Here is a 139,590-nt window from a genome sequence, read left to right on the forward strand (position 1 = left end):
GGGGTTGGTTGTATGGTAACAGGAGGCTCCTCCTGAAAGACCACCCTACATTATTAAAAACAATAGTCTGCACTACAAGGATACAGACGCATAGCGATAGCACTTTCCAATGCAAATTAGCGGCGTCGTTATTTGCGTAGCAATAGCGACGGTACTCAGGCGAGAAAACGCGGGCCGGAACCCGAGTGCGTCATTCTGTGCGAACAAACAAAAGATAGAGCGAAAGGCAGAGTGAACTCCATTTTGCATTTGAGAGGGAGAGGGAGAGAAAGAGAAAAAGAGGGAGAGGGAAAGCTTCTCACCGTTTCTGCCACCGTTTGCGAAGAAGAGAAGGAAGTGTACGAAGGGCGAAGAGGAGCCGCCGAATCCATCCTCGGGGCTTTGCGGTGTTCCCTCTTGCTTTGTTTTTGGTTTTTCTCCTTTTCTTTTACTTGTTTTTGTTAAAAATCATGTGTTTTCAAAGAGAAAGAGAGGAAATGAGAGAGGGAGAGGAAGAGAGAAAAGGAAAGAATAAACGAGAGAGAGAGGGAGAAAACATTAAACATAATAGGGAAAGAGAGAAAGAGAGGGAGAGGGAGGAAGGGAGGGAGAGAGAGAGGGAGGAAGGAAGGGAGAGAGAGAGAGGGAGGGAGAGGTTGTTGTTATTGTTGTTGTTGTTTTATTTCTTCTTTTATTTTTTTCCTGTTTGTTGTTATTGTGATAGTCGTAGTCGTAGTAGTAGTAGTAATAGTAGTGGTGGTAGTGGTAGTGCTAGTGGTAGTGGTAGTGGTAGCGGTAGTGATAGTTGTTATTGTTTAATTTCTTATTTTCTTGTTTGTTGTTGTTGTGGTAGTCATAGTAGTAGTAGTGGTGGTGGTAGTGATAGTAGTAGTTGTTGTTGTTTAATATCTTCTTTTCTTGTTTGTTTTTATTGTAGTCATAGTTGTCGTAGTCGTGGTTGTAGTAGTAGTAGTAGTAGTAGTTTTCTTGTTTGTTGTTGTTATAGTAGTAGTAGTTGTTGTTGTTGTTGTTGCTTTTTCTTCTTTTCTTATTTATTGTAGTGGTAGTGGTAGTGGTAATGGTTTGTCGTTGTGGTAGTTGTAGTCGTAGTCGTAGTCGTCGTCATCATAGTCGTAGTCGTAGTTGTTGTTGTTGTTGTTGTTTTTTCTTTTCTTTTCTTTTCTTTTCTTTTCTTTTCTTTTCTTTTCTTGTTTATTATTGTTTAGTTTTCTTGTTTGTTGTAGTTGTTGTTATAGTAGTAGTAGTAGTAGTTTTTTCTTCTTTTCTTGTTTGTTGTTGTTGTTGTTATTGTTGTTATTGTTGTTGTTGTTGCTTTTTCTTCTTTTCTTGTTTAGTGGTAGTGGTAGAGAGAGAGAGATGTTTTTTTAAAGGAACGAGAGAAAGAAAGAAGGAACGAGAGAGAGACTTTATACTGACAATCATGTTTCTAACAGTTGTATTTTGTTTTCTTTGCAGCACTCCATTACAAACCGCGATCCCATCGGCCTTGATACTCGATATGCAGAGAGGCCTTGAGACTCGACAAATAAATACTTAAGATCTACAAAAACTAATGAAAAGCCTTATATTTATTTTTTCTTTAAGTTACATTTTTCAACGTGTAGCTCAAACCATGTCCTAAGAAGAAATCCTATTTACATTATGAGTATCCACTCATTACCTTGATCATCCTGACACACATAAGTGTTTCTCTTTATCTTTCATCTTGCATTATACAAATATCAAGAGCTCATTTTTTTAATTCAAGTATAAGTAGCAAGACAATATCCTTAGGTTTTATTTGCATCATGAAGCTTCACACTTAAATTCTTGATCAATCAGAACCTTCATTCCATGATATTGGAGAGTTGCTACCAAGGAAAAATATTAATGTGGACATATACAAAGGGTAAAGAGTGCCTTGATGGGTTTTTGAGACTCACTCTCTTCATTTTCTCATGCTTCCTTTGAGTTGATTCATTTATTGATTTACCGAGACTATAGTCATTGATGACAACTAGTGCGTAGAGATCAGATGATGTATGTGTGCGTAGTGAATGCTGGAAGGTCCCCAAGAAAGAAGAACTTACAAACCTTCATAATTTCAAGTACAAAGCAAAAGAAAATTTGCACGACATGAGACAAGTTGGATGCAATCTCCTCCCATGCCTTGTGTGAGCGCTTCACAAGGCATGTATTTATAGATTTATTTATCTTCAACGCTCAAAAATAGCCCACTTTACAAATAGCATACTTTTACTTTTGCGTTTGCGTTTGCCCAAATATAAAGTAAGGCGTTTGGGCATCCAAAAGTTGGGTTATACCCAAATAAAAATATCAAATAATGAAATATTTAACCGAGTGCCTATCTGCATACAAGATAATAAATGTTTTGTCAAGTATTTCAATAAATAAGCGAGCTTAAATAAATATTGGTGCCATACCAAGGCGTGCACCATCAAAAATAGTAATTCTTCTAGGCATTTGGATTTATGTCATCGCCTGGTGCTACCCAACGTCACTGCTGCCTACTCTACACATCAACTCAAACATTCAAAATTGTTAGAAAATAATTAAATAAAACCCAACAAAAGTGAATGCCTAGCAGTCTTCAGCTACAAAATAATTAAATAGGTTGGAACTCTATTCTAACCTTAATTTCATTCAAGTGCACACTCTAAACTCGTAAACATCTAATAATTTAAAATGTATTTTATGAAATCACCCATTGTGGAATCACCCATGTGCACATTAAATTAATCTGACGCCCAAAAAGCACAGGCATCCCTGTCAACTTCTCGCACAAGGAATCCTCCTTATATAGGAATCTCGATAAATAAATAGTTTTATGGAATCCACCATGGAATATGTCTTCTAGCATCATACCCCCGGGGTGGGATAGCAATTATCCTCAATTGCTATTAGCTCAATGTGGAGTCACCAGTGAGGGGTAAGAACATAGGTCACGGGCGTGCATCCATTGGGCCTCTTCAAAAGGATGATTTTTAAACTTAACCAAATATCTAGAATATCTAGGCCAGTTCTAGTGGTCATAAAGTCAATGTCTAGATTAGTTTCAGGTTCAAGGATTTCAGTTTCTTATTCTAACAAAGGAGGGTTTTCATAGACATGGTGGATAGGTAATTGGCCTCTAAAAGATCGTAACAAACTGATATGAAAAGTATTATGGATCTTCCAATGTTTGGATAGTTCTAATTTAAATGCATTGTCATTGATCCTGTGAATTATTTTGAAAGGTCCATAAAACCTAGGTGCTTATTTAACAACAAGGTATTCTCCACACTTTTCAATCTTCTATTTTCAATGAGTAACCAAACATAATCACCAACATTGAAACTCATGGCTTGTCTTTTCTTATTAGCTTGTTTAGTGTATGATTGTTGGGCTTTTGCAATCATATCTTTAACTTAAGCAAAAATAGTAGCATGCATATTGACAATATCATCAGCAATTTTAACTTTATTCGACAATGATGTGACAGGTGTAGGCATTCTATGTCCATAAATGATTTCAAAATGTGCTTTATGAGCAGTTATGTGTGGTGTATTATTGTATGCAAATTGAAGTAGATGCAAATGTGTCTCCCATGTTTGTGGATTTGAAATTGTGTATGCACGTAAAAGATCTAGAATTGTACTATTAGTAGCTTCTGTTTGCCCATTAGTTTCAAGATGGAATGCAAATGAGAAATCAATCTTAGTACCTAAATTAAAAAACAATGTAGTCCAAAAATTATTACAAAATCAAGAATCACGATCAAAAATAATAACTTTTGGCAAACCATGATTAGTGAAAACAAGCTTCAAAAACAATTGTGCAGCTTGAGATATAGTTATTGTTTTCTTACATGGTAGAAAATATGCTTGTTTACTAAATCGATCTACTATTGTCCAAATCATATCATGATTAGCTTGTGTATTAAGCAAACAAGTTATAAAATCCATTGAAATATATTCCCATGGATGGTCAGAAATTGATAAAGGCATTAACAAACCATATTGCTTACCATGGTGTTGCTTGACTCTTTGGCAAATTAAACACTCAAAAAAGTTAGAAATATTAGATTCCATTTGTGACTAGTAAAAATCTTCAACCAATGTTCTTAAAGTGGAAATAATACCTCCATGACCTTGGCATAGAGAACAATGAATTTTATGCAACACAAATAATCTAAATTGAACAATGACATACACAATCTTTTCTTATAAAACATAAACCCATCATAATAAGGCAAAGAATCAATTGGAATCCAATTATTAGCAACTAATTTATTCCAATAAGCTTGAAAATTGGGATCATGGTTATAGGTATCCTTCATAGGAGTAAGGGAATCAAAGGATAGAATGAAAATATTATGGTGTAGAGCCAATCAACTACCAAGACCCATAGACCGCTTATTGTTTCAAGTGTTCCAAGCCGAGCACTAATGGCTACCTCTCACATAGCCGACATGCTATTCATCTCTACAAGTGCAGTGAGCTTACCGCCATGCCAGATCGAGTTGCCTCCTCTCTCGAGCACTCCGGTAGCTCCATGATCCAAGTGCAAGCTTCAAGAAAGCTCCATCCTCAAGCTCCCTGCTTCAACCTCCATTGCCACGAGCAAGAGAAGAGAAGAGAAGATAAGAGAATAAGAGAGGAGAAGATGGAGAGATTTTCCACCACGGTCCCTTGCCCTCACACACTCACTCCCTCACACTCTCACACTCTCTCTCTCAAGCACAAGCTCAAGCAAGCAAGAAGAAGAAGAAGAAGAAGAGAGCTACTTTTGGCCACACACAAGAATGAGCTTCTCATTCACTTTTCAACTTTCTATACAAAACCCTAAATCCCTTTTGGGCAGTCATCCCCTTATCCCCTTTTTTACATGGTCAGCCCTTTTTCTCATTGTCCTCCTATCTTCCTAGCTTCCTTCCTACTGCCCATCTACCTTTACAAATTGCACGGCCGATACTCTTGAAATAAATCATGGTGCGTCTTGTGCTCTTTTACAAGAGTGTTGATATGTGCTTTTTTATGTGCACCTTTTTCCTTGGTTTACGACTTTTCTGCACTTTTTATGTTTCCAAATTCTTCTTGGCATGCCTTCATCTTCCATTTCACTTTTGCCTTGGCCTTGTCTTTTACTTTAGATTTTTTGGATTTTCTACCTTGTTTGTCTAAGGGTTAACATTACCCCCCTCCTAGATGAGTGTCAGTCCCATAGCACTCTCCGTTGTAGGTAGCAGGCTTTGGCATGCACCGAAGACGTGGGTGGAAGGAACGGTTGTGGTTGCCTTCAAAGAGCTCTAGTGGTAGTGCATGAAGGTCATTGAGGCCACATTGTTGGCGTGGGTGGTTGGTGGTAGGATTGTTGGATTTGGGGATAGGGATGTTCATTGTTGGGAATTGGATTGGTGGCTGGCACATGTAGGGGTTATACACAGGACGATTCTTTGGTGGGCTTGCATGATGGAAATGGACAAGAGTTCAAAGTTGAGTGTTGATAAAGAGCTGACGATGCTTTCATTGGAGTCTTCAATACCTGCAATTAAAAACCTTGCAGATGTGGTCTCTCCTTGGGGTAGTGCTAGTCTTATTATCATCCATGAGACATAGTTTGATTAGTTTGGGAGGCAGGTCAAACTCTAGGCAAAACTCTAGGCAAGCCGAGAGTAATGTCCTGCACTTGAGGACCCAAACTATATATAGATTGTGGTGTAGATATTATGTGAGTGCACATGTATACTTAGATATTATGTAGTTAAAAAAGTGATGTTCTGGTTCCTCGTAGCAATGTGTGGATGAAGCAAGGGTTCAATGGCATGGAAAAAGTTGTCAATATTAAGGAGAAGTACACACAAAGGCTTCTTGGGACATCATTTGTGATTTTGACAACACCATGTAGCATAATTGAGCTCATTGACACTAAGCTTTTGGTAGCTAGTGGCTACATGTATTGTTTGAATAGTACAGTGTACTTTCCATGGTCTTTCGTGCCTTGCTTACCACTATTGATTGCAATGGTGTTGAGATGGAGTGCAAAAAAGGATTGTGCAAATGGTTCAGGGTGACAGGTCTAATCATAGGCGAGACAAGCTCCCTAGGTATGTCCTGCCCTTGATATGCCCTGAACAACTGTGGGGGATGTGTAAAGGGTTAGGGGACTAGGGACGGAGCCAGCCGACCAAGGTCACTAGACGTACCTAATTTGAAGACCCCTAAGTGATGTGATGTGATCGTGAGTGCTCTTTTTTTTTCTTTTTTTTTCTTTTCTTTTCTCTCTTTTTTTTAGATCCTCTTCTCTCTCTCTCTCTCTCTCTCTCTCTCTCTCTCTCTCTCTCTCTCTCTCTCTCTCTCTCTCTCTCTCTCTCTCTCTCTCTCTCTCTCTCTCTCTCTCTCTCTCTCTCTCTCTCTCTCGGGATAAAATAAATACAACCAATGCAATATATTGAGGCTATTAGCCTTTCATTTGGATTGAGAAATGTCGAGATCCAAAGGCTATGAAAAATGGATATGACAAAGATAATTGTGCTACTAGCCTCGATGCTAGAGGAACAATTGTTGAGATGGAGAGATACACTTGAGATTTTGCAAACCTCTTTGTAACATGAGAAACATCGATACAATTGAGGTAGCAACTGGAGTGAGCCAGATGTAGAATTTGGCCAAGAAAGGGAGAGTAGCCATGGCTATGCTTTGGGCCATGCGCAAATGCAATGTGTGCTTTCTATAGGGGTGACTTTCTCTTCCAGCAAAACAGAGATTTCATCATGGCTCTTTGTTCTTAGCATTTATGTTGCTTTCTCCATAATGGTGGTCTTGTGGTGACTTGGACATTGAATGCTATCGTACAGAGACATGTGTCATCATGCATTCACTTGGCAACTTGTGAGAGTACATGCAAGTCATATGCTTCAACCATAATGAACAGGTGCTGCTCAAAGAGACATCACTTATCTAAATCCCATGGTGTTGACTTCAACGCATATCACCTGCACTTGATTATCATTACTTGTGTGTGTGTTGGGTTTGCTTTTTTGGTATTATCTATACACAATCACAAAAATCATTGCTTATTATGTACACATTTATGAATCCATTGTCACTTTGTAAGGATAAAAACCAATTGTAGAACTCAAGATTTTACTGGAGTGTGGCGCATGCATCTAGTACTTGTGGCAGCCTACTCAATAACAACAGATATTTTGCAATATCAAGTAGCATGATACCTTGTCTGATTCTATTGACAACATGTAGCTCCTCCTTAGTAATGAACCCATAAACCCTATGATGTGTAAATGTCTCGGCAATAAAACATACATGTTCCATAATATTTAGTAGCTTATTGGCAAACTCTAGCTCTAACATGTCCAAAAAAAATACAAAACTCGACCAAGGCCATCAAGTTTCCACACTAAAAAATCCAAACAAAATGACAAAAACAAATTCTAAGCGAGATAAACACAGAAAATCCAACATTATCAACTAGAGAGTTCTCTTGGCTAGTTCCGACTAAGTCCATACCCCGAATGGTAGTCAGTACTCGAAAGGAAGTTGGTAGCACATACATTGGGTCTCTTTGAGACCACCATTTGGCCAATTTCTCCTCTGAGACTGTCATAATCTGGGCTCCAAGTTCAACCATTCTAGTGTAGTTTTAAAACTAGCGTTGTTAACCCCAAACCGAGAAGGCGGAAGGACGAATGAAAAAGCAGAAAGAAGATGGAAAAGGGGCAAGGACACGCAAACGGTCTCCAAAGCTAAGCCGGGGCCAAAAGCGTAGCAAGGCACCTCAAAAACTCCAAAAACTCTTGTAAAAGAGTGCCAGGCTCCCTCCTGTGCCACCTGTAAAAGAATAGTCGAATATAGGCCTAGGGCATGAAGCAAAAAGAGGGAATTAGAAAAAGGGACCTTGCCACAATGGCCAGTCATGTAAAAAAGGATGGGTGCCCATGGGGTTTTAGGGTTTGTATATATAAAGTTCAAAAAGTGAATGGAAGCTCATTCACTTTTAGGGTTTGTATATATAAAGTTCAAAAAGTGAATGGAAGCTCATTCTTTGGTGTGTGCCCAACAAGAGCTCTTCTCTTCTTCTCCTCTCCTTGCTTGTGTGTGCTCTTGAGAGAGGGAGTGATTGTGAGTGTGAGGGAGTGAGTGAGTGGAAGTGAGAGATCAAGGGGGTGAAGCTCTTCACCATCTTCTCTTCTCTTTCCTTCTCTTGCACGCGCAGCTATGGCAATTGGAGCTTGAAGATGGAGGAGGCTTGAGCATGCTTGAGCTAGCATCTAGGATCATGGAGCTATCAGAGTGTGAAAGAGAGGAGGCAACTCATATCGGCATCAAGGTAAGCTCACTACACTCGTAGGATCGAGGGCACGTCGGCTATGTGAGAGGTAGCCATTAGAGCTCGCTTAGAACGCTTGAAACAATAAGCAGTCCATGGGTCTTGGCGGTTGAGCGAAAGCTTCCACATTTTGGTTCCATTGCCGAGACCACGGATTCAAGCTTGAGCGCTTGCGCACCCCATATCAAGCATCGAAGTAAGGGATTCTCCCCTAAAACGGAGCTTAAGGTAGGTAGAAAGGTTGGGTGTTTTGATCTTCGAAACAAGTAAGTATTTCGGGTTAGTTTGTTTGTTTGATGATTGGAAAATAGGGAGAAATCATGTCAGTTTGTTGTTTTCGATTCTCGTTGCATTTAGTGTCACATTAGGAAATTGAACCGAGAAAGGATAGGGTTTACTGTTGCAAACAGTGCAAAATAGAGCATAAAACATGCAAAAAATGGCAAAAAGCTAGCTTGGAATGCTTAATGTCGACAAGTGAGTCAAGGAAGAGCTCATTTGCAACCATTGCAATGAGAGAGAGAGAGAGCCCCCACAAAGATTCGATTCGATCGCATCGTCAGAGAGTCTACCACTCACCCCAAGTATACCAATCACTTCCCTTGGTGCCTTAGCCAGGATTTGGAAGTTTATGTGGGGAATGATTTCCTAACTAGGGAGATTCGATCGAAATCGTCATTGTGCGGTATTCATCGCACCGCGTTCAGCCCGTCCGAATGGCCCTTGTTAGGCCGAGTCCTAGACTCGGCCCTCAGACCCACCCATTCGGACCTCGATTCAAAAACCCTAATCGACCCTCGGACACGATACTCCACTCAACCCATCCAAGTTATCCCACTCGGCCCTTTGACCAAACTGACACTCTGCCCGAAGTCCACTCAGCCAGAGGTCAACTCGGCCCTCGGCCCATCATCTGATTCGGCCCGTCCGAGTCACTCCACTCGGACCTCGGCCTACTAAAAAAACTTTTTGCACTCGGACAGGTGCAATTTGGCATGTCCGAGTCACTCGCTCGGCCCCTGCAATTCAGACCAGTTGGGCCGAGTGTGTGCCTAACTTAGTCTCAGAGATTTGACTTGACCCAACTGGAGCTCAATAGTGCAACCTGTTGTGAGCCCTCTGTTGGGGTAAAGGCACCTTCGCCGTGCCACCCCATGTATTACTACACTGACAGTACCCACCACTGCACACTGTAGGTGGCATGCGCCCGTCACCGTCACACTTATTCTTTATTCTTTCAGTGACTAGTGACTAAAGGAAGGCCCGGTCACACATTGTGACTGTTGGAGTTTCCATTTGTCTCTCTCTCTCTCTTTTCTTGCTCTTGCTCTCTGCCATAGCTCGTGCATGGTCTTTCGATCCTCTCATCCCTTTCAACTGGTATCAGAGCTTGGCTTCCGATTGCTCGAGCTCTTCTCGGTGCTTGCTTAGCTTCGCATCAACTCCCTTCTTGTATTGGATCTCCATCCTGGTAGCCATATCCAATCTCCCCAAGCTCCCGTCACTCCCCGGCTTCCCGAGCACCTTCCCGGCCTATTGAGGCACCTTCAAGGCATTGGTACTGAGGTATTTGATCATTCTTTCAGGGTTTTATTTCAGTCTACAGGTTACAAACAACAAGGGCAACCATGGCTTCAAACCCTTGAAGCTTATTCCCCTCATATTGTCAAGATTGTGGGAGAGAAGGAAGGAGTCTCACTTGTAGCTTTCTTGCTTGCACAATGGGGGAATACACACAAGGGTGGAGGCTAAAAACAGTTTTTCTCTTCTTACTTGTGTAAGCCAAAAAGAACTCTAGTACATAGAAATAGAAGAGCCCTATATATGGGTCTCAAACCAAACTCAACTAACTAAGGTGGCATACTAATTGAGCCACGAACTAGAGTAGATAAGGATAGTTGTCATCTAGCTATTATTCATGGGCGGTGTACCAACCGCATCTGCAACTGACAAGTCAATGACATAAATGCACAACGGTCACCCTGGCATATCACGAGTGGAGCTCGATATCTCAACACTCCCCCTCGAGCTCAATCCCAATTCCTGCACACCAAGTAGGTCTCTGAACTTGCGCAGCTTCTCTGTGCCCAATGCCTTTGTAAATATGTCAGCTACTTGATCCTTTGTGCTGACATAAACTAGATCAATAAGACCTAGTAAAACCCTCTCTCACACATAGTGATAATGCACCTCAATGTGCTTTGTTCTAGCATGATAGACTGGGTTATTTGCCAAGTGTATACTCCTCATGTTGTCCCAATAAATGACAACTGGCCCATCTGTAGGCTGATGCATATCATAAAGTAGCTTATGCAACCAAGCTACCTCACATGTAGCCATTGCTGTACCCCTGTACTCAGCCTCTGTGCTCGACAAGGCAACTATAGGCTGTTTCTTGCTGCTCCAAGTGACTGCAGCACTCCCAAAAGAGAACACATATCCACTGGTAGATCGTCTATCAGAAATACTACCAGCCCAATCAGCATCAGTGTATCCATGCAACTGTATCTGAACCCCAGCCTCATAAAGTAGTCCATACTACAATGTGGACTTCACATACCTGAGTATGCGTCTAGCCGCATCCAAATGTGGTTTCCTTGGAGCTTGCATAAACTGACTTACCAATCCAACAGCATAGCTCAAATCTGGCCTAGTAATAGTCATATAAATCAAACTTCCTACTATGCGTCTATACATAGTAGGGTCTTCCAGAAGCTCACCTGCATCTGCGCTCAGCTTCACATTCTGCTCCAAAGGAACTGAAATAGGCTTACAGCCTATCATCCCATATTTGGATAGCATGTCCAATCCATACTGCCTCTGCAAGAGCCGTATCCCACTTGGTGATCTAATCACCTCAATGCCCAAGAAATAATGCAGCTCTCCCAAATCCTTCATCTCAAACTTCTGCTTCAATAGCATTTTCACATGAAGGATATCTTCATCACTGTCACCTGTCATAATCAAATCATCAACATAAATGACAAGTAGCATAATACCTTTCTCTGTTTTTCTCACATAAAGTGAGAAATCTGCCCTGGAAATCTGAAAGCCAATAGTGACAAGATACTGTCCTATCTTGTCAGACCATGCTCTAAGTGCTTACTTCAAGCCATACAATGCTTTCTTCAACCTACAAACAAACTCAGGATGAACAGCATGCACATAAACTGGTGGCTGCTCCATATATACCTCTTCTTGCAAATCACCATGCAAGAAGGCATTCTTTACATCCATCTGATGTAAAGACCATTCCTTTGATGCAGCCATAGCAATGACTGCTCTTACGGTTGCCATCCTTGCAACCGGACTAAATGTTTCTTCATAATCAATGCCATATGTTTGTGCATACCCCTTGACTACTAATCTTGCCTTGTATCTGTTCACATAACCATCTGCATTGTGCTTCACCTTATAAACCCACTTACAGCCATTTGCATTCTTACCTTTAGGCAAAGGTACCAATTCCCATGTAGCATTTGCTTCCAAGGCATTCATTTCTTCATCCATGGCTTTCTCCTATTTTTCTTTTCCCATGGCTTGCTCAAAAGAAGTGGGTTCTGGTTCATGTATCGCTTTGACCATATAGGCATAGTGAATGGCTATAAATTCATCATATTTCAGCCTATCCACAGGATACCTAGCTCTGGTAGACCTACGCAAAGTAGGTTCACTCCCAGGTGCTCTCAAAACATCCCTGGTCTTCCTTACTCCAGGTGTAACAATATAAGGAATACCCAACTCATCATCAATGCTCTGTTCTGAGCCACTGGATTCACCATCCACATAAGAGTGACCTGCATTCACATCAAACATGGGCTGATCTACCTTCTCTTTTCCTTTTCGTGATACCTGCATACCACTATCTGCATTACTTTGAGAAGATTCTCCTAATCTCAATCTGTGTGTCCATGGTGAAGAATGTGAACCACTGCTAGAGGACGTTCCAGGTTCACTAATATTTTGTGACTGCTGCTGTGAATTCTGTGCAGCATTACCATTTTGTGCATCTACATCATCAATCACATTTACTGGTTTATACCAGCTACTCATCTCATCAAAAACATCTCCGCTCATTGTAAACTTACGAGTAGAAGGGTTATAGCATCTATACCCTTTCTGCTGCAGAGAGTAACCAATAAAGATGCACTTCTCAGCTTTTGGATCTCAACTTATCTGGCACATGAACATAGGCAATGCAACCAAAAATCTTCAAATGAGAAATATATGGTTTCCTGCCAGTATACCTCTCCTCTGGAGTCATCCCATGTATTGCTGCAGTGGGAGTCATGTTCATTATGTAGACTGCTGTAGCAACTGCTTCAGCCCAGTAAAAATCTGGCAAGTCTTTTTCGTTGAGCATGGCACGAGATACCTCTCCAATATGCATGTTTTTCCTTTCTGCAATTCCATTTTGTTGTGGGTTATGACTGTCTGAATATTGCTGCTTTATGCCATGCTCCTGCAGGAACCTTGCAAACTCATTTGAGAGGTACTCTCCCCCTCCATCTGACCTTAGGCATTTTATTTGCAGGCGTATTTCTTTTTCAACCATAGCTTTAAGAGTTTTGAAATGCCCAAAAACTTCACTTTTCTTTTTCATAAAATACACCCAAACTTTTCTGTTATAGTCATCAATAAAAGTTACAAAATAATGACAGCCTCCAAGAGATGCAGCTTTAGTAGTCCACACATCAGAGTGGATTAATTCCAATGGCTTCTTACTCTCTTGAACATGTCTAGGAAATGGTTTCCTTGCCTGTTTTCCAAGTTGGCAGGCTTCACATACCTTATGCATTTCTGCAACCTTGAATTTAGGCAATCCTGCAACAATATTTTGGGCCTGCATTGATTTAAGTCGTTGTACATTAACACGACCAATGCGTTTATGCCAGATATCAATATCTGCAACTACACCGGTCCCATGTGCAAACATTGCTGCACTCAATTCAGACATGTCTGCATCCAACGTAAACATTCTGCCCTTCTTCTTTCCTTTTGCTATCAAGCAATCTTTATTTTTCATATCCTCAACAAAGCATCCATGAGGATTAAATCTGACTTGCAAGCCCTACTCAACCATTTGACCAACAGAAACCAGATTCTTGGTGATATTCGGGACATGAAATACATCGGACAGGCATTTCTTTTTCCCATCCTGCATAGACAAATGAATTTTTCCAATCTGTATAATAGGATGTGCAGTATCATCACCAGTCTCCACAAATCCTAGTTTTTCCATTTTCCTTGCATCCTCCATCCATTCTGCATGACCTGTCATGTGGTTTGATGCACCTGAGTCAACATACCATACATCGTTGCTTTCTTCTGCACTTGTCACAGAATTGTTCATGTGCTGCACCATAAACAAATGCTCATTTCTGTCATCACCCTGTCTACTAGAAGATGCATAATTTCCTTGTTGCAATTTTCCATTCATGATGTCATTCTGCTTTTTATAGCAGTCTTTAGCCATATGACCCATTTTACCACAGTAGTAGCATTCAACATTGCTGTTTACATTTTGGCCTCTTTGCCATCCACCACGACCTCTTTGGCTCCCTCTGCCTCTAGAGTTACCACGTCCTCCTCCATAGGACTGGTTTTCTTGAGTTTGCTGCATATTTTGATTTCTACCACGGCCTCCAGATCGGCCTCCTCTACCTCTGCCTCTACCTCTTCCAGCATTTGAGTAGAAAACAGCTTCTTTTGAAGTTCCTCCTGAAGAAGATGCACCACCATTTCTCTGCTCCTCAGAAATTAGAAGAGCAATCAACTCCTCAAAATCAGGAAATCTTTCACGGACGAAAATGGATGTTCGGAACTATGCATAATCCTTTCCTAGACCATTCAAGGTCATAGAAACTAAATCATCATCTTCCACTGGTGACCCAATGGAAGCAAGTGCATCTGCAATCTTCTTCACCTTCATGTGGTAGTCATTGATGCTCATATTTTCTCTTTGCATATTATGCAACTCTTGCTTGAGCTGCATTTTCCTGGCTTGCGTATTTGTGCTATACATTTTTGACAAAGTATCCCATGCCTCCTTTGGCGTACTTGCATCTTGAATATGCACAATCATAGAGTCTAAAATGCTGATAGACAACCAATACATAACTTTCCTGGCTCTCTCATGCCATGCTTTAAATGCTTGCATTTGCTGTTGATTGGGAACATCAGGAAGAACTGGTTCTTCTTCATTTCCTGCAACAAATTCCCAATATCCTTTTCCCATAAGGAAATTCGTCATTCTAAACTTCCATGCTTGGAAGTTGTTCTTGTCAAGCTTTTCAGTGACAATCTGTGAAAGAGAATCAGACGCCATTACAGAACACTACAAAAAATTCTGTCACTGCAAAGAACACAGCTTCAGCCTCACAAGGGCAAATCTGCAAAACTGAGAAAGTGGTATTTGACCACACAGTCACTTCCTAGTGACGATTTTGTATCAACAGGCAACAGGGATGATTCTGTAACTCCCAATGTCTCTGCGCACAGGCATACGATGCAATTTCTACAGTAACTTTTCACCGACCTGTAGAACAATGGTCACACAGCATAAAACTGGGCCTTTTCCTGAGTGCGTGCAGAAAACTTCCGCCTCCAAAACAGGCCCCGAAATGGCCTCAAATCAAAAAAACTGGGTCACTAAGGGCTAAAGCCCTTGTTTGCAACATATACTGCCCTCTTGCTTCACCGCGAAGGGCGTCTCAACCTGAGACAATGCACTCTTGCACTTTTCGATTGTGCTACCTGCAGAGACTTGCTCCCAAAACAGAAGAATGAAAGCAACACTAGTCCTTTTACCAGAATACTGCGAACTTGGCTTGCTTTCTTGAGCTCCTTACCACGAACAAGGCTCTGATACCATGTCAAGATTGTGGGAGAGAAGGAAGGAGTCTCACTTGTAGCTTTCTTGCTTGCACAATGGGGGAATACACACAAGGGTGGAGGCTGAAAACAGTTTTCCTCTTCTTAGTTGTGTAAGCCAAAAAGAACTCTAGTACATAGAAATAGAAGAGCCCTATATATGGGTCTCAAACCAAACTCAACTAACTAAGGTGGCATACTAACTGAGCCACGAACTAGAGTAGATAAGGATAGCTGTCATCTAGCTATTATTCATGGGCGGTGTACGAACCGCATCTGCAGCAAACAACTGACAAGTCAGTGGCATAAATGCACAACGGTCACCCTGGCATATCATGAGTGGAGCTCGATATCTCAATACATATTGTGCCTTACACCTATCAAGGCTCAAAGAGGCTTGTCATAGGCCTTTGATAGGCCCTTCTTGAGCCCCCCATTACCCCCTTTTAGCCCACATGGAGCAACAGCAAGTTCAGCACCAACAGGGCAGATTGCACCATTTTTCCAGGCTATTAGCACTTGTCTACTTCAGCTCCACACTTGGCCATTGCTTCTTGCTCTCTACCTTGATCAAGAGGGCTATTAGACTTCATGTTTGATGTCATTCAAGCCTTGGCATTGGTCTTGATCATTCGGGGATGATTTCTTCAGATTTGGGACTGTCATAAACTGTCATAACTGGCTGAAAAACAGGGCAGCAACATTGGCATTAGCATTTGTTGCTTACACTCCATTTCGGTTGTGCTATTTGATGCCCGTATGCGGCCTACTTGATGCCCAAATGTCTTGGGAATGTATGCATTTGATTTGCCCATGATTTTGCATTGTTGTTGGGCTGGAAATTGACAGTTTTGGACTGTTTAGAGCTGTTGTACATGAGAGCGGGCTGAAGCTCATTTGTCACATGTATTGCTTCTCTATCGATACCGGATGTATGCTATGGGTTATGCCATGATGTATTACACTTTGGGGATCGACTTCGAACTCATGATCATGATTCCGGAATGCTTTTGAGCATTGCATTTGCTCCGTTGTTATTGGTTTGTCATTGGCAGTTTGGTCGACTTGATTGGCATTTGGGCCGCTTATGCCTATTGTCTGTACTTGACGGATAAGCTCTATGCATTACATGCTTTGCTCCGTGGTTGATGCATCGATTTGGATGTTTTGAGCACTTCCGACTCACAGGGATATTGACTTTGGGTTGCTACTGGATGTATTGACTTGACAGAGATCTTGCCATTGGGATTATGTCTTGCTCAGTGGTTGCTACGATAGTTGCTTCATGTATGTCATGCTCTCTTGGATGCGTCTAACGCATTGACTTGGTCACTTGTCACTGGTACTTTGTCTTGGGTTGTTTGAGCTCTTTAGCTTGCCTGTACGCCATTTGTGCCAGTGGGAGCATAGTGTATGCATGACCGACTTTGAGCAATTCATGTCTTGGAGCAGCTTACAACTTTGAGCAGATGTTTTTTTGAGACTTTGGGATTACCCTCTGACCTTTGGATGTTGCATTGATGTATGTCTTGGTCTCCGGATTGCTTATGAGCTGAGTCTCTTACTTTAGATCTGCTTTCATTTTGGGCAGACACCTATTTGTATCAGGTTTTGGCAGTTGCAGGTACATCTTGCCTAGATTGTCTGGGGGTGTGCCTCTTACTAGCAGATGCTATTTGACATGTCTCGGTGTTAAGCTCATGTATTTTCACTGTCATTTGGCTTTGCTTTGTCCTTTTCATGCCGGCTTTGGACCTAGCACTGTCTAGTTGACTTTGGATCCAGTTTTGGGACAGTTTGCTCTCATTATTATAGGTCTACAATTTATTATAGCAAGCATTTATTGGTGGACTGAGCTGTATTTTTCATGCTGAAATGTCCTGATTTGGTGTACTGTACCTCGTACTTGGTGGGCAGCAGCTTCTTAGTCCGTTTCCCAATCATTTTGCCTTGGATTTAGTGGTTTTTTGGCTGTTTACAGTAGAAAACAGCAAGCAGTTTTGAACTGTCTCTGCATTTACAGTCTGCATTATGGCTTCATCTTCAACTGATAATGTCATATTTAATATCACAAAGTTGGATGGTACCAACTATGGCTATTGGAAGAGCCAGATTTGGCAAGTCTTGGTGCAAAAGAACCATGTAAAGCCACTTCGATTGAGCGGGCAGCAGCCTGCAGGTATGAGCAATGATGACTGGTTTGACTTGGATGCATACTATAAGTCCACAATCATACTCTCTCTGATTGAGCAGGTTCATTACAATGTAGTGGATGAGGCACAGACCACATGGCAGTTATGGGAAAAGATCAAGAATCCTTATGATAAGAAGAGCCCGTCTAGTCAGATGTATTGGCTCAAGCAGCTCATGGATCTACGCATGAAGGAGAATGCGATGATGTATGCTCATTTGAGCCAGTTCCATGTGATCTTGAAGAATCTAACATCGCAGGGTATCACATTTCCCGATGAGGTGACCCCAGTCTTTTTGCTTGGGACTCTTAGAGAGTCGTGGGATGTCTTTTGTACTGCCTTGTGTGCTCCTGCTTACTGAGCTGAAATTGTCTAATGTAGAGAGTGCTCTTCTACAGGAAGAGATCAACAGGAAGAACTTGGATACCTCTCGTGTTTCTCATGCTTTGACAGTTAGAGGCAGGAATGACAGGAATGGCCGTGGCCGTGACTCTCAGAAGGGTCGGTCCAAATCTCGTGGAAAGTCATGTAGTAAGTCACGTGGGCGCAACGCTAATGTCACTTGCCATTATTGTGGGAAAAAGGGCCATATCAAACCACAGTGTCATGAGTTGCGCAAGGATAAGGGGAAGGATAAAGTGCAGGAAAAGTCTTCTAATCGCAGTATTGTACCTACGAAGTCCAGTGTAAAGATCGAAGAGATCAATGTTACGCAAACTGAGGAGCCATCTGACGGTGATGAGTTTATATTGGCAGCTAGTTCATCTGACAGCTCACAGTTGACTAAGACTCCTAGCATATATGCACAGTGTTGGCTTTTGGATTCAGGCGCGCCTTTTCATGTGACGCCTTATCGTGAGTGGTTCCACTCCTACCGCACTGTATCAGGGTCAGTCAGGCTTGGAGATGACAGGTCTTTGGCTATTTGGTGACATACAGTTTCAGTTTTCCACTAGCAGTTCTTTTGTGCTCAGGGATGTACGTCATGTACCTGCGCTTACGCACAGCCTTATGTCTACAGATCAGTTGGATGATGCACGGTTTCACATTGGTTTTGGAGACTCTGCCTGGAAGATTACCAGAGGCAGACTTGTACTGGCCAGAGGTGCCAAGGCTGGCAGCCTCTATCCTCTTGTAGTGGATGGTCCTACAGTTGATCATGTTTTGTCAGTGGGTTCTATCCCACATGTATCACTTTGGCATGCCCGTTTGGGGCATATGTCTTTGAAGGGAATGAAAATGCTTTCTCGTTTGCAGTATCTTCCGCCTTTAGACTATGCATATTTTGACTCATGTGATCATTGTCTTTATGGTAAGTGAAAAAGGTCTACGCATAAGAAATAGGGTAGGCCACGCATGAGTGCTTTTGAGCAGTTGTGTGATGACAGGGGTATTAAGCGTCAGTTGACCGCCCCTTACACCCCACCCCAGAATGGTTTGGCTGAGCGCATGAACAAGACTATTCAGGAGCGTGTGTGCTCTATGCTTAGCCATGTAGGCCTACCATAGAGCTTTTGGGCTGAGGCAGTTAGTATGACAGTGCATGTCATAAACCGATCGCCTTCTAGTGGTTTGGATTTCCAAGTTGCAGAGGAAGTTTGGGCTGGTAAGCCACCCTCTTATGCCCATCTCCGTGTCTTTGGATGTGAGGCATTCTGCCATGTGCCCAAGGACAAGAGGAGTAAGTTGGATCCAAAGAGCATTAAATGCATCTTTCTTGGCTATGGTGATTCGGAGAGAGATGGGCTATGGCCTATGGAATCCGCAGGCGCGAAAAATAGTAGCAGCCATGATGTAGTTTTCCATGAACACAAAATGCATAAGCAGCCTGAGAAGGTGGTTGAGATCCGTAAAGTAATCTTTTAGGAGGAGCCTCGGGCTCCAGCACAGCCAATAGTACAGCCTACAGCAGTTCCTACACATGGCCAGGGTGTTGGACAGGCAGTTGGGCAGGCAGTAGAGCCTGCGGTGAGACGGTCTACTAGAGATAGACGTCCACCTGATCGCTATGAGCCCTCTATGCAATATGTCTTGTTTACGGATGCAGGAGAGCCTCTCACCTATGATGAGGCTATGTGCATGGGTGACAGTCACTCCTGGGAGAGGGCTATGCAGTCTAAGATGGACTCCTTGCATAGGAATATGACTTGGGATCTTGTTGCCTTGCCTAAGGGCAAAAAGGCTTTGCCATGCAAATGGATGTACAAGCTGAAAAGTACCCCTGGGCATCCCAAGCCAGCCTATAAGGCTAGACTTATAGCTAAGGGTTTTAAGCAGGAGCATGGAGTTGACTTTGATGAGATATTCTATCATGTCGTCAAGATGACTACCCTACACTTGATCTTGTCCTTGGTCGTGCAACTTGACTTGAATCTTTATCAGATGGATGTTAAGACTGCATTCTTGCATGGGGATTTGCATGACGAGATCTATATGGAGCAGACTAAGGGCTTTGCAGAACATGGCAGGGAGCACCTAGTGTGCAAATTGAAGTAGAGTCTTTATGGCTTGAAGCAGGCACCTAGGGAATGGTATCATAAGTTTGATGCCTTTATGCAGTCATAGGGCTACAGCAAGAGTGCTATGGATCCGTGTCTTTACACGAAGAAAGCCCGTGATGGCAGTTTACTGATTTTGGTTCTCTATGTTGATGGCATGCTGATAGCAGGGAAAGCTCATGCAGAGCTTGATGCTCTGAAAGCTCAGCTCAAGAAGAGCTTTGAGATGAAGAATTTGGGACAGGCTTCACATATTCTTGGGATGCGCATTAAGCGTGATAGACATCAGGGGCTTTTGTATCTCTCACAGTGGGAGTACATCCATAAAGTCCTTGAGCGCTTCCGCATGCAAGACGTAAAGCCTGTGGGCTGTCCTTTGCCTTCTCATGTGAGGGTTTCACAGGCCGATTGTCCGTAAACAGATGAGCAGAGGGTCAAGATGGCCAATATTCCTTATGCATCAGTAGTGGGCAGTCTCATGTATGCCATGATAGCCACTTGTCCAGATATTACGCATGTAGTTGGTGTTGTGGCGCATTATATGGCTACACCTGGCAAGAAGCATTGGGATGCCGTGAAAGGTATCATGAGGTACCTGAAGGGCACTGCATATATGTCTATATGCTATGGCAGCCAGGATACAGGGGTCGTGGGTTACACTGACTCCGACTATGTAGGGCATGCAGATAGTAGAAAATCCACTTCTGGCTATGTGCTCACTTATGCTGGAGGGGCTGTTTCTTGGATGTCCAGGGTGCAGAAGTGTACAGCTTTGTCTACCACTGAGGCCGCGTATGTTGCAGCCACTGAGGCTTGCAAGGAGGCTATTTGGCTAGGCCGTCTTGTTTCTGACCTTGGGATTGATGATGTTCCTACATTGCATTCAAATTTTATGAGTGCCATTCAATTGGCTAAGAATCCGGTCTTTCATGCGAAGACGAAACATATTGAGGTGAGATATCACTTTATTCGGGGTGTCGTGGAAGTCATGTCTGTTGACCTTGTCAAGATCTCCACTGACATCAATGCTACAAATTTGTTCACGAAAAGCCTCACTACTGAGCGCTTTGCCTTCCTTAGGAGATTGATGGGCATTGGATGAGATGTTGCCTTTTCTCATCCCTTGTACCTATGTACATTTGTACTATCTTTTCTTTTCTTTTCTCTCTCACTGGGGCAGATTCACCTTTAAGTGAGAGGTTGTTGGGGTAAAGGCGCCTCTGTCGTGCCACCCCGTGTATTACTACACTGACAGTACCCGCTACTACACACTACAGGTGGCGGGCGCCCGTCTCACCGTCGCACTTATTCTTTATTCTTTCAGTGACTAGTGAATAAAGGAAGGCCCGGTCACACATTGTGACTATTGGAGTTCCCATTTGTCTCTCTCTCTCTTTTCTTGCTCTTGCTCTCCGCCATAGCTCGTGCATGGTCTTTTGATCCTCTCATCCCTTTCACCCTCATGACGATTAGAGCCTAATTCTGGTGCACCGAGTAGACAAAATCAAAAGGCATGGCCGCTTAACAGTTTGAGTGGGCTGTTGTGATACCTAGAAACCCAGAGACCTAGAAGGTGACCCGCCGAGCCATAAAACCCTAATCGAGCCCAAAAAACGGCAAGGCAACGTAGCCGAAAGGCCCTAAATCCCGCCTAGATGGCCAGAGAATTGATCTACAAAGCCTATCAAGCTCGAGGGTGCATGAGACGCTTCGAGGCTGTTTGCCGCACGCACCTTGAATTTCCGCACTTGAAGTGCACTTAAGAAAAATTGAAAGCCTGATTGAACACACGTGCACCAGAAAGAACACACACACGGAGTGGAGATAACTTGAGGACTGTATTTAATAAGTCAAGAAACTCACTCAAATAAGCCACTCAAGGAACCAACAAATAGAGAGAACCCACGGACGGAGACAAACCATCAACACACAAAGTAGGATCAAGCAAGCGATGCAAACAAAGGGGATTTGACAAACCCACTCAATCCAATCAATAGCTTGGCGAAGCACGAGAACTCGACTATGGCAGAGGAAAGCTCGGACCACAGGTCCAATGAGGAACTCGACTTGGGCGTCTTCCCAGAGGCTATTCAGCAATTGGTCAACAGCTACGATGCGCACGCCCGATATGAGCACTGCGGTCGGACAGCAGATGCTATCATCGCAAACTTAGAAGAAGAGAGGAAGCTAGCCCATAAGGCATTGCAAGGCATAGTCACGTACAATAGAGAGCAGCAGGTCAGGAGTCAAAGGCAAAGCATGGAGTTGTGTGAGGTATAGCGAGTGCTGAACTTAGCCGACAGAAACCGAACGGATCACAAGAGAGCCCTAGAAGGAGACTTAACACTGAGCGAACTTCTTATGAAGCGATTGTTAGACAACACCGCAGCAGAGCAAAGTGCTGCAGCATTAGCGACCCCACTGCTGGCAGGGTTAGGAGCAACCCAAGGCTATAAGAGCCAGTCTAAAATCCCGATAGTTGCAAAGCAACTCGACAAGTACCAACCCCATGATGACCCATATAGCTTTGTAGAGCAGTTCGAGTAAGTCTGCGAAGCCAACGGCCTTAGCGACCTGATTCAGTGTTCTCAAGCATTCAAACTCTGCTTAGGTGACAAGGGCAGGACCTGGTATACAAGCTTAGACGCTGTAGAGCGGGTAAACTTAAATAGCCTCAAGGATCTCTTCATTAAGAGATTTGCCGAGCCTGGATACTCCGGCAATCTACTGGCGCGATTGATCAATGTCAAGCAGAAAGAGAAGGAGGACATTTGCGATTACGTAACCCAGGTCATGAGCGTCTTCAAGAGAATCCCTAAGGTGAACGACCTACTGAAAGAGCAGTTTCAATTGTGTTCATCAGTGAAATTCAAAATGAGGAACTGTATAAGGCTTTGGCAGCCAACTCCAGCTTGCAGCGAGACATGCTAGCTAGGGTTTTTGAGAAAGCTATCAGAGTTAACGATCAACTGAAAGAGAGGAGTTCCAGGAACTCCAACTCAGAAGAAACCATCTCGTGAGGTTTGGAAAGAGCACCAACCTCTGGTGAGCGACCAACACCACCATCCCAAGATAAGGGGAAGGCCACCGAGACGAACCATGACTTGGTTGATGTCAAGATGGAGATAATCAAGCTGCAAGACCTGTGGAGATGACCAATGCAGCCACACATCCAATGTCTATACTGTGGCGGAAATCATTTGCCAGCCGAGTGTCAAGACCCTCGGTCGAGATCTTGCGCTAACTGCGGCAGGTTCGGTCATGACACTATGCACTGTAGATTGCCCAGGAGACTTCCCTACTCCCAACCTTATGGTCAGTCTTACCTAGCAAATAGACCGCAGCCACTTTTTGGAAGGGGAGCCCCATTGGCCCTTCCTGCACCTAATGACATGAAGCCACCTGTCCCCAAGATGGACATAAACCCTACAGGTATACCTAGGTCGCCCAGTCCCTATGTGACCCATCCACCGAGTGACGCTCTAGTCCACTACATAGAAGAGCCAAATGAGAAAGAGACTTACTTATACCCTTATGTTTCTCAAGACAAAGAGGGCAACGCCATCCTCATGGACTATCGACCAGTACCAGTGATGGCGTTAGGGAGAGGATGAGGTAGAGGCCTAGGGGGATAGACATAGGATCCAATCATCTGTTGGACCTGTGGACACCCAGGCCATGTCTCATCATGTTGCCCTAAGAGGGAGCAGCAGAATAGAGACAAAGCTAACCTAAGGTGTATAGAGTGTGGAATCACCCATCTCTTCGTTGATTGCCCAAAGTGGAAACCTTCTGCAAATTCAGTCGAAGTACCATCTGTCCCATTGGGGCTTTTTGACGTCAAGAACCTTGATGGGGAGGCCACACCCATCCCATTGCGGGTCATGACCCGTGCCCAGACAAAGCAGGCCAGCATATCACTACTAGGGCCCAACAACCTCGATGCAGCCTCGACGGGAAAAAAAAGCCGCAGGTGAAGGAAGAGGAGGCCGGAGGCTAAGATCGCACTGAAAGCTGAGAGCACCAATGTGCATGATGGAAGGAACCCATCTTGGGAGACCTAAGCCCATCACCTTCCAAGTTCCAGGCAAAAAGAGAGAACTCTAGGAGGCCCTGGAATACTTAACAGACAAGCTAGCTGACAACTCAGCAACAAACCTCACGCCACTCCAGGACCTCTTAGGTGAATCCGAGTGGCAATGGACCAGAGTGCATGACTTGAACCTTATGTACAACTGGGCCTTAGTCCCGGATCGACGACAAGAGATGTACCAAGCCCTATGCGACGACAAACCGGCTGGCACAGAGGACTTTGACGACGAGTACGAAGATTGCCAACCCTTCAATGATGGAAGTGAGGGTGAGGTGGATTCAGTAGAGTACGACACGGAGGGACATGAAATAGAACAAATACATGCAAATTCCAAGCCGCAAAAAAGAAGTGCCTACAAGACAAAGCGAGGACTCATGCACATAAATTGTGACCGTACCTGGTTAGAACACGTATCAGCCCCATAGACCTTGAGCAAGCAGGCCTAGCTCAACCAGGGGCAACACAAGTGCTTAGGGCATAATCACCATCTGAAGTGTGACCACCAGGGGAGACCCCCTCTTCTAGCGAAGACGGCGAGTTCGACTCTGAGTCAGAAGTGAGCTCGGATAGCAACCCAAAAATACCTAGGCCGACCAACGCATAGTCGGGGACTTACCTGTCCACCTAAGGCGTAAACGATTGAAGCAAGGAAGGGCATACCAACCCAGGGACACCCAAACAGACGAGCAACGAAAACCACGGGACCTTCCAAAACAATTTACGAAATTCAAGAAAGGAGATAGGGTAGTGATCTTGATGGGTGCCAAACGGCAAGGGCAAACGAGCAAACCAATCGAGGGACCATCCAGCGTCAAAGAGGTGAACTTAGCCCGGGAAGGGAAGACACCCCGACCAGTCTTCATTGCCAATGACTTTGCTGAGAACGAGGAAGCGAGTCTGGTCGCTCTCTTACGAGAGTATGTGGACGTGTTCGCATGGTCCTTGGAAGAGCTTAAAGGGGTAGATCCGAGTGTAGTGACTGATACCATACCCATGACACCAGATGCAGCGCCGGTGAAGCAACAACCATACCCAATGAATCCTAAGCATACTCATGTTGTCAAGGAAGAAATTGATAAGCTAATGAAAGCAGGATTCATTTACGAAATTGAGCACACAGACTAGGTATCACCCATAGTCATTGTGATGAAAAAAATGAAAAAATTAGAGTGTGCGTTAATTATAAAAATGTGAACGTTGCTACCAAAAGGGATGATTATCCACTGCCATACACCGAGCACATGCTTGAAAGAGTGACAGGGAAGGAGGCCTACAGTTTTCTGGATGGCTTCTCAAGATACAACCAGGTGCAAGTGCATCCTTCCGACAGGCATAAGACTGCCTTCACCACCGAGTGGGGCTTCTTTGTGCATAGTCATGCCTTTCGGGTTGATTAATGCCCCTGCCACCTTCCAACGTCTCATGTGCACCATATTTAAAGACATGCTTCGCAAGGAGTTAGAAGTCTTTGTCGATGACCTCTGCGTTCACTCGACCTGGATGGAACACTTAAACAGACTCCAAGCAGTCTTTGATCGATGTCGCCTATATCGTCTCTCCCTAAACCCCTTGAAATGCCAGTTTTAGGTGAAACATGGATGCATCCTTTGCCATGTGGTGTCAAAGAATGACATTGCCACTGACTTCTCGAAGGTCAGGGCTATCGTCGACTTTCCACCCCCAACCAACTACAAGGGAATTCAATGCTTCTTAGGCCATACGGGATACTATCGACGGTTTGTGTTGAATTACACATTGATAGCAAGACCTTTATACAAACTGCTGATTATCTTCGAATGGACTGAAGCCTGCCAACGCGCATATGAAGAGTTGAAGAGGGCTCTAACCACTGCACCAATTCTACGAGCCCCGGATTGGACCATAATCTTCCATGTGCATATTGATGCTTCTAAAATCGCTGTGGGGGCAGTGTTGTGCCAACCTGGCAAGCACAACCTAGATTATCTAGTGAGCTTTGCTAGTAGACAACTCACAGAGATGAAAATGAATTACTCGACGACGGAAAGAGAGGGCTTGGCCATGGTGTTTGTTGTGAAGAAGTTCCGGCATTATCTATTGGCTACGCCCTTTACCTTCTTTGTAGACCATCAAGCCTTGCTATACCTAGTGAACAAACCTTGCACTACAGGATGCATGGCTCAGTGGATCCTTCTGATTTTGGAGTTTGACTTCTCTGTGGTTGTACGAAAGGGAAACAACACTACATGGCTGATCACATGTCACGCATCCCCACAAGGGAATCCGCTGGAGAAGGCATTGCCGATGAATTGCCAGACACCCACCTCTTTAACCTCTCCAAAGGGCGGGATTTATTCAAGGCCGATCTAACATCATATTGGGCAGATGACATAGTCCAATTGCTTGAGCACGGACTCCCTGAACAACCAATAGAAAAGGCAAGACTGATGTGACTTATTCTCAAAATCCAACCCCACCAGTTGATAGCAGGACAGCTATATCGCTTAGGGCAAGATTGATTGATGCGCAGATGCGTGTGAGAACATGAGATGCACGACGTGCTCTCGGAGGCACATAGTGGGATTGCTGGTGGATACTTTTGCGAAGACACAGCGGCCTGCAAGGTATTGCAGTCTCAACTATGGTGGCCAAGGCTGTTTCGTGATGCCGCGCGATTTGTTAAGCATTGTGATGAATGTTAGCGGACGAAGGTCCCGATTCACAAGGATCAGATGGAGTTGACCCCAGTCATTGCACAACAACCCTTTGAAAAATGGGGGATCGACTTCATGGGACCCATCAGCCCTGCTGCATAGTATTCTCAGGCCAAATACATCATTGTGGCCACAGACTACTTAACAAAGTGGGCAGAGGCGAGAGCAACCCAAAGGAACGATGCTCGAACGACTGGCAAGTTCTTATGGGAGCAGGTGATCTCACGATTCGGATGCCCCATCGAACTAGTCAGTGACCAGGGGACACACTTCATCAATGAAGTGATAACTCATCTCCTATCCACCTTCCTAATTATCCATCGGAAATCCTCTTCATATTACCCTCAAGCAACTGGCCAGGCGGAATCCACAAATAAGATTCTTGTCAACGTCCTAACCAAGGTAGTCTCGGCCTCACGCAGTGACTGGGATAACAAGCTGATAGCGGCCTCGTGGGCTTATCGCACATCTTACAAAACGGCCGTTTAACAAACCCCCTTTAGGTTGACTTACGGAACCGAAGCAATTCTCCCCATAGAATTCTTCGTGCCTAGCCTACGAATTGCGCTTCAGGAGCGCTGGGACGGAAAGGAAGCATGGACGCAACGCCTAGTAAAGCTCGAATGCCTCTCGGAGACTCGTATTCTAGGCCACTCATACACTCATATGCGAGAAGGCACGACGCAAGAGCTGGTTTGACAAGCATGTCAAGCAAGCCGACCTAGTGCTCATGTACTCAATCAAGGGGCACAAGCAAAAAATGAAGTTTTGAGGTCTTGGACCTTTTAGGGTCCGTGTGATCAGCCAAACCGTCAATGTCGAGCTCGAGAGTCTAGCCAGTGAAGGAATAGGCTTCTTCAATGGTAGCCACGTCAAGAAATACTATCCCCCCATGCATCCTTTGCATGAACCGCCAATGTGTTGAGATATCGAGCTCCATTCGTAATATGCCACGGTGACCGTTGTGCATTTATGTCACCGACTTGTCAGTTTTGCAAATGCGGTTGGTACACTGCCCATGAATAATAGCTAGATGACAGCTATCCTTATCTACTCTAGTTCGTGGCTCAGTTAGTATGCCACCTTAGTTAGTTGAGTTTGGTTTGAGACCCATATATAGGGTTCTTCTATTTCTATGTACTTGAGTTCCTTTTGGCTTACACAACTAAGAAGAGGAAAACTATTTTCAGTCTCCACCTTTGTGTATATTCCCCCATTGTGCAAGCAAGAAAGCTACAAGTGAGACTCGTTCCTTCTCTCCCACAATCTTGACATGGTATCAGAGCCTTGTTCGTGGTAAGGAGCTCAAGAAAGCAAACCAAGTTCGCGGTGTTCAGGTAAGAGGACCAGTGTTGCTTTCATTTTTCTGTTTTGGGAGCAAGTCTCTGCAGGTAGCACAGCTGGAAAGTGCAAGAGTGCATTGTCTCAGATTGAGATGCCCTTCGCGGTGTAGCAACAGGGCCGTATATGCTGCGGGCGAGGGCTTTAGTCCTCGATTGCTCTGTTTTTTTATTTAAGGCCATTTCAGGGCCTGTTTTGGAGGTGGAAGTTTTCTACACGCACTCAGGAAAAGGCCATGTTTTATGCTGTGCGACCACTGTTCTACAGGTTAGTAAAAAGTTACTATAGAAATTGCATCGTATGCTTGTGCGTAGAGACATTGGGAGTTACATAATCATCCTTGTTGCCTGCTGATGCAAAATCATCACTAGGAAGTGACTGTGTGGTCAAATATCACTTTCGTTAGTTTTGCAGATTTGCCCTTGTGAGGTTGAAGCTGTGTTTTTTACAGTGACATAATTTTTTGCAGTGTTCTATAATGGCGTCTGATTCTCTTTCACAGATTGTCACTGAAAAGCTTGACAAGAACAACTTCCAAGCATGGAATTTTAGAATGACGAATTTCTTAATGGGAAAAGGATATTGGGAATTTGTTATAGGAAATGAAGAAGAACCAGTTCTTCCTAATGTTTCCAATCAGCAGCAAATGCAGGCATTTAAAGCATGGCATGAGAGAGCCAGGAAAGTTATGTACTGGCTATCTATCAGTATTTTAGACTCTATGATTGTGCATATTCAAGATGCAAGTACGCCAAAGGAGGCATGGGATACTCTGTCAAAAATGTATAGCACAAATACGCAAGCCAGGAAAATGCAGCTCAATCAAGAGTTGCACAATGTGCAAAGAGAAAGTAAGAGCATCAATGACTACCACATGAAGGTGAAGAAGATTGCAGATGCACTTGCTTCCATTGGGTCGCCAGTGGAAGATGATGATTTAGTTTGTGTGACCTTGAATGGTCTAGGAAAGGATTATGCACAGTTCCGAACATCCATTTCCATCCGTGAAAGATTTCCTGATTTTGAGGAGTTGATTGCTCTTCTAATTTCTGAGGAGCAGAGAAATGGTGGTGCATCTTCTTCAGGAGGAACTTCAAAAGAAGCTGTCTTCTAGTCAAATGCTGGAAGAGGTAGAGGAGGCCGATCTGGAGGCCATGGTAGAAATCAAAATATGCACCAAACTCAAGAAAACCAGTCCTATGGAGGAGGATGTGGTAACTCTAGAGGCAGGGGGAGCCAAAGAGGTCGTGGTGGATGGCAAAGAGGCCAAAATGCGAACAGCAATGTTGAATGCTACTACTGTGGTAAAATGGGTCATATGGCTAAAGACTGCTATAAAAAGCAAAATGACATCATGAATGGAAAATTGCAACAAGGGAATTATGCATCTTCTAGTAGACAGGGTGATGACAGAAATGAGCATTTGTTTACGGTGCAGCACATGATCAATTCTGTGACAAGTGCAGAAGAAAGCAACGATGTGTGGTATGTTGACTCAGGTGCATCAAACCACATGACAGGTCATGCAGAATGGATGGAGGATGCAAGGAAAATCGAAAAACCAGGATTTATAGAGACTAGTGATGATACTGCACATCCTATTGTGCAGATTGGAAAAATTCATTTATCTATGTAGGATGGAAAAAAGAAATACCGGTCGGATGTATTTCATGTCCTGAATATCACCAAGAACCTAGTTTCTATTGGTCAAATGGTTGAGCAGGGCTTGCAGGTCAGATTTAATTCTCATGGATGCTTTGTTGAGGATATGAAAAATAAAGGTCGCTTGATAGCAAAAGGAAAGAAGAAGGGCAGAATGTTTACGTTGGATGCAGACATGCCTGAATTGAGTGCAGCAATGTTTGCACATGGGACCCGTGTAGTTGCAAATATTGATATCTGGCATAAACGCATTGGTCATGTTAATGTACAGCGATTTAAATCAATGCAAGCCCAAAATATTGTTGTAGGATTGCCTAAATTCAAGGTTACAGAAATGCATAAGGTATGTGAAGCCTGTCAGTTTGGAAAACAAGCAAGGAAACCATTTCCTAGACATGTTCAAGAGAGTAAGAAGTCACTCGAATTAATCCACTCTGATGTATGGACTACTAAAGCTGCGTCTCTTGGAGGCTGTCATTATTTTATCACTTTTATTGATGACTATAGCAGAAAAGTTTGGGTGTATTTTATGAAAAAAAAAGTGAAGTTTTTGGGCATTTCAAAACTCTTAAAGCTATGGTTGAAAAAGAAACAGGCCTGCAAATAAAATGCCTAAGGTCAGATGGAGGGGGAGAGTACCTCTCAAATGAGTTTGCAAGGTTCCTGCAGGAGCATAGCATAAAGCCTAGATAGACTAAAATATGATGGATTTACAACCATTCACTATGCATATATGGTCAAAGTGATACAGGAACCAGAACCCACTTCTTTTGAGCAAGCATGGGAAAAGAAAAATGGAAGAAAGCCACGGATGAAGAAATGGATGCCTTGGAAGCAATTGCTACATGGGAATTGGTACCTTTGCCTAAAGATAAGAACGCAATTGGTTGTAAGTGGGTTTATAAGGTGAAACACAATGCAGATGGTTCTGTGAATAGATACAAGGCAAGATTAGTAGTCAAGGGGTATGCACAAACATATGGCATTGATTATGAAGAAACATTCAGTCCGGTTGCAAGGATGGCAACCATAAGAGCAGTCATTGCTATGGCTGCATCAAAGGGATAGTCTTTACATCAGATGGATGTAAAGAATGCCTTCTTGCATGGTGATTTGCAAGAAGAGGTCTATATGGAGCAGCCACCAGGTTATGTGCATGATGTTCATCCTGAGTTTGTTTGCAAGTTGAAGAAAGTCTTGTATGGCTTGAAGCAAGCACCTACAGCATGGTCTGACAAGATAGGACAGTATCTTGTCACTATTGGCTTTCAGATTTCCAAGGCAGATTTCTCACTTTATGTGAGAAAAACAGAGAAAGGTATTATGCTGCTTGTCATTTATGTTGATGATTTGATTATGATAGGTGATAGTGATGAAGATATCCTTCATGTGAAAATGCTATTAAAGCAGAAGTTTGAGATGAAGGATTTGGGAGAGCTGAGTTATTTCTTGGGCATTGAGGTGATTAGATCACCAAGTGGGATATGGCTCTTGCAGAGGCAGTATGGATTGGGCATGCTGTCCAAATATGGGATGACATGCTGTAAGCCTATTTCAGTTCCTTTCGAGTAGAATGTGAAGTTAAGCGCAGATGCAGGTGAGCTTCTCAAAGACCCTACTATGTACAGACGCATAGTAGAAAGTTTGATTTATATGACTATTACCAGGCCAGATTTGAGCTATGCTGTTGGACTGGTAAGTCAGTTTATGCAAGCTCCAAGGAAACCACATTTGGATGCGGCTAGACGCATACTCAGGTATGTGAAGTCCACATTGCAGTATGGACTATTTTATGAGACTGGGGTTCAGATACAGTAGCATGGATACACTAATGCTGATTGGGCTGGTAGTATTTTTGATAGACGATCTACCAGTAGATATGTGTTCTCTTTTGGGAGTGCTACAGTCACTTGGAGCGGCAAGAAACAACCTACAGTTGCCTTGTCGAGCACAGAGGCTAAGTACAGGGGTGCAGCAATGGCTGCATGTGAGGTAGCTTGGTTGCATAAGCTACTTTATGATATGCATCAGCCTACAGATGGGCTAGTTGTCATTTATTGGGACAACATGAGTAGTATACACTTGGCAAATAACCCAGTCTATCATGCTAGAACAAAGCACATTGAGGTGCACTATCACTATGTGCGGGAGAGGGTTTTACTAGGTCTTATTGATCTAGTTTATGTCAGCACAGAGGATCAGGTAGTTGACATATTCACGAAGGCATTGGGCGCAGAGAAGTTGCGCAAGTTCAGAGACCTGCTTGGTGTGCAGGAATTGGGATTGAGCTCGAGGGGGAGTGTTGAGATATCAAGCTCCACTCGTGATATGCCAGGGTGATCGTTGTGCATTTATGTCACCGACTTGTCAGTTGCAGATGCGATTGGTACACCGCCCATGAATAATAGCTAGATGACAACTATCCTTATCTACTCTAGTTCGTGGCTCAGTTAGTATGCCACCTTAGTTAGTTGAGTTTGGTTTGAGACCCATATATAGGGTTCTTCTATTTCTATGTACTTGAGTTCTTTTTGGCTTACACAACTAAGAAGAGGAAAACTGTTTTCAGCCTCCACCTTTGTGTGTATTCCCCCATTGTGCAAGCAAGAAAGCTACAAGTGAGACTCCTTCCTTCTCTCCCACAATCTTGACACAATGTTGGAACCGCTAGTCAATGTCCGGGTAGCCACCATCACCGAAATCGATGACACAGATGAGAAAATCGTGGAACTTGCATACTTGCATATCACGGTCACTGCCAGGCGAACATGCATCTTCAATGTCTTAATTGACAAGGGAGCGGACTTCAATGACTTGACTCACGATCATTGGACCCAACTTGGCAAACCGCCACTACAACCCACTAACGCCAAGTTAAATTCATATGGGAGCCACTCATATGCACTCCTCGGCAAGTGCAAGGCTGCCATTTCTATCGAGACTAAAACTGTACCAATGATCTTCTACATGCTGCCAGACACCAAGGACGCAGGCACGGAGACGCTACTAGGGCGAACCTTCAAGAAGCAAACTCATTGCCACGTCGATTATGCATTGTAGTGCATTCACCTCGCCATAGGCAACATCTACATGGATACACCTTTCAACAAGGGTTGCGCAATGGAATAGTCCACACGACCACCGATAGGACTATTAGTATCCGAATCTAAGGAGAAGGGTAGTGCTCGGCCACCACCTCTCAAGAACCACTACTCGTGGTAACAAAAGCTAAGGCTCAACAGACTAGGTTCCAATGGAGGCCTAAACAGCCACAATCGCCGCCTAGGAGTCGTCGCACACAACCTCATAAGATCCAAAGCACTAAACCTAGGATGCCAAGGCACAATTCTAGAAATCAGGGCATGATTCGACAAAGGTGAATCTCCAAAGCCCTCTTGCACGTGCAAGGCTACTATGAGGAAAAAACCTCGTTATATATCCCAAAAGCCCACTTGGCTAAGACCGCCACTTGTATGCTACCCCCAAGCTTGATCACTCTCAGCCCCATCAAACCTCAAAACCACGAGCCGCAGTGCTCCACAGGCCCACATCCATCAAGCCCATCTACACATATGCCCGAGAGACTTGAACAACCCTATCGGCCCAAACGACAGACACTGTTGCATGACCCATTACCCACTAGAGTCCATCCGACTACAATGATCCACTCTGAAGGCAACAGTCCATCACTAGTAGCTACTGCTCCCCCAGCCCTAAAACAGGAAGCCCAACCGCAACATAAGGCACACCCGCAACCACAACTATCCACTATCAAAGGCTCTAGTGCTATCAAACCCCAACCACGAGCACGTCTTAAACCCTCCTATGAGCGAAAGTCATTTTGGACACTGGCCTCCGATCTAGCCGAAGATACAGGGGAAGACATAGTTGATTGCATTAGATGGCTCGATGCCACCTTCAGAGAGCTAGCTCTAAGCTATGACCGCTTGGACTTAGGCTTGTTGCCTGAGCCTTTTGCAACCGAAATTCGCACGATGCCTTGTTCTTGGGAGACATTTGAACTTGCCTTCGCAAAGGTAGCAAACTCCGCTGCTGTATTGCTCGACAGCGAGGTCTCTAAAGAGCAAGCCCTCAAATAGCACCTCATAATGTCATACGATCAATGAACCACTTCTGCCATCACCGACCAAGAAATTGCAGAATTATCCCAACTTGCTGGGGCTGAATCCCCATTCTTGCGGCACTGGTACACTCTTAGGTTGCAAAGGGAAGTAGAGGGATGTCGAGTCATGGCCAATGCGGAGCAGCGCCGCGCAATCAAAACAGCAAAGTACGACCCCACTTATATCATGCCAACCTTGTACAGAGTGTTAACCACTCTTCGCAACCACCCCCTGGAAGAGCACATCAGGGGACATCCTTACCTCAATCGCCTACTGACTGAGGAGGAGCTAAACATTGCTAGCCGCGGTGCCTCCCGTCCTAACAAATGTTCTCACTTACATAACACACGTTGGCACTCACCCTTTTGATCTCGATCGTGCAGCTCAGTTAGAGTACAACCCCGATTTTTACACTTGGTTCCTACGCCAGTGACTCCTAAGACCCATTGCCAAAGGTCCTCAACCTCCCACACCTTCAATCCTAGTAAGGATTCTTCTCAAGCTGGGAAGGGAAGGGGAGTAAGGTGAATTAAGAGATCAATTAAAACTTGTGAAAATCAAGCAAAATGCATAAGCACGTAGACAACGAGCGAGGTAGGAAGATGTCAAGAGAACTTTAAAATAAAAGGCAAAAAGTTAAAGCTGAAAGGGAAGGCTCCACATTGGATAAGATTTTAAGGCTTTCATTCAGTAAACACATAGAGTCTTTCCTTTTTAGTCTATGATTTTTTTTGTGAATTGTTAATTTGGAAGCACTAATGGAAACTGGGATTTATGATAGGAACGAAAGATGTCGCAACAAGACCATGCCCACACCGACTTCAATTCACGGAAAAGGAAAGAGCGCAGTGCAGCATCACTCTGGAGAGCCGTGCCTACAACCAGCTAAAGTTCCGAACCATTCATAACATAGAAGGTTTGGTGGCCAAGGAGGAGGAGGCCCAAGAAAGTCATTGAAAAATGCAACTTCACCAAGTACCTGGAAAGATTCGCACAAGAACTCGACCACACAAAGTGTGTGGAATTTCTCAGGTGTTACGACCCCGACAACAAGTGTGGCACCGTCACAATAGGAAGGGGACAAAATGCCAAACAGGTGCAGGTTCGCTTAACCCCCACCTTGGTGGAGAAGGCGTTGGGACTGGAGCCGAAAATAGAAAAGAAGTAGAAGAGAGATGTATATGCCATGCTGAGGATGAGAAAGAAGGGCGTACTGACAAATAACGGCATCAACATCCAAGACATCCCTGATGCAGAAACCAGATTGCAGGCAAAACTGGTACATGCGCTCTTCTCTAGCCAGTGCTACAACGCATTGATGCACCGAATCAGTGTGCTTGTGCTGGAGAACGTAGCGGCTCATACCCTGCATGAAGTCGATTGGAACGGCTATGTGCGTAAAACTATCAACCAGGTGGCTAAAGCACTGGCTTTAGGAAGCACGCCCGCAGGAGGAGAGTCTCCAGCTTCGAGGACCACAGAAAGAAAGAAGGCCTCGTCCAAGGCCTCGTTCATAGCCTATGGAAGCATTTTAACTATGCTCATCCAGGAGGCAGTGAAAGAGACGCAGGATGCAAAAGAAGGGGAAGGGGAAATGCCCGACATGTCACCCCCTCATCAATACTAAGAGAGGTCCAGCGACAAGACTGAGACTGATAAGGAAGGACAAGGGCAAGAAGAGCAATCAAGCAAACAGGTCAAGGAACCCAAGAAGAAGACAGCGCAGAAGAAAAAGAAACTGGATGAAGGCCACAGGAAGGACAAAGAGGATTTGGAAAAAGTAAAAAGACAATCTCTCAAGGAGGCCGAGGAGAGGAAGAAGAAGAGGGAAACATGAAGAGGAAGAAACAACAGAACAACTTAAGAGGGCTAAAAAGGCGTCAAAACAGGAGGCTGAGAAGAGAAAAAGAGAAGAGCAAGAAGAAAATGAGAAACTGGAGGAAGAATACAAGAAGGCCAAAAAAGAAAGGCAAAGAAGAGCTGTGGAGGAAGAAGAGGAGCTAAGAAGGAAGGAGGAGGAGGACTTGGCCGAAGCCACACGTCGGTCCATTGAGCAACAGTGCAAGGCTGATGATCCAGGAGCCTGGAGCCAACTGAGGGAAGAAGGGCCTAGCTCTAGCATGCAAGTACCAGAAGTCGCGCCTCCCCTATCCTGGAAGGCAAAGGCAAGGCCCTCCTCCATCCTATCCCCACCCTCATAGCACCCTCCACCGAACCAACTATACTCACCCCTAGCATCCCCACCAGCATGGAAGTTTCCAACTTCGTGGCCTGGATGCAATATTTCATCAGTAAAGAAATGGCCCAGGGGAAGAGCACAGAAACCACGGCCACGGGGCAAAAGCGGCCAGCAACGGATGTTGAGTCAAGGCAAGACCAGAAGCGTCCGCGAGTGGAGGCCTCAACCACCCCAACCCACACAAGAATGATGCCACCAGCCAGTTACTACAAGTATGTCGCCGAGCTGCTCTCCCAATTGGAGAGGGCAAAGGAGGAAAAGAGAATGGCTAGCTGAGTTGATGGCAAAAAAGAAGTTAGTAGTCGCCTTCCAGCTGGAGAAAATCCACATAATAGCAATGCAACAACGACAAATCTTTGACCTCAAGCAGGAATTATAGGCCAAAGAAGACATGGAAAAAAGCTACAAACAATGGCTCGAGGAGAAAAATCAAGAACTAGTGCAACTGCAGCGGGAATACAAGCTCCTCTTGATGCAACATGGGGAACTAGAGACAAAAACCGCCAACATCGAGCAAATGATGGAGGAACTAAATGCCAAAGAAGAGGAGAGAAGGCAAGAGAGGGGCAGCAACGAAAAGAGATCGACCAATCAACTGCACCTCGGAAGGAAAGAGTACGAGAATATGAGCAGAGAACTCAGAGCCCAGGAGCAGAAGCTTGTCACCCTAGCACAGAAGCAGGGGGAGAGCACGGAAGGAATGAACAAAAGAGTAGAGGAATGGGCCGCGCAAAATGAGAAATGGGTGAAGGCACTTGCATGGCGCCTTACTTTGGTGGAAAAAGTAAAAATCCTGGCAAAAAGTAAAGCAGATGCTGCCCAGACAGCCTTCAGTTGCCCAACAACAAGCTTTCCTCAACACATTATTGGACACGACCCAGCCAGAGAAAAAGGAGTCGTTGGAGGTGGTGCAGAAGAAACTAAGCATCAAACGTAGGGCCCTGCATGCGGGGCTACAAATGCCACCCCAACCTGCGGAGGTTAGGCTAGGCTTAGAAGAACAACGAAAGTACCTACTATTGGCCAGCCTAACCCCCTAGGAGTTGGACGCACTCGGCTTTGAGGAAGGAGTGCAACTAGAAGACCGGCAAGGGGAGGAGGCTGACATTGAATTCATCATAAGGAGAACCAGCGAAGAGATAATCCCACAACCCCCCTCGCCGCATGATCAAGAACAGCAACAGATTGACCCACCCTCGGACAGACAAACCGTGCTCAGGGAGCGACGGAGGAAATTAGTTGAAGAAACCACGAGGCAGTTAAGAGCCAAACAAGTCATGCGGCCGTCCACACCCCTCCCACCGTGCCCCGATGACCTCCCTGTGGGATTCCACGCGGAGCTAGTGATTTGGAAACAGCAAGAAAACGAAAAGGACCCTTTCACCTTCAGCTTCCTCATGCCTAACAGCCTGAGGAGGGTCCTACCAATTTAGGTAATGGAGGAGGTGATCGCGACTAGTGGCTGACTGGGCCAAAAATGGCTGGAGAAAAGAGAAAAGACCCCCACTCTGTGGGGCACGGAGGAAGCAGAGTTTTGGCAAGACAAGGTGTTCGAAATACCACATACTGTACAGGGCTACAACTACCAACCTCTTTGGAGGAGGTGAGTATGCGATATTAGCATGCTCACCTAGATGGCGTTTTGCAACACCCTACCCTACAAGAGGAACGACCCCACATTCATGGCGTATCCTCGTAGGGTAGGTGTGGATTTTGTTGCCACCCTCCATGGGGGACATGATTTTCCCATCATCTACAACAACGCTGCCTCCTTCGAGCATGCCCTCCTTTTTTACTTAGGAAGCCTAAATGATTCCATGACGTGCTTTCTCACGGACTTCTCCTCCTGTCCTGATCCCGCCTTTATAACTACTTGTAATTACCTTAGGCTAGTTAAGCTATTACTCAAGCAGGACCTGGCCCCACAAGAGCGTGGCATGCCTCCCCTCTTTTTTGATCCCAACACTATTGATAGCTGCACCATGGCGCGCCTAGTGATGTGAGCTAGCCTTCTTCACTCCTTTTGCCTAGGTCTCCTAGAAGATGTGAACGACAGCTAGTTTACTAGGTGCAACAATCCCTTCCTCTCCACCACCTCCCTCCACGTCCGCATGAACCTCAAAGGGTACATGCAAAGCCGTCAATTTTTGAGCAAGTCCATCTGACCCCCTTCTCCGCCTCAATCAGACAAGGAAGATTAGGTACAGGCTGTCGTTCTCCTAGTGTAATACCAAAAAAAAAAAAGAAGCACACCGCACAGGCGGATCCTTACGCATGGAATAAACAAGACAACTCACTTCCACAAGCACTCAACACCACATAAAGCACAATCACCGCACCTAGGGGTCCTCGAGTTAGACGTGCCCAGTGGCTTCGGTCGGTCGGCTCCACTCCTAACCCCCTAGCCCTTTTTGCTCCCCCACTTCACGCTTAGGGCCCATCAAGGATAGGACATACCTAGGGAGGCCACTCACCTATGGTTAGACCTGTCACCCTGAGCCACTTGCAGTGCACACTACGATAGACACCCCCCTCCTTAGGTGGAGCACCACCCCCTGTCCTTCCAAGCACCATCAATGTGCCCACCCACAGACTTTGGAGGCCCTGTCAACCGCTAGCTATCTGTTACTTATCCAACCAACCTTACTACCACGCTTCCACGAGCACTCGAGTCTACATGCTGCCCTGCCCTCACATGACTGCTCCGCCAACTGCCTCTTAAAACACCAATAGTCGACAAGAGTGCCATGGGACTGGCACCCGTCTCGGAGGGGGGTAATGTTAACCCCAATCCGAGAAGGCGGAAGGACGAATGAAAAAGCTGAAAGAAGATGGAAAAGGGGCAAGGACATGCAGGCGGTCTCCAAAGCTAAGCCGCGGCCAAAAGCGTAGTTTTAAATAAAAGGCGCCTCAAAAACTCAAAAAACTCTTGTAAAAGAGCGCCAAGCTCCCTCCTGTGCCACTATAAAAGAATAGTTGAATATAGGCCTAGGGCATGAAGCAAAAAGAGGGAACTAGAAAAAGGGACCTTTCCACAATGGTCGATTATGTAAAAAAGGATGGGTGCCCATGGGGTTTTAGGGTTTGTATATATAAAGTTCAAAAAGCGAATGGAAGCTCATTCTTTGGTGTGTGCCCAACAAGAGCTCTTCTCTTCTTTTCTTCTTTTCCTCTCCTTGCTTGTGTGTGCTCTTGAGAGAGGGAGTGATTGTGAGTGTGAGGGAGTGAGTGAGTGGGAGTGAGGGATCAAGGGGGTGAAGCTCTTCACCATCTTCTCTTCTCTTTCCTTCTCTTGCGCATGTAGCTATGGCAATTGGAGCTTGGAGATGGAGGAGGCTTGAGCATGCTTGAGCTAGCATCTAGGATCGTGGAGCTACCAGAGTGTGAAAGAGAGAAGGCAACTCATATCGGCATCAAGGTAAGCTCACTACACTCGTAGGATCAAGGGTGCGTCGGCTATGTGAGAGGTAGCCATTAGAGCTCGCTGGAACGCTTGAAACAATAAGCGGTCCATGGGTCTTGGCGGTTGAGGCTCCCACAAGCATTTTTCAAAATGACTTTGAGCCTCTGATTATCACTTTAGTTGCTCTATCTCTAAGAGATTTGGTTGGCAAAGTGCTTCCTTGAATGTCACAGTTAAGCACAGTTCATCAGCCTCCTCGTTAGAGATGAGTTGCATGCATTCATGTAGGAGCTTGACATAGTATTGTATCCACTCTTGATTGGTCAATGTAAGTTTTGTTGTCGATGGATTGAGTGTTGCAAGAAACTGTTGATGGTAATGGTTGCTTTGATTTATCAAAACACACAGGTGAAAACAACGGTAGTCTCAATTGGCATCTACAGCCACTTGCAACTACCGTTGTTTTCATTGTTTTCTCCCTTTTTTCTTGGGCAATTGAGGTGTATCCTTTAAATATTCAAGACCCTGAACTACGTCAACCATTGATGTGCTTGGTTGGGCCTCAATATTTCTCTTTTTTCTAGCATGCCCTTATGGGACATAGCCATGGCTAGTTGAATAGCCTCGCAAGGTTGTGAGGGTACAACTGCCTCTCTTCTTGGAGAGTCTAGCTCTTTAGTTAATTCCCTTGCGTTTAGCTCCTCATCCTATTCCATTGGTAGTTGCACCTGGTTGGGTGTTTTCTCTAAACTCTTGTCCTTACCCATTGGAACATACCTCCATTGCTTCTTATCAGAGCAAGTTGTGTTTAGAGCTATTTTTCTCTTGCTCTGGAGGTTCGGGTGACTCTAGTGTAGAACCAAGAGGCAGTTTTGGATTCTTGTCATGTAAGCTTGGATGAAACCAACTCGAGAAGTCAGGGTTTTATTGATGGGAAGCATACAGATCAAGAATTGCAGGGACTTGAGTGAGGCAAAAGACATATGCACAGACATCAAGAATTGTGCTCCCTACTCCTAGCCTACTAGCCATGTGTAGATCTTCTTCTAGAAGCAGTTTATCGTACAAGGGATGTTTTTGGACGTATACTAATTCATTCTTCTGATAATCACTCCCTCCTTTAAATGTTCCTACATGTTAAAACAAGCACCTTGTTCAAAATTACCATAGCCCGCTTTGCTTCCTTCACAATCACACCAACAGGGCCATGGGCACCCACTTGCATTTAGAAGTGTGGAAAGGGGGAGGGGTAGGGGACCATCCCTTAATTTTTTCACATAGTGCATTTTCTTTTCTTTGGGGGAGGGATCAGGGGCCCTTGGCATGCACCCCCTACCAGTTTAAATTTTTTCTTTAATGTTTGGGAGGGCCTAAGCCCCCTACACATCTGCACTTGCATACTGTGTCAAAGGGGAGGGGAATCTTGTACCTCTTTCCCCTCCCCTCCCCCCCAAATTATTTTCTTTCAAGTTGGGGGGCCCAAGCCCCCCCAGGTGTTTGCATGCAAATGCTTGTAGGGGAACCGTGAGCACCTCCATTGCATTTATAAAGTGTGGAGGAGGAGCCAAGAGAAACCCTCCCCCTTGCCACCCGCTTGCCTGAATTTTGTTCACATTACACGTTTTTGGGATAAGGGAGCTCTTGGCATTGCTTTTGGAGATATGAGACTTGAAAAATTGAAGTAGAAAAAAACATGTCATGCTTTTTGTGCTTTCTTTTTGTTTTTGGCAAGTTTGTGTGCAAGTTATGATTTGGGAGGATCGTGTCAATTTTGGCACATGCTTTTCTTGGGAAACACATCATTCATGGAAAAAGCCCATTCTGGATGCATTGGGAAAAAAGTTGAATGAACTATTATCTCTATAATCTTCTTCTTCCAAAAATCCAAGATTCAGATCATGAATGTGATTGTGATTGTGATCGAGATTTCAAGTGAAAGTGAGATTGAGAGTGAAATAGCAATTCTTTCATGTACATGAAATCAGCTTGGGGTGGTTGGGAGATTCGAGCTCTACATCAAAGTGCAATTTTTTATTGTGCTATCTATTGCTCCTCTGTTTCCTTCAAATTATATTATAAATTTCTATTTCTATCTTTCTACTTGGATCTCTCTATCAAAAATTGTGTTGAGTTTTGTCAGATTGTGATCACTCTTATTGCACCCTTAGGGGTTTACTTGGTCCCGAAGAAACTAAGCATGGGTAGAAAGGCTATATTCCATAGTTAACATGGACTCTACTATTTTCCTAAGGGAGGATTTATCACTAGAAAAATAGTTGGTTTCCCTTGGAAGTTCCGTATCTTAGTATTGCCTCTCTTTAGTGTAAGGGGGGGATATTGGATGATAGTTCACCTATCATAAAGATAAGCCTTGATAGGCTCAAGTACTTTCTTAACTAGCGACTAAAAGTGGGTCACCTACCACAAGCAATAACTCTCACATAGCACCTATTTATTGACTATGGATCTTACCTAACACTCTCTTGTAGTTGTATATAAACCACTCATGTTGGGGGTAAAGGTGCCTCTACCTGGCCGCTCATTTACTCACTTTACATTGTTCTTGCACACTTGTATACTATAGGTACTGGTTGCTTATCATTGTCACTTTATTCTTTCAATGACTATTGATTAAAAGAAGGCCATTCACACCTTATGACTGTTGGAGTTTCCATTATAGGCAAATGGCCCAAGACAGTGGCGGCAACAACAAGAGGAGCAATGGTGGTGGCCCAATACAATGGCTGGAGGGCATGGTGATAGCGGAACAAGGAGACGGGTGTGGCGGCGCAAGGCCCAAGATCGAGGGAATAGGAGGAAGAGGAGGAGAAAAACAAGGAGGAGGAGAGGAAGGAGGAGGAGGAGGAGGAGGAGGAGGAGAACAGGGACAAAAGGAGATGGGGAAGGAGGAGGGGAGAGAGAGAGAGAGAGAGAGAGAGAGAGAGAGGGGGTCGAGGAGTGAGAAAGAAAGAGAGAGAAGAGAGAAGACGAAAGAAGGAGAGGGGGTGAGCGGACGCAGGAAGGCAGTTAGAGGGGGAAAAAGGAAGGTGGCTCCGAGGGGCTATCAGAACGAAACCACATCATCAAGATCAACAATAGGGTTATTAGGAGCATTAGGTAAAAGCACATCAATCATCGTTCAAGGAATGAGGAAGCTATCAATGGTGATTGTCAAGATCCCCAGGGAGGGTAATACTTCTTGAAGCGATACCCATTAATCATGAAGGGATCATCCAAAGCATCGACTATCTAAGCTGAGACAAAGCCATTAGGATTGATGGCAAGTACCTTATAAGGGCCCATCTAGCATTGTCGAAGCTTGCCTAGAAACTTGCCAAATCAGAAATCATAAACTAGGACAAAGTCGCCTTCTTGAACTCCTTCCGCTTGATGAAGCTGTCATGATTGACCTTTCTACGAGCTTGCGTGGCTTCCATGCACTATAGGGCCATCCTGCAAATCTCATCGAGACACTCCAAGTGCAAAAGACGGTGTTGCAAGGACTCATCATCTCCCAAGTGTTCTTCGATCGCCACGTGCAGAAAGGGTAGCTCGAGTTCAACAAGAAAGTTAGCTTTTGTTCCACACACCATGTGGAAAGGGATTTTTCCTATAGTTGCCTTATGGGAGGTTCTGTACACCTATAGGGCCTCTATAAGTCGATTATCCCAATCATGACAATGTGCATCTATCGTTCTTATCAAAATCGAGCAAAGGATGTGATTGGTAACTCCGACTTGGCCATTGGCTCTGGGGTAATAGGGTGTGAACTTACGATAACGGATCTTATATAATTCTGTCAACTCTTCCATAATCTTGTTGAGGAAGTGAGTACCTCCATCACACTGACGAGCTCTAGGGGGCTGCCAAAATGAATAATGATATTGTCATATAGGAACAAGGCCACACTATTACCATCATCCCACTTTAGAGCTTTGGCTTCACACCACTTGGTTACGTAGTCTGTACAAACCAAGATGTATCTATTTTGCTTCCTTCTGGTTGGCGGATCAGGACCCATGAAATCAATCCCCCAATCCTCAAATAGCTTTAGGAAGAATGGGTTGCAGGGGCATGGCACTGGATTTGGTAGGCTCTCCCATTTGCTGACAGGCATCACAACGTTTATAGTAATCATAGGCATCCTTATGGAGGATCGCGGCCACCAATATCCTCCAAGCAAAGCCTTTCTAGCTGTCGCTTCTCTTGTGAAGTGTCCACCATAGGGCTCTTCATGGCATGCTTTAAGAATAATTCCAATCTCTTCTCCTACAACACATCATTGCAAGACTTTGTCCTTGCCTTTCTTGTATAGAGCACCACCTAACAGGGTGTAGGGTGCTAATTCTCACAAAAGCATCTTCTTCTTATGGCTTGAGATACCCAAGGGGTACTGTTGGGTTGCCAGGAGGTTGGCTATGTTTGCGTACCATGGGATAATTGTTTCAATAAGAAACAAGGAAGCATTAGGAAGGTCTGGATCATCTTGCTCTTTTTCATCATCTCTTTGAGGGATTCGCAACAGATGATTAGCTAGGACATAAGAGCAGACGGGTTTAGTAACCACTTCAAAGTCAAACTCTTGAAAGAAAACCATCTCATCATTCTTTCCTTCACATCGGCCTTGTTCATCAAAAAGGACAGTGATTCATGGTCCATATAGAATTTGAAATGCATCGACAGTAGATAATATTGAAACTTCTCCAAGGCAAACACCATTCCTAGACACTCAGGCTCCATCACTGTGTAGTTTTGCTCTTTGTTGGTTACTTTTTGACTTGCATAATAGATAGGTTGATCTAACTTAGAGGGGCCCTTTTGGCATAAGACTGTACCTAGGCCTTCAATTGACGCATTAGTGTACACATGGAACTCCTTCGTCCAATCAGGAGGTTGCATGATGGGTGCTTCAATTAAACATTGCTTCAGGGTGTTGAATGCCTTCTCACAATTAGTAGCCCATGTAAACTCATCATCTTTTCTAGGAGTTTATGCAAAGGGGCTGCCTTTGTCGCAAAGTGCGCAATGAATTTTTTGTAATAGCCTACATGGCCAAGAAATCCCCTCAATTGTCTTAGGTTTCTTGGGGCTATTAAGGCAGCAATCTTCTCAATCTTAGCAGGATCTGTTGCTATCCCTTGTGCAGAGACAATGTGGCCTAGAAGAACTCCAGATGAGACGCCAAAGATAAATTGGTTAGGGTTGAGAGAAATCCCATACTCTCAACATCTATCAATGAAGCACTACTCTAGGTGTCCCCAATGCTCATGGATTAGACTATGGACACAAAAGTCATCAAGGTACACCTCAATGAAATCATGTAGATGGTTTTGAAAGGCAACCATCATCACTCATTGAAAGTAACAGGAGCATTACAGAGCCCAAACGGCATCACTTTGTAAGCATAGGTTCCCCATTGTGTTGTGAAGGTTGTTTTGGATTCGTCCTCTTCTGCAATTTGAACTTGATTGTATCCACTGAATCCATCCAAGAGGGAATAGAGCTCATGGCCTGCCACTGTGTCCAATAGTTGGTCTATGAAAGGAATAGGGAAATGATCCTTCTTCATCTTGGAATTCAACTTTCAGAAGTCCACACATATTCACAGTTTCTCGTTCTTCTTGGGTACTACCACAATGGGTGAAACCCATTCACTGTTAGCCACTGGATAAATGAACTCGGCTTCAAGGAGCTTTAGTAATTCGACCTTCACTAGAGCATAATAATTTGGATTCATGCACCTCTGTCTTTGCCTCACAGGTTTGGTATCAGGATTTAGGTCGACATGGTGTTGGCATATTGTGGGATCAATCCCCTTCAGATCTGTATACAACTATGTAAACACGTCTATGTTCTCCTTTAGTAGGTGTTGCATGACCAGTATTTTTTCTTCTGGAAGATTTAGACCTACCTTTAGGTGACATTCAGTACCATCAACATCCAAGAATGTCAATTGCTTTTCACCTTCCACTTCATGGATAAATGTCCCACATATTGGTTCTGGGTAGAGATCTAACTCTTTCAAGGGAGTGGTCTCCTCTTCTGATGATGCACCGGAACTATTGTCCTCTTTTAATGGAGGCTTAGCTCGCAACTTCTAGTGGATTGCTAATTGGACAAATAGGAGATTGTTAGTGCACTAGGCATCCCACGTGTCTTGGTGTTGAGCATCCAGGAACAAATGCCACCTCTTTTCTTTCTTGTTTTTGTGAACTCTCACTAACCATGACTCTTGAAGCTTCTTCACGATCTTCCACTTGATGATGTCTGGAAACTTCTCAATGAATGTCAGATCTTCCATGGATGGTCATTCTCTCTATTTCTACACCTCAGTTTGTTCCCAAACAATTTACCACCAAGATGCATGTCTCTATTGCTTCAACAGAAAGAGGAAATAGTCCTCCACATAGAGCCTGCATTATGATGGTAATATATTTCCGCCATTGTGGGATGAACTTCTTGTGGAATTGGCTTTGGTAAAATGAGAATATCCAATTTTTCAATAGAAGGAACTTTGCAAACATCCATTGAATTCTTATTTTCTTGCCAATGCCATTTCCTTCATTTTCAGCCTCTTCTGATGCTTGTTGATGGCAGTTTTCCCTGGTTACACACCAAAAACATGGAGCCCCAAAAGGAACACTAAGGAAATAGGGTTTCTAGTGTAAGAAAATCTATCTTGTAACATCAACAACCATGTCTTTCATCTTTTATATGATCACAACAAAGAAAACAACACCATGAACAAAAAATCTTCATGCAGCTTCATAGAAATAATTCTCCCATGGCTTTAACTTTAACAAAATCTATCATTCTCTTCATATTCTTCATATTATTCATTGATAGATATGAAAAAAAAAAGAATACTCCACTTTGAATGGAAAAATATCACATATGATTCATCTTCAAAGATCTCCTAGCTTTCTCTCACAATCTCTTATATGTAGATACATTGTTTTACATAAAATTGGCTATCTCTGACTCTCTCTTTCTCTCTCCATCAATAGTACATCATCTCCTCACTAAAATACTCAATAATCACTCATAATAATCCTTCTTTGGTCATGGATGCCCCTTCCAAAAGGTGTCTCTAATATGAAAGGTCACCAAAGCCATTACAGTGACACTTCATAGCTCATCACTGTCACTTCAGTCCAGTCTTCTCTTGAGTCTTCAGCGACTGCTTCTTTGACTTCCTTGAGATCTTTTGAAATTACATTCACCTCTTTCCAAGGCTAGAAGAAATTCCCAAAGTCACACATACATTCGATAGAACACTTACAGATGCATACAGAACAGAACATGAACAAGAACAGAGGAAAAGCTCAACAGAGGGTTACATAAGGTCAATAGAAAACATCAGAACCTCATAAATCATACTAAAACCATTCCAAACTATCAAAAACCATTAAATGAGCTTTTAAACATTGTCAACTTTCATCAATCATTACTCCATCCTTCATACAGAAGAAAAGCAGAACAAAATAGAAGCTAAACAGAACCAATCAAATCATCAACAGAACCTATCAGAACATCGCACAGTCTCATATCTTTACTAGAAATCATCATGAGCTTCCAAAACATAATCAAACTCATCTAAAACACTTTCAAAATAATTAAATATCATTCAAAATCCATCAAAATTCAACCATTAAGTCTTCAAAAACAACAAAAATCAACCAAAAAACCTAGTCATTTCAGCATTCAACACTCCAACATAGCCACCATGATTTGTGGTAGCTGTCTTGGCTACCTTGGCTATCCCACATTCAAATGTGAGCACTCATCTCTAGCTTTCAGCTTACCAATACAGTTCTTCATCACTAAGGTAACCTCCTTCACATTCAACATTCACATTTGGGTGTGCATTGGAGCTAAATATCTTCAAATATTGATTGTTTTCTCATGAAAAGTCTGATATATATCCTATGGATATCAAATAGTAAACTTTATAGTACATATTTTCTAAGGATAGGTCTACTATTGTATACCCTATGGACAATAAACAGTTAACTTCATAATGTATGTTTAATACTTTAGTAATACTATTTTGGTATTTAAATAGTATGGAAATGCTTTGAGATGTTATTTGGCTTGGATAGAGCTCAATTAGCCTAGTTTTGAAGGGGTTCATTGCTATAATAACAGTTTCAACATGAAGCATATAATGTAAGACATTATGCTTGGAATGTCTCTTACACCTACATGGTATTTCAAGTATGCTACATATCTATAGTCATGTCTAGCATTGATGTATGAGCCTAGATATGGTTATGGCATCCTTTGGCACTTGGATATTGGCTAACTTGATGTGCTTGGGCTTTGGTTAGTTTCTTTGAGCTTCCATGCTTACTCACTTACCAATATGGAAGCCTCATTGGACACTTTTGCTTCTAGATGTATTTGTAATGTGCTTGGGCTTGCTCAATGCTTTGATGTATATATCTTGAGCTTTGATATTGCTCACTCTATATTTTAGATTCACTTCTAGTAGGAGACACTTGTACTTACTTAGTAGAGCTTCATTCGTTATATATGTGCTCTCTTGTATGCTATTGGATGCACTTACTTCCATTTGAGGGTTGATTTAATTCGATATGCTTTGGACACTAACACTTACATCTATCAATAGTTTGTCACTTTGTCAGTGATGCATACATGCATATTGGTTATGGTACTGAACGTCATTACTCTTTGCTTAGTGAGTTGTGCATTTGGCAGATCTTGATAGTTTCTCTTGAGATATTCTATATAGATGGTATATATGCTTATGGGATGTATAGTTTACTAACACTTTGAGTTCATGACAATCTTTGGTACCGATGTTCTATGCTGATTCACTACTCGTTGTAGTCTTTTGTATCATATTTGCTACACGCATTTCCCTAGTAGTGGAACCTTGACTTTTTGTCCACATTTGAATGAACATATACTATTGCCTTTATTTCAACATTGTTGGAATTAGAGTTTTTAGCATTCTTTTGGAGAGCAAACAATTTATTTTGGCACTCTTTTGATTGTGATTTGTGGATAGCTATACCCTCATTTGTTCCTACCCTTTTGCCTCCATTTTGCATTAGTTTTGGGACTATTTTTTTGAATTTATAGTATCCCATACTAGTATCATTTGCAAATAGTTGTAGTCATTATGGCAGGGTCATCAACTGCCGATAGTGCTATTTTCAATATTAAAAAGCTTGATGAAAATAACTTCCAATATTCGAAAATGTAGATATAGTAAGTCTTAGTGCAAAGGCAAGTTGAATCATTGAAGTTAGAGGGTATAAAACTCGACTTTTATGATGTAGATGATTGGGTAGAACTTGATGAGCTATGCAAGTCCACTATCATTTTGTCATTATCAAAGTAGGTGTATCTTAATATCACTGACAGTGAGGGTGGTGCTTATACATCATGGAAAAAGATTTGTGATCTTTATGATAAGCAAACTCCTGCATTTCAGTTATACTAATTGAAGAAGCTTATGGACCTTTACCTAAAGGAGTGTGCATCTATCTCTACTCATTTGAATGAGTTTCATTCTATTTTTAGCTAGCTTATGATATAGGGAATTCAGTTTGAAGTTAATATCAAGTCTTTGTTCTTGTTTATTACATTGCGTGAGTCATGGGACACCTTTTGTACTCTATGAGTACTCATCTCCTTGAGAGTGATTTTAAATATAATGATATGAAGAGTGCTCTATTGAATAGAAGAGGTAAACAAGAAGAACATTGATGCAGCTTGCACTTCTCATGCATCGAGTGTTAGAGGCAGAAACAGTCGCAATGGCAATAATAACCATGGTAGAGACTCATCACCCAATAGGGGCAAGTCTTAGTCTCTTGGGCAATCTTGCAGTAAATTCTGTAGACATTAGTTCTATTTGACATGTCATTATTGTGGGCAGTAGGGTTATGTTAGGCCACACTTCCATAAAATGCACAATGAGAAAGGCAAGGGAAAAGCATAAGATTAATGCAAATTTTGATGATTGTAGCATTGTTCCTAGTAAGTCCAACATGAAGATTGAAGAGATAAATGTAGTGCAACCTGAGTTTGATGATGACTATATCTTAACTACTTTATCTCTTGATGCTACTCAATTGAGTGGTGCTTCCTATACTTCCTCTCAATGTTGGCTATTGGATTAAGGGGCTTCTTTTCATGTTACCCCATAGCATGATTGTGCTCATACCTATCACAGCCTTATAGGTTTTGTGAGACTAGAAAATGATACTACATTAGGTATCGTTTGCATTGGGAATGTTAGACTATAGTTAATCGACCCAGCTACCTCTGCCACCTTCGATGAGATTCAATTTTCCCTTGAAAGTTGGATTTTTTGGCAAATTTTGAGCACTTTTTTGGGGGAAAAATCCACCGCTCATTAGTGACCACGGGATAGGGCGACTCAGCCCGTCGAATCCCATAAACAAATCTGCACATCAACACAACCACAAAGAGCATCAAGCTGATGCAAAATAGAGACAATAAAACACATCATAGCTCTCACCCCACCCCCTAACAAAACCAAGGCATGAAATCCACGAGGAGTAGGTCCAGCATAGTCTAACAGAAAGCCCAAAGCTAGTCACTAACCGATTGCTCCAACACAGCCAAGCAAAAAAAAAACTATCAAAGAGGTGATCCTAAGTGGTGGTCTGAACTACCTTCCTAACTGAGGAAAACTCAACCAGGAGCTCCTCCTAGGCGAGGACTCCTACATCCTAATCAAGAAATATTGTCTTTTAGCACATTGTCCTTTTAGGCCTTTATTTTTCCATACTCGGGCTTGTAAAAAGGAGGGAGTTGAGCGTAGTGACCCAAGGAGAATAGAGCATCACCCTTAGGTTCTGTCTTGGTACCCAAGAACCTACCAAGCCCTCGCAAGGTGACACTTCATCCTTTTCTGACATTCACTTTTATTTTCACTCCAACCTTCTCTTATTCTTATTTTTCAGCTAGATGCCACCCTTAAGAAGACAAGGCATCGGCCTCGAGTCTTGTATTGTCCCTAGGAACCTACCAGGTCTTTGCAAGGTGATAAACAACTGCTCAGGGATTTTTATTTCTTTCATTTTCTATTTGTGTAGGGATTAGAACCCATTTTTATACACGTCTATAAATATATATTCATTCTTTCAACTATTCAGGATTTTTCTTCTTGGCATATATTTGTTCTAATAGGCTTGTCTAACTGCCTCACAACTAATAGAAACTCCTAGAATGGCCACCTAGCAAGTCAACAGAATAGGGTCACCAGAACTACCTTTTAAAATAGGTCTTTTAGCGCTTGACAATGCCTTTGAAGGAGGCAACAATTGCTTCGACCTCCCACAAACATATCTAACCTAAACCTGGGACTTCATGCCTTGATTACCGGTCCCCAACAAAGAGAGTAACCCCTGCATACATATATATCATTATCTACTTAAGGGAAAAAGACTCGGAAAGGGGATGAAACCATCTCGAATGGCCACAAGAAGCTCCTCCGTGCAACAAAGACTCCCTCTAGTGACTTCGTCAACCTATATGATGCAATCACTAAAACAGAAAACCATTAAGCGTACCTGCACCAAATAGACATATGGCCCTCTTGGCCTAAAGAAATAAAACATTTAGACTCAACAAAACTGGCCCTCTTAGCTAATAGAAATCAAGCATTAAAACCCTTAAAGCAATCGGCCCTCTTAGCCTAAGGAAATCAAGCAAACTAGCTCATATATATCCCCCCTTGGAAAATCTTATTAATAGACAACAAGATGCTCCATCCCAAGGAAGAAATAGGGCTCCTTCCCTAAACTAAATGCATCAAATTATGGCCCATACCGCCTGCATAAATAGCAAGAGGTGTACACATAACATGTCATCTAACCAACCTATGGGTCCAAAATAACAAAGGCAAGTGGGTCTCGATCACCTTGTGCATCATCCATACTAGCCATCGCCTACCACATAGGGCATGTTCTGATAAAAGGCCCCATAATCAGCCAAGTCCTATCTCATCATCAATAGAGATATCCAAACCAGGACCATAGTTGAAGAAAATGTCTTCTTCATAAGCAAAGTTTGTTAATGGGTCTGCAAACTGATTCCAATAACGTGGAACTAGCTGAAGAGACACTCTCTCAAACTCGTCGAGCATGGTCATGGCAATGCGATAATACATAGAAAGAATAGGATTTCGAATTGTGTATGTCCCATTTAGTTGGTTCAATACCAACTGGGAATCCCTTTTTACTAACAACTAACAGATACCACATTTCTTAGCAATATTTAACCCCATGATTAAGGCTTTGTATTCCCTCGTGTTATTGGTAAATCCATCCCCGAGATAAACAACTAATTTCATTACGGCTCTATGCCGAGGGTCTTTAATAACTACCCCTACACTCCCTTTCTTGTTGGGACCCCTAGACGCTCCATCAAAGTACATTGTGTACATCCACAATGGGTTCACACAACCAACCATTGTCACCTTTACTCGAAATTATGATAATCAAAATTTAGCATGTTCAAAGGATGTATTGAAAGCTTCATCCCACCCTCTTCATTGAATGTGACAGGGATGCTTGTCAAGATTCGTAAGCAATGATGATAGAAGACTTTGATTTCCCAAACGAATGATCTCTCCTCTTGCTCAGTCACTGTATATCCTTTACTCCACCAGACAAGCTTCCCCTAATAATGTCTTTGCTCCAAGTATGGGTGTCCCAAATAAGGAATAAGCCGCCCCATCAACCACTTTCGTCTCTTGTAGGAATCTTATCAACCCAATATTGACCTACAATGCATTTATTTTGTTAGTGCATTTAGAGATAATAAGGTTTAATCTTATTAAGATTAACCTCATTTTTAAATTCCACTCCCTCAAAACCAGTCAGTGATGCCATGGATTTATTCTTCCCTATTCTTACGATCTTGTAGAGACCGTCCCATTTGGGCTCAAGTTTTTATGAAAACAGTTCTCTCCATGCATCATAATAAAGAACTAACTGCCCCTCTTAAAGGTATATTTCTTTGCTTTTAAATCATGCAGTTGCTTCATCCAATGCTTAGTCACTTCCTGGTGCAACAGACTCTGCAATTTGAGTTCATCCAAGTGGGCCAAAGTCGTAATATGCTCAGAGAGGGCATCCTCATTACCCAAAGAATGATTGATTGAGAATCTTATAGTTGACAACTCAATCTCTAAGGGCAAGACACACTCCTCCCCATAAATTAATTTGAATGGGGTATGGCCAATGGCTCGTTTAAACATCGTGTTATACACCCACACTGCCACATATAATTTTTTATCCCAGTCACGTTTCTTCTTAGACACTATTTTTTATAGAATACCCACAAGCTGCTTGTTAGTACTTTCAACTTGCCCATTTGCCTGCAGGTTATAAGGAGTCGTCTTGTTATGCTTAATTTTCCATGCTTCAATCAAGCTTTTAATCAAATTTTTAGGAAATGGGTTCCATGACCCGATACCAATTCTTTTGGTGAACCAAAAAGGCATATAGTCTACTCTAATAGGAAACTTTTGCATCGTCCTTCCTCGTTGCTCGTGCTTCTGACCACTTAGTAAAGTAGTCAGCCGCCACGATAATATATCACTTTTGCGCAGTGGACGACAGAGTAATAGGACCCACAAAGTCGATGCCCCACTTTTCAAATGGAAGTGTAGTCATAATTGGAGTAAGTGGTCACTTCTTATTCTCCCTATTGTCATGCCATTGACAAGCATCTCTTAACATACTCAAATACATCTTGATACTCAAATACATCTTAGAAAATGGACGGCCACCAATATTTGGCTCTTAAAGCTTTTTGGGCCGTCAAACGTCCAGTAAAATGCCCTCTGCAAGCGGAGTCATGGCACTCTTCCAAAATGAATGGAACCTTGTCAGGCATGACACGTCGACGATAGATATCATCAACCCCTTGTCGATATAGTGTTCCTATGATCAAAGAAAATTTCAAAGCCTGTTGTCTAATTTTTCTCTTTTCTCACTTTGATAAACTGGCTCCAAACTCTCCTATTGAGAGGTAATGTATAATAGCAGCATACCAAGATGGGATCGAAGGCGTATCAATTTTAAACATTTCCTCGATATCACTTCCTACGACTAAAGTATCTTTCGGCTCCCCAAAATCCACAAGGCATTCCACAAACTTACTTCTAATCTCATAATCAAATTCCTGCAAAGTGATTAACCATTTTGCTAAACGATCAGGCGGCTGTAACTTGTTCATCAACAATCGAAACCCTTCTGCCTTCGTATAAAATATAACTTTCTCATAGAGAATGTAGTGCCTGAATTTTTAGTTGCAAAGACCATTGCAAGGCACAATTTCTCCATGTAGCTTTAGTTGATTTCTGATATGCCCAACTTTCGACTAGAAAAAGCGAGTGGATTAAACCATTTTTCCTCCCAGATTTGGGATAAGCGGCAACTGATACTGTGCATGGTGGCTACTGAAAATATATAGAATACTTTGTCCCTTTTAGGTGCTGTTAAAACTGGGGCTTTTACTAGCTCCTATTTCACATCATTAAAAGCTACCTTACAAGGGTCACTCCATTCAAATAGACAGCTAAAGGACAATAGATTCGTTAATGGCAACGTTCTTTTTGCCATGGCATTTATGAACCTCTTATATTACCCTACCAATGATAGAAAGTTATGCACTTCTTTTGGAGTGCATGGCGGACTCATGGCGACTATGACCTTGGATATTTTTAGGGTCAGTAGCAATCCCTACTGCACTGACCACATGACCTAACAACAACCCATAAGGCACCCCAAAGACACACTTTCGTGGGTTCAGAGCTATGCAAAATTGTCAGCAATGCTCAAAACACTTCCACAAAATGATCAACTACCTTTCTCTTATGGTGGCTGCTCCCAGGTCATCAATAAATACCTTCAACTCCTCTGGGGAGATGCCATCAAATGTCTTATATGTTGTTCGTTTCCATGAGCTAGGTGCATTGCGTAAACCAAATGCCATCACATGGTACGCAAAGGTACCAAAGACAGTAATAAACCTTGTTTTAAGCTTGTCTTCTTCTGCAATTTCCATCTGGTTATAACCCGCAAAACAATCCATGAACGAATACATTTCCCTACCCGCTAGTTGATCCAAAATTTGATCAATAAAGAGCAATGAGTAGTAGTCCTTAATTGTTTGCTTATTTAGCTCTCTAAAGTCCACTCAAAGCTGGATTTGATTATTTTTCTTCTTTCTAATCACAACCGGTGAACATCATTCAGTATGTTGAACAAGGAAGATCAAACCCGCTTTCCGCAACTTCTGTAGCTCTTCAAACAGCCCGTCCCTTAATTCAAAAGACTTGCGCCTTAGTTTCTGACATACAGGGTGGCTTCCTTCCTTTAGAGGAATTGTATGCACAGCCAGGCTGGGAGGAATACCTCTAAGTTCAAGCAAAGATATCATGGAACTCCTGAATTAGGGACACATAGTCCTCTCGTTTTTCTAAACTAAGCATGGATCCTAGTTTGATTGGCCGTGAATCATTTGGTGTACCAAGGTCTAGCTCAATAATGTATGTGTCTCTTATTCTATCTTGAGGCTCTATCGGCTCATTCAATGTTATATGATAGACGTCTTCTATAGTGGATCCTTCCTTGGATTCATCACTCGATGAAGTCTCACTAGCAGATACATCTTCTAATGTCTCTAATTTCGTAGAGGATAGAGGAGCTCTCTCGCTTTGAGGAGACTCGGGATAAGCATAAACTACAATGCATCGGGAAACTCTATCAAATATCAGTCAACTGGCGAGTATATATACTTAATAGTCTACTTGCAAGATCGAGGGTCTACCTAGCAACACTTGATAGTCTGCTTGCAAGATCCAGGGTCTACCTAGCTAGGATGCCTTGTGAATCTAATAACCCCAAAGTCCAGAAGGCATTCTATATTTGCAACACTGGCGTGGACTTTAGTGATGCAACCTTCAGGCTGCCTTAGACTATCATCAGCCATTCTAAGAATTGTGGAGGCGTCCCTTTGAATTGCGAGACCCAGCCTCTCCATCAATTTTGAACTCATGATGTTTACAGAGGATTCCATATCTACGATAGCATGATCCACTAGTATTCCATCAACGTAGGCAGCAACCCTTGGGCAGCACTTTTGTACATACTCAAACCAATCATCTCCTACTCATGCTATACCCAAAGATTCTATGATATACCCCATATGCATGATCTTTTTGAATTCCTTGCGTACTCCCGGAGACAGCTTAATCACCTATAAGAGATTCACATCTAGTCTAACTTCACAAAGAGAGCTTGCCAAATTGAATTTGTGATAATTCGCTAGAGCTCTCTTCTCACGTTAGACCATTCTCTCCTTTGGTCGTTGAATCGGCTTTGGAGCTTTCTTCTTAGTCTTTGTCTTCCTCCTTGGCAACTTCTTATCCTTCTTGGCGTCGGCTTTACTTTCTACGGGTTTTAGAGGTCCGCTCTCCCTGTCAGGGTTAAGGACTCGTGCCTCTTTATTATCTTGCTTAGGGTTTCCGTTGACAGGCTTTACATTGTCCTTGTCACCTTCTCTATCCTTTTGACCTCTTGTGATAGCTCGTATACCAGAGGCTTCAGCCCCATTGACCCACACAGCCTCAATACGGCTGACTCCACTACCACCAGGTAGCTCCTCTACAGTAGTCTTATCTCTTTGAAGGATTTACTTCAGCCCATCATCTCGTTGAAGGTTGTTCCCTTGTGCGCGGTGGTTAATATGACCTAGCTGTCTGCTACCTTGCTGGAGAGAGCTAGTCTTACTCCAACAGGTGGCAGCCAAATGACTGGACTTCCCACAAATATCACATTTGACATTGGGACAATTTTGAGGGTAATGTTGGCCACCACACCATTTACAACTAAATCATGATGGGCCACCCTCTTTAGGGCGTCGACTCCCTATCAGATTATGTTGTTTTTTAAGAAAATTAACATCAATAGCTATTTGTCCATATTTCTCAGAAATCATGTCAATGTAGTGCTTCATCATGTCCTTAACTTGCTAAGGACATTCGAGGCACTCGACTCATAGCCTTGATCATCTATCTGTCGTTCCATTGGCCTAACAATTTGATTAGGCGTTGGTTGTTGCTGACTCATAGGAGCAATGTTAGGGCTTGATACTTGGCCCCAACAATTGGCGGAGCCATCTAACTAGCCATTGGCATAGTCACACTAAGAGGAGCTGGCAATAAAGGCACACTTTGAACCATGCTTCCTCTCATATTCAAGTTAGTCGTAGCTATCCCTTGATTTCCATTGCCATTGGTCAATGCCAAATTATTTCCCAAAACTAAACCCATATTAAGATTGGTTGGGGAGGCATAAGCCACTTGTAGTCAGGATTCTACTTCTTGTGCTCGTCTAATGGCAGTGTCTACATTCGGCAAACTGACACTACTCAACTACACCTGAATGTTGAAATCTAGACCATGCAAGAAATATTGCAGTTGGGTAGCTACTGGGATAGGGATAGAGGCTTGCAATTTGCAAAATACCTCTTTTAACTTCTTGGCGTATGCTCGGATATCCTCATGTGGCTCTTGATGTTTCACGCTTAATACACATAGCCAATATTAACCACCCCTTTTAGGGGCAAACTCCCTTCAAAAGGCTTCAAAAAATAAAACAATGGTAGTTATGGTTTCGGTCTCTAGGCTGCGATACCATATGGCAGCTCTTCCTTTGAGAGTCATATTAAAGCCCGCCCTTGCAAAGCTATTGGACCACTCCTTTGCCGAGAGTATCTTCGATTTATCTTAGCCCGCCGTCTAGCTTGTTCAACCCTCTCTTGCTTTTGGAGCTCCACTTGATGGTCTTGTGAGTCTAACTCACTAATCTTTGGCATACACTATAAAATAGGTCCCAATCGACCAAGGCACGAAAATCACCACTTATAGGCATCTCCCGACAAACACACCACCTGTCAAGACCTAAAATGGGCCCGACACTGGCTCTCTAGTACTAGCCGGACCTCTAAGATACACAAGACACCCCACATGACCTCACAGCCAGGAATGTCTAAGGTTCACACTACACTAAACTCTAATATCGATTTTGCGTTTGATAGGACACATGTCCCAACATTTGCCCTCCCCTACTCCTCAGAGGGAGATCCCATACACATTGGTATAATATACCACATATCACATACACAGGAGGCAACCTCTCGGCTGAAACACTATGGCCCCTCACCACAGCTCTCCTACATCTTGGGGATTGGCCCCTTGATATGCTGCTTCAATATAAAGAACAAGCGTACAAGCTCCACTCTTTGATTTATCGAACGATCCAAGAGTTGATATTCCCTCACACTAAACTTACCCCAAGGAACCACTCGTCTAATCTATAGCAAGGGCTTCCTCACCCTCTTATTAGTGTTGGTCAATGTTTGGCATACAAGTGCTATGCATCCAAGGTTTTATACCATGTGGCATGCAAAATGCAAATGTGGATGCCTATTGTGCACAAACATTTTATTCTAAAACAAATCAACAAAGTGGAGTGTAAAGTCAGCCCTTCAATATTTTCCAATCTATGCATTGCTGTTGCATTGCTAGAGACTAGCACTGAAATCTATCATGCTACTAGTCTCCTTAGACTTAAGTTTTTATTGTCCTATATGACGTGCACAAACAAAAGATCAGACTTTGCATCATTTTTTAACACTTCAACACTTCCACAACCCCTCTTTTCCCCCTACCGTTTATGTGTTGCATCGTTGCATAGGTATAGGGTTTTGTTTTTTGTCATTTTCAATGTATAAAGTAATAAAAACGTACTAAAACATCAAGACAAGGATGAGCTGAGGCTACATCTCATGCCTCAACCTTGCTAAATATTCACGAACATTAATCATATTTTTCCTTAATTTTTGAAGCACGAAAACCTATTTTCATCTCATTTTTTCTATTTTTTTCTATTTATTTATTCATAAAAATAGTATATTTTCATTATGATAGCTGAAAGATGGTTTTTACCATAAATTTATCCCACATGAATCTCTTTTCCCCTACTCGAAACCAACAAAATCTTCATTTTTCCCCAAAAAATGCACTTTTCAAGCTGTAAATTAATTATTACAAACTGTGTATCATTAAAGTTCTACATTTCTTTTATGTACAGCCCTCAATCATGGTGCAAAAAAGATCCAAAAAAAAATTTTTTTCCATATGAATTTCATTTAAACCATCAAACATAAAAAAGAAGCAAATTTCCTTTATAAAAATGAGGCATACCGCATATTGACATGTTGCGGGTTTATTGATAATTAATATGGACTGCCAATGGACCAACCAGCTATCATTCTTCAATGCTGAACACCTTCCCTCAGCCTCCTCTTGATCTTGGAGTGATCCGACCACCACCAAACAAGCATCCTTCAACCCCTCTTCTTCTTGATTCCATCCGCATGAACTACCACTTGGAAGAGAGAGAGGGAGGAGAGAGAAAGAATAAATTTGAATCAGGCCATACGGGCAACCAATTTTGAATGCGAGAGTGGCGATGGAGAGCATAGAAAAATGCATCCTTTTGCTATAGTTGGTTCATAGGGGTACATTGATCTCTCCCCCTCTCTCTCTCAAAAAAAACATCACCTGCATCCCCCTCCACCTTCGTTTTTTTTTTCCGTCCAAAAAAAACGCCCTCCCCCCGGGATTGTGTTTCATTTTTGGGGGAGGGGAGCTGCCAAGGGTCACCCCCCTTCACTTAAAGACCATTTACAATCAACAAGACTTTGTCCTTTTCCTCCGGGCACCTCCTCTTCCACGTACGGCGTCCGATTGATGATCCGAAAATTTCTACCTAAGCGTCTCGGGGTCCCCCACCACTTCTAGAAGTCTAATCTGACACTCAAAAAAAATAGGAAAATTCCGCAAGCGTCTCTCGGTGGGTCTTTAAAGCACTTTGAAACTTGTCTGTTGCTTACCGCTTAAAATCAACCCAACTACCTCTACTGCCTTCGACGAGATTCAATCTTCCCTTGAAATTCGATTTTTTTGGCAAATTTTGAACACTTTTTTGGGGCAAAAATCCACTACTCAGAGCTAAATAATGTTTTGGAGGAATCAATGCCAATTGTCCAAAATCAAAGGTGTTTCTTAAGATAAACTTTGCAATAATGTTTGTTTGATGGTATCAACCATCGTTTCTTATGTGCAATTACAATGCAGGTTCAATATCATTATTACAAGGGAGAAGAACTAGGATGCTTTCATCATAAGGCTTTGATAACCTTATGGGTTTAACAAGGAAGTGCATGTTCCCCTTTTTTCATGGAAGTTGATTCCCTAGGCAAGGTGCACTTGCAAAAAACTATCTTGTCTTTAAAATGTCCACCAAGGGTGCTAGTTCTAAAGTTGATTTAGTGAATTGAATGCATCATTGTGAAGGGAGGGATCTTTGCAAAGTTTGGGTGCTCTTTTACTTCACAGACAAGATTAAAGGATGGGCCACAATGTTGTGCTCTGTGTTTGACCCAAGGTATTCCATTTTGAAGTTCATGGGTCATATTCCAATACCCTGTTTCCTTATGATGATTTTGGTTTTCATTTTAGCTTGAAGGGCCTAATGGTGATTGCCATTTGTGATACAAAGGAGGAAGACATCGATACCCAAATCCTTTTTCTGAAGTGCTTGAATAATGTTATGAGAGAGAATGGTCACCCCCTGATAGACTTTACTAGCTTCATGGTAGATGAAGTAGGAGCCAATTAGATTCCAATTAGGACAATGCTTAACAATAGACCTGACAATATAATGGAGGGAAGAGAGTGATCATGCTTATTTCATTGGGAGCAAAGTTTGCTAAAGCATTCCAAGAAGCTAATCCGTGCCAACCTAACAAATGAGCACCTTGCATTGTGTGAAAAATGGCAGATTTCACAAACACATGAGAAAACAAAGAACAATGCATTGCGTATAAGGAAATGATGGGAGTCCCATAAACTATCAATTGAGAACATCAAAGCTTTGGAGCAATGGTTGAAGTGGTGGGAAAGTAGAGTTGATAGCTAGGCAAACCACACTCACGTGCATTTTTGTTTTGCTTTCCCAAAATCTATATAATATTGTTTTCTTAGCTTCTAAAATCTCAATGGCAATTGTAGGTACATCTAACCTTTAAGAGCATGCTCAAATCCCGAATACTAATTTGTGTGAGAGTGTACATGCAAGCTAGGTATCTAGGAATGATGAAAAAAAAAATTGTATGATGCCTATGTAACATACCTAATTACCTCATTTATTCAATGCTCTCACTCAACTGGCATTCATGATGGGAAGGTACAATGGAAATGGACTAGACTTGGACACTTTGTTGTGAATAGTGTGCTTGCTTGAAACACCATTCCTAGCATGTGTTGCACAAATGGTCCAAAGTGCGGTTGCAGGCAAGCCTTTCTATGGTGAGCTAGTTCTAAATGGAAATAAGGAAACAATGCAAAGGAAAAGAAAGAGCACAACTAATTGCAATGCCCATAAACTAAGCTATTTATGGAGTCTAGGGAGAGGATATCTAAAGGTTGACATCGAAAAATATCCTTTAAGTCTGCTTTACATGATAATACAACCGTTGACTTACTGGAGGGTGGGAGTGATGACAACCAACCTGCAGTAGTCCTCAAAGAAGATGTGCATAGAAGCTTATGGGCTTTGCGTAGAATGCATTTATATTCCAAAAGAAAGTGTTTTGGTATGGTGAAGAAGAAGAGATACACATGTTCAATTGATAGCAATTCATTGGGATTAGTTGCACCTTACTTTTGGTTTGAGAGAAAATTCCAAGACAAGTTGATCCCTTGGTGGTTTTGGTTTTGCAACCATAATGTTGAGCACACTTCGAATGTTGACAAACAATTTCAATATGTTCCCATGTTGCCATCAGTTTGGCCTATTGCTAGATGGACAAATATATCCCACAATGAAATTGTTTCTCTTAAAAAGGCTAGATTCAATGTGTGAGTTGGGGATAGTCCCTCTATCCCTACCATCAATGTTCATTTGGGAGAATCAAGATAAGGTATCAAGGGAAGCAAAAAAGAAAATAGCTCTAGTTAAGTCTTTGGATGTAGCATTTGTGGAAGAAAAGGTGGTGCAATCTTGTCCAAATTTTTAAAAGAGGGAAAGAGAGAACAAGCCTTGCTTGGCTTGTAAACATCTGTATTATTTCTATCTTAGAGTGTTAGGTCTAGATAAGAATCAATATATGTCGATTCATCAAACCCACACTCTCTCTAAGGGATGTCCACTTTTTGCTAAGTTAGCATAGACACATAAAACCCATTGCCATTGTTGCTTAGAGTTATCTATGATGTTTACATTGTGACTCATTTTGTGTAGACAATGACTATAATTTGTGACCTTTGTAGCTTTTTTTGTGAATCATTGGGGGGGGGGGGGGGGGGGGGGGATTATAAGTAATTTTATGCTATATTAACATTATGAGGATATTATTCACATAGTGTGTAATTATCACTTACTTTAGTTATTCCGCACGTTAATTGAAGACTTCATTATGTTATGGTGGGACCAGGTAACCTTTCACAAGTCTCTTTTATTTCTTTACTTTCTCAATATATCTTTCTTTTTGGATACCTAAACCTTTTAGGCCTCCTCTTCCCTACATAAGCATTGCTACATAGACAAGTATCAATGAGTTGATCTATTCTCAACTATAAAATGTTAATTCACATCTCTTCTTAAGCCATATTAGTTCTCAATACCTATTTTTAATTGTGAATATGTGGACTAATGTGCCAATCTCTCTATGTGCAAGACTTAGACTCACAGTAAGGTGAAATCACTATCCTTCAAGTACAGTTTCAGGTACCGCTATTGCTATCTAAGGCCATAACCTTTTCAACTCTTTTCCAAGGTATCAAATATAATGTCTATGATATGCAAGAACAGGGTACTAATATTTGTTATGGTCTAATCATTGTGTAGTCAGATTGGAAAGGATGGCACCTCCAACCCTCGAAGAGCTCTCAGTACATAAAACACTAAAAATAGCAAACATGGCATCTTTACCATGTTGGATGAAGCTCAACTAGATACAAAGAAGATAACAATTCCCATAGTGCTTGTCTACATGCGTATCTATTGCATCATTACCACCTCTAATGAGGATATGATCAAATATGTGACAAAGTCCATGATAAAACACTAACATGCACAAGTTTTGGGTGGCATTGGCCATTTTGGACACCAATGAGGTCATATTAGTATAGAATAACCACCTCTTCTTTGGGTGGTTACGTATTAAAATAAGGAGATATTTTGTATTGAAAGGGATCACTTTAACTCGTGACAGTTTTATATGACAAATTTACATAATAACATCCTTTTTGGGTGGTTTATTGCCCACAACAACTCATGCAAGTCTTATACAATAATAAATATTTACAAGGCTTGTTGTTGAGAATAATGGATACACTTATCATGATGATTTCTATTTACATCATCACACTTAATATAACAAGTGGTGCCAACGAGGTTTATTTTTATGAATATTGGTATCTTTTGTGTGATTGTTCTTTTACACACCCATCCTAGAAATTCAATGTAAGGATGGAGTTGATTTGGCTCAAGTAGATATATTAGGGATAACTATGCCCACAGCACTTGGGTACATACATAGCTTCAGTGTGATAACCAACTCTGATGAGGACATGATCAAATATGTGAGATGAAGCACATGATAAAACCATCAATCTATCCAAGTGTTGGGTAGTGCTAGCACTTCTAAACTTTAGTGAGACCTAGCGAGTGTAGTATACAATATCCACCTTCTCTTTAAGTGTTATATTGTTACAATAATGGAATATTTTGTGTAAAAGACACTCATTATATATTATGAAGTTCTATAGAACTAGTTCATCACATATTCATATCACTTCCTCTCTATCAAGCTCCAGGAAGAATCTAAAGTACTCCAAAAATTTTGAAATTCTCATGGAAACTCCAAAGGTAGTCTCAAAAACTCCAAACAAAAGACTTGATTTTTTAAAGTTCATGTTGATCTCCAACAGACAAAGTTGTGCTCTAGGTTGGACACAGAGAGAGAGGTGGCTCAAGTATGCCTTAGTCAACTATTGGAGGTAGTGGCTTTGGTGGATGTTGTGGAGAGTGTAGACTTCCTCTCCTCATCATACCACGATTGGTTTTAGGGAGGCGTTGCAGAGATACAGATGCTACAGCCCAACTACATGTTGGTACTCCTCACTCCCGTTGAGGTTTTGGGGAGGGTGGTTGCTACAAAGATATAAATGCAGTATCTCTTTCCCATCGAATGAGTGGACACCCATCACCCATGTTGGCTATACCTATAGGCACTTCCACTTCTATGATACCAAGATTTTCTTAGCTATCTGCAAGTGGCACTCCTGTAAGTGCCACTCTTATAGGTACACCAGACATACAAGGATCTCCTATTTATGCTCAGCTCTTAACAATGGCTACACCACTATCCCTTATATTCCTTGTCCAAGGTGTAAGTGAAAGCATGCTATCTCTAATGAGGAGTGCCATGTAATTAGCACACAACTAGGTAGGGATTAATGTTAACTACGAAACATTAAAGGTGGCAAAATTACTAATAGAAGGCAATAAATGGCAAGGTATAGAAGCAAAAGGAATAAAAGCAATACAAACGTAAATTTAGCAAAGGTGCAAGGCAAAAGCAATATATTAGAAATTAATTCTTTGGCCAAGTATGCATAATATTTTTTCATTAATGTCACAACCGTGTAATAATTTGTAATATCATTTTAAGAGATGAGCTCAACACATGTGCAAGTTGTAATATTTTCAATGTTGAAAAGGAAGACCCACAACTTGGCAAGGCTACATACATTAGCATTCTTTCCACTTCTGAGAAGATCAGTCTGACTTTATCTAAGGTTGTATGCATACAACGAGAAAAGGCTGGTTAAGATTCCAAAAGAGAGAAGGGCAATGAGTGGAGGCCCCAAACTCAAAACCCTATGTATAAAAAGTCAAAAAGTGTCACTTTCTTGTGCAACATCTTGAGAGTGAGGGACTTAGGAAGCGAAGCTTCTCTCTTGCTTTGTGTTCTTCTCTTATTTTCATTCTTCTTTGGTGGAGGCAAATTGGAGGAGGGATTGGGTTACTTCTTTTCTTTTTTGCGTTTTCTCTTGCAAGCAACAAATGGAGTGCTTATTGATTGGATCAAGATCATATAGAGTAGAGGAGGCTCATTGAGAATCACCACACGGATTGTGGAGCCACTTGTAAGCTATTGCAGCATCAAGGAGAAGGTGAAAAGGTGAGCTCACTACATCCTTGTCAAATTGTATGTTCTTGCTTTCATAGGGTTTGAGAGAAGGATGGATAAATCGGTGAGTGCAACAGATGTATTAGCTATACAAGACTAGTTAGACTCTAGTCTTGCTTTGAGTTCAATCTATCTCCCAACCCATCAAAATGTATTGTGCACACAAAAGAGAATTGTACTAGTGACTTGCTAAAAATATGGGATTGTGAATTGTGCTAGGGATAGGGCATTAAGTGTACTACCATGTTTTTGATAATACTCAAAAATAGAGGTAGTCATCCAAAGAAAAAGCAAAAAAGAATACACTAAGAAATTCATAGAAAATATTACCATTTACTAATTTATTAATATTTAACTAACAATAAATAATTTAAAAACAAAATTAAGTTCAATGAAGCATAAACTGAAATTATATATGAACATGATTTTAAGAAGATAAGTACTAAAGCCTTGAAGTAGGCAATGAAAAACTTTCTATGTGTACAAAATAATGACAAATTGTTGAAGTAGGGAGTAAGAGATTATAATACCTTATGTGTAGAACTTCCTTTTATACAATGTTAATGGTGGTATTTACTATATCCAATGTTATTTGAGTCATGAAAAGCAACATTCTTTGTTAGGTAAGTGCACTTGTAAGTGTTGAATATTAGGATTTTCATCATGAAGCTAGTACTCAAATATTCACCAACATGCTTTAGAAGCAAAAAACGTATCATGCATCCAAGTAGCTCTCAACTTTGTCTATACCTTGGCTATCTATATTATTTGATGTGGAACTATGTGCAATTGTCAATCTAATGGCCCTTATAGATATACTTATATAAATATTTAACTCCTTCAATTGAAGAGCATACCTCTACATTTATATGTGCATTGTATTTTAGATTCAAGTGGAATACAAACCATAGCCCATCAATTAACTAAAATGTCACCCTTGTTAATTGCAAAATGGTAAAGGTTGCAAAAGTAATCAAGAGAAGGTAGTAAACATCAAGGCAAAGATAACAAAAGATAGAAAGGCAATAAAAACACAAATCTAATAAAGGTGCAAGGCACTATAAATATATTATAAATTAATCATTTCAGTTACGTGCACATAATATTTTTTAGCTAATATTGCAACTATGTAATTATTTGCAATATTATTTTGAGAGCCAAGATCAACACCAATGCATGTTATAATATTTTCCAATGTTAGAAAGGAAGACCCATAGCTTGGCATGGGTGTGGGCACTAACTTTCTGTCCACTTCCAAGAAGCTCATTTCTACTTTATCTAAGGTTGTATGTATAAAATGAGAAAAGGCTTGTCGAGAGCCAAAAAGAGGGAAGGGCATCCAACTTTAAGTGGAAGCCCCAAACTCAAAAACCTATGTGTAAAAGCCAAAAAGTGAAGAGATTAGTTCATTCTTGTGGTGTGCAATCTTGAGAGCTCCCTTCTTCTTATTGCTTTTACTCCATTTGCTTGTGCAATATCTTAAGAGTGAGGAAGAGTGAGAGTGTGAGAGCGAGGAACACTCGAGGAACATGAGAAGTAAAGCTTCTCTCTTGCTTTGCATTCTTCTCTCCTTCCCCTTCTTCTTGGATGAGAGGCGGATTGGAAGAGGGATTGAGTTGCTTCTCTTGTTCTTTGTGTTTCCTCTTTGCAGATGGAGTGCTTGTGAATTGGATTAGGATCAATGGTGTAGAGGAGGCTCATTGAGGACCACTACATAGATCATGGAGCCACTTATGAGCCTTAAGGTTGCAGCATTGAGGAGAAGGTAAGAAGGTGAGCTCACTACACCCTCATTGCATCACAACATATAAGGTTTATATTGACATTTGTAGTTATGTTTTTAGTATATGGAAAATTTGTCCCAGTGTTTTAAAATCATTGCCATTAGCATCACTATAGAACCATCACTATTAGTGATGCTATATATCAATTGTTATGATAAAATAGTGATGCTTACAATAAAATATATGATGCTAATAGTGACACTTTCAGACCTTTAAAAAAAATCTAGCCATAATGGACCTAATATTCTTCCACTTCCACATTGCCTTTACAATCAAATATACGATTAAGTTTAAAAGGTTGTATATCATGATTCAATAGACTATAAACATGTTATTAGAAACAAGTGATCCCTTGATTGAATATCCAAAGAAGGACATCATGATTCGATAGATTGTAAACATGTGAGCGATAGTGTTAAAAGTAATACTAGGAAAAAGTTTATAAATATTGCTCAATGTGAGCCACATACAATGAATAAAAAATGTGTGTATAAAAGTAAACAGTATACAATTAATCGCAAAAAGTGTATATTGAGCACAAGGCTAAAAAAGAAAAGGGTGCTTCAAAGAATCCTACAATTAGTTGCCATTTGATAGCTCGTCTCAATGCAACGAATCGTCAAGAGGACTTGGCAATATAAACAAAGATCAATCCAAATTAGATAATGCATTATAACAACTAAAAATTTGCTACACTATCAAAAGAGACATGACACATCGAACCATTGCATGCATAGAGCTTGTCAATGAGTGTAGCTAAATCATGTCTTTCTGCATATCGTGTTTGAGGCCTACAGGATTCCAATATGTGAAGGAATGTTGCATCAAAAAAGATAAATTTGTATTTTTAGAATTAGATCATTATTACGAGCAACACAAAAAATAAGAAATCCATTATAACAAATAGATAACTTAAAAAATCCTCTAGGTAGATCTTATGGTTGCAACTCCCAAGGTGATGCATGACTCCTACCTCCAATTGTGCCCTTGTCACCTCTTGCCGCCATTGCTATGGAGAGGAAGCAACCTTTTCTCTAAACTTCCTTTAGTTCTCCTAATCTAGCCACTTAGGCTTGCATGTGTTATTCTTTACTACCTTTTGCACATCTAATCATCTCTTGAACATATAAGCATGCATATATTCCATTATCCATCCTATAGAGAAATGATTAGTCACAAAAAGGTACTAGAAATTCCTTGTCCAAGGACACTATCACATAGTCCTTGCTAGCCTCTGGCACGTTTTTCTAGTTATCCAATACTTTGTGCCTAAAGACCTACTAGCACAACTCATCCATACATGCTATCAGTCTCTTCCCCTCATCATTCATGTGTACATAGCACCAGTGGATGTCTCCACCAACTACCCATAGCCTTGGGGATAAGTCTAGTTAGTATATGTCCTCTCCCACCTAGGAGCACACTCCTGAGCATAAATAGGAGATCCATGTATCTCTAGTGTAACCATAGAAGTGCCACCAAGTGGTGATTAGGATGAGATGGGGCTCTTGAGATTGGGATCTTTTGTTGATAAAATAGTTAGATTTGAATTGAATGGTGGAAGCCTGGTCACTAGTAAAATATTTTGACTCAAGGAGTAGGAGTTGCAAACGGGTACTTTCACTTGTACTTATAAGGGAAAACCTCTTATGCATTCTCCCTAGGTGAGTACTAGTTTCTTTTGTGTGCATAGGACATTTTGATAGATTAGAAGATGAGTCAACCCCAAGCAAGCTGAGAGTGTTGTCCCACACTTGAGGACCCAATCCATACATAGGTTATGGTACAATTAACTTATGTGAGTGCATGTGCTTACATAGGCTATTACATGGTTAGAAGACAACCTTATGGTCTTTGATTATCAACCCTTGACGAGGTAAGACATTAATTGATGGGTAGAGGATGGAAAGTATTACCGTTGTTGTTGAGGGATCTGAAAGTTGAGGAGGAATCATGAAGAGAACCTTGAGTTCACGATCATGGATTTTAATGAATGAAGTTCTTTTATGAGTTGAAAAATAATAGAGATTGCAACACTAGGTGAAACTATAGCATTGGGTGATTATCAACCGACTTGCTGTTTGTTTTGCTTCCAATATCATTACCATGGAAGTGAGAGATTCAGACAGGAATGAAGATAATTATCTTAGTGACTTGCTAACAACACAAAATGTATAAACATGGAAAGACTCTCTTTCATCTGATTACATTTAGCATACTACCATACACATGTGCAATGTGAGCATGATGGTTGTTGCTTCATTAAAGAGTAAGGAGGGCTTGAAGATGGGCATGTCCCTCCATTTGATTGTTTGAATCACATGAAAGAGTTTGTTGCCTCATTCTACTTATAGTCACCCATGAGAAACATTATGAATACTGCATACATGAGGAGTAATCTTTGTACATTTGCTCAGTCTCTTAGTTAAAAGCAAGGTTAAAGTTATAATGTCTTGATTTTCTACCTTATTTTGGTTGAGGACTTGAGTTTTGAGTATCATTAGTTGTGACTTATCTTTTTGAATTTGTATTCATGACAAAACTATATAAAGGATTACACAATATCAAAGACATTTTGTTGGACTTTATCTTTTATGAATCATGAGCATGGCTAGTTTAACTATAGAAGGGTTGGTGGTATCATAAACAATCTAAAATAGACACTTGCGCATGGGCATGCTAAGGACCATTGCCCTTAAGCTCCCCTAAAACAAGGATTACTTTAAATCCCATAAGTAAAGGGCTATTATTTATATTTCTTTACAACTTACAAGTAAGAAAAAAATCAAACTTTACTCAAAAGCCTACTTCTTAACTCTAGAAAACAAGCATAAATTTTGAATAATGATTCAACATGTTTGAGTACATTGCAAAAGCATTTGTCCAAATGGGCAATGCTAAAGATGGTGTACCACTTACCCCTTCTTCGAAAATGATATACCACTTGCACCTTCCTCATATAGAATTCAAAACTGATTATCACTTTCCTCTTCCTCATATTTAATGAAAAAAAGACATTATAGACTTAAAGCACTACTTTATTAAAGGCAAGCTAGTGTGGCTTTTATTACTTTGTTGTAAAAGTGGAAAAAAAATTACATACCATGCAAAGGAGTAAAGTACTGCTTACATTAAAGAAAAAGAGCCATCCAAAACAGTAAATAATACATAGTCCCTTGGATCCATGGTCTCTTTTTTCAATCCCTCCTTGTCACTTGTTTATATAATCTCACAACCTTAGCCTTTAGTATAGGGAGCTTCTAATATTTTTGTTTTGTCTAGCCATGTTTACCTTTTTGTGAATGAAAAGGAAAAATCTAATGTCTATTTTTAACTTGATAGGTCCTTATGGTTTGTTTATAATGCATGCCATTTGGCTTATTGGGATGCTCGAAAACCTTGACTAATGAAAATGAAAAATTTAACATCCAAAGATCGAATCCTCCCAACTTGTAGTGCAAATGGTACACCTTGAGGTCACTATGATTATTAACTCATCTTGTTCAAAGATAGATTAATGCCATTAGAGTTGCTTGCATGCTTGACGAACTGGTACACTTCATGAATGTTTCAAATAGTGAGAAGACAGACTTCTTCCTCTTCCCCCCACTTGTCTCTTTCTTTCACACAAGACATATGCACATTCATATCCAACATGCCTAGCAACAGACACCCCCCCCCCCCCCCCCCCCCCCCCCCCCCCCCAATTACAAACCTTTTTACGGGACTTCAAGTCATAACCTATTATGAGGCACATAAATTGCACAACAGAAAGGCACACAAGATATATCAATAAGGAATCCTTTGTATTTATGATATCGAAAGATCAACATTGAGGCATATCTCAGGACTACACCCTCGTGATGCTGCACATGTGAGAGTTCACCACTGAGCATAGGGAATCGCACGTAAAGTGAAAACCAAGCAGAGCTCAGAGTCACTACTACTCCTTATATAGGTGTTTCTGGCTCCAATACCATGGTATAGCTACAAAGCCCATACCCTTACACCCCCCCACTTGCATGCTTGATTAATTAGTACACTTAGTGATTGTTTCAAATAGTGAGAAGACACACTTCTTTCTCTTCCCACTTGTCTTGTTCTTTCCCACAAGGCATATGGACATTCATAACCAACAATGCCCCCTTCCTCACACCAAAAAACAACCACAGCACAATTTACACGAATAATAATTCAAAGATGCATCTACAATATGGCTCTTCTTTTCTTTCACACACGATGTAGATCATGCAAACCTACATGGCACCGTTTTCAATCATGCGTAGCTTATTATTCTTCACAAACAAAAGATGTAATCCAGGGCCAAAAAAAAGGTCTGGCGATGGGATGTAAATAGCTCTCTTCTGTAGGGCATTATTATTTCTCTCTCTCTCTCTCTCTCTCTCTCTCTCTCTCTCACAGTGATGATGATTTGCCAGTACACCTGTTGGTGTTTTTTGATCCTTCATCGAGATAAGGCCTGACAAATGCGAGATTGGAAGGGAGCGGCATTGCCTGCAAATTATCGCGCTTTCTTCGGTATCGCAGCAGCTCGGCCATCGCCATGCCTGGCGTTTGTCTTCGTTGTTTGTTTGTTGCCCGTGAATATGCATAGCATACACCATGGCGACGAGAGGCGTGCCGTTCTCTTGCCCTCTGCGGTTGCGCTGCTCCTACCGTATCGCGACTCTCATCATTTGCGGCGGCAATGTCGTGGCCGCTCTCTACCTCCTCCATTCGTTCCTCGGCCCTCTCTTCCTTGTCCCCTCTCCATCGTTTTCTGTTCTTACGACCATGCGGACGACGCCTCCATATTTAGGTGAGTTGATGTTTCAAGGAAACAAAATTATGCAGGAAAACTTCTGCATTTTGCTGGTTAGATCGCACACGTTGGATAATGAGACAATCGATTCGAGTAATTGCGTAAAGACAGGTCGCCGCTCACCGTATTTCGGTGATCAATCTTTGTATTTGATGTTTCGATGTAACAATCTTCGTAGGAAACCTTTTGCATTTGCTGGTTAAGTCACACAGTGAGACAATCGGTTCAAGTAAATTCTGAACCACGTTGCACAATGAAATGTGGCCTGTGTTTGATGTATAAAAGGGATGATCTTTCGTGGTTAGGTCGCACTGCTTGAATCGAAGAATTGATTTAAGTAATTGCTCAGCTAACTTGCGCAAGGAAATATAGCCACACCTAGTTGTGAGGGATGGCATCGCTGAAGATGCACAGTTATGAATGACATCGTATGAGAGTGCATTACAAAAAGTTATGAATGACACGGTATACATTTGTCCATGGCCTTTTCTTCTTACAGCAGTTAAATACACAGAAGAGCAGCTGAACTATATGAAGGAGGCTGTTGCTATATGGAAGGCCGCAAAGCCTGTGGAACTTATTAAAAGGGTAAGCTCCATCCCTAAACTTCTGTTGTGACAAGAGCAGTGTAGAAATGTGGCATCTGATCTTTCAGCTTCTATTGTGAGAATTGATATTCTTTATAGATGAAGGAGAACTTGTTACTTTTGTATAATGACAATGTATATGACACAAAGTCGAAAGAGAATCACAAGGTGCTATATTTGCAGCAAACTGATTGAAATTGTGACTTGTATTGAAGCTATGAATAGTTGATCACTCTCTGAAGAGGTAAAAGGGAATCATGCTAACATAGTGCAAGGAGTTTTCATCCTTGGGTGGGCACTTGCACACAAAGATTGCAATGTTAAAACAAAGTAGAAACATGTGAAATATACTCAAATACTCAATATTATAAAAATATTAGAAGACTAGATTTAAAAAAAATAGTGTACTTATTTAGTGAATATTAAGAAAATCATTAAGAAAATAGTGTCCTTATTTAGTGAATATTAAGAAAATCATTAAGTGATTAAGAATGAGACTTAAAAACAACATTAGAGAAATATGAAGGGGGATTCATTGATGAAAGTGTATTATGTGTGTATTTATCATGAAGAGATAAGGAAATTTTGGTGTTGAAAATAGCACTTTTTAGGGCAATTCGTAATTAGTGAATATTAATTTCCTCCCATCCAAATGCCCCATTTGTCCATAAACACATGCCAATGTATGAAGTATTCAAGAGGTAATGCAAGGTGCCATTCTTTGATAGAATCGTGTGCAAAGTGCAATGGTGCTAGTTGGACATTGCCATCATGGGGAATTGTTCACTTGCACAAGTGTCCTTGTACAAATACGATCATCAAGGCACATATGGATAATTGTACGAGTATATGTCAAAATAATAAGTATGTTTAGATACCATGTCAAAATAGGGCGACAGAATGGTATGCACTCATACCATATTAGAGAGATAGTAGGGTTTTTGGGGAGAAACAATGAGTTTATGGCAAACATTGAGAGAAGAAACTCAGAGAAAACACAGAAGAAGAAGAAGATGAATGACGAATCATTGAATCGTGATCAATGAATAAGTTGATACAACAGAGCTGAAGCCTTGAAGATGATTGCACTATCGTGTTTGATCAGTCAAGGTAATGCTGAATGGTGAAGGAAAGGACAGCCAGATGTAGAGGGAGTGAAAAGCAGTCTTCAAGAGCTGTTTGAGATGAAGGATATGCTGAAATGTCTTTGAGATGATGGCTGCTACTATCAAGGTGATTGCTAGGCAGCCAGCTGATGTAGACGGCCTGAAATTGCTGTAAACGCAAGCTTGATGATGATGCTCACAGGGTGTGAATGGCCATGGAGAGGATGGAGAAAAGAAAGAAGAAGAGAGTGATAGAGTTTGAACGAGGGAAGTCAGTGCTATATATATAGGCACATACTATCTTGAGTGGCATGCCAACTCTCTCGAGTGGTGCACATTGAAGTCTCTCGAGCTCAACAGTACATGGGAACCCCCTCTCCTCATCACGCCAATGCTGAAGGGGAGGGAGTATCAATGCTACTCCATGTAAGAGGTACTAGAGAATCAATTCGGTCAATATATCAATGGAATTTTATAGATGATGGCACAAACTCTAGGCAAATGGTGCCTAGCTCCATTGCTCTTGAGGAAAGTGATTATGGATCTTGACATGCTTTGTCTTTGGATTGATAGTAGGGTTTCCAACAAGTGCAATGGCACTTTGGCTATCACAAAATGCCACAATCGAGAGCTTGCATGGAAACTATAACCTTGCAAGTAAGCTCATGAGGTAGCCGGCCTCGGTGGTACCGACATAGAGAGCCTAGTATTTAGTCTCGGTTGAAGATGCGACAACATGCCTTGTCTTTGGTTAGACCAAACAATTGAAGGCAAGCCTAGAAGAGAAATGTAGTCAGGATATTGACGTCTTCAGCCTAGTTAGAATCGATGCATGTCTATAGGGTTAGTCCTTCATTGAAATGCAAACCATAATCTTAAGTATACTGGATGTACCTTAACATATAAACAAGTGGTTGGTTGAGTGAGAAGTTTTTGGTGCAATTAAAGTATTGATTGGGAATAGAAATTGAGTATGCAATATTTGGCCTATTGTAAATAAGCCATAATAACTTTTCCACTACCAGGTGGTAGGTGTGATCGTCAAAGGTTTGTGCATGGAAAACCTTCATTAGTTTCACAACGAGATCTACATGTGGTTATTGTCTGTGTCTTGTGAGAACAATAGATTCGCTAACAAAAGGGTGTACCTTTGTGGGAGACAAAAATACCCTTCTCATGTTGGACAACCTCCATATCTAGAACGTAAAATAAGAGACTGAGATTGGTCATCTTCAAGGTAGAATAAAACTGTGCTTTAAGATGTGCAATAGTATTAGAATCAAAGCTTGTGATCAATAGATCATTGATATATAAGAGCATGTAATTAAGCCCCTTTGAAATAGACTTATTTGGGTTATAAGGGGTAGAATGGAAGCTGAGATTTGAGAGAATCATCCATCCTATGTAACCAAGAGTGTGGTGCTTGCTTCAGCCCGTAAATATCTTTTCACAAACAAAGACCCTATGTGCATAGCTTGAAAGAGTAAATCCTTGTGGCTACTTCGTGCATAATTCCTCATCCAAATATCCTTTTAGAAAGGCAAATTTGATATTTGTTTGATAGATTGGCAATCTGTGACGAGGCTAATGCAAGTAGTCAAAGAGATGCCTGGCATGCTGTAGGTGCAAAGGTTTTCTTGTAATCCACGCCATGTTTTTGGTGAAACCCTTGTATGACAAGGCTAGCCTTGTACTTATATGAAGTTTCATCAGCTTTGAGCTTGATGCAAAAGATCCATTTGGTCCCAATGACCTTGTTGTGGCTTGGATGCTCCACCAAGGTCTAGGTTCCATTTTGGTCAATGCTCTCTAGCTCCTTCTTCATGGTTGATTGCCACTTGGGATTCTTTGGAGCCTCCTATCAAATTTTTTGGCTCAAAGTGTGCTATGTTATTTGCCATAAAGACAAACAAACATAGGATTGTAGACATGAGCCTTGTAGAATGCCTCGGTCTCTTCATGATAAAATTGGGTGGAAGGATCCCCGAATCCCACACGGTCTGCTGGTACTAGCAAGGTTATTTGCCATAAAGACAAACGAACAAACATAGGATTGTAGACGTGAGCCTTGTAGAATGCCTTGGTCTCTTCATGATAAAATTGGGTGGAACTGAATCCCACATGGTCTGCTAGTACTAGCAAGGTTATGGATCATTGGGAGAGGGCTATGGAGTCCAAGACTCTGTAGGTTGGTCAATATATAGGAGTAGGCCGGTTTTAAACAACACAATTTTAGGAATTAAAGGTGAAGAGGTAGATGGAGAGGGCACTATTGGTGCAGGTGGGTGCACGATGTCCCTCTCATCAAAGACAACATCCCTTCTTATGTGTTTGTACGGTGATCATACAATGATATACCTTGGCTTCAAAAGAGTTATGTATGGAAATCAAGAGATTTGCTATGGGCACGAGCTTATCCATCTTGTCATCAAGAGCTTGTGTGTACTCATGACTCCTAAAGACTCGAAGGTGAAAGTGTCAACAACTTCTAACTAGAGGTGCTCAAGACATAGTAACATGGGACGGGTTTTGGGAGTGGGGATGGAGGCAAAAAATTGTTGTCCCTTATCACCATGAGAGGGGGCTCTAGCATGGGGATAGGACTAGGATGGTACAAGGATGGGATGGGGAACAAGAAGGTAGGAAAAGGCTGTCCCTTGTTACTCTGGCTCAGAAGCTCTCCCTAGAAACAATATAGATTGTGCCATGTTTATCATGGTTTGGTTCCTATGCTTCACCATTCCCTTCAAGGAAGGGGAATTGGTGGAGGTGAGTTGGCACTAAATGTTGTGCTCTTGTAAGAGCTCAGATAATTTGTGGGTGACACACTTACCATGGTCCACCATCATTACTCTGTGTCCCTATATGGACACCCATCTAATTTTGCATCAAATGCATCCATGCAAAGAAATATGTGAAGGCTTCAGATTGTTTTAAAATGAAATATATCCACATATCTCAAAAACTCATCCACTAATAGTATAAAAATACTATGCTCCATTTATGGCCTGAGTAGATGATTTTCCACTAAGATTGTCAAATTGAAGTGGCCAAACTCTGTGTATATTGTTGAGAGTATAGAGTGTGATGCCTTTTCTCTAGCAACATGCTTGGCAAACATCCTTGGACAGTTTTAGGTGTCGAAGGTCCTCGACTATCTATCATCGCAACAACATAATGAATAGAGTTGTAACCAAGGTGGCCTAAGCAAAAATGCCAAAGACGCTCCTCATCCAAAAGGATTCTTGGTTGAAGCCTAACCATGGATACGATTAAACTTGGAGCCCTTGGTTGTTGGTTGGGGTAGAAATTGTGACATCATGTCATGGTAATTGTGAAATGCGTTTCATTGGCACTAAAACACGAAATGGCTGAAATGCTTGAAACGTTTCACTGAAACGCGAAATGGCTAGTGAAACGCGATTTTTAAATGGAAAACTAATTATTTTTCTTACATTTTTGAGGTTTTGGGGCACTCTACATATAGGATACACATCATTTGTTGAGATGAAAGGATTTGCATAGTATAAATGTGTAAGTTGTAACTCATTGTTTATTAAGAAAAGTATCTCATATGTATTATTTAACAGCTTCACTTGGTGTTTCACTAGGGACTGTAAAGGTGAAATATTTTGGGTGAAATGCAACGTTTCAGGGTTGAAATGTTTTGGGGGTGAAATGTTTTGTAGTTACCTTGCTTCATACACAGGTCATTATGCTGTGGCTCATAGTGAGCAATCAGTATGTAGGTCTTGGTAGCAAGGACCTCGATGGCCCCCCCTTGAATGGCAAAGTTGATGCATGGATAAAACATTTACTCCAGGTTGGGGCACATAAGTATACATTGATCCAACATATCAAGGTTTGGGCTCTCATTAGTATCAAACTGGACACGATCAATGCCTTGAATCTGGGTCGAGGGGTTAGTACTGCATCAGACATGTCCAACCGTTGATCCACGGGAGATACTTAATTTCTCTATGGGATCATCTGATATATGGCTTCACTGTTCATAGTCCAAACAACTTGATAGCCACAAGGATGTATTGGATGGGCCTTTGCAATAGCCTCATTTGAAGGCAATTCAAGAATGTGGACCAAGCTCTTAACCTCTGAATTCTACAAAGATGAGGTGGGCTTGAGGATGGGAGTCCATTGATGGCATGGCGGACTAAATTCAAATCCCCTTTAGACCTCAATGCTGAAAAGGGAGTACATTATGATGGCTGTCTAGAGATAGTATGATTTGGAGTCTTGATTAGCCCCGTGTTGGAGGATGGATCATGGCCACCACTCGACCTCCATTGAGGGGGGTTATGTGTTGCAGGTGGGGCTGAGGTCTATGTGGAATTGGGTAGTGCCTTGGGCTTGGCATCCTTGGCCTTTGAGCGACACTTGTTGAAATGGCGAGCCTTGTGATATTGTTGGCAATATCTATTTTTCGTAGGGATTCTATCCCAACATGGTTTCAATGAGACTGGGTGTCCTCGTGTGACTCATTAGTCTTTTGGTCTTTATTTTTGTCCTTGTTCTTGCGTTTTCCTTGCTTCCCCTTTTGAGAAGCCCCCTTTATAGATGGCAAAGAGGGTTTCTTATGAGCTTGATTAAACTGTAGGAATCGATTAGGCACGAAGATCGAGGCAGACTGTCGTATGCACAGTGAGAGAGAGAGTACGAAAGAGCAGAGTAGAGAGTGAACATGTTTTTCAGTACAATGACGAGTGTACCACTTTAGGTTTTTAGATAGATATATATATGAAAGTACAATGTGGTAAGGGTGTGTTCACACCCGTGCACATATAAAAGGCACGACGTTTCTTTATTCCCAACAACCTCCCACCTAAAGGCAATGTGCCTTAAGAGGAGAAAAGAATCAGCTAAGTCTAGGTATGTACAAAGCTTAAATAAATATATCTATCCAACTCCCATCATTTGTCGGCAATGAGCAAACCGCTCTGCTGGAAGACCTTTCGTGAGAAGGTCTGCAGGGTTATTATCTGTATGCACTTTGACAAGCTCAATTCTCTTGCTGTCAAGTACATCTCTAATGAAGTGATACTTCACCTGTATGTGTTGTCTTTGCATGAAAGACAGGATTCCTTGCTAGCATGATAGCACTCTGACTATCACAATGGAGAACAAGTAACTCTAAGATGCCAAGCTCTCCCACCAGACATGAAAGCCATAAAGCCTCCTTGCATGCCTCAGTGGCAGCCACATACTCTGCCTCTGTAGTAGACAATGCAACACACTTTTGTAGCCTGGAGATCCAAGAGATTGCTCCTCCTGTGAAAGTAAACACATACCCAGAAGTGGACTTCCTGCAGTCCGCGTGACCAGCATAGTCTGCATTCGTAAAGCCAACAACAGATGCCTTCTGCTTTCCAAAGCAGATACACAACTCCTTGCGTGGTTGGGCAAGCCACCTTCATATGCTCATCTGAAAGTGTTTGGCTGCGAGACTTTTGTGCACATTCGTAAAGAAAAACACAGCAAACTTGAGCCAAAGTTCTGTAAATGCATTTTTCTAGGATATGGTGACGAGGGTGAAATAGGGTATAAATTGTGGGATCCCGAGAAAAGGAAAGTAGTATGCTGCAATGACGTTATCTTCCGGGAAGATCGCATGCACAAACAGCCCGAAAAGGCTGAGGAGGTCTGTAGGGTTGTATTCCGGGAAAAAATACCTTTTGGACAGCAAAATGTGCCTGTTGTACAGCAGCAAATACCTGCTGTAAATGAATCTGAAATTGCAGGAAATGGTGCTGGAAATGATCAGCCAGCTATTGCCCATGAAAATGAGCCATTACATGTGCAGGAACAGCCAGGACAACAATCTGTTAATGCTGATTTGTAGGCTGAAATACCAGGACAGCATGCTGAAAATGAAATTTTGCAGGAACAGCCAGCAAACAATGACCATTGGGGGTTAGGAGATTGTCTAGGGCTACTAGACAACCTGACAGATTTGTTCCTGGTGCAGTTAATGTGGCTGATTATGTCATGTTGACAGACTATGGTGAACCATTTTGCTTCAAAGAAGCAATGGATAGACAGGACAACAAGAAATGGTATAAAGCCATGTTGTTAGAGATGGAATCTCTTGAAAAAAATGGCACTTGGGACTTGGTACAGTTGCCTAAAGGGCAGAAAACCCTTCCATGCAAATGGGTTTACAAGATGAAGGTCACTTCTGGTTTCTCACCCAAGTACAAAGCAAGATTGGTTGCAAAGGGGTACAAGTAGGAGCATGGAATTGACTTTGACGAGATTTTCTCTCCTGTAGTCAAGATGACTACATTGAGAACCATTTTGGGCTTGGTTGCAGTTGAAGATACGGAACTCATACGGATGTAAAGACTGCGTTTTTACATGGTGATCTGCATGAAGACATCTATATGCAGCAGCCTGAAGGGTTTGTTGAACATTGGAAAGAAAAAATGGTATGTAAACTGAAAAGGAGTTTGTATGGGCTGAAACAAGCACCAAGAGAATGGTATCATAAGTTTGATACATTCATGTAGTCTCAAGGCTTTCATAGAAGTCAAGTGGATCACTGCTTGTACACCAAGAAAGCAGCAGATGGCATCCTTATTATCTTGGTTTTGTATGTTGATGATATGCTGATTGCTGGCAGGGATACTCATGCCTTGGATTCATTGAAGCAAAGTCTTCATGGCAGCTTTGACATGAAGGATCTGAGTGATGCAAATCACATTCTTGGCATGCAAATACTCAGAGATAGATCTAAAGGCTTACCCTATCTATCTCAGCAGGACTATATCTCCAAAGTTTTGCAATGTTTCAATATGGAGGTGGGGGGAAAACAATTGGGGTTCCATTGCCTCCATATGTGAAACTCAGTGCAGAGGACAACCCTACATCTGATGATGAGAGGGCTGAAATGGCCAAGATTCCATATGCTTCAGCTATTGGCAGTTTGATGTATGCTATGGTTGCCACACGTCCTGACATTGCCTTTATAGTGGGAGTGGTTAGCAGATACATGGCAACCCTTGGCAAGAAGCATTGGGATGCAGTGAAAGGTATTATGAGATACCTCTACAGCACTCTTCTGTGCATACAGTTCTTCGAGTCTAGCCCATATAGCATATGCAAAATCCAAACCTTCAATGTTGAACAACAAGGCATCAGAAATTGATAGCTCTATGGTTGAGCGTGCAAGCTCATTTAACTCATCCCAATCATCTTGATCCATGTCTGTGGGCTTTGCCCCTTTGGTTTTGATCGGCTTTGCTTGCTTCTTTTGTAACAGGATATTGTAGCATTGCTTTTGCCAAACTGCAAAATTGTGTGCGCCTTCAAGCTTCTTTATGTGCATCAGATTACTGCTGTCATTGTTGCCAGCCATGATTTTCAGCCCAAATGTGACCAAAAAACCAGTAAATGCAGGCCCAAACTGTCACCCGATTGACCAAGGTACAAACAAGTACCAATCAACAATAAATGACCACGCAGAAGTACAGATTTCAGATCTGTAATTAAATTTTCAGCGTCAAACACACATCTGCATTTTCTCTGTCATGCATAGGACTGTCCAATTTTGCCAAAATAAAGCAATTTCAGCAAAATTCCCAAATTTTACCAAGTGTCGATGTCCAAATTGCGCGGAATTCAGTCTGCATGTACATAAAATGACCAAATGCTGCACAAATTTTGCCCAAATCGCAAAAGCCCCAAATTGCACGGGGTCCAATGTGCCTCAATGTCGAGAAATTGGGTAAATTTCAGCCCAATTTGCACATGTCGGGGACAAAATGTCACAAATTCCTGCAATTTCTAAGACAGGTTTGCTTGTCCTGCATCGAATTTCCCAAATCTGGGAAAAGCCCCAAATTTTGTAGGTCAAATGTTGAGAAATTTCACTCAAATGAGCAAAATTTCAACAATTTTGGCGAAATCCCCAATTCAAATGCGCACAATGTCTACAATTCCAACGCAGATGCCTCAATGTTTCACAAACAATGCTCAGTTTGGCGAAGTCCCAACTTTTTGGGCCAAAATTGCACAAATTTGACCTTTCGTGCTTGTGCGCACGAACCCCCCTGTTAGGCCAAGGAAAAAATTCAAGAAGAATTTTGAAAATTGTGGCCCTGTTGATCTATGGTGCGGGTCACATGACTAGCGCGCGTCACGGCGCCTGCCTGACCGCCCGTCCCGTGACGCCACACGCTGACGCCTCGTCGCTAGCGTGGCGTGTTTGGGGCTTGCGTGCCCTCTCGCTTGGTCGTTGTTCCCTGTATACGTCGCACCCACTAGTCCACGCTTGCCACGCTGTCGCCTGCTGGACCACGCTGGTCAATCGTCACCTGTAGTCCTTGTTAGCTGCCGCACCAGTCGATTGTCTCTCTAGCACACGGGCCTGTCTACGACTCTCCTGCTCGCCTTTGCGTTGTCTCTTGCTAGCTCTGGTCTTCTACCTCAGCCTGACGACCGTGTGCAGCACCTTATGCTTTGATATCAATTTGTAGGAATCGATTAGGCACGAAGATCAAGGCAGACTCTCGTATGCACAGTGAGAGACAGAGTGTGAAAGAGCAGAGTAGAGAGTGAACACGTTTTTTGGTACAATGATGAGTGTACCACTTTAGGTTTTTAGATAGATATATATATGAAAGTACAATGTGGTAAGGGTGTGTTCACACCCGTGCACATATAAAAGGCACAATGGCCCTTTATTCAGCAACAAATGGAGTAGTGGATGTTAGATTTGTAAAGAAGTACCCTAACGCAGAAACACAAATACAAGCGTACGAGAAAGTATAAATCGAACAGAACACAGTTAGGGTTAGGGTAACTTAGAGACAATGAACACAGTGAAGATCATAAATGAATGAATCTAAACAATACAATGCTCATGCAGCAAATACACTATGGAGTGAAGAAACACTATACCCCAAACTCTCGTGTCTCAAGGATTGAGGCAGAGGTAATGAGTTGGAGAGTGTGTCATACTCTCGATGGATCCCAAAATGTAGCAAGGCATCGTCCAAGATGTATGGCAGCAGAAGATGCCGGATGTGAGTCAAGGAGCAATGAGGAGAGAGAAAACTGCAAAACATAGCCTACAAATGATGGTGACAACTTGCGTGGAAGTTGAAAGGACCAAGCGCAGCAAATTGGAGGATGTGGAATGCAGGGCTGCAGCTGGAGAGGCCAAACACAGTAGTGGAGATAGGTGCTAGGCTATATAGATAGCAAATGCAGCTTGTAGGGTTGTCATCAGGCTGAAGGCAACCTTTTGGGAGGAGGTGCAGCTGGCGGCAGCAAAATAGGGTAGAAAAATTGTGTGGGAAGGCTGGAAATATGTGCCGGATGAATGAAGACAATGTTGGGCAGCTTCGGCTGGGATGTCCTTTGCGAAGGGGATGTGGGCAGTAGAGCTAGATCATTGGAAACCTGCAAAAACGAGATTGGTTAAATAGAAAGGCAGGTTGTCTATTTATAGAAAGTTCGGGGCATCCCAAATTAGGGTTTACATGTGGGAGACTGAAACTCTCTCGAACTGCTCCCGGTTTAAAAGAATGGTAAAAATTCATTAATTAAGTTGAGTTTTGGGGCTGTTTAATTAAAAGTAATCGTAATTTAGCTCAATACCTCCTCTCAAACCCAAAATTGGAACAAGAAAGGGATTGCAAACAAGCCCAAGCCTTTTTTCTTTTCTTTTTCGGGAGGTGTCCCACCCCAAAGTAGCTAGAGCATCGGGCAAAGGGTGCACATCAGCTGCCCAATGACCTACCAAGACTATAGAGGTGATGGTTATCTTTTTAAGGGAGCTGAAGTACTCTATCTAGAGAGGATAGAGCATGGGACAAAGGGTGCTCATTGGTTGCCTAGTGGCCTACTAAGTCTTGCAAAAGGTGGATGAAAACACAATGGACTAGCTTTTAAAAAAAATTGTTTTGTTTAATTTTGGGGTTTTTTTCTTTGGTTTTTTTTGGGAACTTGTGTTTTTTTTTCAAAAGATTTATCATTGAGTGAGTGTTTTCAAAAAGTTTTCAGTCGATTGATTCATAGTATCTCAAGGGGAGATAGGGATGGTTGGCCCCAAGACCTTGACAAAACAAAACAAACCTATCCCAACCACTACTAGGTGGCAGATGATGAAGGAAATAGGCAAGTGTGGAAAGCATCTATGGTGGATATGTGGAGAGGCAAAAAAGAAGTACAGAAAAGCAAGCTAAGCAAGCAAGGGAGATTGCCGTGTGTCATGCCATGAATATAATGGATCCAGAGTTAACCACTCCAAAGATTGAAAAAGAGATAAATGCACACAGATGTATATTTACATGAATAGAATGCTAAGGCACTAGAGTTGTGCACAAGGAATGATGCTAATGCAAAATGCGATGCAATGGTGCCACTTGGACAGTGCTGCACTCATAGGAAAGTTGTTTACTTGTCCAAGCACCTTTTACAATCATAGTCATCTTGATGATGTAGATGAAGATACAAAGTATAATATACATAATGTTTGAATCTAAAGAGGTATAGGAGAAAGTACCCAGGCCGATCTATTGTAGCACTGGCTGATTGATTGCCTTGGTCAATATGTCTATAAAATTATATGATAAAGGCACAAACTCTAAGCATATGGTGCATAGGTCAACCTGCTCTTTGGTAAAGTGAAAATGAACTCCAACATGCCGTGTTCGAGGTGTGATGATTGGGTTACTGGCTAGTGTAATCGCACTTTGATTGTGGCGATAGAGGACAATTGGTCTAGCATATGGGAATTGAAGTGTCACAAGTAAGCTTCTAAGGTAGATGGTAGTACCATCAAAGAGAGCCTAATACTCAAGCTTGGTTGGGGAAGTTGCCACCATCTTCTACTTTAATGGCTGACCCAAGAAATGGAAGCTGTGCCCAAGGTAAAGATGTAACCGCCATGGGAATGCTACACAAAGCTTGGCCCTAATTTTTGCTATAACAACATAATTTGAGCTAGTGATTATATGTAGATGACCTTCTCTGAAGTGATACGGACATATAAGTTCGGGTCATAAAGGGTAGAATGATATCCATGATTTCGAAGAAACTCATATATCCTTTGGAACCAAGATTGTGGTGTTTACTTCAACCCATAAAGAGCTTTTCACAAGTGAAAGATCTTATCTTTCCGGTTAGCATAAGAAAAGTTGGGTGGCTATTCCACATGGACTTCCTCCTTGAGATAACCATTTAGAAAGGCACTTTTGATATCTATCTGATAGATCAGCCAATCATGGGGAGCAGGTAGCGCAACCAACAAATGGAATGATGTCAACTGCACAATAGGAGCAAATGTTTTTCATAATCAGTGCCTTGTTTTTGTCGAAACCCTTACACACAAGGTGAGTCTTGTAATTATCTAAAGTTCCATCAGCTTTTAGCTTGGTTCTAAAGATTCACTTAATCTTGATGATTTTCTTGTGACTTGGATGGTCCACGAAGGTCCAAGTCTCATTTTGGTTAATATTGTTTAGCTCCTCCATGGCCTCTCACCATTGGGAATGCTGAAGAGCCCCTGCCAACTATCCGGCTTAGAATACACTATGCAATCAGTTGTAAACAATGACACAAATGAAGCCCGAGGTGCAAGTCGGGTAGATATTCTAGGGCCCTCCAGAGTTGAATATGGTGGAAGGATTCCCAAATCCTACATGGTTTACTAGTATGAGCGAGGTAATGGGTCTTCGGGAGGGGGCATTCAAGCATAAGGATTTGTGTAAAGGTCAAGAGTGGGCATTAGACTTGGCTCAGAAGGCACTATCTCTGATGGAATAATCTCAGGAACCAATTCGGAGTCTATTGTAGAAGACCGCACAATTTTCTCTCATAAAAAACTACATCTCTCCTAATGATCACCTCGTTTGCTCGAGGAGTGCAGCCTAGCAGGAGAAGATTATGAGTTAAGTAAATGAGTTGTTAGCAAAAGGGTTGATTCAGCCCAGCTCATGCCCTTTTTGTTCTCTAGTGCTTTTGGTACAGAAAATGGATGGTTCATGGCGCATGTGCATTTATTATCGTGCTTTGAATAAGATCACAATAAAGAACTGGTTTTCGATCTCTCGAATCAATGATGTTATGGATAGATTGCAGGGGGCAGCCATATTCAGCCATATAGATTTGAAAAGTGGGTATTATTAGATGCGAATTAGATCGGAGGATGTGCCTAAAATAGCTTTTGGGTTATATGAGTATCTTGTCATGCCTTTTGGACTTATGAATGCTCGTGCCACTTTTAATCGTATAATGGATCACATTTTCAGACCACATATAGGATTTGTGGGGGCATATTGTATCGGCTGTTGGTATGTGCATGGGCCTTGCAAAGGTTGAGGCAATACGATCATGGCCACCTTTGAAAAATGTGCATGAAATCTGGAGCTACTTGGGTTTATGTTCTTTCTACATGAAGTATGTACATGAGTTTGCTGAAATTGTATCTCCATTGTATGCTTTGTAGAAGAAAAATGTGCCACTTACATGGATAGCAATGGAAATTTCAGTATTTGAAAAGTTAAAGGAAAAGATGACTTTAGATCGTGTGCTTGTGTTGCTTGATCTAAGGAAGTCTTTGGGGTGGTTCTTATGTAGGATGGCCGAGTTATGACTTATGAGAGCTGAATTCTCCACGATATAGAGAAGAATTTGCAAGTCTATGAGAATGAGCTCTTGACTATAATTCATGCACTGTCTACATGGAAACATTATTTGTTAGGGGTTGATTTTACAATTCAGACAGACCATCAGACTTTGAGGTACTTTTTGATGTAGACAAAGTTGTTAGAGAAACATATGAGATAGGGAAATTTTCTCTCTTTCATTTTCAGATTGTACATATTGATGGCTAAAAGAATGTTCTAGTTATACCAGAGGAGGCCTTTATAGAGACTTCAATGGGATTCCAGAGAGTGGGTGTGGAGGGATCCCTTCCTTGATAGGCCATGCAACATTCCCTTTTTTGGCTACACCACTAGATTGGGACGGAGGATACAGATGAGCAAGATTAGAGCATAGCTTGCAGCCACCCCTCATTGGTATAGAGAGGAAATCTTAGATGAGTTTTTATATGACTTTTGGAGGCGGCTACATGACAGCTTCAAGCCCAAGAAGATATCTCTCTTTCTATGGCTTCTATCCCATAGGAGTTTAGCAGTTGGCACTTGGCTTGGATATGGCAGGGACCTAGTGGCATGTGTGCAATGTGGTGAGCTAGAGGAGATACAGTCATTGTCTATGGGACTTTGTCCCAGAGCCCCGGAGATTTGGAGGAGAGCTCTTAGGATAGTATTCCATGGTACATTAGAGTCCATGGTGGCAACATGGGGGGCTCTAGCTTGGGTCATAGACAGAGGTCCAACTTGCGGCTATGAGGACACTCAGAGGAGCATTTCTTTTCTCATCATTGGATAGCATTTGAGCAGGATCCCTACCCTAGACTACTCACAGACACAGTGGACTTAGGGACTTTGTCACAGATGGGAGTTGATTTCCAATATTATAGCTTGGTACATATAGACTGCAAAATGTAGCCAGGTCATTGATCTTTAAGATATACCCACTGGGGAGCATTTGTTGACAATTTGGACAGAGATAGTCCACACTCTCCGTGGGAGATGGGAGAGGATGTTAGGGCAGCTTTGAGAGGATGAGGAAGAAAAGAGAGGCTTTCGTGTGGATTTGGGATTCAAACACCTTCTTTCATACTGCCCCTCAGATGGTCTGGCACTTTAGCCCACCAGATTGGTTGTTCACACAACCACTGTATCTTTGATGTACCTAGTTACTCTTCACAGAGTTCCTTGTGCGTTGTATTTATCTCAAGGATTTTTCTTCGAGGTGTTATTAGTAGAATTTTCTTTTCTTGGAAAAAAAAAGAATGTTTTGGTTGATACATTGTCATGTAAGCCACAAATTTCAGCTATCAATATGATTTATCATACTAAGTTGGATGCCATGAAAGAGCAACATGCTGCTGATTCGGACTTTGCTAATGTTTATGATGAGCTTTGCAATAGCCAAATGCATGAGCACTTTGTGCTTAGAGATGGATTTTTGATTATGCATAGACGACTGTATATCACGAAGTAGTTGAAGCATAGATTTATCATTGAAAGTCATGCTTCTCCATATGTAGGATACAGAGGCATTGATGCCATTATCAAGGTAGTGGAGCATTTCTTTTATTGGCTAGCTTTGAGGCATGATGTGGAGCAATTTGTTAAGATATGTATCATATGTTAGAAGGTAAAGCATGGTAGGCAAAAGATGCTAGGCTTGTTGCAGCCCTTGCCTACTCTAGAGAGGCCTTGGTAGAGCCTATGGGCTTAATTTTTGAGCTTCCTAGGACACATATAGGGAATGATGGGATATGGACTATCACTTGCAGGTCTAGCAAACATGAACATTTCATTCTGGTGAGGAAGAAAATAAAGGTTGATCTTATGGTTTGATTGTTTTTGTAGCATATCTTTAAGTATCATGGTATGCCAAAGTCGATCATCAGTGATTCAGACACTCGAATGACCAATTTATTTTGGAAGGGGTTGTTTGAGAATATGGGTACCACGCTGAAATTATCATCATCCTTCTATTTGTAGATAGATGGTCAGTTTGAGGAAGCAAATTCTAGAGTGTTGGATCTTTCGAGGTGCTATGTTTTAGACCACAAGACACAATGGGAGTAGTACTTGCTATTGGTTGAGTTTGCTTACAACAACACAATGCATAGTTCCAATAGCAAAGCTCCATTTAAGGTGCTTGAGGGTGGCAAGAAGGTACCTATCTTGCAGACTAAGAATAAGATCTTTTAGGCCGATCGTTGTATGGAAAACTTAGAGGCAGCCTATGTAAATATAAAGTATGTACTTCAGAGATCATAGGAAAAGCAAAAGGCAGCTGACCGCCACAGATGTGCTTTGCAGTTTACAGAGGGTGATTATGTATTGTTGCGTTTTAAAAAGGCAAGGCTGAAAAAGATGAAAGAAAGAGAGGGATTGTATCCAAAGTTGAGTATGAGATACTATGGGTTCTTTCAAGAGTTGGAAAAGATCAACGACATGGCATATCAGCTGAAATTACCTTCATATTTGTGAATATACAATGCCTTTCATGTTAATTTGTTGAGGCCTTTTCATGATGATGTGCTAGAGGATATGTCTGTAGAAATTCAGCCTGAGGTTGAGGAGCTGGATGAGATCTTGGTACTTGAGTAGATCTTGGCACATAAGGAAAGAAAGGTCAGAGGTAAAGTTTCTAGAAGATATTTGGTAAAGTTTTAGAGTTATTCACGGATGGAAGAGGATGACTTGACAGATCATCCTCAGTTGCTGCAGCTTTACCTAGATGCCTTTCAGTTAAAGCTGATTTCAATTCGAGCTCAATTAGGTTCAGTAGAGCAGGGGTCCAGAGTATTGCTTGATGCTCAAGGGGGAGGTAGCACTTCCATTCCTCCAGTTGTGGACAACTCTCGTATGTAGTGGATCTCGGATATACTCAACATGCATTTAAGGTACTATGCTCACAATATGTCTACTATGGGGTCACTACTCAGTGTACTAGTCATTGTGAGATGTATGTAGATAAGTATGGTTGTTACTGTGGTTTTGGGATTATACTTTTGCATCAGTTTGGAATCAATTCACGATCACTTGGGCATGAGCTTTTGCCTCAGTTTTGAGATAAAATTCTGATAAGTTTCAGCTCGATTTTTGATCAAATTGAGAACCGTTTATGGTTACTTTTGGAATCAATTTTGCATCAGTTTTTGCAATTAGTTTGTGATTAGTTTAGGGTCACATTTGTAGTAGTTTGTGATCAGTTCTCAGATCAGCAAAAGCGATCAGTTTATGATTGGTTTATACTCAATTTTCAATGGTTTACAACAAGTTTCATGGACAGCTGCATGTTAGTAAATGCCATTGATAGTTTCAGCCATGGTTTATACTGAGAATATGCTTTACTATGGTTCTGAAGTCAGAACAGTTAAGAAACACTTGTTATGGATGCATCTCATGGGTTTCTAGCAATAGTCTTGGATTGTCTCTTAGTATTATCAGATGTTTATGTTGGCTGGAGATTTTCAGCAAGGTTTGGAGCATATGGTATGGTTAGGTAATAGTGGCCAATGTTGTGACTGTGATGCCTTATGGAAGTTCTACTACAATATGCTTTTCCTTTGGCACAATGCAATGCAATTGAGGAGAAGTGCAAGGATTTCGAGGGGGAGGTTTGTCACGGGGATGTGAAATTTTGAGATGCTTTAATCTTGTTGATAACATTTGATTAAGTTATTAATCAAATGTGCAAGGTTGTTTAGCACATGTGATGGACATGGCAGTTATTTCATGGTACCAGGCCAAGGACCTCGAGGATGCATTGGGTGTCAAAGGTATTGTTTAGCACATGTGATGCACATGGTAGTTATTTCATGGTACTAGGCTAAGGACCCTGAGGACGCAGTGGGTGTCAAAGGTAAAAGTTGTGTTAAGTTATGCCAACTGTGTTTTGGTGGTCAGTTGGTGTTAGTTTTGACCCTAGGATAGTTGTTTGGCCAATAAGTGCTAGTGATGACATTAGGGACTAGTATTAATTAATTAATTAACACCAGTCTAAGGGTCAATAGAGGTTGGGGACCACTCTAGGTTGCAAATGGCTTGGCCAATTTAATTATGGATGGGCACATGTAGAAGGATTGAATTAATATTTAGGATTATTTAATTCTGAAAATTAATGAAATGGTTGGATAATGCTAAGATTGGGTTTAGAAGGTACCACTAGGCAAAATTGCCCATGCAAATTGAGAAAATGTTTTTGGGGGGACTGGATCTCAACCATTCAGTTAGTTTTATAGCCTAGGGGAGAGAGAGAGGGTGTGCTAGTCCATTTTTTGATGAGAGAAGAGCAATTTGTTGTAGAAGACAGCCATTTGGGAGCCTTAGCAGGTAGGGAACATCAGGGAGACACATTCCGGGGGGCTGTCAATAGCATTGCTAATTAGGTGACACAATTTTAGAGGTGCTTGGTAGTAGGTAATTGTATTCAATGTAGGCTAGAGCAAGTAGATTTAGGGTTTTCTTGCGAAGAAAATCAGATTTTTGTCTCTTCTTAGCTTTCTTTGACCTTGTCCAACCCATTCTTAGGAGATTTCAGCATTTCTAAACCATTTGACCAAATTTGGTGTACAATAGAGGGATCTTTGCTGTAAACCCTAAATTTCTGTAAAAATTAGGATTTTGCAGCCATCTCGAGATCCGTGCCAATAGGAGAAGGCATCATATATTGAATTCAGTACATGAAATTTGTGTAATGCCATCCATTGTAAATTTGGGGCAGCATTTGGCTAGTTGGGGTTCAATTAGAGCAAGTTTTGGGTGAAAATCAATAGGAAAATTGCCCAATTTGTTTGTTGATTGTTGGACCAGCAAGGGGCTTTTGGATTAGCTAAGGAGATTGTGGAATCTTGGCTTGTAATACATCCATTGGCAATTGAAGCTAAAGAAATACTAAAAGGGGCAATAGTTTTGGGGCCAATAAGGTGTTCAATGTCCAAGTTTATTAAGGTAAATTGCGCATTTCAATTTATGTTCATTTGCTGATTGTTGTAATTAAGTGCTTGATCAAGGAATTGCTACCCTATTCGAGAACGAAGGCTAGTTTCACTTATCATCAGGGGGTGTGTGCATGCATGAATCCCAAAAGACTCTGAAGTGGGAAATGACAAGCCAAGTGGGACAAGAAGGCTAATTCCAAGGATGAGAAGAAGAAGAAGCCCAAGTGCCTACACTATGGGAAGGGCACTCATCTTGAGGAGAACTGCTAGTAGAGGCATTGCCATTTGAAGCCTAAGGATTCGAAGGCCACACTTGCTACCACAGAGTCTGTTTTCATACACTTATTTTGAGGTGGAGGGTATGACCCCTGCTTCTTCTTTAGAGAAGAAGCCTTGGCTTGTGGATAGTGGGGCCTTTTCCCACATGACTTATTGCTAGGATTGGCTTCAGGACATGAGATCTAGAGGGGGATCCGTCACCATTGGTGACAACTCTTCAGTCCCCGTGCTTGGAGTGGGGACCATTTCCTTGTTGCGCGATAGACATTCTTCTTCAGCCAAAGTCCTCTATCTACTAGATTTGAGCTTTAACCTTCTATCTGTTTACGGTCTTACACAACTAGGTACCAGAGTCATCTTTACCGAAGATGTAGTTACGATGTAGGATGCATCTTCAAGCGCTGCTCTTTGGATAGATACATAGGAGGGTCGACTCTACACACTCACAACCCTTGTTGCGCATTCTTCACATGAGCTTGGACTGCTTTGGCATGCTTGTCATGGGCATTTGAATCTTGATGCTATTCAGTAGGGATCTGAGAGGGGGTGTTAGCTTGCCACTTTTTTAGTTTTGTCAGTTTGTCATCTCCTAGTTGTGAGCTCTTGCCAGAGTTTGATAGAGACATGGGAGTTCTAGCATTTTAATGTTCATTTCTGGAGTTTTGTGAGTATTTTTTGCATTTCCTAGCTTGTGCCACCTTGTCAGACATTGTCTTGTTGTCCCTCTGGATTTTTCTGCCATGCCAGCTGATTTTTCTGGCATTTTTATATGCTGCCAATTGGATTAAATGCAGTCGGACAGCTTGCAACTGGTCGATCAGCATCAGATAGGTCGGTTTGGCACACTTTCTGTTATTTATAGTAGACATTCTGGCTGGGGCAGATCATCTTTTGCAGAATGGTCCTCCAACTTTTGGGATACTCCGTCTTCAATGATGCTGCTGCCATCATCATTTCCAGCTAGATCTGGCGCTCCTCATTGATGCCTCGGGCTGCATGCAGGGACTGATCAGTCCTGTTCTTATTCAACATTTATTTCAGTCAGTGCAGATTTCTTTCTTCCTTCATCTTCACGTTTTCTTCTCTTTGTGTTCGAGTTCCTTTTGCTGTTGTGCACTCTCACTGACTCCCCCTCTGATGGCTCAATCCCCCCAGAGGAAACTTGAGGAAATCAGGAAGGGGTAGAAATACTCGATGACGAAGGAAATGATGGAGGAGCCGTCAAGGGTGGAAGGGGAGAAGGTGAGGGAGTAGGGGAAGGATGGGAAGGAGTCACAGATGAAGAAGGGGTGCAAAAGGGTAACTTGGAAGAAAGGGGAGGGGCTAATGTTGGGGGGTTGAGTTGAGGACGAAGAACCACCTATAATGGAAGAGCTATCAATTGGATCTTTGGAGGCCGTAGCCTCATCAAAGATTACATCTCTGCTCACCTTGATCGTTCGAGTCTTCGGGTCGTAGAGCCGATAGCCCTTCATGGTTGTATTGTAACCAATGAAGATAAGCTTCCTGGACTTGGAGTCGAGTTTTCTCCTTCTTTTCTTCTTGTCCACATGGACGTATGCCTCACATCAAAAGATGGGGAAGTGGGAAATTGAAGGCTTCTTCCTAAAGAAAGCTTGCTAGGGAGTCACATCCTTCAATGCCAAAGTAGGTGATTTGTTGTGGATGTGTACCGCAGTAGCCACTGCCTCACTCCCTAAGGAATGGGGAAGACTCTTGTGCTTCAATATTGATCGGGCCATTTCAAACATGGTCCGATTGGCTCACTGCATCACACCATTTTTGGATGGTGTGTTCGGATGGGAATATTCTATCCGAATGCTGTGATCCTTGTAAAACTTAGAAAATAGGTTAGAACAAAACTTGCCGCCGTGGTTTGCTCAGACACTACAAACTTTAAAAGAGGTTTGCTTCTCCGCAAACACCTTCCACTTGCAGAAGTGGGAGTATGTCGCGCTCTTGTACTCCAAGAAAGAAATAGGGCCACACATAATGACTAAAGTCAACAATTAGCATAAGGTACTTGGCCTTCCCAAGAGAGGCTGTGCCCATAGGTCCGTAAAGATCGGTATGTACCAACTCAAGGGGTGTAAAAGCCCTCTAAGTAGAAACCTAGGGATGAGGTTGCCTATGCTGCTTACCCCTTAAGCAACTAGGGCAAAGAGTGTGTACGGAAGGGAAATTTGAAAGTCCCTCCATCATCTTTCTCCTAGAAGCCCACTGAATAGCATCAAGATTCAAATGCCCATAATGAGTATATGCCAAAGTGGTCCAGGCTTGTGGGAAGATTGTGCAGCAAGGGTTGTGAAGGTGTAGTCCACCCTCTTGTGTACTTGTCCAAAGAGCAACTCCTGAAGATACATCCTCCACTGTGACTGCATCCTTGGTAAAGATGACTCAGGCACCTAGCTATGCAAGATTGTAAATAGACAAGACGTTTAAAACCCCAATCTCGTATATAGAGAACCGTGGCCAAAGAAGAATGCTGATCAGGCAATAAAGGAATGGTCCCCACTCCATGCACAGGGACGGAAGAGTTGTAACCAATGGTGGCAGATCCCCTTTTGGATCTTATGTCCTGAAGCTAATCTTGGAAATAAGTCATGTGGGAAGAGGCCCCACTATCCATGAGCCAAGTCTTCTCAGAAGAAGAAGAAACAAGTGTCGTATCCTCCACCTCAAACAAGTGTACAAAGATAGACTCAGTGGTAATATGTGTGTCCTTTGAATCCTTGGACACCTCCTTGGGCTTCAAAGGGGGGTACTTTTGCCAACACTTCTCAAGATGAGTGCCCTTCCCATAGTGTGGGCACTTGGGCTGCTTCTTCTCATCCTTCTTCTCCTCTTATGGTCGAGCTGTAGGCTTCTCCTTTTTCTTCCCGCCTCTTGAACCAACTGTAAAGGCCTTCGTAGATCTAGATCCACTACTGCCTACCTCTTTGAGATGCTCGATGCTCCAAGAGAAGTAGTGAAAGCTCCTTCCAAAGAAGCGTATCTAGGGTCCTCAATGTGAGAAGGCTGGTGTAGAAAACATCGTGTCTAGGAGATGATAGCGGAGTCAGTAGAATCACAGCCATATTGTTTGAAGATATCATTTTCTCAAGGGATGCAAGCTCATCTTGCATATCCTGGAGTTTGTTTATGTGATTCTTCATAGAACGAGAGTCATCAACACTGGTATCCAAAGCTTCTTCTCCAAGGAGATCTTGGGGGCAAATGTCTTCTGATGGTAAAGAGATGCAAGCTTCTTCCACACTTCGATTGTAGTCTTCAGTCTACAAATATGAACCGAGACAAAATCTTATAAATTTCATAAAGAGAAAGGATCAAGCTTGAGAGATGAGCCAATCCCAGAGGGTTGCATGATCCATCAATGTCCCATGTGTGGAATCTTCCACGGGCTGATAAATAGGGGGAGAGAGAAACTTCCAAAGTGGAAGGTGTCAAGAATGCACTCCACCTTACACGACCATAGAGAATAGTTAAAGCCATCCAATTTGTCCTCTTTGGGCAAAGAAGGAAGCACATATGCCTGTATAGTGGGTGCCATGTAAGGCATCTTCAAGCCGGTAGACCAAGCGTCATATGAAATATGAAGAGAGGGAGTAGGGGAGGCTTGCTTCGAACAGGGAGTCTTGATAGGGGATTCAGATGATAGATCTCTGATAATCTCGCTGTGTCTTAGAGAAATGATTAGAGACCTCACTCTCTGAGTCATCAGAGTTGAAAAACTGGTGATGAGACATCTTCGAGAACTTGCAAACACTCGAAAAAGCTGTGTTTCGTGTCAACAACACAGAAATGGAAGGAAGTCAGCTGCAGTCGAGGTGTAGATGTGCCGGTTGCACAATAAATGCTGTCACTTGCTATCAGATGATGTCGCCTATAGTTAAAGACAGTTGCTTGGCAAGAAAGTTGTCGATTGGAAGAAAAAACCTTGCATTTGACAGTAAGATGCTGTCGCTTGATGAAATTAGCTGTCACCCGGGCAGAAGATGATGTCGCCTCTTGCTAGATGCAATCGCAATCACCAGGGAAAGTTGTGTTTGCAGCAAACACAGGAATTTGGACCTGTGTTATGGGGCTGGGAGTCCTCAATGGAAGAAGGAACATGAACACAGTGAGAAGGGAAGAGAGAGACAACATGAAGAAGAAAGAAATCGGCACTGATTGAGAATGAATGCGGAATATAAAGGGAGGACTGATCAGTCCCTGCATGCAGCCCACATGGCAGCACTGGAGACGGAGAGTGTTGAAGCCGGAAAGTGCACAACCTGCAGAAGATGAGTGAATCCTGCCCCAGCCAGTAACTGTTATAAATAGCAGAAAATTGCTGAAACTGACTGACCTGTCCACATGGCCAAAACTGGCCGAATCACTGCATTTAATGTAGTTTGACTGCATTTAATGCAGTCGCAGGCTGCTGACGTGGCAGAAAATGCTGAGAAAAATGCCAACTGATTGGACAATGTTAGGTAGATGACAATAGGCTGAAAAAAGCTGAAAATGAACGAGAAATGCACACTAAAACTATTAGAGCTCCCATGTCTTCGTCAGACTTTGACAGGAGCTCACAACCTAGAGATGATAGATTGGCATGGCTAAAACCGGCAAGCTAACAGAGAATAGGGTCAAAAAATGGAATCAATACTCCAAGGACACTACAAAAGGTATGGATAGTGAGTTATCGATTGTACGCGCTAGACCCCACTCTCCAGGTAGAAGCAGTCGTACTATAGGATGAGTATTTGAATCAATGACTGAGGTGAAGGGAGACTGCCTATAAATAGGCCAAAAATAATGCCAAGAAATGACCAATTTGTGAGTTTAAAATACCTTTAGCATAAAAATTGAAATGCACATAAATACACTCTGACATTTTTATGGAATGTACTTCTGGTAACACCTTTGAGATTATGGATAATTCATACAATAAAATATACAATCATATCATCGTAGTATATATAACAATCACCATCAGATGGGACCTTGGATACCTAGGTGGGTGATCAAGCCATCGCCAAGGTACCATAGAAAGACATTGATGTCGATGTCAATTGTACCAATCCTTGGCCATAGAAAGGAGCCATAGCTGAATAATGTGGGTATGGACGTACTAGGCATGGGCATGGTGATCACATGAGTAGTCCATGGAGGAGAGAGAGAGACATGTGGAGCAAAAGATGGAAATCCTTGTGTGGGAGTGACCATGGAGTATATGATGGCGTACCATAAGGAGAGGATGGAAATCCTTGCATCTGGAAGGTTGATGATTAGGGAGGTGAGTCACTAAGGGTGGTGAGGGAGATGCCCATCACAGCCATGCTAGGGTGAAAAGGTATGCTGTTAAAAGGGTAGCCCTAATGATGTATCATAGTGCAAAGAAGTAGTGAAGTGTGGGTAGGTAATATATGGTACGGAGAAAGAGAAAGTTCTAGGAGTGGAGATGGAGGATCCAACCTTGAGGATGTTGGATGTGTAAGTGGAGTGCAATCCAAGGTTTTGGAATGAAAAAGAGAGGAAATCTAGGTGTAGATCAAAAGAGGCTAAGATGGGAGGGATTTGAGAAGAGTGGTTCACATGCTGAAATGAAACAGAAGATGTAGATATACGTGATGAACGATGTTTGCTTGGAGAGCCCCCTCTATTAAAGTTTAGATATTGAAAATTGTTCAGATTCTTCACACCAAAAGGAGAAATAAGAGAGGGTTTTGATTCATATGACTCAAAGGGTTTGTATGAACTCAGTCTCACCAATTAGCCAGATGGAGTAGCAAAGCTAGTAGAAGGGTTGTAAGGTTGACTATACATGATGCACAAGTATGCTTCAAACTCCTCCTTTGTCAATCGATTGAAATATGGAACAGGAGAAGAAAAAGAAGGTGAAAGTGAAGGTGGGGTGTCATCTTCCTCGCTGAGTCCATAATACGTCCTCAAGGCCTCCGATGATGGAGAAGCTTGATAAGACATCATTGGACCTTGAGAAGAAGGTATCTGAGACATTATGAATTGGTTACGTGTCATTTGTGTACCTCGCACAAAACCAAGCCTCCATAATATTTGCAGGATACTCTTTACAAGAGCACTGGCTCTAATATCATGTGAATATATGCTAGGGTTTGCACTAAGGAAACATAGAAAGTATGACTACGACTGGAACACAAAGACTCAAACAACGACATGCAAAACTAAACGCAAAACACAAAACTCAAAAACTCAAAACTCAAAATGCAAAAACACAAACAGAGACAGAGAGAGAAGAGAACTTTGAAGTGAATGTATCAATGCAGTAAATGAATGTAAGAGTATACAGAATGCTAAGGGCAGTGCAGGGAGTGTTGGAGTATGACATCCACTAGAGATGGATCCCAAGTGCTAAGACCACCAGTTGGAGATGTAGGAGAGGGCAGGCAGCAAAACGTAGCATGTAGGAGTGTTCAGTGATGACAAAGACCTTTGGAGCAGTAGCGACAATAGGGCAACCAAGGCAGCACCAAAACACAGCAGTTCCGGTACGTGTTGATTAGGGCGGCAGCTGGAAATGGCTGAACGGGTGCTGAAGGCTGTCGTGGAGTCTATCCCGAGCAGTGGTAGTGAAGAACAGCAAGTTGCTTGGCAGCTGGTAGCAAACGCAAGGCAAACTATTGTAATGATGATCTAGACTACTGGCAGGTGATTAGGAACAGCAAAAGCAGCACTGGGAACCTCTAGAACAGCAGGGGGATGGGTGAAAACAATCCACTTAGGTCTGGATTGTGATTGCCTGCAGTTGATGATGGCTAGATAGTAGATGGTTAGTGGGTGGATGGCTGAAATTTGCATGTGAATGCAAGAAACCTACACAGAAGGACAAAGCTAAATGGTGGATAGCTTGTCTATTTATAGATGTAGAAGGATCCTTCCAAATTAGGGTTTTGCATGTGGGACACAGAAACTCTCTAGAATTGCTCCCCATTCAATAAAACTTTTGGTAATTTACTGTTTTGGAGCTGTTTTAAAGAGCTAATCAGCGGGTAATGAATTTTTAGCTCAACATGGAGCAATGGAAGCAAAGAGACACTGCTGATATAGACTGCAATGAACACAATGAATAGAAAAGAACATTGCAAGAAATCGGGAACTCAAAGAGAATAGGTTTGGGAAATCGAATATGTATATCAAGGCTCAAGAATAGTACAAAAGGTAAGGGCAGTGAGGCTTCGGCAATGTGTGCACCAGTCTCCCTCTCTCTAGTTGGAAGTAGTTGTGCTGTAGGTTATTTGAATCAATGACCAAGGAGGAGGGAAAGTGCCTATAAACATGCAAAAAATAATGTCAAGAAATGGCATGTTAGCCAACATAAAATGACTCTGGCATAAAAATTGAAATGCACTTAAATAGACTCTGAAGGCTGACACCCTATGGTATTCTGCTAACATCTCCTTGTCTCCAGCAAGGTGTAGTGTGCATGTACGAGATGGTAATGTGATGGAGGAGATGTTAGAGATTGTCATCCCTTGGATAGGCATTTTTCTTTGTTAGACTGTGTACATATGTATTTTATAGCCAAGCAGCCATTCGAGAGTGTTACAGCGTGCGGAGCAGGTTGAGATCAGAGTAATAGACACGCAGGTGCCACATCATCGTTGCCAAGGCAGATGCCACGTGGCAGTCTACAGTCGGATAGGTGCAGTCGGCCAGTACAGGTCGGATAGTCCTACACCAGTCAAATGCAGCCGACCTAGTCATTATTTCGTATTTCTTTTCTGCTATATATAGCAACTCTCTAGCACATTGTTCCACACTTGTATCTAACAGATTTCAGTCTGCTGGTGACGGAGACTGCATTCGGGGCTGACAAAGATCGAGGTCCTTGAGGTGGAGACATACGCAAATATTTTATCTGCACCCGTGTATAATTCTGCATCCTTATATAGCATTCTTCACTGCAAATGTTCTGCATTTCACTGTCTCTTTCTCTCTATTTTTTTTTCGTAAATGTCTCTTTCTCTCTCTCTCTCCTCTCTGTGTTCACTCTTTGTTACGGTCATTCCCTTCCATATTGCTTCACTCTGACATGCTATCAGAGCCTTGAAGGACTAGGGTGGACCTATCTGAAGAGGAGTTTTCAGCGTGACACAAGGCTGCGTTTTCAGTGTTCAAGTGTGAGCAGGTGGGCTGTGCATTAGAATAAGGCTGAGGTGAGTGTGGGCATGCGAGAAAAGAGATGATTTGCTGAAGTTGTTGTTTTTTTTTGTTGTTAGAGAAGGAAGAAAGCTGCGTTTTTGGCCTTCAAGTGCAGATTTTACCTTTTCATTGCCTCCGGTGGCTATAGAAGGTTCAGGGTGTGGAGACAAGAGCCTTAGCTGGCTGCGTTTTCATAGTCAGAGAGGGTTTCTTTTGCGTTTGTGCAGGCATTGCACGTGAAGATCTCTACAGAGACTCACATGGAGTTTTAGGTGATCATGGACCGGAAGGTGCCTGTTTTACCGGCTCTTCCATCAGATCAAAAGCTCGATAGCGACAATTATCGCATTTGGCGTATGATGATGTTGGTCATGTTGGAGTCTTACGATTTGGCAGAGCTATAGAGACTGACATGGAGTTCCAGGCGATCATGAACCGGAGGGTGTCTATCTTACTGGCTCTTCCATCAGATCAAAAGCTCGATAGCGACAATTACCGCATCTGGCGTGTGATGATGTTGGCCATGTTGGAGTCTTACGATTTGGCGGAGCTTGTGATGGAGGGGATTAACTGGCCCTTGGTGAGAGATGAGTCCAAACTCTCTTCAAATGCTCGTGCGGAGTTGACCAAGGCCCAATCTCATTAGGACAAGCTGAATGGCAGGATTCGTTCTTTTCTTTTTCTATCTTGTACAATAGTCGTGATAGCCCATATAGAGCACTTGACGATGGCTCGGGAGATATGGTTGGAGCTTGACCAGATGTACAATCGGATGACCCTTATGAAGAGGATTTCTTTGGAGGTGCAGATGTGGATCTTGTTCGTGAATAAGTCTTCTTGGCTTCGGAAATACATCAATAAGCTTCGGCAGCTTCAGATGCAAGTTCAAAATGCGGGGGAGCGCATTTTCTCCAAAGACATGGCAATCACCTTATTGTTCCAGTTGCTGCCCCGATTCGGTATCTTTTATTATGCTCTTATTGCTTCAAGGCGGAAGTTGACTCTTCGTTGGGAAGAGTTAGTTCCTATGGTCTTGGATCAAGAGGAACAATTGAAGGGACAGAATGCTTCCAAATCGGAGGCATTGATTAGTCAAGCCTCTTAGAAGAAGGGGAAGGACCAAAAGAAGAAGAAGGAGGACAACAAATCTAAGAAGGACAAAGAGGAAGAATCGACATACCATATTTGTGGTAAGACCGGCTATTGGAAGGACTACCCCGACAAGGACACCAAGCAAAAGGACACGAAGGATTTTGAAGCGGTGGCCGCATCCTCATCAACTGCTTTTGTACACTTAGCGGTCATTGAGGACTCTTCACTGATGACTTCTGATGCTGCGATGACAGCTCCCTAGGCTCGAGAGTGGATCGTGGACAGTGGTGCCTCATGGCACTATGACTCCTTCGATAGTTGGTGTTGCCCATTTACAACCCTCGTGTGGGCAGATTTTCATAGGAGACAACTCTTATGTGTCTATTGCTGCAAGGGGTGAGATGCAGTTGATTCCAGATGGACGTGGTGGTACCCATGCTTCCTAGGTGTTGCATGTGCCAGGTTTAGGGTATCATTTGCTTTCGGTACATAAGATTTGTTCTCTTGGTCTCTTGGTGAAGTTTGACAGTGATGTTATTAGAGCCCTTGATCGTGGATCGAGGAAGGCTCTCTTTTCAGGGTATGAGGACAATGACATCTACAAATTGAAGTCTTTTTGTGCTCTTACCTCTTAGACACAGTTTAAGCTATGGCATGCTCGGTTTGGCCACCTGAACTATGAGTATCTTTAGAAGGCGTCGCAAGGATCGCTTGTTCGAGGTTTGCCAGCCATAGTGGTGAGCCAGCAGCTATGCGTCTCCTGCATTTGTGGGAAGCATCATAGGGATGCGATTCCCAACAAAGCTTCGAGGCGGTCTACTTCACCTATGGAGCTTGTATCTATGGATCTTTGTGGCGTGATGAGAAATGAGTCCTTGAAGGGGAGCTCCTACTTCATATTGATCGTAGATGACTGTAGCAGGATGACGTGGGTCTACTTCTTGGCGCTGAAGTTGGAGGCTTTCTCCCACTTCAAGGATTGGCTTCTCTTCGAGGAGAACCGATTGAGCCAAAGATTGAAGACCTTGCAATCAGACAAGAATGGTGAATTTGTTTCTAATGAGTTTACTAGTTTTTTTACAGATAGAGGCATTTACCAAGAGTTTGCTAATACCAATACTCCTCAAGAGAATGGCATTTTGGAGCGAAAGAACCCAAGTGTGATCAAGATGGCACACACCACGATGGAGCACCGACAGACACCTCAGTTTTTGTGGGCCGAGGCAGTGGCTACGGTAGTCCACATCCTAAATCCATCCCCCACTTCGGCCGTTGACAGTATGACACCTTTTTGAGGCTTACTTTGGGACTAAGCATAATGTCTCTTATTTTAGGATCTTTGGGTGTAACGCCTATGTGCATATCCCGAAGACACAACGTGACAAATTTGAGGCGGCTTCCCGACAACAAGTATTTGTTGGCTACAGCTTCTAGTCCCAAGGTTATCGCTTGTATGATCCCGTGAAGTGGGATGTCTACACGAGCCGAGATGTGCAGTTCGTGGAAGTTCCGGCCACAGAAGGAAGTGAGGATCATCTCGTACTTGGAGATCCAGGGGAGAGTTGGGCTCCCGAGACAATTCCTGGAACGACACTTGGTTCCTTGTGCCTCATCCCTCTCATAAAAAGGTGATTGGTGTCAAATGGGTTTTCAAGACCAAGTACCATAGTGATGGCTCTTTGGACAAGCACAAGGCTTGCCTTGTTGCTAAAGGTTTTGCATAGCGCCCAGGTGTTGACTTCCATGATACTTTTGTCCCCATAGCTCGCATGGTGACTATTCGTGTTGTTCTTGCTTTGGCTGGTCATAGACGATGGCCTGTTTTTCAATTGGATGTGAAGTCGGCCTTCTTGAATGGTGATTTGAAGGAGGAGATCTATGTAGAGTAGCCTCCTAGCTTTGGTTCCTCATATGGGAAGGTTTACAGGTTGAAGAAGGCCTTGTATGGCCTGAAGCAGGCTCCACGTGCTTGGAACGAGAAGATTAATTCGTTTCTTTAGGCCAAGTTGGGATATTGACACTTTAGGGCCAATCCTTAGCTCTATGTGCACACTTCCGAGGGTGGCCGTGTGTTGTTTGTTTTGTATGTTGATGACTTGATTGTTACAGGTGATTATACCCAAAAGGTCGAAGAGATGAAGTCAGCCCTACATCAAAAGTTTGAGATGACGGATTTAGGACTTCTCCATTTCTTTTTGGGCCATGAGATTTATCAGTCTCAGAGGGGGATTTTCATCTCTCAGCAGAGATATGTACAGGAGCTCTTGGTGACCTTTAAGATGGCGGTCCATTTCTACTCCTATGGATCCGAACTAGAAGGCCACTTCACACGCAGATTCTCCTTTAGCGGATGCTACTCGGTATCGTCAGCTGATTGGATCCTTGATTTTGCTCCTCAACACACCGGTTGATCTATGTTTTGTTGTAGGTCTTTTGACTAGGTTCATGAGTGCACCCAAGCTGGAGCATTGGTTGGCTGCTTAGAGGATACTATGGTATCTGTAGGGGACCTCTGACTTAGGGATTCATTATCCAATAGGTACAAGTGCTTTAGCTCTTGTTCTTGCAGGTTGGAGTGATTCGGACTAGAAGGCCACTTCACACGCAGATTCTCCTTTGGCGGATGCTACTCGGTATCGTCAGCTGATTGGATCCTTGATTTTGCTCCTCAACACACCGGTTGATCTATGTTTTGTTGTAGGTATTTTGACTAGGTTCATGAGTGCACCCAAGCAGGAGCATTGGTTGGCTGCTTAGAGGATACTATGGTATCTGTAGGGGACCTCTGACTTAGGGATTCATTATCCAACAGGTACAAGTGCTTTAGCTCTTGTTCTTGCAGGTTGGAGTGATTCGGATTGGGCTGGCGATGTGGACCACCAGCAGTCTACTACAGGCTATTGTTTTACCTTGGGTGCAGGTGTTATCTCTTGGAGTAGCAAGAAGCAACCCACAGTAGCCCTATCTTCTACTGAGGCGGACTATCGGGCCGCGTCTTCCACCACATGTGAGGTTGTGTGGCTTAGAAGATTGTTGGAGGAGCTTGGCTGCCTCCAGACTCGTCCTACTCTTCTACGGTGCGACAATGAGAGTTGCATTGCCTTGGCACGGAATCGTGTTTTCCATGCCCGGATGAAGCGCATAGAGATCTAGTAGTACTTCATCAGGGAGAAGCTTCTGGATGCGACTTTAGATGTGGAGTATTGCAAGACGGAGGATAATCTTGAAGATTTGTTCACGAAGGCGCTTCCCCAGGCTCTTCTTCGGAGACATGCTAGATCCCTCAGCCTTATGTCCTGTCTAGGATCTGAGAGGGGGTGTTAGAGATTGTCATCCCTTGGACAGGCATTTTCCTCAGTTAGGCTGTGTACATATGTATTTTGCAGCCAGGCAGCCATTCGAGTGTTACAATGTGCGGAGTAGGTTGAGGTCAGAGCAGCAGACACGTAGGTGCCACATCAGCAGCCACGTCATTGCTGCCAGGGCAGATGCCATGTGGCAGAGTCTGCAATTGGACAGGTGCAGTCGGCCAGTACAGGTCGGACAGTTCTGCACCAGTGGGCTGCATTTAATGCAGCCGACCTGGTCATTAGTTGGTATTTCTTTTCTGCTATATATAGCAGCTCTCCAGCACATTGTTCCACACTTGTATCTGACAGATTTCAGTCTGCAGGTGATGGAGACTGCACTTGGGGCTTACAGAGATCGAGGTCCTCAAGGTGGAGACACATGCAGATATTTTCTCTGCACCCGTGTATAATTCTGCATCCTTATACAGCATTCTTCACTGCAGATTTTCTGCGTTTCACTGTCTCTTTCTCTCTCTTCTCCCTTTGTTCACTCTTTCACGGTCATTTGCTTCTACATTGCTTCACTATTACAGGAGAGGGGTCGTACAAATAGGCCAAGATAATTGGAAATGAAGATCAGGTTGGCCAGCATTTAATGAGGCCATTAATGCAAGTGGGCTAGCCATAATTATGTTACTTGCTCAGAAATGAAATGCACTCAAATATGATGCCCATACAACCATGATATATACATTGCTAACAACGACAACTTACTGTCAGAGATTCCTTCACCATGAAGGATCACGTAAGGAAGATGGAGGAGACACTGGATGAGCTTGCATCCTTGGGTAAAGATGTTGCCTTTGAAGACCTTGCTGTGATTCTGTTGTCACATTTTCCACCATCAAAATATGATGTGTTTTGTACCAGTCTTCCCACCTTTAGAGTTCGGGGCACCATCTGATGGGGGGGAGTTAATCCCCATGGTTCCTGAGCAGGGTGCACAACATCAGGGAAGAGGATCAGGATTAGTGGAATCTTTACTAAATCCTTTTTTGGGCCATCCAGGATCTGGTCCACATATTCAACTTAGGAAGTGAGCCAAGGTCTTTACTCCATCTTTCCTGGCTGTTGGCTATGGGGCTTGGGAGCAGTTCTAACTTAGTGAAGGTAGCCACTTTTTTAATTCTTACAGTGATGTCTTTGTGTAGTCATATCATGGTTTTGGAGGCATTAAGGCTAATTTCATAATGTCTCACTGCTTATTTTCTCTCAGTTGCAACATTGGAGATAAAAAAGGTGGTTAGTTGTGATCTGGTCTTGATCATTGTTTGTAAGCACATGGCTTGTCGTCGTATTTTCATAACCTGATACATGGAGACAATCCTAGCATAGTTATACTGTTTTGTTTCATACAGACTAAGATACAGTTATGCTCAACACCCCCTTCCTCCCTTCCTTTTCCTCCTCTCTTATTCTCAGTCTCTTGTCTTTGCTGCAGAGTGAGTGACAGGAATAAGATGAGGAAGTGGCTCCGACTTTCCTGTCTCTATGTTGATACTGAATGAGCATGCTGCTTTGGTTGGACCTATTGTGGTAGAAGAATTGAGCACTGATTCTATCTGCAAATAATTGTTTCACTTGGTCACAAAACCAAAACCCCTCTATAAGCTGTTTCATAAGTATGCACCGTATTATGAGGCATAGGACCATAAATCTGACTTTCAGAGAGGGGATTCTTCTTGCATGCACATGTTTTTCAGGGTCCTGAATCCCTTGATCAGCCTCCATCTTAGAATGGCGTCTCTCTCCTGGTTCAAGTTTTATTGTGATTAGTGTAGAGCCCAAGGAATAACTTTTGGATCTCATTTCAAGAGTACCTATCTGATAAGCGGAAAGTGAATATGAATTTTTGGAAAAGGCAACAAAAACTTTACTGCTCTGCCGGTTTGTCATTTTTGTGTAGTTGATGGCTCATAATGTCATCTCTTGTTAGCTTGAGGCACTTGAATATTTGATGTCTGTGCTGGCTACCACATACGTATCTTATGTACCTGTAACATGATATCTGGCTTAACCTGATTGATGGATTTGTGAAGATCTATAAATCCTTCAAATCACTTAATATTAAGAGTCATAATCCTTATTGGCATTTCCCATGAAAAGTTAGCCTGAAGATTAAGATCTTTGTGCATCTCTGGATTGTAATGCAATGCTTCCATAAGGCTGATCCAATAGCTTCTCAATTTGTGGAGTCCTCAGATGTGCTTCTGCACATTTTTTTCATATTGTAGAAGTCTTACTTTATTAGTTAACAAGCGGATGATTAAAGTCAGACTTTTTCTAATGTAAACAACATTTTAGCTTTCTGACTGTTGTTAGATGGGTGGTAAATACAACTCCTTTTATTGCAGGTAAAGGAGATACAACAAGAATCTGTGGGTTACAAACCAGTAGAGGTTGCAAAGAGAAGTGTTTCTTCCAGTTTGGCTCAAAGGTTGAAAGAGTTAAGGGATTCAAACACCAAAACTGATCAGGAAGGTGCATTTCATATGATCTCCTCCTGCTTCACTTTTTGATCATCCTTGAACGATTGTATCTTCCTGCATTCTTGTGAGGATTTACAGTACATATTGTGTTCAGAATCCTTTTCTACTATTTCACTTACTAAAAGTTCTTATTGATATCTTACTTGTCTGGCCTTTTTATTGAAAGTATTCTTATTTTGATATCTTAAGAAAACCTGTTAGATTATGGTAGTGGTATGAGATTAGAAAGCTAGTTGACGATGATAGATCCTTGAGAATGCATATGCATCCAGTATGTTCCAATGTAGGCTTCATTTGATTTTGTCGATTGATATTGTTGACAAAAGTAAAGAGAGAATAATTGCACTAGACAAAATCAAACTAGTGGGGCACAATAATGTTTTATATGGTGGGCAGATGCTAGCTTCATTGGTATGGCCCATGGACATGAGGAGCCTATGATGTTCTATCAGATGTTTACACATGTGCAAGTCACATTTGCACGTTTCATTAAATTTTAATCAAATGCTAAGCAAAGCAATAAAATTTCACGTCCTTGTGAGAGACAATTCACTTGTCAGGGCGATAAAAGGTGACTTGGTGGCAATGGCTTTGAGTGGTAGCTGGCTCATGTGTAGTGCTCCATGGCAATGGATGTGAGGAAGATGAGCATGAGCGATAGCGATGGAGGTAAGTGGCTCTGATACCATTGTTGGCCTAAGTGTGCAGTAATTGTGCAATTAATTAATAGATAATGAAAGATGATGCAAGAATTAATCAATACACAATGGCACTCAATCACCAAATGAGAGGCAATTTGTCAAAGATTGAGAGACAGAGTACAACGCCCAAGGCAACCACAATGAAAAATACCATACTTACATACTAATGATGCAGAAAGCGCCTTTGTATATAGTAAAATCTAATCCTAAACGTCTTAACTGTCATAGAAAGCCCTAATTGAAACCCCAACCCTAGTGTCATTTAGTGTATAGGATACTAGGGACAACAAATGTGTTTAGTGATAGTTTAAATGCCTAGGAAGATTGGAACATGGATCTAAGGGCATCCACGTGAAGCCCATGAGATGGCCTAAAGTAGTATGTTGAGAATGTGGGAATTAACCATGAGGCAATCTCTTGAGGTCTCCAAATGGTGATGACCAACAAGGGGGAGATGATTATGATGTGCACTTCAAAGTACAATTGAGGACAAGAGTTGTTATCTTTACACAACTTGCACAAGATCCTTGGTTTGTGGAATTTTTGCATGCTTCAGTGAAGAAGAGCAAAAAGAAGAAATTGTCTTCCAAAGCTTCAGGATAGTATGTGGTGCCAAAAAGTGAGGTAGTTCCACATCAAGAAGCACCAACATAGTCTGCATCCGTAAAGCCAACAATAGATGTCTTCTGCTTCCCAAAGCAGATGCATAACTCCTTTGTGTCTTTGAGGTATCTCATAATACCTTTCACTGCATCCCAATGCTTCTTGCCAAGGGTTGCCGTGTATCTGCTAACCACTCCCACTGCAAAGGCAATGTCAGGATGTGTAGCCACCATAGTATACATCAAACTGCCAATAGCTGAAGCATATGGTATCTTGGCCATTTCAGCCTTCTCATCATCAGATGTAGGGCTGTCCTCTGCATTGAGTTTCACATATGGAGGCAATGAAAACCCAATTACTTTCCCCCCCTCCATATTGAAACGTTGCAAAACCTTGGAGATGTACTCCTGTTGAGATAGATAGAGTGATCCTTTTGACCTATCTCTGAGTATTCGCATGCCAAGAATGTGATTTACATCACCAAGATCCTTTATGTCAAAGCTGCCATGAAGACTTTGCTTCAGTGAGTCCAAGGCATAAGTATCCCTCCTAGCAATCAGCATGTCATCAACATACAAAACCAAGATAATCAGGCTGCCATCTGCTGCCTTCTTGGTGTACAAGTAGTGATCTACTTGACTTCTATGAAAGCCTTGAGACTGCATGAATGTATCAAACTTATGATACCATTCTCTTGGTCCTTGTTTCAGCCCATACAAACTCCTTTTGAGTTTGCATGCCATTTTCTCTTTCCTTTTTTCCACAAACCCTTAAGGTTGCTGCATATATATATTTTCATGTAGATCACCATGTAAAAATGCAGTCTTTACATCCATCTGCATGAGTTCCATATTCTCAAGTGCAACCAAGCCCAAAATGGTTCTCAATGTAGTCATCTTGACTACAGGAGAGAAAATCTCATCAAAGTCAATTCCATGCTCCTGCTTGTACTCCTTTTCAATCAATCTTGCTTTATACTTTGGTGAGGAACTGGAAGTGACCTTCATCTTGTAAACCCATTTGCATGGAAGGGTTTTCTGCCCTTTAGGCAACTGCACCAAGTCCCAAGTGCCATGTTTTTCAAGAGATTCCATCTTTGATAACATGGCTTTATACTATTTCTTACTGTCCTGTCTGTCCATTGCTTCCTTGAAGCAAGACGGTTCACCACAGTCTGTCAACATGACATAATCAGCCACATTAATTGCACCAGGAACAAATTTGTCAGGTTGTCTAGTGGCCCTAGACGATCTCCTAACCCAATGATCATTGTTTGCTAGTTGTTTCTTGCAAATTTCCATTTTCAGCATGCTGTCTTGGCATTTCAGCCTGCAAATCAGCATTAACAGCTTGCTGTCCTGGTTGTTTCTGCACATGTGAGGGCTCATTATCATGGGCAATAGCTGGCTGATCATTTCCAGCATCATTTTCTGCATTTACAGGTTCATTTACAACAGGTATTTGCTGTTGTACGGCGGGCACATTTTGTTATCCAAAAGGTATTTCTTCCCGGAATACAACCCTACGGACCTCCTCAGTCTTTTTGGGCTGTTTATGCATGCAATCTTCCCGGAAGATACGTCATTGTTGTGTACTACTTTCCTTTTCACGGGATCCCACAATTTATACCCCATTTCACCTTCATCACCATATCCTAGGAAAACGCATTTACAGGACTTTGGCTCAAGTTTGTTGCGTTTTTCTTTACGAATGTGCACAAAAGCCTCGCAGCCAAACGCTTTCAGGTGAGCATATGAAGGTGGCTTGCCCGACTACGCTTCTTGGGGAACTTCCCTCCCCCCCCAAAGACCTGTTTGGTGATCGATTAATTAAGTGAACGGCTGTCATAACAGCCTCTGCCCAAAAACCACGGGGTAATGCAGCATGAGACAGCATCGTACGGACCTTATCATGTATGGTCCAATTCATATGCTCTGCAAATCCATGTTGGGGTGGATTATGAGGGGTAGTGAGCTCCCTCTTTATCCCTTTGCTGTCACAAAATGCCTCAAAGGCCTTGGACACATATTTCCCACTCTTGTCAGAGCGAAGACACTTAAGTGTCTTATCTATCTGATTTTCAGCCAATGCCAAGAATATTTTGAACTTGTCAAGCACTTCATCCTTGCTACGAATAGGATAAACCCATACCTTTCGTGTAGCATCGTCGACAAAGGTGACAAAATATTTCTTTCCTCCTAAAGATAATCCTAGCATTTGACATACATCTGAATGTACTAACTCTAGAGGAGAAGATTTCAAAGAAAGAGAATTTTTATGAGATGTTTGTGCATGTTTACCATAAATACAATGGTCACTATGCTCAAAATGAGCATAACGAAGACAAGGCAAGTAACCCAAACATGAAAGCACTTTCATTCCTGTTTGACTTATGTGTCCCAACCGGCCATGCCACAAAGAAACACTTGGCTGCTCAGTCACGACAACAACATGGTCACGCATACTAGATACATGAAGTGGATACAAAGTATCACTCTTGCAACCTGTAGCAATTACTCTAGATCCTTCACAGATCTTCCATTTTCCATCACCAAAGGTGGTATGAAAACCATCATCATCTAGTTGCCCTATACTAATCAAGCTCTTCTTGAGCTGAGGTACATGCCGTACATGCTGAAGTGTAAAGATAGAGCCATGTTGAAACTACAACTGCACACTGCCAATACTTGCAATGTCACATGCATAGTTGTCCCCAAGATGGACAACACCATGTCGACCCCCTCTATAGGCAAAGAATCACTCACAATGAGGGGTGACATGAAAGGAAGCACCTGAATCGAGAATCTAGGTACGCATGTCATCATCTGTATCTGCAAGTATGTGTACCAAAGCGTGAAGAGACAAAGAGTACGTCACTCCCACTATCACTGTCATGAGTGACTACATTCACCTCTTCAATTTTTACGTTGCTCTTCTTAGGTACATTGTTATTCTTCTCTTCCTTGCTATCATCTGTCTTCTTGCCTTTTTCTTTCTCTTTTTTCCATTTGTAGCAGTCACATTTAAAGTGACCCTTCTTGCCACAATGATGGCGTTCAACATCTTTGCCACGTGATTTATTGCGTCCTTTGCTATCATATTTGCCTTTCTGCTGTGATCTGTCCCTAGTATGCAAAGCAGTGGAAGACTTATTGGATGCATTGTTCTGCTGATTCATTTCTTCCATGAGTAGAGCACTCTCTACATTAGCATACAAAAGGATTACATTAGAATTGCTCATAGCAGTCCTGAATGTATCCCAACTCTCTGGTAGAGTGCAAAGCAAGAAAGTAGCCTTAAATTCCTCATCAATCATGAACTTCAAGGAAACCAGCTGGCTGAAAATGGAATTAAACTCACTCAAGTGAGTAGACATTGTTGTATCCTCTTTCATACACAAATCCATAAGCTTTTTCAGCCAATACACTTTGCTTGCAGCACTCTTCTGTGCATACAGTTCTTTCAGTCTAGTCCATATAGCATATGCAGAATCCAAACCTTCAATGTTGAACAGCAAGGCACCAGAAATCGATAGCTCTATGGTTGAGCATGCAAGCTCGTTTAACTCATCCAAATCGTCCTGTTCCATATCTATGGGCTTTGCCCCTTGTGTTTTGATCCGCTTTGCCTGCTTCTTTTGCAACAAGATATTGTAGCACTGCTTTTGCCAAACTGCAAAGTTATGTGCTCCTTCAAGCTTCTTTATGTGCATCAGATTACTATTGTCATTGCTGCCAGCCATGATTTTCAGCCCAAACGTGACAAAAAAATCAGCAGATGCAAGCCCAAAATTGTCACCCAAGTGACGAAGGTACAAACAAGTACCAACCAGCAATAAATGACCACGCAAAAGTACAGATTTCAGATCTGTGAGCGTCAAACCATGTGCTACAGCATTCCACAACTGATTACAACTGTTTCAAGGGCATATACATCACATTACATGAAAAATCCCAAATTTTAGCTACAATTTCTGTTGTACATGTACCCTCGGGCATAAGATTTGACACGAACGGTCAAAAGCCCCAAAATTTTTGTGCTCTAAGCATCAATCACACATCTGCATTTTCTCTTTGATGCATAGAACATGCCAATTTTGCCAAAATAGAGCAATTTCAGCAAAACTAAGTGTTGATGTCCAAATTGCGTGGAATTCAACTTGCATGTACATAAAATGACCAAATGTTGCACAAATTTTGCCCAAACTGCAAAAACCCCAAATGGTACAGGCTCCAATGCGCATCAATGTTGAGAAATTGGGTAAATTTCAGCCCAATTTGTGCATGTACATGAAAGCCCCAAATGTCGGAGGCAAAATGTCACAAATTCCTGCAATTTTTGAGACAGATATCAATCTTGCATTTTGCTCGCACCAAATTTGGACAAATCCTCAAGTTTTCGAAGTCCTGCGTACACTAATTTCAGTGAAATTGAAAGAATTTCACTAAAATGTAAAAAACCCCAAAATTCCCGGGCAAATGTGCACCGACTTTGCAATTTCTAAGTCTTTGCACCTGTCGACTATCGACTACTGCTTGTTGAGTCCACCTGAGACTCCTGTAACACCTGAGCTATCTCTTGCCCGCTTTGATAACAATTTGTAGTGATGGGTTAGGCACGAAGATCGAGACAGCCAATCTTTACGCACAATGAGAGACAGAGAGAGTGAAGGAGAGCATAGCAGAGAGTGAGTACATTTTTTGGTACAATGACGAGTGTACCTTTGGGTTTTTAGATAGATATATATGTGTAAGTATAAGTGCTAAGGGTATGTTCACACCCGAGCACATTTAAAGGCACGAGGGCCTTTATTCCCAACATAGCAAGGCATCCATGCTAATGCGGGGCACTTGGGATACTTTGGAGGTCAATTTATTTTCCATGTAAGACCAACCGTCTTTGGATATGTTGGCTTGAATCCTTATGGTATGCAACAAGCAATGTATGGAATGCAAGGCCCAACGTATCCAAATATAGCAAATGGAATGCAAAATCCCATGTATAGTAATGGTCACATGATGCCTAGGGCACAAAGTAACATTCTTGGTAATACGTTTGCTTGCTGGAGTGTGTATGGGGCTCATGTAATCAATACTTATCATGAGGGAAATTCAGCCAATGTACCATATTTGGCAACATTGTGAAAGTTCGAAGGATCTATGTGGTCCAGAGGAACAAATGCCTAGAAGCTAGTGAAGGTTTCGAGGCAAGTGTAAGTTAAAGGTAAAGTTTCCATGTACTATTGGTGAAATTTTAGGATTGTTTTACCTATGGATGGATGCAAATGGATGGAGGGTGATGTTGCAAATCATCCTTAGTGTTGTGCTTTATCTTAACGAGTTTCAATTAGAGCACATTTAGGTTCAGCAAAGTATAGAGAGTCTAGAGTATTATCTAACGCTCAAGGGGGAGGTTACATCTCCCTCAGCTAGTGATGGACAACTTACTTATATAGTGGATCTCGGATGTACTTGGTTTGCATCGAGAGTATTGTACATTGACGATATTTCTACCATTGGGATCACTATTTAGTGCACTTGTCACAATGAGTTAGTATGTATATGTGTATGGTGGCTTCTAGGCTGTGAAGCTATACATTTGCCAAGCTATTGCTATGTATCAAGTATATGGAATTTCCATTTATACGAATGGTATGCATGTATATTTGCAGGTGATGCAAGAGAAGCACATGTACACGAGTTACATGTGGTTTGCAACCGATGTATACTTTACATGAGTATCATGTGCTACATCTTTGCTATGGGCACTGTTTATGGTCAATTTATGCATTAATTTTCCTCGATGGTCAAAACAATGTTGGGTTTTGGCATGTGGATGCACTCGTTATGATTTTGATAGTGGTTATGATTCATGTGTATGGATTGCAACTAGTTTGGCACGAGCACGGCTAAATAGGTGCACATGTTGTTTGACTATGATGTAGGCATGTATTTCTAGTAACCGATGCCTCTATGACATTGGAGTGCAATCAAGGACAATTGCAAGGATTTAAGGGGGAGGTCTATCACAAGGATGTGCATTTTCTACTTAATGCTCTTTAGATAAGTTGTGCACATGTGAGATTAAATTAAATGCATGTCATGGCGATAAACAATCCTAGCTTTGGTAGTGGGGGACATTGTTAGAAGTTGTGATGGACATGTGCCAATGGGGCGCTCGAGTTAGGATATTGAATTTCCCCTTGCAAATGATTTTTGGTGTCATGGGGGTTACAATTTTAAATGATTTAATGTCCTAAACTAAGATTTGTGGAAAGTTTCAAGACTTTCAAGTTCAAAGAGGTTAGGATTTAAATTTGAGACTAGGAACCATTAAATGTTATTAGATAAGGATAGGGCTAAAGGGCTATGCAGCTCGTTTTTTGGATGTGGAGATCCCAATGAAAATGGAAAGTTACCAAATGTGAAGTTTGGGTGATGGATCAGTTTTGGGTTGCATGCGGTATCTTCCATGTTGGACCACTGTATCTCATTCTTAGTTGTTTGGGGCTCTGAAGTTGGAGAACTCAGCTATGAGATGAAGACAGCTGCTGAAGCTTGATGACAGCAAGGCAACCTGATTTGGAGAAGATTCTGGGGCTATAAACATCAGAAAACCCTAAAATGAGGTCGTTGATAGTTGCTAATGCAGAAGTTAGGGCTTCAAACAGCAATAAAACCCTAAAACCAGGACATGACCTGATTTTGTGTCTCTAAAACAAGAGCGGATTGTTGTTACAGCACTTTCTTGGCATCAGATTGAAGATTTCTGTTTGTTGTATTGTCCTTTTCCCTCAACTCAGTAAATCTGAAGATATTCAGTACTGTTTTGCTAAATTCAGACCTAATTACTGTGTAATTAGGATTTATCAGCTGTCTCAAGAAGTGTGCCATTGAATCTCAGCCATTCTCAAATTTCTCTGCTGTTTGAAGGTGGACTGTAGGAGCATTTGCTGCTGTAAACCCAATTTACAGCAAAAATTAGCTTTTATGAGCCAAGTTGGGTCCCATGCTAGGCAATTGAAGGCCTTGTGCTTGATATTAGCATCTAGAATTCGAGGACTTTTAGAGATTTCAAGAGGCCAGCCCATCCCGATTGAATTTAGGGTTCATTTTGACCAGCCTAGGGTCAATTGGAGGTCAAGCCCTTGTTAGATCAAGGGGAAAATTAGATTGAAATCTTATTGATCGTTTTTAACAGCAAGTAGCATTGGATTCTGAAGGTGATTGGAGCAACCTCAGTGTATTTCTTCCATTTGCGATACTTATCAAAGAAATACTGCAAGGGGTGCTAGTTTTGGGGCCAATTGGCAGTCTATTGTCTAATATTATTTGGAAATAGTTGTATTTTCAGAATATGTGAACTTATTTCTTGTTGTAATTAGTGTATAATCAGGTCATTCACCACCCTTTCGGAGTAGGAAGGCTGATTTCAGACTCTAGGAGATGTCAGTGGCAGTAGGAGATGATGCTGGGTGGCAGCAGTGCCGTACATGTTGGCTGGGCAGGTGACAGCAAATGGGAGTCCTCCAGGATTAGGGCAGCAGCTCGAACAGATTGCAATGCATTGGTGGCAGCAGATGATGCTGGGCAGCAGCAATGGGCTGCTGGGTGACACCTTGGAAAGCTTGTTGGCTAGAAAGGGAGCTGATGAAGAAGATAACGAGGATGGAGTGCTCAATGAACTGAGAATAACTTGGGATAAGGGTGGATGCCCAGAACATGTCCTTATATAGGGGATTGTTTTTGGGCTTCATGTCCTTACATAGGGGATTTTGGGGCATTTGTCCTACCAAAATAAAAGCCTTTTTGATGAAACAATTATTTTTGGGGCTGCTTTGTGGAGCTAAATTTGGATTCAATGCATGATAATGTTGTCTTAATGTTGTCCTTAAATTTTTGTTGCTCAACAAATAGTGCTAGTGAGCTGGTAATCGCTAGGGCCTCAAGGTAGATTTCTACGAATTCAATCATCAACACTGACTTTTGCTAAGGGAGGAGGAAAGAAATTCTTGTCCATGTTAACACTAAGATTTGACTTGATGAGAAAGATCATGCATGAGTAATGGGCAAGATCTAGATTCCAAACCCACATTATGCATTGGAACTGAGCTTGGCGCAGGTGGTGATGACTAGAATATACCGAGGCTCAGGCAATAATTCTAGTCAGGCTTAAACCACGAGCCAGTTGCAGGCAATAATTATAATCAGGCTTAAACCATGGTCTAGGACACACCCAAGAACGATGAATTGGAGATAAATGCGCAGCAAGCATGCTCAAAATCGAAGTGGTCTTCAAATGTAACTGGCTGTCCTAGGGTTATCGGCGTTGAACATTGGCAGGCTGGCTGAAGATGAATGGTGAATAGTGCTTGAATGCTGCATGGATGGATGAGTTAACTGATGCGAAAATCTTTCCTTTCAACATGTGATGCATTTCAAATGCATATACAACTAACTGTAGGTCTTCTGTATGCCATCGATCATCAACGTTCAAGACTTGTGATGACATGGTCCCTTTTTTGTACATTTGAGGCTAACTAGGAACTGTTCATCTTCTGTTGACACTGCAGATGCCCACAAGGCAGGGATATTCAATACAGGCTGCAGCAGACACAGTCTTTTTCTAGAATTAAGGCTTCCTGAATGCTAAAATAGGATATCATGTGCAGGGCTTACTTTTCTTTTTTGCGGAGTAGACTTTCTTTTTTGATTGACTAAAACTACTCTCTTTTTGAATCTTCTATATTTTCCTATGAGCAAGATGCAACTGATTTATATCTTCTGATTTAAAGTTAGTAAAGATTTAAGTCTGGTGGTGGCAATTTGGTGAGAAAAGGTAAGGCATTTCTTATCATTCACACTGACTTTGTGTTTCTCATATTAGCAAGCCCTTAAATGAATTTCTGATGTAGCTTCTCGCTGACAGCCCTTGAAGAATGGCGCAAGAAAAAGTTGGAAGAAGCTAAGAGGCGTGCAGAGAATACCAAAGTGAGGCAAGAGGAATATTTGAATTCAAGCGAAACTTGACACACGCACTGACTGTAACCAAACAGAAGCATCTAAGTTGTTGAGACTCGCTGAGTATACACATTACCAATCATTCTCAGATGGCGGTGTTTGCTTGTATAAATTGAGATCAATGTCTAAATTGCAGATATTTAGGAAATAGTCCAATTGTAGGAGCAACCTCTTTTAACCTCTCGTGTATCTTCGAGCACAGTGCACTTCTGTTTAGAGGGCATTCGTCATACCTCCAGCGTAATGGAGCTCCCTTGATTCTGAAAGCACTTCTGACTACATTCACATGAATTTTTGTTATATTGCTGTGCAAACACATGCTTACTGGAAAGTCGGTATTCTCTGCTTTCTATTCCAGGCGAGAAGAGCTTTCATATCTACTCCATCCAATGCAGTACGATGTGCTTGCATTTGAGAGAGATTTAAGTTGATGTTCTCTTTAAGAGCTCATAAAAAAAGGTGATTTTAGCGGGTGAAAGCCACTCACAATCGGGGACGTTGAATCAGGGTGCTTAGTGTGCTAGCTATACCCCTTGCCATTTCTACACATATGGGTCTCCTAAGAGCCCTCTTTGAAGGGAGTAGTAAAGGCGAATCGAAGGAACGTTAGATCTTCATCAAAGGTCTTAGATGTCATGCAATTTTCAGTAATCTATTCAGGAGTTGAGTAGCTTCACTTGTCTATTCAATAATACTTGCATTGCAGCCGTAGGGTATTTTGAAGTATCATCTAGAAATGTGTTTTACTAATAGAAATTGTCCTTTATGGTCCATATTCTTTATGTTTTAATTGGATTCCCAAATGTCATGTCAATAACTTTCTTATATCAACAAATAGTTTGTCACAATTTTATTCACCGAATTGTGTAATTTGAGGATGCATCTATTTACCTTTGAGTTCCGTCCACATGATGGTCCTCTACTAGTTTGCCTTTAAAACTTTTTAACCTACCTTAAAAGGCTCTAGTTCTTTAGTTGATTTGTGCCAACTCTTCTTGGAATCCTTGGAAATACTACTACTACTAGAAACACTACAACAGATTTTCATGCTATCAATGTGAGCATTGCATTTAGAAGGAAGAGGAGATCTAGGGTATATCCTTGCACATGTCAATGGAGAGTTAGCATATGGTCGTGATGGGTTTTCAAAGTGTTGCTACATGCTCAAGGATTTTACACAGGATATTGTTGGATTTAGTTGTTGAAACAGCATGCAATGCCACCTCCACTAACAACAGACCAAGTCCCATGGAAATCCAAGCAAGAGAGAAAGAGACCTAGCATGCATAATCTTGAAAGTGCAATCCACTTTGGGTAGTTTTCCATTCAATAATCTGGTATCTCTCTCTGTCTCACACATATTTTGCCATTATAATCTTTTTGTTTCGTTTAAGTTTCCATTTCCTATTCTCTCCCTTTTTTACATCATCAAAGCCCTTCTATCAAATAACCATCTTACTTTTGAGAAGCAACCACACTCACTCACTCACTCACTAACTCACTCGCTCACTCACACTCTTTCCATTAATCTGTGAGTGTTTTATTTCATCTATTGTATTCTTACAAGAATATCCTAGAAATTAGCCTCCTTTAAACTTGCATAATGTAGGAATTACATGGCACAACAAAATGTGAACAAGTAGGGAAAACATGACACATATGAGAAGAACCGAGACTGTTTTAATTTCAAACGAACTAATACAAAGATGGCTTTGTCCACTCATGCACTTTCATTGTGAAGCCAAAGAGGTGATATGTAAAGAGATTAAGGGTAGCTAGAAGAACTCTGACTAGATGAAACATCAATGGATGATGGCTTTAGAGGTTTTTTTTTTATAGCCCGAAAATGTAGTCTCGTGAGTACGTTCAACCATATTATGAATCTTTCCTAGTTGCTTAATAAATATTCTAAAAAATATTCCTTTTACCGTTGAGCCTAGGGTATTGCTATCATATCCTCATCACAAGGGGGTGGTTGGCCCCTCTTGAACCCCCCAACCAAGGATCGCTTTTGCTCCCCCCTCGAACGTCAAAAATAGGGGTCCCTAGTAACTTCCACATCCCACAAACTTGATGCGTCGTGCCTTGAGTAGCTACCATTATAATTACTCTATCTGACCCAAAAGCTAGACCCACAAAGGTCACCTTTTTGGCTTCCAATCATATAGGTCTTATATGACATACAAGTTAGGACCCACCCAGTGTACTCACACATGGCTTCTCCTAATAATGGGGGCCTTACAACTTAGAGCACCATGGATCATTGGTGGCACCTTATGAGGGTGGGGCATTGAGTATATCTAACACACAAGGCATTTTATATTTGATGATACATTCAAGTAGAATAATGGCCTAAGGTTGAACATATTTTGTTATGGAATTATAACAATCATGGTATTTTATCAAAACTCACTATGGAAAATAAGTTGATTTTATTTTATTTCACTTATCGCATAAGTACACACGTGATATTGGTCGCATTATGCTTGGCAGATAGATGAAACGATACTAGTGTATTTTGTATTATGGTGAGTAGATTATTTAGACAAAGTTATGTAGAATAAGTGCTTTGGGATACACATTTTAATGTGTGAAAATTATACAATTTATAGTGTAAAAATATGATTGGACATTGTACACTACACAACATGGAAATGTTATATTTTTATGGACACTCATAAGTGCAATGATTGTGTGTACATATGCAATTGATTTATTTTAGATGTATTTATTAATAAAAGCTCAAAAAGGTTAAAATATTATTTTTGGATGAAAAGCTATTTAGAATAGGTTATGCTAGATTTATTTTGCCAAAACCAAGTCATTCAAGAAAACAAAAAGGCAAGAAAACAAAAAGATATGTTCAATGTATTTTGAGTACAAAAGCCTAATACAATTTATAAATATATGCATGGGGGAGGTGCTTCTTACCCATGCATAAGGGGAGATTGTACCCAATCTTGTATCGCACACATTTTGTCTATTTCTCTTCTCTCTATAAATTGTTTATCTTTTATTTTTCTTTCAATTTGCATCTATTGTATGATGAAGGCTAGCAATATTGGTATCAAAGCACAATGATTGGTGGACATGTTAGTATTGAAGAGGAGGCACACATTCATCTTGCATGGTTGTATCATCATCATTATCAAGGTTTGATACAATATCCAGTGGTTGAAGGCTTTGCACACACGATTTTGGGTTAAAGGTCCTCTATCAATCTTAACTAGTACCATTCCTAAGCTTTGGAGACAAGGACTTCTTGAAAATATACTTTTTCTTTTCTTTTATTGTCAAAAGCCACATGTTCCTCCAAACCACTTTACTTTTGGTTTTATCCCATCTATGATGATTTTGTTCTCAAGAGCAAGAGGCCTACAATAGAGTATACAATCATGATCAACATGCTAAGACAACTCCAAGACCACCCTTCTTTAATCCTCATTGCTCTGACATCAAGAATACAGCCTAAAATCTCTGCAACAATGAACTAATCATGTTACATTATTTTATGTTGTGCAATTTTACCAAAGTGTAAGGATTTTTTTGCATACATAACGTCTCCTTTCAAAACCTTTCTATCTTTATCCTTCAAGCAGCTATTTCTACACATGGAGTTCTAAAATCGTACTCTTAATTCTAGGAAGATTTTCCTAAGCCCCTATTTTTATGCATGGAATTTGCAACCTATATTCAGAACTCATGAACCTATGCACGCATAATAAATTCCATTCTATGGGATTTCTAAAGGGTTGTTCCTACACACTAAATATTTTATGCTGCATCAGGACCATCGAATATAGACAAAGTAAATATGGAATTGCCTCTCTACAAAAAATTATTGATCTTCTTCAACATAATTTAAATGAAATTATGAAGATGCCTCAAGAGCATGAATACTAGCAAAATTCCACCACTCAAATATGAAGACAATTGTATTGCCCAAAATTTGAAAGGTCTTTTTGATGCACAACAACCAAGAGGACCTGAAAATCATCCATAAGTCTCTTTAGTTTTCTAAATTTGAAGGGAAAAAGGATGGAAAAACTATTTTATCTTGGTTGATCCAATTCAATGATTATTTTGCCAAATAATGTTTTTCCACGAAGAATAAAATCAAGTGTACCAGAAATTATTGGACGAATAAAGTGTCAGTTTAGTGGAACATTCTTTGCCATAGCATCAATCGGCCGAAGAGGTGCAAAGATTGTCAAGAAAAACTTAAATAATATTTCCTTTTGCCTCAGTTTCATCTCCAAGAGCAAGGTGAAATTGGTCAAATCTATCTTAGCAAGAAGGTGATAATGTATCTGCCTATAAGGAACAATTCTAGCAAAGATTTTTCCTATTGTGCACGCTTAAGGAAGTTCTTGAGATCACACTACAATGCAAATAGGAAGATAGCCTTCAATCTAGCGTCCAAGCTAGATTGAATTCTCTCAAATCCAGTTCACTTCATGAAGCTATTTCTTATGCCCATGCTGCTGAAAAGGAATTTCAATCCATTGCTTAGATGCTTTATAGTCAACAATTTCATCCACCCCGATCTTTCAACAATAACCACACTCAAAAGAAACCTTTTATACATTATTGTTCTAATTCTTTTCCACCAAACTTAGGTCCTCCAATTTCCAACCAACAACCAATAACACACAAAAGTATGCAAACAACAATGTAAACAATAAGGCAAAACCTCAAATTGTAAATCTTAATGTTCAAAATTAAAAGGCCCAGGTTTTCTTGTCATTGTTGTAGAAAACCTAGATATTTTCTATCGAATTATCGAGTTCAAGAATTATATTATAGCAAGTTTTACCTCAAGCTACAAATCTTAATGTTCAAAATAAAAGGCCCAAGTTTATCTGTCATTGTTATATGAAAAACTTGGACATTTTCAATTGAATCATCGAGTTCAACTTCCATCCAAACAAAAATCAAAACACAACTCAGTTGCACAACATCGAGGAGGTATCTAACTATGCTCTCGATTGGATTACAGATACATTACAATAAGAAGCATCGACTAAAGAAAAATTAGGTACACTTATTTCTTTACATGCTTTCCTTAAGGCAAAAGGTTTTGTGAATGATTGGAATATTACTATTATGCATGGTAATGGTAGTTTTCATTATTTTATTTTAAAAAATTGGTTAAGAGGTTGCAACAAGAAACTAATCCTTCATTGTACAAGGTTAAACCTATATTTCAAGGCATTAGATATAATGGAACATGGGAAATCAAAGGGGTAGAGATTTCTATGGATACATGTAAAGAAGAGCAAGACTTCCTAGTTGCATCTCCAATCCTCAAATATTATCCTTGGTGCTCCTTTCAAACATCAATTTAATCTTGCCATTGATTATCATATTGACATTGTCACTTTTGAATTCCAAGGACACACAATTTCTTTGACTAGTGACCTTGAGATTGAATTGTTTCTACTTACTAGTCACATGTAAGCCAAAAGAGCACTTAGAAAGCAACACAAGACATACACGATTTTTGTGACTAGACTAGAAAATTTTGAATCTTTCGCATTAACTCTTACATAGTAAAAAATTTTAGATTCATATAAGCATTGTTTTGCAAATGATTACCCATCTAAATTGCCACCATCTCGAGGAGAATTAGATCACAAAATTGAAATTTTCCCTAGAGTTTCTCCACCACATAAAGCTCCATATGGGCATAGTCTTTTGCATAAAAAAGAAATCCAAAGATATGTAATTGAATTGTTCAATAAGGTTTTAATTCATCCTCATTATTATTCTTTTGGTGCACATGTCTTGTTGGTTGAAAAGAAAAATATAAGGTATAGAATATGCATTGATCATAAAGCCTTAAACAATGTGACTTTAAAAATCAATATCGTATTCCAAGAGTAGATTATTTGTCTGATAAACTTAGAGGAGCCAAAAAAAATTGTAAGATAGATCTCAAATCAAGATATCATCAAATGCATATGGTTTTAGCTGACGTATATGAGACCACATTTAAGATACAATTTGGACATTACAAATGTATTGTTGTGTCCTTTAGTCTTACTAACACAGCAACTATGTTTACACACATGATGATTATATATATTTTAGATTATCAAGGTTTTATGGATTGTTTTCATTGTTAATATACCTTTTTATCCTAGTAGTATACATGAAGTTGATCTTTTCTTAGATTAGCAAGTTTCTATAAAAACATTGTCATGAATTATTCATTCTTTGCTTTGCCTTTAACTATGTTGTTGTGTAAAAACATTGTTTTTCATTGGGGCCCTAGCCAATAGAAATCCTTCAACACACTAAAATATCTTTTGACCCATGCACCTATCCTTCAAATTTTCATTTTTCCGAGCCTTTCTCTCTTGGTAGTCATAGATGCTAGTGGTTCAAGTATGGGCACACTTTTAATGCAAAATGATCATTCTATCTCCTAGGAGAGTCATAAACTAAAACCTTCTAAACAAAACTACAATACTTATGATAAAAAATTATTGGTTGTAGTTCATGCTTAGGATATTTAGAAACATTACCTTATAGGGTCTAACATTCTCGTCAAAATTGATCAACATATCATAAAATAGTTATTAAACCAATCCCCTATTTTTTAATGATACATTAAATGGGTTTCTTTTATTCAAAATTTTCATCTAATGATTCAATGCCAACTAGGTTATGTTAACTGGTTGTAGATGCATTGAGTCATAGGCCAACAAAGAATATTGCATCATATCATTTTCTTAATTTTGATCAAATTAAAAATGTGTATTTAAATCAAATCTCTTGTGTTGATGTTTAAAATTTTAGTGCAATGATTCCCACTTATATTTTAGATCTTAATTTTTCTTATTTGGCAAAGATTTCAAAATACTAATATCATAGTTTTTTATCATTACACTTTTGTGAATGGATTTCTGTATTTATCAACCAAAGTTATGTGTAATTGTACCTTTTAGAAATATTGCCATGATTGAAATGCATGCACTTTCTTACATGAGACATAGAGGCATTCAATCTATTATAACTATATGCAAATAATATTTTCATTAGCCTACAATGAAGCATGATATTGCAAAATTTGTGTTTGAATGCATTGTGTGTCAAAACATTGAAAGTTATCAAGGAAAATCGTATGGATTGCTTATGCCCTTAACTGTACCTAATGGGAAATGGGAACAAATCTCTATGGATTTTGTTTCAGGTCTTTCCACAACGTCCATACACTGTGACATGATTTGGACAATAATGGATAGATTCAGTAAACATGCTTGTTTTATTTTTTGTAAAAAGACTTTGTTTGCCTCCCACAAGCTATTAAACTTTTCACTAAGAGTATCTTTCTTCATCATGAATTTCTTAAGGTCCTACTTTCTAATTGTGGTGGTTAATTTTGTAATCATTTTTTGGTAGCACTATTTAAAAATCTAGGTTCTAAGATGGACTTCACCTCAACTTTTCACCCTAGGAGTAATGGTCTGACTAAAGGGATTAATAGTATTATCATAGACCTTCTTAGATCCTATGCAATCGATAGACCAAATAACTAGGATTAACACTTGGCTATCCTTTAATTCTACAATAACACCCCAAATTCAATTACCAATAGAGCACCTTTTGAAATTGCGTATGGAGAGAAATTACCGATTCCCATGACCACAATTGTTACTGATGTTCCAACTTTGACACTTTGCAAGACGAGCATAGAAATTTTTTAAAAGGAAGTAATTGAAAATCTTAAGCAAATCCAATTGAGGTATGCAACTTAAGTAAATAATAAGCATAAGGCCATTATATTTAAAGAAATTTATTTTGGTTAGTTGTGAATTGAAAAGAGGGAGTTAAAATTCATGGAAAGGCATCCAAAAATTAAACTAGATCTAAGGTATTATGGCTCAATTCCATATTATTCATATAATGAGAATGCATTTAGATTGGGCATTCCTCCTCAGTGGCAAATTCATAATTATTTTCACATTAGTTTATTGAAACCTTTTAAGGGAATGACTCCAGTTACACCTGTTGTTGATGACCCTCCTTTATTAGAGGTTATAACCTGAAAATATTATAGAAAATTATGTGCTATAGAGTGAAAATATTTTTATTTTGTAGTCGCTCTCACAAGGACTTTACACGTGCACATGCACAATTGATTTAATTAAAATATTATTTTTGGATGTAAAGCTATATAGAATAGATTATGCTAGATTTATTTTGCCAAAAGCAATAATGCAAGAAAAAGGAAAAGCAAGAACACGAAAAGATGCCTTCAATGTATTTTGAGCACAAAAGCCTAATACAATTTATAAATACATGCATGGGGGAAAGTGCTCACCCATGAATGGGAGAGAGATTGTACCCAATCTTCTTTCATGCAAGTTTTATGGATTCTCTTCTCTCTTGCAATTTGTTTATCTTCTATTCTTCTTTCAATTTGTATCTATTGTGTGATGAAGGCTAGCACAACAAATTTGAATTTCTTCAAGATTTGGAAAATCAATATAATTTTTTTCTCTTATAGAGCTTCTAATCTAGTTCCACCCTTTTCCCTCAGAAAATCAAGCTAATTACACGATATAAAAGACCAACCTCTATTTTCTCCAAATAACCAACAAAATGATTTGAGTAAAAATTAAACTCTTTGAAAAGGGAAACATTATTGTATTAAAGGTTATCATACCTAGCCATTGTGTCATTTCCCTATAATCTTTTTGTCCAAATGTTCAAAGGGGCCCAATTCATCTTTCCAATGTAGCAACAAAATTTCTCTTCTTTCACAATACATGCAATGCACAACACTTCAACAACAATTAACTTGGAGCTATCATCTTCCAAACATTTAATTCAAATAAGAGAAGTGCAATAGGACACTCCTGATGGGTGGATATCTTAACACAAAAATAGAAAAATTATACTCATTAAAATTAATCACCATTGAAGCATTTGAGAACAACACCCCAACCATGATATAGAAATTGATTGCCAAAACCACATCATTCAAACACTTTGATGATAAAAATTCAACTTGATTGTTATACACCTTAACTAGATCCATGGTGATAAGCGAGAGATTTAGGATAATAAGTTGACAAGATAACATAAATCATCTCCATAAGTATTATGAAAAACAATATAGAAGTCTAGAGCAATTCCATTTTACCTACCATAAACTTTAGTTTCTCTTCAATGAATTGCCTATCCAACTACTTCATTACTAATCCTAGATTGTGTAGGGCCTAGAAAATTCCTAATCCTTACATCATTGCCCTCAATCAAATTAGGTTAACCAACTATCACAGTCAACATATTTGGTGAATGACATTAATTCCCTTTTCATCCTTGACAAGATGACTATTGGCATCCTCTATCACATCAATAGTGCCCTTCTTGTGCTTCTTTTTGAGAAATAATAATTGAAAAAACAACTTGTGAGAGGATTCTCTGTTCAAAGTATTCCAAGTTTTTTATTGAGCCTTAGGTGGTGAAATTTCTATTTATCTCCTTATTCTTAATGAAATTTTTAGTCTTAGAGCATACAAGATGCACATGCCTATTACTGAGAAGAAGAGAATCAAGAATACTTCTAAAAAACTAAATCAAGAACCATTGTCCCTATAGTAGCTTTATTCCTCTCATGTCTTTTATTAAAAGCCATAGCAACACCTTTAGTTAGTTAGTTGTGGGCTCTAGCTTAGAGGATGATGGATACTTCCAAATCTCTTGTAGAAATCCTTTCTCCCTTAGAAAGGTCATATTAAGCTTGAAAGAAGACAGACTTTTATATATTTTTATTATGCATACCATTTTGCATATCATCATAATAAAGACATGATTTGAATCTAAGATGTCAATGAGGACAAAGCACTTAATTTTAGGGAATAACCACTTTCCTTACCCACGTGCATAGAATCAATCAAGTTGAGCTCCTCTTCATGCGTCATCCATGTAATTATGGAAATTTGTACTTCTTGAGTCATGTTCCGCCAAATTAATTGTGTCCACTAATATCACCTTATCAGTATAGGTGATTATCAATGTGTCCTTTCACTCTTTGAACCATGTCTCATATGATCTATCATAAGGGTCCATAGCCATGTTCCAACCCTCATAGAAAGTTATGTCTTGTCTTTCCACCTTTCTTTCTAGCCATTCCCAACATGTAGCTCAATTGCTAAATTAGTTGTATGTAAATAGAGAATACAATTGAGCTCCTCTCCATCAATCCTAATGCCAATTAAAATTATGCTATCATCAGCCTCAACACAAAGAAGTTCTAGTGCCCATATTCCTCTAACTATGAAATAAGGTACCCCTCTCCTCTAAGCATTCACAAAGAACTTGTATCCAACACCCTCAAAATTGACTAACTCTAGGCTTGCCTTTACATTATAAACTATAGAATATTGAGATTTATTTTTCTCAACATGTTGAGCATCCTCCTTTTGACTCTTATTACAACAAAGGCCTCATATGTCTAGCTAATAATGGCAAAATTTTTAAAGATGTCTCCATAATATGCAAAATTAGGCATTCATGTCTAGACATCCCAATGGAGCATAAATATTGGTAATATAAAATTTACATGACCTTGGAAAAAAAATCTAAGAAAAGAGTAGAGAGTACATTTCTTTAAATGCAAACAATGTGATACCATGATGGCTTTGTCCACCCATGCATGTCCCCATTGAAGCGTAGATATATATCTAAACAAATTGTAGCTAAAGAGCTCAATGCTAGTTGGATGAACTTTGATAAGATGAATGGATATGCACAATTTAGAAAGGACCTCCTTTTTATAGCCCACAAAGCTCATTAGTCACCTTGACTATCGTATCATATTATCAACCTTCTCTACTTAGCCTACCTATCATATCATATTATTAACCTTCTCTAATCAACCAAGGAATAACTCACATGCCCACAACTCCCGCGTTGTGCAACTTGATGCAATGAGCCTCAAATTACTAACTTCATAATGAGATATTAGTACCTTTAAGTTGATCTAAGGATGCCTTCCTAAAATAGAGTGAATAGAAAAATGTTCCTCATAGATTGACACCTCTCTACCTCAGCATTGCAACCCAATAAAAGACTTAATTTTTGAAAGTCAATCAATTGGCATAGTATTTTGGGACCTAGATCATCAAAATATGGTAGGGAAAGAAATCCCAAGAGGTATTTGCAAAAACTTCATGTGGTCTAATGCACAATGAAGCATAAATACCTTAGTGTTGGGGACACTAGTATGCAACCTCTTTAAAACTAACTTTGAAAAATGGATCCACTTTGACTATGGTTGATGCATGTAAACTACCACAAATATTTATTGATAAGGTAAACACAAAAACTTCTCATGTTGTGTAGATAAGTTTGAATGACCTCTAGTATATCATAAACTTGACAATATCATTTATCAATCAATATTGAGACTAAGGGGAAAATCAATGCCTGTAAGGTCATTGCTAAGAGATGACTTAGAATTCACCTCTATATCATTGTATCTCATGACATAGGTGCACCTGTGTTGGGAACTATCCATGATCAATAGTCTCTTTTGGATCTAACTCTTCTAGGCCTCAACCATTTGACAAAACATGGTTGGTCATTTTTTCCTTTTGTTCTCTTACACATCTCCACTATGGTCATGCCTTGGGTAGTCAATTGAGAGAGAGAGAGAGAGAGAGAGAGAGAGAGAGAGAGAGAGAGAGAGAGAGAGAGAGAGAGAGAGAGAGAGAGAGATTTATCATTATTCAATTTAGGTTTAAGAATGTAGGGGAGGTTCAATATAGGTGTTGGAGATTTGAGATATACCAAAGAAATATTGAAACTATTTTGTTGCGGATATGTTTGTCTATATATATGTATGTATTCATATGGATATCAAGAACGTCAAGTCCATTGAGATCCATAGCTTGATTGTAGATTGATCCAAACCTTGAAACATGCTCTAAAATCCCCAATTTGATTGAAGTCAATAAGCCATCAACTCTAGATGTGCCAAAATTTAACTATCTAATCAACTTAACTAGGTCAAGAATTGAGCAAAACTGCCTTGACTAACCTAAAGATCACCTTTAGTACTCATCTATATAATTTACATTAATCCAAGAAGACTTAGGAAGACCACATGATTAATGGACTCATCTGTGAAAAATATACGATTGGATGAGGCTAAATCACTTATGTTTGTGAGGCAACTTGAGACCCACTTTACAAAGTCCTCTCAAAAAATCTAGTAGAGCATTTGAATCCAACATTTTGTGATCCAAGATAACTTTAAGTATCTCTAGCACTACCTCATGTATTCAAACTTCTTAGATGGACCTTATCTTAAGCATAAGAGAATGTATGGATCACCTTGAGTAATTTCATGCTATTTTCAAACTTGTGAGACTCTATAGGAGCTATCTTGCAAGATTACCTCTAGAATTCATATGGATTTTTTAATTTAAGAGCCATCTAACTATAAGAAAACTAGACTTCATCAAGTATAGGGCCAAAATATCAAACCATACAAATAGAATCAATCTAGCCTGCAATAGTGAGTTTTGAGATCATACATATATGTTTCGTGATTGCCTTGAGTGAAAGGGAGTATCGTGAGATTGTCTCTAGAATTTGAATCATGATCATAAATTAAGATTTTCCTAAATGAAAGTGGGCCCAACTATACCTAAGATTTCTAGGAATAGTGAAACCCTAAAAGTGGGATCTACATGAGCTACTAGAGATCCCAAATTAGTCAGCTTGACTCATTTGTTGATTGCCTTGATTGGGAAGTTTATCACCTTAAATACATATTGTTGATAGATTTTCGAACTCAAAATACTAAATGTAGGATTTGAGAGATCCCTCCTTGGCAATAGTATTTAACTCCTACTTCCAACACACTTAAAGCAAAATCTAATTTGAGTCAAAAACTAATCCAAAATAATCAAAAGCTACATCAAGTGAGTTATACCTTTGCATCAATGCCATAATTTGAAGACTTGCAAGTGACTCCATGGTTCAAGCGGTGCTCCTTGATCCACCTCTACTTCTCCATAGCTCCCAATCGAATTCGTGAGTGCTTGATATTTGAGAGGAAATTTAGAGAAGAGAAGAAGAAGCTCAACCTCACCACTTTGCTTCTCACCCAAGAAGAAGGGGAAGAAGAGAAGAACACGAAGCAAGAGAGAAGCTTCACTTTCCAAGTCCCTCACTTGCACACTCTCACTCTCAAGATGATGTACAAGAATATAGAGTCGAAGCAAGAAGGAGAAGAGAGCTCTTAAGATTGCACACCGCAAGAATGAGCTTATCCATTCACTTTTCAACTTTATACATAGGGTTTAAGTTTGGGACTTCCACTCAAACTTGGGAACATGTCCCTCCTTTTTGGTTTTTGGCAGTATTTCAAGCTAGTGTCCATGCCCTTATCAAGCTATGGGTCTTCCTTTCCAACATTGGGAAATATTACAATTTGCACAGGCATTGACCTCGACTCTTAAAATAATATTACAAATAATTACATGTCTGCAAGTATCAACATAAAATATTGCACATGTATCATAAGTGGCTTGAGAGAATTGATCCTTTTAATTTTCCTTCCTCCTTACACCCTTTACTAAATTTGTACTTTTATTCATCTTTTTTATTTTGTTACTTCTGGCTTTGTTGTTTGCAACTTTCCACCTAGTTTCTTTTGCCACATTTACTATTTAACGCTTGACAAAAAACAAGGATTGCATGGAACTTAAGAAGTCTAAGCGAGGGTAAAACATAAAATCCAAGAAATACAAAAGCAAGAAGAAGAAAGAAAATAAATGCAATCCACAACTAAAACTACCTTAGCTTTTGAAGAACAAAACTCAAACTAGTAGGGAACTAAGTCTAGAGCTTAACAGTCATACCCTTGCACACATAAACAAAAGATACCTATCATGCTAATTAAGGGTAGAAAATCATACATAACATAATGGTATAGATTTAACCTTATATAGAGACATATATATTTATCAAGAACCCCAACAACTCTTAAGGAGACCTTCCATGGCTACCCAAACAAGAGTGGCCATGGAAACTACCCTATTGAATAATCTAGGTGTAAGAACACCTATAAGATAGTAATCCAAAATCCCAATGACAACCAAGCAATGAGATAAATATAGAGTAAGGGATGAAAGACCCCTATACCTTTTTGCAACAATTTGAGCAAGTCTATGACGCTAACAACCTCCATGCTATGGATAAAATGTGCAAGCCTTGAGACTTTGTCTCAATAATAAGAGAAAAGTGTGGCTCATAAGTCTAGACACGGTGGAAAATTAAAAAATTTGACGTACTTAAAGGCCAATTTATAAAGAGATTATCCAAAGTTGGCTATAGGAATTGATTGACTATTAAGATAATGGTTGTAATCCAAAGGAAAATGAGGTTACAAGATACTATATAACTCGCAATTGAACTAAGCTACAAAAGGATCCCCACTATTGAAGTGCATCAAATCCCAAAGCTATACTAATGGTATTCATCAAAGGGATTAAGGGTAGAGAATTGTTTAGCTCTTGCAAGGAAAACTTTCCTAGATCAAAATGACCTAAATGGAGTATTCAAAGAAGCCATTAGGGTATATGGCTTGTTGAAGGAAAGCAACAAGGAAAAAACACAAACAATAAGAATTACCACCTTGAAAAATGATTAAGGAAAAGGAATCGGTGTCTAACATAACACAAAAAGTAGCAGACTTGAGACAAGAGTTAATTAGAATAATTGAAAGCCTTAAGGTGAGGCTCGGTAAGAGCAATGTTTCTTACATCCACTACAAAGTAACAATTTGCATTCCAAATATCTTGAGTCAAAAAACAAAGTTTTCTCAAATCATGGGAGATACTTCCACGATATAGTAGTGTTTCATGCTTCTAGACAACTCCCTACCCTAATCCATGTAGCAATAATCCTTATTAAACTAAGCAAGGACCACTCTATGCCATAAGAGCACCACTATCTCTACCTACTCCAAAAGAGCAAAGATATGTGGTGCTAGGGGGACCATCAATCCCATGAGAATCTCTAGACACTTAGCCCATCACTTTCTCACCTAGTGATATTCTTGCTCAATATATGGAGAAACCATTGAAAGATGACCCATATAGAAATCTCCATGTTTCTTATGCCAAAGAGGGTAATGCACTCCTTATGGACTATAGATAACTCCAAGTGATTGTCCTTGGGTGAGGAAGAAGTTGTGGTATGATGCAACAAAGAATGGCATCTTTTATTGGCATTGTGTTCAACCTAGGCACGTATCATCTCGATGCATTGTGAAGTAGGAGCTAAACAAGCATAACAAACCGGAGTGAAGATATGTGAATGTGAAATCATACATCTATTTCCCAAATTCGAAAAAATAAAAGCTTTGATAACTAAGGTAAGAATTGAGTCTTTGGATGGATAGTATGAGTGCAAACCTTAGAATGTCATGACCAAGGCTCATTCCATAAAGGCTAGGTTTAGCCTTTTTGGACCCCCTATGGTAGATGGATCATTAATAGGGATAAAGAACCATAAGAAAGAGTTTAAAAAACTACAAAGGTGGTTCCCAAAAGTGAAGGGAAAACAATGATAACATGTGTAAAAGTAATTACAAAAGCAAAGACTACCACCACTACATTGAAACTAGAGAAAACAAGTGCAAAAGTGGAAGAATATTGTGACCCAAAACACTAGCTTAAGGTAATTGACACAGTGGAAAATTGGGTCAAGGAAGCTCAAGAGTAGCTTTGAGACAAAGAAGTCAAGTTGGACCTAAGTACTTGAGAAAGGATTGCACTATAGTAATTGATCCCAATAGGACCCAAAACCTTTGCGGGATGTGAGTCCAACCAACCCAATGAATGAGGAAGGGTTTTGCCATGATGTCTTATAAGGATAGATTCATTTAGCTTGAAAGCCAAAGGTAAATAGATTGAATATGTGGATACATGAATGATTGAATCAATGACCTTCATGTACATGTTGCTATCAATTGGAACTTTGTTTATGCAGAATCTAGACATATGGAGAGTCTTCAAGTTTTGGATAGAAGGGGCCACAAAACTTGTTCTAGTAGATGGTACATTCCAAGAGTTTGATCCTAGTGCTTACATTTTGAGCATTACAACTAGAAAAACACTGAGATCCTTAAGGGTAAATACATTGAGATCCTTGAGAGGCATGCTGTACTTCTAGTACTTACCTTAGGTGACATGACAAGAAAGGGAATCCCTAGACACAAGTGTTGGTGCGAGTATCGTAAACGTCTATACTCCACACATGGGGTTAATATAAATTTCAATTTGATAGCTATAGAGAGATCTCAAATCACACATTTGAGACCTTATGGATTAGCCAAAGCAAGAATGGAGGAGTGTAGTTCTTAGTGAGCTTTGTAGGGTGGAATAGACTCTAGCCTCTTGCTAGGAAGACCATGGATGAGGAGTGATAGGTTTATAGAGAAGAGCAGAAACAAACTAGTATTTTTTGAAAACCACATGGATATAGTCCATGTAGAATGAAAACTTAGACCACCTCTGAAGTCAATCTTGATACCATTTCTAGCTTGCTCAAAGGCAACATGTAGAGGAATTTTTATCAAATGGTATGATGGAGTATTTGACTCAAACGACCTTGCATTCCTACACTTACAAAAAATTTTCTTTCTTGTATCCTTTTGCTTAACAAACACTAGTTCATTGACATTCCAAAATTCGTACAAGGTAAAACTGTGTCGAAAGCTCGCGAAGAAGAAGGCTTTGATACCAATTGAAGGGAGGTGAACCGTGAAGTGGAAGCACGAGCGGGAGCAAGAGCTATGGTGGAAGGAGCAAGAGCGAGAGAGAGACACACACAATAGGTGATGAGCCAACAACGATGCAATATTTGGCCCTAAGCTTTCATTCAAATATCAAACCCAATTGGTAGCTCATATGTGGGGAAACATTCATAGTCTGATGTGCATATCCCACCAGCTCTCAAGGAATGCAACATGGTGTGAAGACACAACCACATGCCACATGGAGTCACTTAAACCTCAAATTGGCTATAGGCTTGAGCTCTACAAAGTTCAAACCATACGAGGAATCTGCATGAGGAGTAGCAAACCCAAAACAGGAGAAAAATCAGCAAGTTGAAAGAGAGGATCCACAACCTAGTGGAGTGAAGAATCTAGGTGGTAGTCACCCTTGGATTCACAAAGGGAAGCAACCAGAAGTTTATCTTGGCAAGAAGAAGAGCCAATTACCATATGATAATCCCGGTAAAGATCGCAAGATGGATCCAAAAGCTCATCTTGGTCAAAGACAGAGTAAAACTTTGGATGCTAAACTCGAAGGAAGTAAAAGCCAACAGTCTAATGCTAAGCCCATAGTGGTGGAAGGGAACACACCAAGCACTTTGGTTATTTTGGACTCGTTATAAGTATCAACTAGATGGAGACCCATCTATATTATTGTGCCACTAGGTGACCTCTTGAATCTTGTCCCAACTTTCAAGGATCAACTCTTGAAGATGATTCAACCAAAGTGCCATGTATTACTAGAACCAGAAGTAACAGCTATGACGGCCCATGCTCTGAAGGAAATAGTTCATAAAATCCAACAAGAGCTAGTGCGATGAGACCCCGTGTCTAATCCAACCATTCTAGTTATTCCTGTACAATGCAAGGACTAGATCATCCAAACATCTTGCTCAACAATGGATCCGGTGTCAACATCATCACATTAGCTATTTGTCAAGAATTGGGATTAATGGATTGGGAATCAACTCCCTTTCTAATAAGAATGGCTAATCAAAACTGTGTACGACCTCTTGGTATCATCCGCTCTGTACTTCTAGAAATTGCTATCATTCAATTTTTTGTTTCCTTAAAATAGTGTTGAATATGGAGCATGTCTACGAAGATTATTGTCTTTTACTATTGGGAATTCCTTAGCTACACCAAGCAAGAGTCAGCCATAACTAGGATAAAGAAAAACTTACAATCTATAAGAATCAACATAAAGTGATTGTGTTCTTAACCAATGTTTCTCCACCTGCACCACATTGCAAACCGGTCGACTATCGCCAAAATAGTCAATATCGTAGAAATCTTAAGTGATGAAGAAGAAGAGAAATTATTGAAGTCTAATGCCAATTTATAGCCATGTTGTCTCATTAATGTGTTGCAGATTAGTTAACAATACATGTAACTACAAATTTTGCAGGCCAAAGTCCCAAAGGAGCAAGAGAAGGACAACTGTCCAAATAGTTCTGAAACTCAGAACCTGAACTATGAACTAGACAATATTGATGCTAATCAGATTGTTGATTATGATATAAAAGAAATTCAAGCCAAGAGCATGAGTTTGAGGCACAAGCATAGAAGGTCACAATGGTAAAGGAAGATGAATTGGACACAGTATATCTTGGTCCAAAAAAGGCCAAACCAATTACAATCAATACCCAATTGGAGCCAAACTTTTGACATCTCGTTAGTTTGCTGATAGAGTTTAAATTGGATGGCATGGATGGTCACAAGATGTACTCTTTTCTTGATGGTTTCATGCAAAAACAAGTTCGACTTGGTCTAGAAGATCAATCTAAAACAACCTTCAGCATAGCATGGGGAGTATATGTCTAGACAGTGATGTGGGTCGGCCTCAAGAATGCTTCAACCTCCTTTTAGAGAGACATATAGGAGATCTTTGGGCCTTATTTGACTAATTTTATGAGGGTTTTTTTGAATGATTTTAGTGTCTTTGAAAAAACTATGCTCCATTTGAAAACTCTACCTCCACGCTACCACAAGTAGAAGTTGTGCTTGCCTAGCCATGGTGAAGCCGACCTACCAATGCACTCCACCACAACCATTGAAACATCTTCAGTCTCATCCTCAACAAGGAGTATTAGCTTAGCAACCTCATCAACGCCCACAAACCCAGGCTTAATGCCCTCAAATTCTTGGTCAAGGCCCTATACCTATAGGCCAAGGTGTTTAATATCTCCAAGAAGATAGCCTCTCTCTTCTTCACTCCTTCTGATATCCCCATCGCATAGGCCTATGTAGTTCAAGAGCACCTCTTTGTCAAGGTGAGGCACCTATCCCAAAGACTACCATGCATCAAAACCATGAAGGGGATGTGTGGATTTCCCCCCACCCGCCCTTCTTAATCCTCCTCACCAACTTTTCTTACTTCCAGTAGACGTTTCCCAATCTCACCCTGAGACAAGAACCACGCCAGAGTCCACCCCTACCCCTCCTAGGACCCCATGGAGCAGCATGCTAAAGACCATCCTCAAAAAGGAGAACCAGCCTGCTAGCACCATTGCCCAGTAGCTTGCCAAGCAAGACTAGCCACCCTAGGAGTGCCAACCTCCCCAATCCCCCAAAAAGTCCACCTCTGCCACCAACCTCTCTGCCAAACTCGCCCTCCTCAAGTCAAAGGGCCAAAAGAGACAATGAGAGGAGAAGACTACAGATGACAATAAGCCCCCCAATCCTCACTTCTACCCTCACCAATCATCAAGATGGCACCTCCTCTACTACCACACTCCACCCCACCAACGTTTACCAACAATTAGTGTTGATCCCCCCAAAGTTTAGCTTGGAGATGGCTCATTGATCATTGAACTTCATCGATGGGCTCTTAATCAAGTAGCAGCATTAACAGTAGGACCTCACTACCCAAGTAAACTGCCACCTCAAGCAGGCCAACACCACCCTCTTCGAGCAACTCTGACAAAAGGACACTGCTCTCCTCGAATATCAGCAAAGACTGGAGGCATGCCAACAGGCACATCTGGCCTCTATTGATGATGTCAAGAGCAGAGCATAGCAGTTGGAGCAGGAGAATGTTTTTCTCCAAGTGTGTGACACTAGAGCAGAGAACCCAAATGGTGCAACCCCACTCTCCCTGGAGACAATTGAAGAACTCCAACGTGACTATGAAGTGTGAAGTGACTCAATTGATAGGAAATGCTTAAACGAGAACTTTGGGTGACCATGACCTACTCCTACTCTAAGCTCTCATCTTTGCCTGACAAATTGGATGAGCCAATCTCTAATGCCAAGTTTGTTTTCCCTACCCAACCATCCCATCCACCATAGTAAGGTGAAAGTGCCCATGTTAGCTCCACTCCCTCTCACTCCCACTCTACATCATCAAGCTCCATAGCCAAATTAAAACTTGTCACCCTGCCTCAAACCAGACTACTTACACTATAGATCCTTGTAGACCGACCACCCACAGGAAATAAGCAATTGCAGCCAAGCACCCCTTGTCCACTTAAAGGCAAACAGGTTGCCACACAGAGGAGCCCATCATTACCCTAAGCTAGGAGGATGTATCTCCACAACCCCCAAGTCTAAACTTCTTCAATTTCTCCATTGGCACCAGTTCTGCCGATCCAAAGTGCCTGCTCATAGTGGAGCATTGCTAAGCGCTGGTGAAATACCAAAGCAGAGGAGAGTATCCAAGTGCTACAATAGGTAGCGCTAGACCTGAACGGGGACTAGAAGGCAAAATTCGAGCTTCTTTCACAGCACATTCCAGAGGAAAAATTGGTGAGAGTAGCCTAGGAGATGAAGAAGGATGGTACTCCCCATCTGGGATAGGATTCAATGGATCCACACCCTGCACCAAAGTGTTGCTAGAGTGTAGCCACCTCCAAATCAAGGTTGGAGTCAAGAGGGAATTGTGCACAGATCAGGGAGAAGAATCCCCAAATCTTGATGATCCAAGCAAGGATTAGGGAGGCAAAGATCCTGATCTTAATGATCCACTCTCTAAAGACCTCTTCAATGTCACCTCTGACATCCCAAAGTTAGCCAATATTAACCAACTCTAGGCCCACCTCACCAAGTCCAAAACCCTCTCCCTCAAGCACTAGCGCCACATTCATTCCCTCTTCAATGTTGTCGATTCCAAGCATAACTGAAACATGAAGGGGTCATGACCCCCGCCTCATCTGGATTACCTTCAAGCGTGACCAACTACAACAACAAATTTGGCTCAAAGCTGTCTACCTAGACAAGCTAGAAGTGGAGCTCATCTACCATAACATACCATAGCCTTCCCTCTAGCATCACATGGAACTTTGGCTGTAGCAGCACTACCTTGAGTATAATCCACTCCCCACGCTTCGACACCAACCCCCCCAGCCTCACCTCTGGCCTCCACTAAACCCCAACCCCCCTCACCCCTTACTACCTCCCATCCCACCTCCGGCCCTCATCGCCCCACCTCTGTGTCCCCAAACCAGATCCAATAGGACAATGCACCTGACATAAAGGATGAAGGCAATATCAGAGAATAATTTTGTGGGTTCGAGTCCACTATGTGTGCCAGTGTTAAAAGGCAGTAGTAGTTAACAAAATTTAAAGCTAAGAGCTACTAATAGCACATTAATGAGCCCACAAGTGAGTAGGAGCAGTAAAGACCATCTAGCATGGCACATGGGTAGAGGGAATGTCACAACAAGCAATGTGTTATATAAGGAAGGGAGCAAAGAAATCAAGGGTGGTATAGTCCAAGAGATCAAGGGATCAAGTATCCAAGGAAAATTGTGATTAGAAGGCAATGGGCTCCCACGCTCAACCGTTAGACCTTTTGTGTGCCCCTTTGGTCAATCTCTGGCATCCTGTGTGCCAGCCAGCAGTAGCAGAGCTAACTCTTGTATTGTTCTCAATCACAACATCTAGCAGTAGGACTACCATTGTCTTGTATTCATTGATTGTCTTGAGTTTCATCCCTTACTAGTTGTTCCCCGAGTTCGGGTTTGTTCTATTGAAGTACACTTTAGTATTTGATTTCATTATTGTGACTATATCAAGCTATATACACCAGATGCTAATCATAGAGTAGAATGTCGATGTCCGCTTGTGCTAGCTCTATGTATAACCGCACTCCATTCTATGGGAGTAGTGCTTGGACTCAATTACAAACAAGAAGAGAAGAAAGATCTTGCTCTCTATAAGGAACTGGAAAGAGGAACTCTCCATGTGGCCATCAATAATGAAGAGGCCAAATGCCAATTCACTATCTTGCAAATACCTATAGAACACCAAGGTGAACCTTTCCGAATCCTTATTGATTGTGGTTCTACTCATTCATTTATGTCTCCTAAGTGCATAAAAAAACTACAATTGGATCTTGAACATGCTAGGAAACTCATAGTTTGATAAGCAAATGGGAAAGAATTATACTCAAATCAAATCATCAAAAATATCAATTTACACTTAGGAAATAAATATACTAGGAAAACTTTAGGGTTCAATCCTTGGGTACCTACGATTGACTTCTAGGCATGGATTGGCTAGGTCCTAATCAAGCAAGTATTCACTATGGGAAAGGGACAACCACTTTTAATAACATCAATAGAACTTTAGTTCAAGCTCAAGGGAAAATAGAGAAACATAAGCTTCAATTAGCAAAAGCAAGTCGACTGATAAAGGGTCTAAGGAAGGGATTATCCATTTATTTAATCAAACTAAATAAAGAAAATCTATCTATGGACCTTGAAGAACAAACATGGCTTAACGAATATGCAAATGTTCTTATTCTTAAAAATTGACCTAAGAGGAGGCTACTACCAGATCCAGATTAAGAATGAATATATCCCAAAATTTATTTTAACCTGAGATACAACCATTTCAATTTTACCATGATGTCCTTTGGATTGACTGATGCACAGGCTACTTTAACAAATTAGTACATGACATTTTCAAACTATATGAAGTGGAGTGGCTCGATCAATGGGAAACACTCAAATGAGAACTTCAGACTGCCATGACTAACTCCTACTCCAAGATCCCACCTCTACTTGTTGACAAATCGGATAAGCCATACTCTGATACCAAGTCCATTCCCCTTGCCCATCCTCAACCCATTGCAACTCCACCCCCATCAACCATAGCAAGGCAAAAGTGCTCTTGCGAGCTTCACTCCCTTGCACTCCTACTCTGTGTGTCATGCTCCACAACCAAATTTAAACTTGTCACCTGACCGGACTACCACACTCCAGATCCTTGCAAATCGGCCACCCACGAAACAACAACCATAGCCAAGCACCCCCTACCCACTGATAAAGGCAAACAGATTGCCACAAGAGCTTGTTGGTACCTTGAGCAAGGAGGATGTGTCACCGCAACCCTTGGCTTTTTAGACTTCTTTGGCTTCTCCACTAGCACACTAACTCGTCGATCCAAAGTAGCAGCTCATGTGGAGCACTACCAAGTGCTGGAGCAGCGAAATGCTAAAG

At 41.3% G+C, this 139,590-nt stretch overlaps 1 protein-coding gene across 6 annotated transcripts; it reads left to right on the plus strand.

Moving 5' to 3' along the window:
- The first annotated feature begins 70,884 nt into the window (after positions 1–70,884).
- On the plus strand, positions 70,885–116,890 carry LOC148040617 (uncharacterized). 6 transcript variants are annotated; one of them, XR_015695043.1, is made up of 5 exons: positions 70,885–71,387; positions 71,890–71,978; positions 105,882–106,008; positions 115,893–116,158; positions 116,249–116,890. XR_015695043.1 is itself a non-coding variant. In XM_087701300.1 (4 exons), the coding sequence occupies exons 1-4, from the start codon at positions 71,192–71,194 to the stop codon at positions 114,779–114,781; spliced, it is 489 nt and encodes a 162-aa protein (XP_087557426.1). In that variant the 5' UTR covers positions 70,886–71,191; the 3' UTR covers positions 114,782–115,886. The 6 variants fall into 6 exon arrangements, 5 of the variants coding, with proteins under 5 accessions (XP_087557426.1, XP_087557428.1, XP_087557433.1 ...); XM_087701300.1 differs by lacking the exons at positions 115,893–116,158; positions 116,249–116,890 and adding an exon at positions 114,705–115,886 and having other exon boundaries at positions 70,886–71,387; XM_087701302.1 differs by lacking the exons at positions 115,893–116,158; positions 116,249–116,890 and adding an exon at positions 114,716–115,886 and having other exon boundaries at positions 70,887–71,387.
- The last annotated feature ends 22,700 nt before the right edge of the window (positions 116,891–139,590 follow it).

The sequence above is a fragment of the Lygodium microphyllum genome, chromosome 2, assembly GCF_053477565.2.
Source record: "Lygodium microphyllum isolate KBCC chromosome 2, Lygodium_microphyllum_v1.1.10, whole genome shotgun sequence".
Taxonomy (NCBI): Eukaryota; Viridiplantae; Streptophyta; class Polypodiopsida; order Schizaeales; family Lygodiaceae; genus Lygodium; species Lygodium microphyllum.

Excerpts from the sequence above, each read along its gene's own strand:
- LOC148040617 (XM_087701292.1), top strand. The coding sequence starts at position 71,192 with ATGGCGACGAGAGGCGTGCCGTTCTCTTGCCCTCTGCGGTTGCGCTGC. Across the intron at positions 71,979-105,881 it reads CTGTGGAACTTATTAAAAGG|GTAAAGGAGATACAACAAGA; the intron begins GTAAGCTCCATC and ends CTTTTATTGCAG. Across the intron at positions 106,009-116,248 it reads CACCAAAACTGATCAGGAAG|CCCTTGAAGAATGGCGCAAG; the intron begins GTGCATTTCATA and ends TCTCGCTGACAG.